This window comes from Heloderma suspectum, chromosome 4, assembly GCF_057233095.1.
Source record: "Heloderma suspectum isolate Gila_16-S chromosome 4, 16-S_ref, whole genome shotgun sequence".
Lineage (NCBI taxonomy): Eukaryota > Metazoa > Chordata > Lepidosauria > Squamata > Helodermatidae > Heloderma > Heloderma suspectum.
In genome coordinates, this window is record NC_139461.1 from 41,497,297 (window position 1) to 41,622,204 (window position 124,908).

Sequence of the window (124,908 nt, forward strand, 5' to 3'; positions counted from 1 at the left end):
TGGTGAGGAGCGGATCTCCTCCTCGCTCCCCCTTCCCTGATTTCACGTCTAGACAGCTGATTTCGGCTATCTAGCCGCAGGACCTCGGGGCACAGGAAGTGACAGCAGGACAACACATAGGATGTGTCGTACCGGCATTTCCGACCTTCCCGCCCTGGCCTGCCCCTAGGAACACCCCATTTTCGCCACTCCGTGCTACTCTTACGAGCGCGGAGCCAGTCCACGCTGCCTATGAGGTGGCGTGGGACGGGGTGGGGATTGGTTCTCTGGGAACCGACCTCAGAGCCCACATTCTGAGGTTGGTTCCCGGAAACTGACCTATCCTATGGCCATCCAGCCACTGATTAGCGGCCATAGGATTGCATCCTTAATGAATGTATTGATGTTTTACTTATTTGTTTTTATGTTTGATTATTTTGTATTTTACTGTTAGCTGCCTTGAGCTCCTTTGGTGGAGGGGCAGGATACAAATTTTACTTTTAGGTTACATCCAGACTTGCCCTGTCATGAACAGAAGGGCTCCTTCCATTTGTGGAAGAGACTCCAGTTCAGTGGAAGCTCCCTGCTTATGGAGGGGGTGGGGGAAGGAAGAGGAGAGAAGGTAAATGTGTTTTTCAGATTCTCCCTTTCCCCTGCAACACTCCACCATCATCTCTCACGCTGTGAGTTGCAGTGAGTCCAACTGTCCAGAGTAGCTTTTCAGGGGGAAGGAGGAAAGTTATTTATTTCTTACATTTCTATACCGCCCAATACCCAAAGCTCTCAAGCATTGTCTCCCATCTTTCCTCCAGTGGGAGCGTTGTGCAACCAGAGCCCTGCTCAGAGCAAATCTGGCTCAAATCCTTTAAATATGATGAATTATGACCACACGATCTAGAAAACTTTAAAAAAAATCACAGCAGGATTCCTCCAGGAGAGCCTGAACACAAGGCTTTGTAATGTACATATTGGATATTTAGAGGTACCAATTATAAGTCACTAATGAACAACTTCAGACTCATAAATTGAGTTGCGTGTGTTGCTTGAAAGCAATACAATTTTTTCTTCCAGGAGATATGGTAATACCCATCTAAGATACCCATTATCAACTAACAAGCTTTACCCACTTGCAGTTATTCTGTATTGCAGTATTTTCCAACCCCAGTAAATGAAATTATCTGGTTTATATCACAAAAGATGTGGAACACAAAGCAACAAACAAGCTTATAGGATGTTAAGGTTGAGAAATATCACTAAGGGTGCAATCCTGTGGCCTCTAGTCAGTGGCTAGATGGCCACAGGATAGGTCGGTTCCCAGAAACTGACCTCAGAGCCCGCACTCCAAGGTCAGTTCCCTGAGAACTGACCTTCATCCACTCCCCGTTGCCTTGTGCAGAATGGCCCCATGCTCTGTGCTCGGAAGAGGAGCATGGAGCAACAAAAATGGGGCATTCCTGGGGGCGTGTTGGGGCAGGGAAGTCGGAAATGGTGGTATGACACATCCTATGTGTCATCCGGATACTGCTTTCTGCGCTCCAAGGACCAACAGCTAGACAGCCGAAAACACCTGTCTAGCCATAAATGCAGGGTGGCTGAACTGCAGAGGGGACGATCTCCTCCGCGCTTCTTCTGTGGTCGATCTCTCCGAGTTCCGAGGCGGCCGCCTATCCCGATAGGATTGTGCCCTCCGGCGGCTATCCGATGGCCCCTGCAAGGGTGTCCCAGGGCTGTAGGACAAAGCAGATCTCCCTCTCTGCCTGTGGATAATAAGAGTTGCCCTTTAAGCCTCTCAGCTGCAAGATACAGAAACCAGCACCATCCCTTGCTGCTTGAGAGTGGTAATGGGGAAGAGAGCCAAAGCCCTCCTGTTTCCAGAATGGGAGAAAAAGTACGCCAGCCCTAAAGCTGGTGTTCTTATTTTCCCTCTAGCTGTCCACCACCACCTTCTGCCCTGATGGTGTAAGCATGGTAAGACTATGATATTTCCTCAACCTCAGCTTCTCCAGCCCTCATAGGATTGCCCTATTTTCAGTTTTATGCAACATCATACAGATGCTCCATAAGTATTTTCTTTATGTTGATGTTTTAAGACTACATTTTTGTGCGCTTTGTAAAGAGGCATAAGAGCCAACCATACCATGCATACATACCCTGGCATAGAATAACACTTCCCTGATTTAGACACAAGACCCGTGAAAATGACCTCTGCTCAAGTTTACTGGTTGCATAGTTTAAAGAGTACTGTAGAATCGCACACTGAACATTTGCCAGGCTCTTTTTAAAAATGTGATGTTCTGTACTGTTCAGCTATGAGATTTGCACTTCAATCAGTCTTGTTTTTCAAAGAGTCCTTGAAGGATTCACTTTTTCATATTTACTATTTAAAAATTAATAGGTTTATAAAAGTAAATATAATTCACATGCCTATGACGTGTCCTAGTAATGCATAATTATTGCAAGTTAGAGGCAGTAACTACATTTGGTTGTAATGTTTACTTACTTGGGTCCTTGTAGCATGTGTTGTCAGGAGTATTCTGACTTCATACAATTGGAATCTTAATTACAGATTATTTAATATTTTAAAAATTCCTTTTATAGAAGTGTTACCACCACATCCAAATGACAATCAAGTACATCTTGCTATGGTGCCAGCAAGTAATTATTAAAGTATACAGGATAATTGTTTTGTCAACAGGCATTATATCTTGTTTATATCAATATCTTGCAATTTCAGAGTGCCATCATTTCATGCTAGTTCCCACCCCACAAGTGTTTTTGAGGATTGCAATGACTATTTTCATTAGTTTCAGAAAAGGTGAATTGATACATCTCTTCCTAGATTGTGCTAAAGCAGAAATATTAAGCTCATATACTGTATTTACATATAAGAGACACTTCACACAGACATTGTACTGATACAGTTAAACTCATGACTGCAAGATTGCTACTAGAACTTAATGATACTTATCCCTCTTTAGACCATGTAGAATCTCCTGGTGCTCAGTGTTAGATCTAAACTTACATGTATTCACTTCTATAAATGATATTGTTTTATATAGTTTACCCTAGATTATCCTTTGTACTTATTAATTCTGTAACTGAAATAGGCAAAGTTATTTTGTTAATACATAATTCCATTTAAGTAGAAGTTCACAGAAGGCACTCTATGGCAGACGTGAAGGGTTATCATTGCAATTCCTCTGTGGTGTCTTGGCAACTTGACTTCCCAAAATAAAATCTTAAAATGTTTTCCCCTAATGCTCAGTAATTGTGGCAAGTCCATATAAGCTTTCATAAAAACCCAGATTTTCTCAAATCGGAGTATTAATGTTATTTGAGCAATCAAAGATGAAGTCCAGTCAGAAGCCCTGAGTCATTCTTCATTATTAGTAGGTTCTGCAATATAAAAAACATAATTTAAGAAGTGGTAAAGACCTTTTGACCAACACATACCAGGAACAGTTCTTCAAAATTAAATCATATTTACATAAAATCATATAACATAGTTTCTTTTTCTAGTAATACGTATCATGCCAGAACAATGCCACCAATGCAGAAGGCTTAAACGAAATGAAAGTATTATTTCGTAGAATGAGATGAGCTGAAAATGGTGATTCTTCCTTAACTGGAGAAAGATGTTTAATCTATAAATACATCATTACAACAGCAAAATAGAAGCCAGTTTAAATTGCTTAATAGCAAACACAACTGGATTCAATGGAGTTTGTATCTGAACAGAAAGGAGTCCAAAATGAAAAGCATTCTGGTTTGTAAAGTAAGACCAAAACCCCCAAACTTTCCTTTGTACCTATCCAATAAACTTTCAGTTGACCGCTACTAATGCTATCCTACACAGTCACCATAAGATAAAGCCTTTTAAGTCTACCCTCATTAAGAGCCAGCTTTTGTTTTAGCTGTATTTGAGAAAGCAGATTTCTGCTATCTTTCAGCAAAATTTTTTAAAAAGTATTTTGAAAGAAAAATGTTGTCTATAGAGGCTACAGAATGTGAACAAGCTAATTCTGATCCTTTTTGTGCTCCATAGGTTGCTATGGATGCAGCCATGGGGGGCAGGGGCAGTGCAACCGGGGGGGGGGGTGAAAATGCCCCCCAACCTCTTGCAGTTGCCCATCCCTGAGTGAGCAGGAGGGTTATAACTTTCTTAATTGTAATCCTGAAAGATGAAAGAACTAGGAAGAAGAGCCACACAGCTAACTTCACAGGTATATTTTTTATGCCTGTATGACCCTCTTGTCATTAGAAGACAGGAATTCCAAAGTAACGTATGAGGCGCTATAAGCCATTTTTTTTTTTCTAGATGACATAATGTATTGTGTACCATTTGGGTTTTAATCCTAGATACCCATATCCAACACAGTACGGAGCCTTCAGTTTCACAGAAAAGAAATCTCTACCGTGAGGTGCGATGGAGGGAAATTAAAGAGCTGTAATTTTAGATCTCTCTTGAATGACAAACCCTTTTGCCCTCCTTTTCATCTCTCCTTCTTTGTCTCTAGGCAGCCTGTACTTTGTTTTGTCCTCAGACAGCCATGTGTGTGAGCTGAACCTTACCCATCCCAGTCCTCACAACCAACAACAGGAACAGAGCGAGGATGGGAAATCCCGGAGTTAGGGCAGTAATCTGATCACTACTAAAACGTGTTTGGCAAATAGTAACTATGGAATTGAACGTGTTTAATTGACCGTTTCATTTGCCTAGTATACATAGCTTGAAACCCATCATTTTCAGCTAACTTATCCCCTTCAAAAGACTTGAGGCCAATTAGAGGCAATGGCACTTCCACATTGAAAGCAGGGGATCTGATTTTAAGAACAAGAGGGGTGCAGAGGTATGGAATACTCAACCCATCTTGCCTGCAGTTTGTCTTGTCCTCTGCACCAGTTACATCTCTGTGGATGTGCTCTGCTGCCAGAAGGGAAACTAGTGGAGAAAAATGCTTGGGAGAACGTTGTGGGGAGATAAGTGGGAGGGTTCTGGACTAGTCTACCCTTTGTCCCTGTTGCCATTTTAAAGAAAGTTGCATGTCCTTTATAAGACATTAGGGCAGACCCAGGTTTAAAAATATCTGTCATGTCTAGTTAGGTCCTTATACAAACAAAACCTAAGCACATGCACAGAAGAATAGGAAACTACCTGCAGAATGACCTTTAAACATCTTCTGTATTTAAATAAGGCAGGGGTTGCTAATGAAAGGTTGTGAATACCAATACAGCTTTCTGAGCTGCCAATATATTGGTCTTTTACTTCTCCATCAACATACCTATCTCTGTTGCTGCTGTAGCGTCTCCCATTTCTTCTTCTTTTGTTTCCGAGCCCTCATTTACTCTCTCATAGTGCATCTCAGTTTCCATCTTTTCTCCCATCTCACCTGGAACAGTAACCATAGTAATCAAGCCAGGGAACACTGAATGAGTACTGAGTGCCCCAGCACTTTATGAGTGTCATTGTGTCAATCTTATGTTTTCTTTTATAACATCATAAACAGATGAAGCACAGGAGGCACCCAGCACCTGATCACCTGATGTAGATGCATTTGTCATGTCTTAAGTCATCTCTTGCCAGCCTTGCACCCTCCAGATGTGTTGGCCTACAACTCCTATAATCCCCAGCATGCATGTGCCATGCTGACTGGGGATGATGGGAGGTGTAGGCCAACACATCTGGAGAGCCCCAAGTTGCCAAAAGCTGACAAGCGTACCTATCTCTGCTTATTTTTCAACCATCCTTGCCATTCAGGTTACTCTCTTAAGGAGCAAAGCTATGGCCCCTAGACAGCATCTGAGGGGCCATAGGATTGTTTGGAGTCCCCCCTCCAAGGTCGGAGACAGCACTCCAACCTCGGAATGGGGAGTCAGAGATCCACCCCCCACACATACCTTCGCAGCTGGTGTGGAAAGGACCATGCTGGCTGGCCTCTGAGGTGGGGAGCTCGACCTCGGAGAGGGGGGAAAGGGTTTTTTTGGTGGGTGGGGAGGAGACCAGAGAACCCAGGATATTATCTATCCTGCGCTTCTTCCAGCCTCCTTCTGCCTCTGAAGTGCCATCGCTATATGGGCAAAAAAGCCCACCTAGCGAAAAATGCAGGGTGGGAGGATGGGGAGGTGATAGCCTCTGCTGCTCCTCCTGCCCTTCACCGGATGATTGGAAGCCTCTGGGTTCTGGGGCAAGATTGCACCCTCAATTATGTGTCCATTTAGAAAAGTAACTTCCGAAAATAATGATCTCATTACTAAAGCCCATTGTATGGGTTTTCTGTCTGCATTCCATGGCTTTTTTCACATGGAGCTTTTATCCTGCGATTGGGATTGCTCCTTCACGGAAGTTTGCAGGCTCTTTACATGACACTGTGATCATCCAAGGCGCCTCCTGCACTACATGCCCTCTGTTCCGTTTTAAAATAGATCGCAGATAATGAGCTATCAAGTTACCCCGTTGTGTTCCGCTTCAGTTTCCTCCATGAAAAGAGTAAAAGCAGCAAGAAGAGGAGTGAGATCAATGAAAGGTAATGGAAGACTCAGATATGGGAAGAAGGAGAGGGAAAAGGAATCGGGTGAAAAAAGGAGTCATTGTGATCCTGCATTTAAAATGGAAGCAGAAAGCCCTGTTTTAAATGCAGGATTTTCGGCTGGTGTAGAGATGCCCCATGTCAGCAGAATTCCCATTCATCCAAGAATTAAACAGTTTGGATGATGTTCAAGTCATTCAGTAAGTGAATTCAGGCTTCTTTCCTACAGGATGTATTTGGCAGGTATCCTGTCTCCTGTATCATAAAACTGGTATGGAACTATATCCTCATGGGTAATAGCCATTGAGGCCTAAGGAAAACTTCCATGTTCAGCAGCAATATGCCACCAGTTACCAGGTCTTAAGGCCAAGCAGCATGGGGTTGCCATCACTCCTTTTTATTAGCTTCTCAAAGGGCATCCTTCTGGTAAATGCTGAAGATGAACACTGGACAAGATGGACCCCTGATCTAATGCAGCAAGGCAATTCTAAAGAAATATTATATGACACCAGCAGACTGAATTTGCTGTATTGTAGGCTATCATACTGTATTTTAGGCTAACATCCTGATATTTGGACTGAACCAATTTGGAACTTAAACATAAACAGGTTGCTATGAGGTCAGAATTAGTGATGGGCAGATCAGACTGGACAGGGCTTTATACTTTTCTGTAAATATGCCCCAAGGTAGATCTTTCCCCACACACAGGCCTGGTTCGCATGTAACGAGAAGCCACCATGGGTAAATTTCCCCATGGGGCTTCTTGTGGCAGCTGCCATTTTGAATATTTGGGGCATGGTGGGGGAGTGCTGTAGCTTGTTGTTACGTTTGAACCCGGTGAAGATGAGTTGTTGGGGTGGTTGACAAACCACCCAGAACCCATGAGCTGTTTTAGGGTTGTAGGTGGCTTGTCAACCACCCCAACAACCCACCCTAGCCAGGTTGACACATAATTAGAAGCTACGGCGCACCCCCACCACACCCCAACTACGCAAAATGGCAACCACCGCAATGAGAAACCCAGCAGGGACATTTGCCCATGGTGGCTTCTGATTACATGCAAACTGGGCCACAGTCTTGCCTGGTATAAATTAGTACCTGAAATGAGAGTGCAAGAAAACAAGGCAAGTAACAATTGGTAGCACTGAGCTCATTCATTCAGAAGAGCCCTTAACCACTTTTGACTTCTGGACAGAAGATACTTCGAGCTCCATTCTTTGCAAATGCTGTACTTAGATCAAACCCACTGGACAAGAGCTTCTGCCCTCATGCAAAAAATCCATTAAGCTCCATGGAATTTGTGTACAGGTCAGAACATGACCTTATGAATCTGCAAGAACATATTCATTACCCTCAGTAAGCTGTTCCTCTTCACCCACTTGCAGTTCCTTCACAATTTCTGTTACAAGATTAACATCTTCCTCCGCTACAGGCTCAGGTGTGACTCTCTCTGATGATTCAGCAGGTTCAGGCTGACTGTCCTGTACAGTTTCTAGCAGCAAAGTGCTGGCTGCTTCTGTGGTGGCAGCTTGAAGTTCACCAACCGCTCTTGATGGTTCCAAAGACTGAGGCTCACCGGCTTCTAGAAGGCCTGTAGATAAAGGCCCACTACTGATGAACTTCTCCTCTGGTGCCACTGGATGAGGTTCTGTGCCCTCAGGGTCTACTCTCTGACAGGTAGAAAGGGCACGTTTTGTCATCCCTGGAATCAAAACATCTCCCTCCTCTTTGGCAAGACCCTCACTTAATTTTGTTTCATGAGATCCAAGTTCCACTTCCTCCATTGCTGCAAGTTTGGTCTGGTCAGGTATGGTGTCATTTTCATCTGTGATGGGCAAGTTGTCATCTGATTTAGCAAGGTTGATCAAGTATGTGTTTTAGAGAGGGGAGAGAAAAAGAAAAACACAAATTATTTGAGGCCACAGGGAGCCGGTTCAGACATAATGACAGCCCATGGGCTAAACAACCTACAGGCTGTTGTGCATGAGCCAGCCACTTCTGCTTTTAGTCAACAACTTATGATCAGCCTGTTCATAGGTTGATCATAAGAACCCATAGGTTCTTCCCTAACCGCAGATCATTTATGAACAAAAGCACTGGTCCAATACAGTTCCTTGGAGGACCCCACCATTTACATCCCTCCACTGTGAGAACTGACTATTTATTCCTACTCTCGGCTTTCTTCTGTTACCAGATACCTATCCATAACAGGATCTCTCCTCTTACCCATGACTGCTAAGTTTGCTCAGGACTCTTTGGTAGGGATGTACAGACTGTGTAAAATCTGCTCTGTCTGTGTTTCGCGGATTGTCAGGCGCCTTTTGTTCTGTCGTCCGCTCACAGACGGATGCAAATATTTTTTTCATCATGCAGAAAAATACGCAGATAATCAAATAAGAGGTTGTGTAAGAATTTACATAATTTACCTTAGTATGTAACATTTAGCGTATTATCCCTCCATTCCATTCAACTTTTCCTCAGCAGAAACTTGCATATTTTCCTACGAATATATATGTGTACATTCTTGGAAAGTAAAAAAATCATCTGAAAGTCCACTGAGCCTATGTGTGTGTGTGTGTGGGGGAGGTCGCTCAGCAGCAGATTTCGCAGGTCGGATTCTTAGAAAACCAAGCTCATTTTAGTCTGTCTTGAATTTCTCCAGCATCCCTAGTCTTTGGCAAGGGACTTCATCTCTAAAGCCTTTTGGAAGTCCAAGTAAACAGTGTCTACCAGATCACCCCACCCACATTCTTAATGATACTCTCAAAGAACTCTTAAAAAGTTAGTGAGACAGGACATACCTTTGCAGAAGCCATGTTGATTCTTTTCAGCAGGACTTGAACTGCTTGATAGTTTTATCTTTAATCACACTTTCCACCAATTTACCCGGAACAGACATTAAGCTAACTAGCCTGTAATTTCCTGGATCCCCCCTGGATCACTTTTTAAGGATTGCATTACATTGACTACTCTCCAGTCTTCTGGTAGAAGAGACTGATCTTAGGGACATGATCAGAGGGACTGATCAGAGACTGATCTTAGGGACATGTTACATATTTAGAAGATCTGAGGTTTCACATTTGAGTTCTTTAAGAATTCTCAATTATGTAAACCCACAAAAAGATGTCTTCATTAAGGTTTTGACATACCTCCATCTGTTGAAAGCCCTTGTTTGTCCAAAAAGCCTAAAAAGAAGTTACTTGCCAGTTCCTTCACCTTTATCCATAAAGTTTAATTACTCTTTCCCAGCATTTTCTCTGTTGATCTTTTAAAGTGTTAATTAAATTTTTAATCTGATTTTACAGTTTTGCATTTGTGATCTTGTTGTTCCCTCAAACTAGCACCAATAATTTAGCCTAGAAACTAACTGGAGGCTAACAGACCTCTCACGGGGGGTTCCATCCAAACTCGTCGTGTCAGTGGAAGGCAGTTCATGGAAGTGGATTTTCCTGCCCATCCTTCCCCTGGCAGTCCACAGAGCCCCTCACCCCCCGACCATGCTACACAGAAGTCTGGGGACCTTCCTGAATGGGGTGAGCTGTGGCATGGGGAGATCAGGCTGAGGGGCCTTCTGTGAGGAGGTGATCCACCCGCTAGTGGAATGATACCATTAAATACAACCTCAGAGCAGCATAATTGTCCCTGGCTTGCAACCACAGACCACTACCAAGCCATCTCTTACTGGACCAGCTGAGAGACAGCCTTCCCTTGTAGAGCATATTACACTTGCCAAGTTGAGAAGTTACAAAAAACAGTTTTGTTTTATACACCCTTGTCTAGTCTATTACAGGCTCTAAACTGCTACAGCTAGATCTGAAGGAAGGATCAGCTGAGCCATTGCAATCATATGGACATCTCTCTCCAGATACTTAGACAAGCTTTCCCAGCAGTTCCAAACAGATGTTAAGTACAGGAGAATAGAATATAGAACCTTGTGGAGCCCCACAATATGCTACCAGGGAACTAAACATTATCTCCCAGCAAGGTCACCCACCAGGACAGCCAAAAAGCATGTAATAGTAGTAGAAGAAACCAACAAGTTCTATGAGTAGGTGCCTGGTAGAAAACAGTTCTGTAGAACACCAGCAGATAACAGAAACCAAAGAGATGCCATTTTGAGATCAATAAAGCTGCAGTGTTCAGGAAAGTTTGCTTCACATTTCAGTGTCCTGTGGCATCATTTATTTTATCGGGAGAGCCCAGAATATCTCGTTTAGAACCCAAGCAAACAGATACTTTAAGTTATGAACATGTATGCTACCCACAAAAGAACTAATATCTGATCAACAAAAATATAAAGAGCAGATTTTATTCTTAATTTTTTCCACAATGCTAAAGTTGTACAATGTGATTGGACCTAAAAGCAGGAGTTTCGACATAACTCTCCTCTTTCACATGGTGTACTGCCAAAGACTACCAGGTGAGTTAAAAGACAAATTGGAAATGTTGCTGTTTTTAATGTTTTTTTTAATGTAAAATGTAATGATGTTTTTAAAACTTCGTTGGGAATAATGGCCCATACAAGCAGTTACATGGTTATTAGAATAAAGAGGTAGAAAACTGAGTGCAAGACATAAACTGCAAAAAACAAAGAACTTGGATTTGTAAAGTGGAACCCTGACTATATTTACTCAGAAGTACGTTCTACAGTATCTATTGAGATTAACTCAGGAAAACATGCTTGAGATTGATACCTTCAACATTATTTTTGATCTAAGCATAATTAACATATATGCAGCATATGTGTAATTTATTTACAAGCTTTACAGCTTATTTGCAGTTTTAATACTGTTAAAGGTTTAAAATTCTTGCAGCCCAGTTCAACATATAGATTTGTTAATTTGGCTATTAGAATAGAAAATATTAATTAATGACAACCCTACAATGACAGGCATATGCAGTTATTGGTAGTTACAAAGTAAGGCTGCAGTTCTATACTGGCTCACTTAGAAATACCAGTGAACAAAGTGAGAACTTGTTCCTCAAGATGAGGCTGCACGATTCCGGAATGGCAGTTTTATCAGCAGGGCGAGCTATTACGGAAAGGAGAAAGGAAAGGAAAGGTTCCTCCCGTGCAAGCGCCGAGTCATTGCTGACTCCTAGAGGGGCGCCGCTTGCGCTGGCGTTTGCATGGCAGACTGTAGCGGGGTGGTTTGCCATCGCCTTCCCCAGTCTACCAACTACGGGGAGCGTGGCTTTCCTGTTTTGCTTTCCTCCACCAGCCACAGAGCGCTCAAATTGAGTCCGGAGACGGTGGGGAAAGAAAAGAGGGAACAAAGTTAAGCCTTTGCAGTTGTGGTCTAGAAAAAAAATAACCTGTCCACCTATCTGAGGATAACAAGGAGTGCTGGGGTGGGGGTAAATTAGGGCAGCGATAAACGAGGACGGGGCTCCTGGCTATTTAAGCAGCTGTGTAGAAGCAAAGGAATTTCAGCAACTGCAGCTTGTCACAAAGAAATGAGAAAAGCGGCACCTCTTGAAATTCCCACTCCTGTCAAAAAGGTACAGGAGGAGCCGCTCCCTTCGCAGCCTGGCTCCCTTATGCTGCTCTAGAAGAATCTGAACCCTCTTGCCACCCCCCCCCCCAGCTCTTTTAACTGGGCCCCGTCTTGCTACAGGCTGTGAGTGCGAATGAAAGTCCGCTGAGCCCGCCGCGTCCCGCTTTCCTCCTCCTCCTCTTTCAGTAGCGCGAAAAGCAAGGGGGAGACAACCGGGGCGCCGCTCACCGCATTTCTGCAGCCCATTGGCGTCCGGGGACTGGGGAGCCGGCCGGTTGCAGTCCTTGACTTGGGTCTGAGCGCTGCTCGAGCAGCCCATGGCGCGCCCGGGAGGAGCCGCGCCGCAGGTGCGGAGAAAGCCGGGCGCGCAGGGCGGGGGCTCGTCCTCTCCCCGGGGCCACGGCCAGGGCAAGAAGCGACGCGAGGGGCGCGCGCGCAGGTGTCTCGTCCACGGCGCAAAACCCGCCACGGAGCCGCGCGTGCCGAGGAACTCCGCTCTCATAGGCTCGCGCGGGCGAGTGTTTATCGCTCGAGCTCGGTTGCCATAAGAACGGCGCAGCCGGGGGCAGCGCCCCTCCCGCGCGCGCCTCCTTCGCTTCCAGCTTTGGGCACGCTCTGGCCCCCAGCGTCAGTGGCGGGACGAGAGCAGCACAGACCCCGGCGAGCCGCGGGGCAGAGGAGGCGGCGGCTGACCCAGGCTCGCCGGGCCTTGCGCGCTGCTGTAGCGCAGCAGGGCGGAGCAGCAGACGCCGCCCCCCCCCCCCCCCCGCGCCTCAGGCCGGGTGCGTAATACCCAAGGCCAGTCGAGTCACTTTGGCACCAGAGGCGGGAACTGCTACACGCACCTCCCCCCTCTCTCCCTGACAGAGAAGGTACAGCGGTGTGAATAAAATAACGAACGACTTGCCGCCCTTTTATAACACTCAGTATCAGCGGGGTGATGCAACCGCCTCGCTCTGCCTAATGGGTTAATGCAACAAGGACTAGCGAACCCTCTCCTCAGTTTACTTTGGGGCTGCCCGACTCTTCCCCGACCTTTCGATGTCCTAAACCTGTGCCTGGGCAGCCATAAGAAAGCTCCTTTCTGTGTTTAGGGGATTATTCTGCAGTGCCGGAATATAGTAGCAACTGCAAAGTATGTTTTGATTCTCCTGCCCTTTCTCCAAGGAGCTCAGGGTGGTGTACATGGTATCCTCTCCCTTTTTATCTTTGCAACCATCTGTGAGGAGTGTTAGGCTGAAGGACATTAGTGATAGACCCAAGGTTACCCAGTGAATTTCATGGCTGCCTGGGGATCAGTAGAAGACAATTCACTCTAACCAACAGAAGAGTGTCTGTGATCATGGATGTACAATATTGAGGTCCCACATTTTCCTTGTACTTTCTAAGCTGGCTAGCCTAACACAAGAATCGCAAAACCCAATAAAAGCCAACAAACCTCATCTCATCCATTACTTGAAGGAAATGAAATGAAGACATTTCATTGTCCTCATTTAATTTCAAAACTGAGTTGCACATTTTTCAGTTCTTTTTATGTTGCTTTAAACTTCTTCAATACATTCATGTGTCCTGATAATGTCTGCTTAAATAAGTTAACATGTTACGGCGGGTGCCGCGCAGAGACACTTTCAGGGCTTTTTCATATCTTACAACAAAACCCATTCAAGCTTTGTTGCCATCAGATTGCCAGCTCTTGCCGCACATTCCTCACAGCCTCTCTGGCACTGGTGTAGAATTTTTCCATGCAATAATGCCAGTCCACAAGGTCAGCCTGTCCTCAAAGGTCTTCTAGTTCACTCCCCTGCAAATGTAGGAGATCCACTTGCTACAGCATCCCTGCTGGATGGCTATCCATTCTCTGTTTGTAAAACTCTAAAAAAGGAGAGACCACTGCTTTCCAAAGCAGTCTGTTCTAATTGGTATTTTTTTCATTGTCAGAGACGTTTGTTTTGGTCCGTTTTTAATCCATTGTCCAATCAGTGTGGTTAGCTGCCTTTTCTAGAGATGACATTACTTTTCTTTGGATTAAATACTTTGAGCTGGAGTCCCAATCTGCCCACAATAACATCAGGAACCCATTTTTTAAACTGTTGTGATCATCTAGCATTTCATACAGACATCATCCAAATGCATGTCTGTAGAATTACAAGAGCAGTTGCCACTTAAAACAGGAGTGAGGCAAATCTGGCCCTCCCAGGCTCTCCAGGCTCTCCTGGAGTCCCAGTCCAGCTATCCCGGGGTTCCCAGATGGCCAGACCTTTTCCCCTGGACCTTCTGCCTTTCCATCAATGACCTCATCTAGTGGTTTTCCAGCTTTGTGCTGTTTTCCCCCCATTCTGCAAGGTTGATATGCCCCTCCTAAGGCTTAGGCTGCCTTCAAATTAAAGAAAAAAAAATCCATAGTCGTGCAGATGATACCACTTTGATGACTGAAAGCGAGGAGGAGCTGAGGAACCTCATGATGAAGGTGAAAGAAGAAAGTGCAAAAGCTGGGTTGCAGTTAAACCGCAAAAAAACCAAGATTATGGCAACCAGCTGGACTGATAACTGGCAAGTAGAGGGAGAAAATGTGGAGGCAGTGACAGACTTTGTCTTTCTAGGCGCAAAGGTTACTGCAGATGCTGACTGCAGCCAGGAAATCAGAAGATGTTTACTTCTTGGTTGGAGAGCAATGACAAATCTTGATAAAATAGTTAAAAGCAGGGACATCACACTGACAACAAAGGTCCGCATAGTGAAAGCAATGATATTCCCCGTAGTAACCTATGGCTGCGAGAGGTGGACCATAAGGAAGGCTGAGTGACGGAAGATAGATGCTTTTGAACGGTGGTGGTGGAGGAAAATTCTGAGAGTGCCTTGGACTGCAAGAAGATCGAACCAGTCCATACTGCAGGAAATAAAGCCAGACCGCTCACTTGAGGGAATGATATTAAAGGCAAAACTGAAGTACTTTGGCCACATAATGAGAAGACAGGATACCCTGGAGAAGATGCTGATGCTAGGGAACGTGGAAGGCAAAAGGAAGAGGGGCCGACCAAGGGCAAGATGGATGGATGATATTCTGGAGGTGACAGAGTCGACCTTGGGGGAGCTGGGGGTCGCGATAGCCGACAGGAAGCTCTGGTGTGGGCCGGACCATGAAGTCACGAAGAGTCGGAAGCGACTGAAAGAATAAACAACAAACCAGTAAATACCTCTGGATGTGCCCTGGAGGTTGAGGATGTCATGAAAAGGACCTGCAAGCTTCCATGAGTGAGCAATCTCAATAGCAGGCTAAAAGCTCAATGTGAAGAAGCCCTTAGTTACTAGCAGTGAGAGCTTTAAGCTAAAATATGTTTGCGGGGAGCCTCGTGTGGCGCAGAGTGGTAGGTGGCAGTATTGAGTTCGACCTGAGTTCGATCCCAGCAGAAGCTGGGTCTCGGGTAGCCGGCTCAGGTCGACTCAGCCCTCCATCCTTCCAAGGTCGGTAAAATGAGGACCCAGCTTGCTGGGGGAAAGGTAGTCACGACTGGGGAAGGCAATGGCAAACCACCCCACTATAGTCTGCCATGAAAATGCCAGCGCAAGCAGCGTCCCTCTAAGGGTCAGTAATGACCAGGTGCTTGCACAGGAGGAACCTGTATTCTGGTTCCACCCCTTTTGCATTTGTCCCCACTGACCACTGGAATGCAGCCCCTGAGAGCCCCTCTGAAATTGAATTTGGGCCCTTGGGCTGAAAGATGTTCAGTGCCAAAAGGGACCAGAAAAAACAGCTGTAAGGCTGGAAACCAAAGTAAAAAAGAAACAAAATCTCTGGATACCCTAAAATGACTAGTTAAAAACTGCAAAACGTGTGAACTATTGGAATACATGGAATTTCATCATCATTTTTAAGCCAGTTAACACGTTTTGCAATTTTGAACTAGTAATTTTAGGGCACAATCCTATCAGGATAGGCGGATGCCTCCGAACTGGGAAGCGACTGCCTATCCAATCCAGGGCAGGAGCAGCACGGAGGGGATCTTTTTCTCTGTGCTTCAGCCACCCCGCATTCACGGCTAGGCAGCCGATTTTGGCTGCCTAGCCACAAGAAGTCGGAGCGGGGTGTGGTGGGTGGTGGACAACACATAGGAAGCGTCAGAAAGGCATGTCCGCCCGTCCTGCCCCGCCCCCAGGAACACCCCGTTTTCATTGCTCCACGCTCCTCTTATGAGCGCAGAGCATGGGGCTGATTCGTGCTGCCTACAAAGCAGCGTGGGAGGGGGTGGAGGTCAGTTCTCAGGGAACCAACCTATCCTATGGCTGTCTAGCCACTGACTAGCCGTCATAGGATTGCGCCATTAGAGTATCTAGAGATTTTGTCAAAAACATGTAAATTTGTATTTTAAATGCCTGCTATATGTGTGTGTGTGATAGAGATATATACACACACACACACACACACACACACACATTTGTCAGATTATAAAGCGTATGTATTTATATTATTATTATTTAGTATTTATATATGGATAATTTTAACAGTATCTTTAGGGTAGTTTATCATGTTTTGAAAGTTTTAGTCAATACATAATATTCAAGAATTCTTTTGGAAACATGTAAAAATATAATTTAAGTGTTTTGATGTACATTACATATCACTTATGTATTTTATATTTTATGTTCCCTTGATAAAGACCAAGTGTTGAAATGTGTTGGGAATTCAGGTGGTGCAGCTGTTTCTTCTTTGGCTTTGCTGAAAGGTTCCCCACCTCTGACTTAAAACAGTTGGGGAAAGGATTGGCTATCAGTAAGAGAAACAAATATGATCTTAAAAATATAGGTTTTTTTGCTTTACTTAAATAAAAAACAAAATAAATATCTACTGTAGGTTTTCCTGTGACTATCTCAAAGAACTGTTCTATCAGGTAGTGAGAGCATGTGATGCTACTAGTAACTGTTTAACACAGTCTGAAGCAATAGTGGTGTCATTTGCAACATACCAGCAGATAGATATGAAGTATTGAGGATACTGGTTGAAGGAGACAAGTTTGTGCAAAGCTGTTAACACCAAGTAAACAGCCATTTGAGTTGCGACAGAAACCTTTTGTATGCAGTGAAAACGTAATTAAACACAAAGTGAGCGCAGGACAGGAAGGCCTGGCGTGCTATGGTCCATGGGGTCACGAAGAGTCGGACACGACTGAATGACTGAACAACAACACAAAACTTACACATACTAAACTTAAAACTGAATATATTAACAAAGTGTAATTCTCAAAAGTCTTAAATCCAACTGCGATTAAAGGTTATCAAAACAAATTGTCAGAGAAATCTTACTGAGCATACTTGTTAAAGGGATGAAAGCTACAATTGATCGAATAATCATCACATTACTGCTACCTAATGGGACTTAATGAAGCTGTGCTATTAGGCACAGAAGGGTTTCTACGAATGAGAATATGTGAATCAACTTGTCTAATTGATCTGAGCAGCTGTACTAGAATAAGGAAGGACACTTCTAGGTAAAGAGTTGAGTGTCAGCTGTGCTAACATAGCACAGCTGAAACTTACAAGCTACCGGGTTCAATGCCAATTCCTATACCGATAGGAGCAGCAGATGCCACTGCCTACTTGCTTACTTTCTCTCTGCCTGTGAGGCAAGCAAATGATGATAAAGAGGATGAGGAGCAATAGCAGCTGGTGACAATGGTGGTGAGAAGGCAGACTCACTGAGGGAGGGGGCCCATTGAGCATGCCTTGCCCAAGACCCCTCAAAAACCTGGAGCCGGCACTGAGGGCACATGTGTAGGAATGTAGAAATGCCTTTGTTAAGAATTGCCATGCTGGATGTCTGCATCAGACCAAGAGTTCATTTAATCCAATCACAGGGCATGGTCTGGAGGCACATGATACTGCAAACTTACTGCGGCTAAGAAGATCTGGGTCTGGTCAGTACCTGGATGGGGGACTGCTGGGAATCTCATAAAAGCTGCCTTAAGTTCCACGATGACAGAAAAGCGAAATCTCTCCCTCTCTCTATATTCAGGCATGACCTTTCCAACAGTGGCCTGCTGGGTGCTTCTGAGATGGTCACAAGTGGAGTATGAAGGGAACAGGCTTCCCCTGTTGTCTGTCTCCAACATCAGTTTTTCAGAGTAGACTGTCTCTGAAAATGGAGGTTCTATTCAGCCACGATGGAAGAAAGCAATCCATGGACCCATCCTCCTTAAAAGTATTCTAAGCTTTTACTTAGAAAAGTATTCTAAGGCCTTCACCACATCTCTGTGGTACTAAATCCCATAAGTTAATTGTGTGTTGTGGCAAGCACTTTGTCCCATTGCTCTTGAACCTACAAGTAATTGTATTGCATGACACTGAGTTCTAGTATTATAACAGAAGGAGAAATATCCACTCCAGTAATTACTTCATAAACCTTCTCTCTCATGTCCCTTCTTAGTTGTCTCTTTTGTAAACTAAGATCTCAGTCTCAATATATGTAAGCATAATAGCATGTAGCTACCTAACTAGAGATTAAAATCTACAAGTGAGACCTGCAACGAACCATGGCAGTGTATCCTCCTAAAAGGAGTGCTCCTGTTCAAAGTTCTAGACAGCCAAGAATGCCCTCTTCCTGCAGGGTACTCTTGTTATTCCATTCTCTTCCAGTCTCGTTCTGTGACCAGTGTAACCTGTGAACCACAGATTCCTAGGCCCCATGATCTGTGCGGGTACACAACTTTTTTCTGGTGCCCCTAGTGTAAAGGCCAATGACCTATGCTTAGGACATACTTATCAGGATGAAGGATGGATATTTACAAGGTGGGTTCAGGCACATCAGAGCATCTCAAAAATGTGGCTTGGTAAAATATTTCATCTTTTTTTGTAAGGTTGTATTACCCATGTATCAGCTGGACTTTGTATTTTTTGGGATATGCTCAAATAGGCATTGAGCTTCAGGATTTTCTCTGCATAACTGCAGACTTCATCCCCTTTTCCACTCCCCCATAACTATTATTTGATTGGGTGACTGAATGACAAGAAATGTCAGTGCTGATTCAGCGGATGCCAGCCTTATTAGTATCTCAAATTCCTCTTTGTGCTGGGTTTGGAACAATGAAGTATACTTGTTTTCCTGACAGTAAATGAATAGAAAAGTGCATGAACCAGGGAAAACTGAATGAACATGTTTACACTTGCTTTAAGTATGATCATTTCCATGAAGCTCAGTCTGCCACTTGTAATACCCATAGAAAGAAAACTAATTAGTGCAGGTGCCAGAATGGAATTCGAATAAAGCCCTCTGATTTGTCTGATGGGGGAAAATGTACAAACGTTTAATTCCTGCTTGTTTTTATGGCAGTTCTGGCAGATTTGAGAATATGACTTACAGATGAGGATGTCCACACTGATAAAACACAGGTGGTCTAAATGAGCCTGAAGACTCTATCCGCAGTATCACTGCGTATCTCCAGCCTGCCATACGTTGGACTTTTTTCCAAACTTGGGGAAAAAATCCCTCGTACTCCAGAATCTAGTGCAGATGTAACTCTCCCAATCTCTAACCCTAGTTAAAAGATTGGGAACAGCTCATGGAACTGGAAACAGTCTTTCCTACACATTTAAAATGAAACAATATTGTTCTTGACTTTTGTCCCGTTATCTGCTGCCCAACTATCCCTCCAGACTTCCCTGGTTCAGTTCTCTCTTGTGTAGAGATGCTTGTACTCCAGACTAAAATCAATATGTTGTGCCCAGGCTATTACAATTCTCCACCCAGAAAAGCTGAATTCTATGACCAATATAAATTTTGGATAGAAAACACTTTTATTTGGCATAATTTATTCTACAGTTTGGTGGGTGGTGGTTTTTTTTACTGTTAAAAAAATAAGTTTATGTGTAACCCAACTTTCCATTTCACAAGAAGGTTGCAAGGTAGCTTCCAAATTATTTGTTTATTTAAGTTGCAGTCTAAATAATGCACATAAGACACAATCCTATGCATGTTTAGACAGAAAAAAGTCCTACAACTCCCAGCATTCAGCATGGCTGGCTGGGGAAAGTAGGGAGTTGTAGGACTTTTTTCCTGTCTAAACATGCATGGGATTGCACCCTTACGCATTTACCTATCCCCCCTTCCTGGGAGTAAGCCCCATTAAACTTAATGGGCTTACTTCAAAGCAAACATGCATAGATTGCATTATTAAAGCATACCCCCCTTCAGCCAAAAAACCTCGTCAAGTGAGTCACAGTTCAATAACAATTTTTAAAAAAATATTAACAAATTAAACATTCAAGACCTTCCTGTCCTCAGGCTTACATTCAAAAAGATATGACACAAAAGGAAAAAGGGATGGTGAGAGAGATGGGAAAAAGGCATAGGATGTTACTGGGCATGTCAATTTCTTGAGAATCTCAGCTTTAATTTTTTAAAAACGTTTCTAACCCTCAGGATTGCAAAGATACAGTTGAATGTATGTGGCCAATGCCTACTGAAATCTGAGAAGCTGAAGTGGTGACTAAGTAAGACTTCCAGATAGTTTGGCTAGATCTGCAGTGTCTTTGCAGAACTTCTGGCCCTTTAGACATAATAGCACTGATAACAATGCTTTGTACATGGTCTGCCTTTAAAGATTTCTTAGAGTGCAATCTTATGAATATTTACTTAGGGGGGAATCCTATGGATTTCAGTGGGTAAAAGGTAAAGGTAAAGGTGTCCCCAACCAGTGGTGTCCGACTCTAGGATGCGGTGCTCATCCCCGTTTCTAAGCCGAAGAGCCAGCGCTGTCCGAAGACGTTTCCGTGGCCCGCCGGCATGACTGAAAACCGAGGTGCACGGAACGCTGTTACCTTTCCCGCCGAGACGGTACCTATTTATCTACTTGCAATTCCTTGCTTTCGAACTGCTAGGTTGGCAGAAGCTGGGACTGAAGACGGGAGCTCACTCTGTCACGCAGCACTCAGGTCTCGAACTGCTGACCTGCCGACCTTCCAGTTTGCAGTTCAGCATCTTAACCACTAAGCCACCGCGGCCCCTTGGATTTCAGTGGGGCTTACTCCCAATTAAGCATGCATAGGGCAACAGCTGTAGAAACGTCAATTGGTACCAAGTACCGTGGCTAGAGACTATTTACTGGAATTAACAACATGGCACATATCTTGCCAGTATTAAAAAGAAGCTTCATTAACTTTCCATGTGTTTCAAGATACAATTTAAAGTGCTGGTCTTGACCTTTAAAGCCTTATAGTTTTAAAAGCCTTCTAAGGCTTGGGACCTCCTCAGCATCTGATGGACTGACTGCAGATGTATTTTAATTGCAGTTAAGGAGCTGTGAGCAAGCCATGAGATCACATATTTCCTTCTGCCCACCTCCCATCTCAGGAATTAATATCTCCCCCCCACTTTAACTCTAGAAGAGTATTCTGCATACACCAACATTAAGACAATCAGGGTTCCCATTTAACCAGGATTTCAAACCATCTTTAAATCCTGGTTTCAAATCCTGGTTAAAGAGGAATCCTGATTAGCTTTACCTTGGTGCTGATATAACTTTTAACCACAACTAAGGTGAAAGAGAATTTACTCCAAAGAGGGCGGGGGGGGGGAAGAGAGGGAGTGTGCATTCCTACAGCCTGCTCATGAACCCTTGACTACAATTAAGGGTATTTGGGCATGTCCTGAGCTGCAAAAATGTTCACAGCAAGTAACAAAATGGGCACTCATGTAATTCCCACACAACAGCTCCATTTAAGTGATAGCTTAATCTGTAAAGTACTTGGTCTCATAATCTAGTCATTTGGTTTAAATTCCATCAATTTTCTAGGAAAGGGTTTCTAAGAAGATTCAATTCAAAAAAACTACTACTGCATCTACTTTAGCAGTTTGCCAATCTCCTTCCACTTACAGTAATGCTGCATTGCCCACTTTTTTTTCTAAGCTATTGCTACTGTCTGCTGACTCATTAGCTTTATTGGTCTGATTTTCACCCATAACTTTAAAACTTTCTTAAGTTCATGTAACATACTTTATATGTCAGTGTTTTTCAAATGGGGTTCTATACGATCCTTGTGTTCCCTGAGCACACCCGAGGGTTTCTGAGAATTTTTAAAATTGTTAAATAAATTGGTTATTACCAGTTTTTACCTTAAAAAAACCACACTTCTGTGGGAGTGGGGGTGGGATATCACAACTTTTTACAGGAGTTCCTCAAGGATTGAAAACTACTCTTATATACTGTTATATACACTTCTTCATATTTGGTATGGCAATGTTAGAGCAGTTAAATTAATTGTTAGAGCAGGCAAATTATTTTCCACTAGAGGGAACACTCTCAATTTCTAATATCATCCTTTCCCTCTCAACTGTTTTTATACCTCCAGTATTACGCCGATACACATTTTTATTTGCACAGCTATAAACTGTGGTGCTGGAGAAGACTCTTATAAGTCCCCTGGACTGCAAGGAGGTCAAATCAGTCCATCCTAAAGGAAATCAACCCTGAGTGCTCATTGGAAGGACAGATACTGAAGCTGAAGCTCAAATATTTTGGCCACCTAATGCGAAGAGAAAACTCTCTGGAAAAGACCCTGATGCTGGGGAAGACTGAGAGCAAAAGGAGAAGGGGACGGCAGAGGATGAGATGGCTAGATAGCATCACTGATGCAATGAATATGGACTTGAGCACGCTCCGGGACAGAGTGCAGGACACGAAGGCCTGGCGTGCTATTGTCCATGGGGTCACAAAGAGTCGGACACGACTGAACGACAACAACAAATCTATTCCTGATTTCTATACTGGAAAGCCAGGGCAGGAGTGCAATCACTGGAAGGTACCTCTACCTTGTAATCCCAGCTGTGTGAGGACAGGTTTTGACCTGCAACAGCAGAGGAACAGCACTCTGCACACACCTTTGTCTTAATCCTTACCTTACCTTACCTGTACGCTGACAGCAGGGTCTAGGACTAAGTGCTAGTGAGCCTGCCCTGGCTCAAGTTAAGTCCTAGCTGAATCAGAGACAATCACAGAAAATATATGATGCAGAAAGAAGCCTATGGCTCAGAAAGAGATAATTTGATTTGGCTGCAATTTAAGGAACCGTACCTTCACAAAGACACTCTGTACATGTTCAGGGGTACTTTAAACTTTAAATCATATATTATCTAATTATCCCCTCTGCTGCCAAACACCCCCCTCCCTGTTTCATATGCCTATTTATTTGTTATACAAAGGGAAATGAGAGGGGGAAGGGGCCATTTCACCAGGCCTGCTGAAAGACCTCCCCTCCCTGAACTGTCATCACAAGCAGCCATTCCAGCAGGCTCTACGGAGGACTGGGAAAATAGGGCCATTCCATCCGCCCATTTTTCCTCTTCCCTCACCATCCATTTTTCCTTGTGTGCCATGTCTTTTTACATTGTAAGCCTGTGGGCAGGGGCCGTCTTGTTTAACGTATTGTCTGTAAGCTGCTCCAAGATCCTTTCTGACTATGGAGTGGAATAAAAACACTATAAATCAATACATAGTTCAACCACAGGGGTTCTTCACAAAAGCCTTAAAACGCGATTTTGGGATGCTTCTTTCCCCATGGGCGAAGGAACTCTGCAGATGCAACGTCTCCTTTGCAAGATCACAGCCTACATCAGCTTTCCTCCACCGGGCGCCCTCCAGATGCGTTGGACTGCAAGTCCCAGCATCCCCAGCCAGCCGGGTGGAGGAAAGCTGGCCTGAATTAACACGCTATATAGCCGAAGATCCATCTTCCAAGCGCTGCTCGACTCGCTGCCTCCACAACGGAAGGGAGGCGGCGGCTGGTCAGGCTAAGAGCGGCGTAGATCTAAGAAAATGGAGATTTCACATGGCCGTTCACTTCCGACTTCGATTTGAGCGCCACCACATACGAGGCTGAGTACGAATGAGGAGCCCTTTTCCCCACACACGCCTCGCCCCGCCCTCTCTATGGTACCATGCTCTTTTTTTATTATTATTATTTGTCTTGGTTAGCTGCCCGCACATTCCGTTGAGAGCAGGAAACCTCACAGTTTCTCCGAGTCCGTTTTATCCATCGTCTTTTCCTATCTCTAGGGTGCCCCCCCGAGGCGGGCGTGTGCGCATGCGCAACGCAGGCCGACGGGGAAGCTAGCCGCGGAGGGGCGGGGGCGGGGGCGGGGGCGGGGGCGGGAGGGGAGAGTGGCTTCTTCTCTCGCGAGCGCCGCTGCTCGCGCCGGCTCAGCCGCGTGGGTAGGCGCGTGGCCTTGTGGGAGCTCCTTCCTTTCCTCGTTGCCCGGCCATCTTGGCGTCGCCTTGCTGGTGAGCGGCTCTCCGAGGGTCGGGTGAGGGGCGCGTGAGGGGCGCGTGAGGCGCGGCGCGACTAACTCTCCTTCCCTCCTTTGTGCAGGCAACGGCAGAGCCGACGTGAGCCGGCAGGATGGTGGCCGCCAAGAAGACGGTGAGCGGGGGAGCGGCGGCGGAGCGCGGCTGGGGGCTCGCTGGGGAGAGGCGGGAGCCTCCGTGCGAGGCGGCCGGCCTGTGCTCGGGGCTGCCCGAGGCGCCGGCGTGACGTCGGGCCAAAGTGGGCGGCGGGTGGCCAGGAGCGTCGAGGGATGGCTCCGCGGCGACTGCAGCGACGTGGGCTTGGGAGCTCCCTCGGCGCCGCGCAGGCCCTCGCTCCTTGGCAGGGCTTTCTTGCCGACCCGGCAGCTCGATCTCGTTCGCTAAAGCTTTGCTAGTAGATGTGTGCGAGGAGTATCTGCCTGATTATATCGGTTTCCGGGTCGGTAGCCGTGTTAGTCGCTTACAGCAAAAGGCCACGAAGAGTCCTTACATGGCACCTTAAAGACGAACAGATTTATTCTGGCACAAGCTTTCGTGGACTGTAGGCCACTGCATCATACTATAATTAGAGATTTCTGTTTATTCGTTCAGTCGCTTCGGACTCTTCGTGATATGTATGTAAATTATCAGACAACTATAGTAGAAGTTATTTACAGAAACACTTAGATGCCGCCATGTGGCCCCTATAGAACTGCCCGTGACCTTTCTGCATGGCAATGGCTTTATTTGAATATACCTTCCTCCCCACACACATGCACATGAGTTGAATAGTAGAAGTCCTACCGCAGCCATGAAGGTGTTGTTGGTGCCTTGTCTTACTGAGTTGTGACCTCAGTTTATCCAGTTGATAAAATGGCAGTGAAACAGAATTGATGATCTTGCTTAATAAGATTGCTGTGAGGATGACGGATGTTCTGTAGAAGTGTTGTCTTAGATTTATGGTGAGCCGTGCATCTCCGTTGGCATGAGGCTGCAGTGGTAAGCATGCTTAGTGAGAAGCTAGGTCACTTGAAATTAATAGGCTTTCTTAATATATATATCCAGGATTAAGGTATAAAGCAGTTAAATGCATTCTGTGTTTTTTTTTCATTTTAGAAAACAGACAAAATAGTGTGCAAGGAAGAATCATAAATATTTGGGAAATGGAAGTAACTTACAACTTAAGTGGCATATGCTATATAAACATGCCTGTAGAAGCTGTATGTTGCAAAAAATAGTTTGGAGGACTGAAAGCTGTGACAGTGCTAAACACCATTTTTCATTGAGGCATGATGCTATTTTCTCCCCTACAGCCTTGCTTTAGAGTTAGAAAATGTGACTTATGCTCAACTAACTCCTGTCTATTTTTTTGGAATTTATAAAACATCTAATTGTGCTGTAACTTTGGGTTTATAATTACAGTCACACATTTTGAATGTATTTTATAATGTGATACAAGCTTACAAAACAATGTTGAGTATAATACGATATACGTATTTAGATGGGGCTAGTGTAGAAAGGCTAGCCATTTATAATATAGGAAAGTTGAACTTCCTTGCTTCTCCCCTGCCGCCCCCCCTTTTGATTCATACATGCAGAGTTAAATGCTGAAACTTTGAAATCTCTATATTTTCTTACAGAAAAAGTCCTTAGAGTCTATAAACTCTAGGCTTCAGCTGGTTATGAAAAGTGGAAAATATGTACTGGGTTATAAGCAGACTCTGAAAATGATCCGGCAGGGCAAAGCCAAGTTGGTCATCCTTGCCAACAACTGTCCTGCTCTGAGGTAAGGGTGCATCTACTGAAAACTGACTTTTCTAAATAAATTGGACATATTAGATGATTGTGTAAAAAAAAAAAAATCAACTAAGTTTATAGTTGATGTGGGACTATTAGGCTGCAATCCTATGTGCAGAATAGCACATTCAACCTGGGAGGAAGCTGCACTGAACTGTTTGGGAGTCAGCATGGCATAGGGTTGTGCTTTTAATCTCTGAAATCTCTCACTAAAATAGAAATTAAAATGACTAGCTCCAAATAGTGAAGGCGTGGCAAGTTATATAGTCTTGGCCACGCTTCTGCTCTCCACCATCACCATGATGAGTGTTTCATCACCCTTGGCAAAGGTGTTAAGAGGATTCCCAGCCTTCCTCTCTGATTTGGGGCAGGAAACAGCACAGTTATCTGAGTTTTACAGGGCTTGATGCAATAATGAGGAATATCCCTCTCCCCCTCGCCTGCTCCAAGAAAGAAAGTTTGCGACTAGCCATTCTGCTTACGCACAGGCAAGTGGGAGATGGTGACACTTGACAATTTAATCCCAAGTCTGCTGGAAATATTGAAACCTCCTCCTAGTGTTTGTCTTAGCTTATATTCTAGTGTTTGTCTTAGCTTATATTCTGGGGAGCCATGTGCATCGGATATCCATAGGACACAGTGATGTGGTTCACATTCAAGGCTTCTCAGGGTTTAAAGAAACCCTGGGTGGCCATGAATGAGTGGGAGCAAGTAAGTGTGCTTCTTATTGGCTGGCTGCTCCCACTGAGCCAAACAGCCCAGGGATGTTTTGTCCCTGGGTTGTTGTCCATGATGTCCAAACACAGAATTGTGGGTTGTGGGAGGAACAACCCAGACTTGTAACCCAAGGTTTGTTCTTGTGAGTGGAGGAACAAACTAGACTTGTAACACAACAACCCACAATTTCATGTTTGGACATGGAACAGGTGGGAGCCAAAACACTTGTTTGCTGCTGGTTGTTCATGGCTAAAACCTGGGTAGGCTGTGACATGCAAACCAGGACACTTGGTTTTTTGCTCTCAAATCCTTTTTGATCAGTAATTTCCCAGGTGCGCAGGGAATGTTTCAGCCTGGCTGAGTTTGTAGAAACATTCTCCTTCTTTCCTGAGGATTCATGGGGCCCTAGTACACCAAGACACATGATATATTCTCATAATTTAATTGCTTAGAATCTGTTTCCTGGAGGGATTGAATTTACTAGCAAAGTCTCCCCCTAATGGTTTAGGGAGCAATAACTCCAAAAGCATCTGGGAACATACTATGTCACAAGATGCCTGTTCACTTTTGAGGTGAGGGAAGACTAAAAGGGCTTCCCCATCATCTGAGTGCTCAGAGGTGATTTTGGCCTCATCCTGCTGGGACAGTGTCTCATGTACTATTGGAAGCTGTATTTGGTACGTAGAACTTTTGGGCACAACTGCTCTTGCTAGCAACTTCAGAAAATTTGTAGATTGCTTGCTTCATAGTAAAATCTTGGAAGGCTAATACGTAAATGCTGTCGGGGGGTGTGTGAGGTAAAAATGGAAAGTTCTGAGCAAGAAGCAGAGCAGAAGAATGTGATGGGGTCTCATGATGGTGGTCAGTTCACTTAAAAAATATATTGGCATAGTACAATTGATCCAGAAAAAGCAAAGGTACCCCATAGCAGAGGTAATTATGCTGTGGCATAGTAAAGTAAAACTTCAAAGAGTTCTTGTTTTACATTATTGTTATACATACTTGTCCTCCTGTTCTTAGTGTTAAAGTTGAATTTGCAACATGTATTGCAGAATACAATTTATGGGTTGGATCCAGACTTAGTACAAAAGCAATAAATAAAATGGGAATTAAATTAGTCATGACTAAGCGTGCATCGTTACTTCAATGTGTGTTTAATTTGCAGGAAATCAGAAATTGAGTACTATGCTATGTTGGCCAAAACTGGTGTGCACCACTACAGCGGCAATAATATTGAATTGGGTACAGCTTGTGGAAAGTACTACAGAGTATGTACACTGGCCATCATTGACCCAGGTATGTATGTTTTATTTAGTATCACAACACCCTTGGATACACTTGAGATTCTTAAGTTGGTTTACTTCTATCCTGGCCCATTCACTGGGATTCTCTGGAAGTTGTACTGATTCCAGAACTCAGTCTTCACCATTTTAATAGAATGCAGTCTGTTTAAAGGAAAAATTATATGGTATACTTCCTGAATGTGACTTAGTATAGATTCAGCAGCATCACTTTAGAACTGTCTGGGTTCATGCAGCAACCTAGAATCCACGCTGTATCTTCTGGAAAGGTTCTGCACTTCGTCAGTATTATGTTTAAATATAACTAGCAAAGAACTTACTTGCTTAGTTATCACAAACTGACCAGATTTTGTTAAATGTGTAAGGGCGCAATCCAATGGGGATAGTCAGCTGTCTCCAAATTTGGAGGCAACCGATTATCTAGTGCAGGGTGGGCGGAGTGCAGAGGGGATCTTCTCTGCCCTCTGGCCACCCTTCAGTAGTGGCTAGACAGCTGATTTCGGCTGTCTAGTTGGAGTGGGGTGGGGTGGCGTGCTGGACAGCACCTAGGAAACGTTGTAACGGTGATCCCACCGTCCTCAGGAATGCCCCCTTTCCTCCTTCTCTGCACTGCTCTTACTAGTATGGAGCTGGGGATGAATGAAGGGGCAGAGAGGTGGTTTTCTGGGAACTAAATAATCCTATGGCTGTCTAGCTGCTGTCTAGTGGCCATAGGACTGCACCCTGAAAGTGGTAATTTGTTTTCTTCTAAAATTCTCAGGGAAACCCCCCCCCCCCCCGATACTTCATACTTGTAAAAAAACAACAACTAGGATTTAAAAAACCTAGGATAAAGACAAATCTGCCCAGAAAATCAGGGATATTCTGAAACTGATGCCTGGCCTATAGAATTCAGTGAAGTTGAATAGTTCTAGAAAGAGTCACCTTGCAACCGTAGTCCAGCAAATTTGCTCTCTTAGAACTTGCATTATTTCCTGTATTAAAATCTGGAGGGCAATCTACAGGGGTGCCTGAGGCTATAAACCTACACATCCCCTAACACTTTTGAAATGTGATGTGAATTTAAGACATACCTTCGTGTGGAAAAATTATACTCAAACTATACTTTTTGAGTTATTGCAACTTGAACTATAAAAACACCGCGAATATATTCTCGCTGTCCTGATATTTCAGTGATCAGGGCAGGCTAGACGTTCGCTATATTATCACTGTGCAGTGTGTCCCCAGGACAAGTTTGTCTCCCTAGTTCTGGTTTTTAACTGCAAGTAACATCTACAGATTGTAATTCTCAGAATGATCTAACATCTCGAATAATGTATGCAAATTCAAAATCTAGAAATGTTTTATAATATATGAAAGCATGTGTCTAAAAGGAAGAATGTTGTGTGGCTCATTCTTTAACAAAAGAATTTAGGCATCTTCATATGAAGAACTGTAGACTAATTCCTTAATCTGGTGCCCTCCAGATGTGCTGGGCTTCAGCTCCCACCATTCCCAGCCGTCATGGCCAGGTGTAGAGCTTTTTGGTTTAAAGGTTTTGATGTTAAAATATGGCTTTTTTTCTCCCATCAGGTGATTCCGACATCATTAGAAGCATGCCAGAGCAAACCAGTGAGAAGTAAACATGGCAGAACTTTAAATTTTGTGTAATAAAACTGGTTATAAATCTATTGTTGGCATTAGTTTTCATGAGTTAGATATATTAAATAGCGTGGAAAGTTTCATGGAGGAAAAAATAGTTACACTGAAAGCTGAAAGTTAAAAAGCAGGAGAATATAATCTAGTTAGAGTTAAGTGTGTCAAAGTCCCATTGAACCCAGAGAATATGGGTATGGGTTGTGTCCTGCTACAGCCAATGAGATCCATGCACTCTCAGCTCACACCTTTTGTACATTGGTGTTGTACATCCAAGATGAAAATTGGTTGTCGCTTATAGCATCTTTGTTTATATTGCTTGAAGTTCAGAAGTTATGCCTCCACCAATGCGTAACCTACTTACTAAAGGACAGGAGGACAGGTCCCTACCTAAAGGAGCTTATAATGTAAAATAAAACAGGGGAGACAGTAGGGTAAATGGAGCGAGATTGAGACATGGGTAAAATGCAAAGGAATATGCATTCATTTCAGTTACACATGCTTTGGTTTAGTTGCAGTGGAGTATGGGGCTATGGCAATCAAAACTAATAAAGAATATTATGTGCTCCACAGCAAAATAAATATCCTTGCTAAAGTTCCCTAATTCCCAGCTTCACTTTTGGCTATTGAAAACTGACCCAAATGCAGAGGTTTTGCAATGCTTCCTAAAGTCACTTTGGAAGTCTAAGGGCACAATCCTATGTATGTTTAGATTGGGGAATGCTGGAAGTTGTAGGGTTTTTTTCTGTCTAAACATGCATAGGATTGCTCCCTAAAGCTGTTTATGTTTTACAAGACCAATATCCTGTTTTATTTAATGAACAAGCCAGTGGCCATGTTTGATGAAAATGCACAACAGGCATTAAGAAATGGATAAAAATGCAGGTGTTCTGAGATTACAATGGGTGTGTATATACATTCAAGATTTTACAACATAATACCTTGAATTGTTCCTGGGTGTCTAGGGAAAGTCAGTACAAACCTTGAAGCACGGGAGCTGTGTTTTTGACAGTGTACCTTTAAAATATGTGCTGCTTTATTCTCTACCAGCTATAGCCTCCTTGAAATGTGGAGTGTCTTATTTCAAAGCTGTGAAAATGAATGTTGTCATGCCTGGCTCAAAAATAGTACAGGCAAAGGTCCAAAAAAGCATTATCCAGTCAGTGAGTTAACAAAAACGGGAATTAGTTGGCAACAGTATTGAAATGGATGGAGTTCTTTAGCTTGGTTGTCTGGCATTGCACCCTGCTCATCCATTTCAGCCCGTTAACAGTCTTGGCTTTGTCAAACAGACCTACGTTGATCAAGAATGAACTTACAGTTGATATAAGCACAAAGGTGACATCAACTGAAAATGATAAAATTAGACTATACCCTGAACTCAAATGGGTAAGTCATGCTATACACAGATTTAGAAGGAAACGAAGGGGTGATATGCTCAGCCAAGTTTGTCCACACTATTTGTCAGACTGCTGTTCCATAGTTCATAGATAATTGAGATAATTGATGGAGTAGCCACTGATTATCATAGTAGGTTACTGAAAATGAAATTATTTTCACAAATATTCAGAGCTGGTTTCTTAAGTGCTGTAAAACAAGCTTGGTTTCTTTTGTTAAAGCTCAACCAAAAATATTTGAGCCCTAAACTGACCTGGCCATTGGTTTCATTAGGCAGTTCAGTGTCTTGTCTCTAAATGGAAGACCTTGTGTTCAGTGTGCTCAAAATGGGATGAGAATCTCCAATATAAATTTAATTCCCCTCCACTATTTTGTTTGAGAAGTCTCAGTCTGCTATTGGGGTCCATTTGACTCCTTTAAAGTCCTAGTTGGAAATAAAGGTATTATTTGATTTCAAGATTATTCCATTTTAACAGGAAAAACAGATTTTATTGGTGTTGCATTTCAAAAACATAGTCTAACCAAACTGTTGTGGTACGTTGGTCTCCATAGTGTTAACAGAAGAGAAAGCAACATGCCTAGGGCTCATGGTAAATAATGGAAAGTTCTAATGCCCCTCAATAGCCTAATTTATTTTTCCTCCAAAAGCAAACTACAAATAAGAGATCAGTATTGCACATTTGCTTGATGAGAGTGTTAACCTGTACCAAGATAAATCCAACCTAGTGTAAAATTTGTTGTGGGGTCCAACAGACTCCCAAAGTGCTTGGTAAATGGTAATGTACAGAAAAAATACTCCGGTGCTGTTAAAGGTGGTATAACCATATAAAAATGGAATTTATTATAGAGGCAAAAGGTTAAGTTTCTTCCCTACCTTATTTTGAGAAGTTGCTGGGGATAGAACGGATTCCAGTTAGCCTACCCTGGTGACTTCCAAATGTTGTTGGACTACAACTCCCATCAGACCCCACCAGCATAGCCAGGGATGGAAGTCCCAAAACATCTGGAGGGCATCAGGTTGGGAAATGCTGGTTCACTTTCCCATTCATTTCAATATGGGTAACTTGGATGAAATTTAGCTGATTTATTTGTTACCTTTACCCATCTTTTCCTCCAAGGTTTCCAACACAGCGTACGTGATCCTCCTGTCCATTTTATTCTCACAACAACGTGAAGTAGGTTAGGCTGAGAGTCAGTGACTGGGCCAAAGTCACTGGGTGAGCTTTGTGGCCCACTGGGGACTTGAACTTGGGTCTCCCCAATCCTCCTATAATTAACCTCTACATGACACTGGCTCTTAGTAAGTTAAAAACATTTGGCAGCAGAAAGAAACCTAGGAGAGCATCTTGAGATAAAGAAGGCAGCTAAGAAACAGATACTTGGGGAGAAAATAAGATCATTGTGCTGTGAATTTGGCATAATTCAAAGTTGAATCAGCCTAGTTGTCAGCTTATTAATGTTGATTAACCCAAATGTACGTTCTGGCATAAAACCATTTTCCCATGTAATAACTGCCCATTACTCCCCCCACCCCATTGGAAAATAGTTTTAGAGAGCATGTCCAATGCAGCTGTTGTGATGTTCTTTAGAAAATAAATGCTGAGGCTCTCAGGATTTTGAAGGATGTAGTTCTAGTGGAACTACGTTATACCATTATGGCAGTATCCAACGGTGTCATTCTACAAACTCAAAATAGCGAAAGTGGAGCTCGGCTGAATCCTTCCATTGCAAGAGTGGTTGTGCATGCATAATTCATAACCGGTTGCGAAAACATAACTTTTGTTGGATTCTCATCTTGTGCATACTTCAGAACCTAGTTTATGCTGAACTGCAGACTGGAAGGTCAGCAGTTCGAGACCCGAGTGCCGCGTGACGGAGTGAGCTCCCGTCTTCAGTCCCAGCTTCTGCCATCCTAGCAGTTTGAAAGCAAGAAATTGCAAGTAGATAAATAGCTACCGCCTCGACCACGGAAGCGTCTTCGGACAGCGCTGGCTCTTCGGCTTAGAAACGGGGATGAGCACCGCACCCTAGAGTCGGACACGACTGGTTGGGGACACCTTTACCTTTAACACCATTTGTGCTAGCGGAATGACACAGATACTGCCTGTGTGTGTTTCCCAAGACAATTTTTCCCTCAGGGTTCATTCATAGGGGAGAACTGCTGGGTGCAGGAAGAGTTAAGCACCTTCGCCCCTCTGCAAATGGCCTTGCAGGTTTCTAACCCATTTTAAATGCTTTGTTGTAGCACCATTTTATTATATTACATAGCTTATCTCAATTGAAAAAGATAGTATAATTTTATAAAACATTTTGCACTTTTATCTGCAGTCAATGCAAAAATGCAGTATATTGTGGTACTTCGCTGAACTATGTGAGGCATAGTTTCTCCTTTCTCGTGGGTGGAAACTGGACCTTTGATACATTTTCATCTTATGTATAGGTACCCAACACAACACACACTTCTGTAGAGAACATTTCATCAGTATCTTAATCGATTTTCCAGGGCTTCCATTCTTCTTGACATTTCTTCTAGTAATCATAAATTAAGGAGAACTCTTCAGTCTGATTCAATATTTAATACTGCAAAGTGTTGTCTACGCAGTAGCATTATACAAATAGTTATAAAGTTGCAATGCAACTGCTTAACTATAATTAGGGGGTTTCACGTGGAATTTGCATCCTCATCTGCAACAGCAGTGGTGTCTTGTCTGAGGGCTTTCCAGAGGCATTGTGTGGGCCACGGAATGAAACAGGATAGTACTTTGGTCTTATCCAGTTGGGCTGCTCTTATATTCTTAACAAGTTCATTGGTAACTGTGACTATTACTATACTGCTGCAAATATTTATACAGCTGTGAGTGAGAGAGTGCGCTTGTACTTCCACACCTTATTTATTACATTTCAATACTGCCCAATAGCCATGTAAACCACCCAGAGAGCTTTGGCTATTGAGTTATATGTATATAATAATCCATTTTTCATACTTGTCAAAGAGTACCCAAGAACTATCCCCTCATGAAATGATTTTCACGTCAGCCTGTGCAATGCCCCAAATAAGTGATACATCTTCAGGTACCCATTTCTGTGATGCGTAGCAGCTTGGTGGGAAATTCCTATCCTACAGGTAGTGAAATTGTTCACACAGTGGAAAGCTAGGACAGCTGAAGTTGTACCAGGTCCTACATACTCACTTATCACTGAAGCAGATGATAGGGTCTGGCTGTGGAACTCATTGGACTGGATCCAGACTTCTCTATTCCATTAATGGAGAAAACTGGGATCCAGCAGAGGCTTCCTGCTGGAGGAAGGGGGTCGGTGGCAATTATTACCAATTCCTTCTTCTGTTCCCCTGTTACCCCCAGTGTCAGCTCCCATGCTCTCCACAACCCTCCAGAACAACTTTTCAAGAGGCTGCCAGGCAGGGGATTGGTGAAAATAGCTGCCCCACCCACTCCCTCCAGCATAAGCAGAACTCTGCTGGGTGTAAATCTGGATCCAACCCACTGTGTTCTTAAATTTCTCTGGACTGGTACCACATTATATATAGGCTGTTATTCTGAATTTTGAAATTGCAGCTAGGGGGAGCTTGTACTTCACATTTCTCACCACTAATATTCTTCATATAGCAACTATATCAATATGACTTTTAATGGCTGAATAATTTTAAGTGATGCATTTGCATTATTGTGCCAGTCTACAAAGCAGACCAAATACCCCTCTTCTGATGAAAAGCATGCCACTGGCATTCAAGCAAAATATAAGACACCAAGAGCCAAATATTGGGTTCTAGCATCACTCATCATTCTGTCTAATGGTGAATTCAGGTTGTTGAATGCCAACAGGATTGGAGGCAGAACAGGATGATTAAGAAATGAGGGGAGGTATTGGTATGTTCAGGGGAACTCTTGAGGTTTGCAGAAGTACAAAAACACTTTAAAAAGACAAAAGGTCTCCAAAGCAGCCCACTGAAGAGTTATAGCAAACTCAGGCAGTCATGTGCCTACCAATTTGGAAGCAAAATGCCACCTACAAGTAACATAGTGCTTTCCATGTACATGGGAGATAACCCTGGTTGCAGAAGTATATCAGTTTGTAAATGTAAAAGAAAATAACATTGGGAATAACCAATAGGATTAAGCCTGCTCAGTGGATTCCTTTCATTCCCACCATACCAGTGGATGTGAAGATACGTCCCACTGCGTTATGAGTGGAAAGGATTGCAACCAACTGAAACTGCTTTAGATCCTATTAAATGAGATTAAGGCTGTAGTCTTATACACAGCTACCCATTTGGAAGCCCTGAACTCAAAAGTATTGACTTCTGAGTAGGCATGCATAGGATTGCACTGTTAATGTGATTAGCTATAAATTCATATATTTGTTTAGGATTTACCGTATCTCAGAGCTTGAGAATTTATGAACTAGGAATTGGTATATAAAAAGGATATGTTGCTGTGTTAGTTTTCGAACTTCAGCATTTGCAAAATTCTGGAATGTCATAAGATTGTCACATTTGCATGGGTCTTTCTTGTCTTCTGAAGGATTTCCTGAAAATGAGGTAGGAGATACTTAGAAAAAACAATAATACCTAAACTAAGAAATACAGATTCATCCCAAGAACAACAGCACTATATCTATTCTGTTTTCAACGCAATGAGGTCCTCAACAAGGGGGCTGAGGGAAGAGTTTTGGAAAAGGGTTTTGCTTGTCAACTTTTTTGTGGGGGAGGACTATAAATATATTCAACTTTAGCCTATAACTGAAAGTCTAATACTATCGTACCAATAGAAAGATCAATTTCTTTCTATTGATCTATTGCAGATCAATCCTGGATATGACTTTGACTGCAAAGGGCTGCTGGAGTTGGGGGACACATCCACCTTCTGTAGGAGTGAGGATTTGAATACAGGCAACCCCTTCCCAAATCTTTTCCAAGAGGCTATTACGACTGTCAGAGACATAAGCACAAACTGTTTCTTCAGCAACGAAACATAGGGAAATCCCTCATACTAGGTTGGACTTCGTTCACCTATTTATAAAATAACATAGTTTTCAGCCTACGCCTTCAACAGCCTTTTTGTGTTACCAGGCAGCTAACAAATTCAGAAAAAAAACACCCCTCCACACTGACTAGCAGTAGCTTTCCAGGGTATCGGGGAGAGGTCTTTCATACCACCTAACAAGCCATTCTGGATCTGACCAAGGGTCATCTGGTCCAGCATTCTGTTCACACAGTGGCCAACCAGCTGCCAGTGGGAAGCCAAGAAGTAGGACACGAGTGTAATGGCACCTTCCTGCTTGCGTTCCCCAGCGACTGGTATACAGAGGCATACTGCCTCAGATACTGGGGGTAATATGTAACCATTATGATTAGTAGCCGTTGATCGCTTTATCCTCCATGAATCTAACTGATCCCCTTTTAAAGTCATCCAATGTGGTCACCATCATTACATCTTGTGAAAGTGAATTCTATAGTTTATGCATCTGCTAGCTGGTCCTTTTTTAAAAAGTGGAGATGCCAGGGATTGAAAGTAGGACATTCTCCATGCAAAGCTTGTGCTCTATTACAGAGCTATAATTGCTTCCATAAAAAGAGCACAACAAAGCATATAGCTTTACCAAAGCCCAAGGGTCCTTTATATTTTCAGTCTAACGCTCTCCCAGTTAAGCTACTTTGGCTGTGAACTTTTCTATGAGGGAAAGATCCTTGGGCAAGGAAGTGCTGCTCTACAAATCTCAGGATTTGGACTGCTGTGTATTTGAAGTTAACACTAATTTTACCCAACAGTAAATGTTTAACTAATACTTTTACCATTTATCACAAACCCAAGCTGATCTAGCACCGTTTTTCTTTCCCCTCTGCTCATACCTGGGTGTGACAAGCTGAAAGTGTGTGAGGGGTGACCCTGTCTGTTCTCCCAAATTCTTTTCACCTCACCCAAGCCCTGATACCGGAAGTGTGCTCAGCTGGGTGAAAAGGCTTATGGAATGAGGCTGTAGAGAGGTAAACTGTAGTCGGAGTTTTTAAGTCCTCACCATATACCCCGTTTGCTGTTAACAGCCCCCCCCCTGACTTTTTCTGTGCTTGAGGCACATCCATGTTTAAATCACACAGATCTGCCACCATCATGTGCAGTTTGGCCCTGAATTTCCACTGAGTTTGTACTTACTTAGAATCCTTTGGCAAAAACCTGGTCAAGAGATCACATAAATTAGTAAATCCCTAAATCTGGGGATTCAACTGCCACTACTGATCCCTTCCTTATTACTCAGGTAGTTCAGAAACCTAAGGTAAAAGCAAGTAATAGCAAAGCCCTGGGCTGGGGAACCTGTGGCCCTCCTGATGTTGTTGGAGTCCAGCCCCCATCAGTCCTAGCCAGCATGGACAGTAGATGATGGGAACTACAGTCCAACATCTGGAAGGCCACAAATTCTCTCCCCCCATCACTGGGCTAGGTGGTAAGGCAATGTGATTATTCCAAAATATTTATGTCCAGACTTTGTTTAAATAAGGTGCTTTAACTGCAAGGAGCAGAACAATACCAGGGTTCAGGCAAAATAAGGTTGCCCTTTACTGCTTGCCTTTATCTTATATAAGGTAGGCTATACTCACAGCTGACTAGTTATGTTACTAGATCAGCAGTCCATGTTTGCAGGATTTGGCACAGCTGCCAGTAGGCAAACTTTCCCTGAACTTACGGAGTGCTGGCTGCATCTACTCCAGCCAGCAGAGTATCATGACAAGAAAAGAGAGAGTTCAGATAAAGAGAGTGCTGGATCTATAGACAAATCTCAGCATACCACATTAGTGATAAAAAGATTTCAAAGTAGCAACCGTGGCTTTTCATCCACTAAGAGCAAAAGACTGACATCACTTAATCAACAACAGAGAATCAACAGAGATAGCTAGCACCACCACTTCATAACGGATAAATCACTATACTAAATAGTAAAAATGCAGAACGGAAACAGATTTACCTGAAGATACTGTTGATCGCAACTGTTTTTCTTCAAAAAGGTATTTATGGTGTACTGCAAAATTGGAACAGGCAAGAACATCTGTGATTGCTAGGGTAGCTGTTTCAGGTTCTGCAGAGGGACCAGAACTGAGGTTAAAATAGTCATCCCTGCTGTACTTTATATAGTTTGTTGTGCCTTCTTGCTGTCCACCTCTTACTTCACCAGTTGTGTGTGTTTACTTTAATGAAAGAAAACAGAGTATGATATGGTGTGACACAACATTAATAGAAAGAGAATCCCTCAGGATTTGCTTTTTATGCAAGGCTTTTAGATTAACCCAGAACTACTGAGATAGTATATAACATTTATAATAAGTGGTGATTTTCAGCACTGAAGAATGGGTTTAGTTGAAACATTCTAATGACAAACATTCCCATAAGATTATGGGAAGCGTAACAAGGGCTCCATATGTGTTGTGTGTGGTTTTGCACTTACATAGATATAAAAACAAACTTGCAAAGAGTGTGACAACGAATGTGGGCCAGTATCCCTGGGAAGGACAGAGACCTGGTTCGCATGATCACCGCAGCCCACCATGGCTTATTTAAGCTATGGTGGGTTGCGGTGTGTGCTGGGTGACTTTTGCATAGTCATGTGAACCTGATGAGGGTGAGCTGTTAGTGTGGTTAACAAACCACCCACAACCCTAAAACAGCCCATGGGCTGTGGGTGGTTTGTTAACTATGCCAGCAACCCACCGTTGCCAAGTTTGCATGACACAGCAAGTTGCTGTTGCTGCTTGAATACGCAAAATGGGTACTCACGTGCACTTCTAAGCCCCGGAAGTTAATTAACTCACCGTGGCTTAGCGTGACATGCAAACTGGCCCAGAGTGTAGAAAACACTTATTGAAGAGCCAGTTGAAGTGGAAACATAATATATACAGGGAATCTCAAACCTTCAGGATTCACTGAATGAAGCACACCTGCTGGTAAATACTGGTGGTCCTTCAGACCTGAAAGACATATTGTCAAAATGAAATAAGGCAGCATTTATTGCAGAAATCAGTAACATCATGATACCAAATTACAAACAAGTTTGATCTTGCAAATGACTTTGTAATTTAACATCTAGAATTATTTTCTGATGGGAGAATAAAATTAAACAGGGCCATTTCAGTTATTACTGTTTATGTTCAGCGAAGTGATTTCCAATCATCCTTTAGTTGTATACACATGTGAGCTGGAAGCTCATGAACCTTGGCTGTAGAAATGTCTATGAACTCAAATGCTGGGAAAATGTTTCCAGTATCACACAGGCTACCACAGAGAATATTTGTGAAATAGCACTTGTGGGTGGAAAAAAACCATAAGCATATACACATCTGAAGGATGGTTGAAGGTGGCATGATGTAAAGGGAGTTACTGGAACAGCTGTCAGTTATTTGGAGATGCATGGGTAAGCCTCTGAGAGGCCATTAAGACCACATCTCCAATATGTATTTATTATTGGGTAAGAAGAGTGGGGTAGGGTAACTGCCATTTTAAATTTTCACTAAATTGCTGAAGGCTGAATCTAAGGTTATGATTTTTTAAATTCTATTTTCTTGGGACATAAAGTGAGGGCAAGAGCATTGCATTAGACAAGCAGGAAGTTACAGAATGTATTCTGGGAGAGCTATATGCACAATTATAGAGGACATTTATGTTCATCCTCTGACCTTTTAGCCGGATACATATTGGATAGAGTAATGGATCATGTTAGGCTGTGTTTTAATTATATTTTCAACAGTGTGTCTTTTTTTTAATGTATTATTGAATGACTAGTGGTGGCCTTTGGCTAAATAAAGATTTGGTTTGATTTGAGCCTGTATCAGACACTGCCCACAAGATGTGCAGTGGGGATGGGGGAGAAGTTGCACAGGGAAACTATCAGTAGAAACACTTTAAGCTTACACAAATAGTGGTGGAAGACAACTAACTCATCCCACATGCTTCCCAAATTGCCCATGGCTAGTGCAAGTATACTAATCTCCCAGGACTGTCCTGGAAGCAAAGTAGCACATGCATGAGGAACCTGTGACCCCCTCAGGTGTTGTTTGACTCCAACTCGCATGCAAAAGCAGGAGAACATCTAAAATAGACCCATGAATAGAAAAAAGTCTCAGGATGGTGAATCAACGTATTTTTTAAAAAATCCCAGTGCATTTCAGCCTATTTGTATTTTAAGGCCTTTTTCAGGGGGTTATAAAAACATTTGCAGTGAAGTTTAATCTTTTATCTATTAAAAGCATTTCTGCAGATGTTTCTATAATCCCCTGAAGAAGGCTTTCAAATACCAACAGGCCGAAACACATTGGTCGTTTTTACAAATAAAATCTTTGCTTCAGCATTCTGAGACAGTTCTCTTCTATTCATGACTCCAACTAGCACCAGCCTCTACCAGCATAGTTAATGGTCAGGGATATTAGGGTTTTTAGTCCAACTTCTGAAGGGCTACAGGTTCCCCACCCTGCTAACATATATACTGTAAGAACAGTCAGGAGGGAAGGAAAAGGGGACCAATTATATTGGGCCAAGAAACTTTCTGCCTAAGAAGGTGCCTTTGGCTGCTGAATCTCTCTGTACAGCATCTCTATGTACCTGACAAAGGAAGCATCAGGAGAGAGAAAATTAGGGCAAAGCAGCTTTCCCCAACCTGGTACTGCCCAGCTATTGAGGTCTTCAATTCTTATCAACCCCAGCCAGCATTGCCAATGGTAAAAAAAGCTGGGTGTTGTAGTATAACACATTTGGAGGGCACCAGATTGGGGAAGGCTGGCCTAAAGAATAGAAGAAGATCCTCCTTTCCCCCTGCTTTCTTCATCCATATTTCCTAAGAGATGGCATAGAGAAAGGAAAATTTGCTTCCTTTCTTCAGTCAAAATGTTTCACAGCTCTCCATTAATAGTACTGAAGCAGAAAGCATAGTTTGTTTTAAGATAATGCATGTTCATAGCAAACAACATATTAGAAGAGGCATTCCTACTTTGTGAGAGAAAGGGGGGGGTGGCTGTTTTAAAGATGATGCTTACCACCTGCAATTTTAGCAAGTGTTTGTATTAAAAATATTTCTTTTAAAGATATGCTGCCCAGTTAATTAGGGACACCTTTAAATGTTTTTAAACTGATTAACCATTCAGTTGATTGCAGCCCTAGTAAAAAGTAAAATTATGTCTGCCAAGCACCAGATTTTGTACTGGCATGGCAAACCCTTGGACTTTCAAAATATACATAGCACTAGTTAGGTCTATAACTCTTATTCAAATTCCCTTTTACTAACACTTCAGGCATTTTTGTGTTGTGTATGAATGTGGGAGAGAATTTGGAGAGAAATTGAATGCATATCCTAGTCAATGCAGGATTTACATTTGTGTTAGAAGCTGACCTAAGAGAATAGTGGAGTAGTCTGGCTGTCAGGAGGAAATAAACAGAAAAAAAGAATTCGGAAGGCCAGATCGGTGGACCAAAGAATAGGAATGAAATAGTGTGAGTTCAGATCCATTCAATTTTTAAATATGTCTACTTATTTCTGTTCTTCTAAACGTAATTGGTAAGAACATGCCACTGTAGGGCCTCTGCTTGTTCCCACACATCTTTGCCAATGTACTTCAGCATTATTGCAACATACTCTCAAACGTGACTAATACTGACCATCAGGCCATCTTAATAGAAAACTATAAATTACTGAATTTCCACCCAATGTTCCTAAAGGAATGGCTCATGGTGTTTTTCAACAGTATTAATGATCTTACTGCAGTTTATAGGAAGGGGAAGGCGTTACCAGCTCTCCTGGGTTTTTGTGCTGTACATTTCATACATGACTTGTCAAACTGGCAGAAGTAGTACGAATGATTGTATATGTTCCTGGCCTTCAAATAAAGTTATATTTTCCCCAAGTGATAAATAGCTGAAGTATTACTCCTCCCAGTGGATTATTGCTCATCATGTTTTACACGTATCCCTGTGATTTTGCAGATGTTCAGGACAAATGGTCAGACTGCTCCTGTCAGATCCCAAAATTCTATTTTCATTAACTTCAATTCCGTTTTCTTGTATCTAGAATAACGTATGATGTTTAATACCATCACAGATTCTTTTTTGGAGTTTTTCAGTAATCTCTCCCATGGCACTGAAATCCTCAGCATAGAAGAGATGTTTGCCTGGAGGGTCAGAAGCAATTTCTCGCAATTCTTCCTCAATTGCTTTCCCTATTCCAATGGCATACATGGTGATTCCTAAAAAACAAATTGCTTATTTTCATTATAAACAATATAATATTAAGGCATAGCATGGTTATTAGAAAGGAAAATGCTTCAGTGTTACTACATGACTCCTTATAGTATAAGGCTTATTTCAGGGATGGGCAACTTATGTCCCTGCAAGATGTTTTGGCCTACAACACCCACCATCCCTCACCATTGGCTCTGCTGGCTAGGGCTGATGGGAGTTATAGGCCAGAATACCTGGAGAACTACAAGTTGCCTGGCCCTAGCTTTTACCAATGCAAGTTAACTCTGCAGGAGCAGGGAAGATCAATGTTGATATTCATTTAAGAGGACTGGGTGCCCATTTAATTTTAAATATGCCATGGTGACAGACCTTGTACTCAGAAACAGTTTTTAAAAAAAACACACTAAAATAATACACTCAAAGGCTCCAATCCAGAGAAAGTTAGTTGTACTTAAGTGCCACTAAAATTAATGGGACAAGTTAATCTTGATTAAGTCCATTCATTTCAAACATGATCATCTTTCTCTGGACAGAAGCCAACATGCAGTGCCCTTCATATTCCTTATTTCAGCTGCTGGTTCAGTTGATTATGTCTCATTGACCTTGTTTAAAATCTGTATTTGTTCATTACTCATTATCGTTTTCATTCAGATTCCAGAATCTCAACCAAAGTATTTCAAATTTTTAACAAAGGCATGTAGAGCGGTGTTCACACATATATGTTCATAACTTGATGACTTGTTTATCTGAATGAGCGGATCATGGATAATTTCAGATTACCAATTTCAAAACACTTCACATTATCTTTAACACAATGTTTTTCAGCTGACTCAGGATCTAACTATGTCTTACATACAAATGTGAGTAATGATACCCCAGTTAAGGTGTGTGGGCTTAACCTATCCCCTGCTCATTGCCTACCTGCTCCACTTGGCCACTCCAAGCTGCTTTTCCCTTTGTCAGATTCTAGACATGTTTAGCCTTACAAATGTGTCTGAAAACCTGCAGAATCCCAGGCTCCTCCCTCCTTGCAGTGAAAAAAGTGGCAGGTGGGATGAGGGTTGAGAAACCCACATGTGCTTCTCTGCTCAAATTGTCCCCTCCTGGTGCTGCTCTGCAACAAAGATGAAGATCATAAGAACATAAGGGGATCCATGTTGGATCAGAAGGAAGGCTTATCTGGTCTACTGTTCTATTCCAACAGTGGTCAACCAGAAGCCTACGGGAGGCCCACAAGCAGGACATGACTGCAGTAGCACCCTCCTGCTCATGTTCTCCAGGAATTGGTACTGAGAGGCACATTGCCTCTGATACTGTAGGGAATACATGGCTGTCATGACTAGTAGCCATTGTTAGCTTTATCTTCCCTGAATTTGTCTCATCCCCCCTTTGAAACCATTCAAGTTGGTAGTCATCACATCTTGTGGCAGCAAATTCCATAGTTTAACTATGCACTGTGTGAAAAAGTACTTGATGACTTGTATGATTTGAAAGTCGGGGTTTATTACATATGTATCTGTGTAAGATATAGTTAGACTCTCAGTTCATACATTCAGCTGAAAATCAAGTGCTGTGCTGAGTGACTGACTGATGAAAAATGAAGTCATGTACATTCATATCTCAACTGCTGTCTCTCTTGGCAAAGACCAAATATGAGAGTATTCTGGAGGCTAGGTAGGGCATCTTGATTTGCAAATTTTCATTTTCTTTGTTTTCTAATTTTAGTGTTATATGTTAACATTTATAAAATCTTATGAGATGAACTCAGGGTTACTATCAACCCAGAAACGTCAAGGATAACAAATGTTATAAATTCACTTAAATAAAAAAAATGAATAATTATTTTATATCCATTTTGTTTTGGTCCAGATTGCCCTGCCACTAGAAAATAATCTCAGGAATATTTGACCTATCAAATATGTTTTTAAAAGAAAAGATTAAATTGTTCCTTGTATGTATGTAATTAATATAGTTAAAGATCCCATAGTATATTCTTGAAAAAAGTGAATCCATAGTCATTCTTTAAAAGGATCATTTTTACTAAACAAGTCTTCAGATATCTAAGAAGACAGGTGCTGTTGTCAGTTCCTTTCAGTGAAAGCCTTGGGGAAGGGTGTGTGCATTAAGCAATAACATGAACGTCTAATACTACCTTCTGCCATATTGCTTCTGTTCCAGGAAAACATTAATAACATGCATCTTTTCCATGTTGATTATTGCATTAACATTCTTATATTTGCCAGGTAAAAACCTCAAGCCTCATTCCAAATATTTGCTTTATTTTCATGAATGAATTATCTATGCTGGGGTCTGTTTTTAAATGGTGAAATATCAATAATGAAATGTTCCAGACATTTCATCTGTCTGGATTCAGATGAATTCATCCTTAGCATAACTCTATTGGCTATTCTGGGATTGCACTGAGTCATAACATTCATTCTAGCAGAATCTCTGGCATATTTATCAATGGAGAAAGTAGTAGCATGTGCTATGTTTGATTAATATCTACACTGTATGCCCTTGGGATGTAAACTGAGGCCGGAATAATACACCTTCTCAATCCCAGAAAATAACTTGCCACAACCCAGTTCCTAACAATGTATAAAATGCAGGCAGTCCCAGGCTTCCCAGTTTGTTGTTGTTCAGTCATTAAGTCGTGTCCGACTCTTCATGACCCCATGGACCATAGCACGCCAGGCCTTCCTGTCCTCCACTCTCTCCCAGAGTTTGCTCAAGTTCATATTCATTGCATCAGTGATGCTATCTAGCCATCTCATCCTCTGCCATCCCCTTCTCCTTTTGCCTTCAGTCCTTCCCAGCATCAGGGTCTTTTCCAGTGACTTTTCTCTTCGCATTAGGTGGCCAAAATATTTGAGCTTCAGCTTCAGTATTTGTCCTTCCAATGAGCAGTCAGGGTTGATTTCCTTTAGGATTGACTGATTTGACCTCCTTGCAGTCCAGGGGACTTGTAAGAGTCTTCTCCAGCACCACAGTTCGAAAGCATCAATTCTTCGGCGCTCAGCCTTCCTTATAGTCCAGCTCTCACAGCCAGACGTTACTACTGGGAAAACCATAGCTTTGATTATGCGGACCTTTGTCGGCAAGGTGATGTCTCTGCTTCTTACTATGCTGTCTAGGTTTGCCATAGCTTTCCTCCCAAGGAGCAAGCGTCTTTTAATTTCATCTTTTAATTTCAGTCACCGTCTGTGGTGATCTCGGAGCCCAAGGAAATAAAATCTGTCACCATTTCCATTTCTTCCCCTTCTATATGCAGGAAGTGATGGGGCCAGATGCCATGATCTTCGTTTTTTTTAATGTTGAGTTTCAAACCAGCTTTTGCACTGTCCACTTTCACCCTCAACAAGAGGCTCTTTAGATCCTCTTTGCTTTCTGCCATTAGGGTGGTATCGTCTGTGTATCTGAGGTTGTTGATAATTCTCCTGGCAATCTTAATTCTGACCTGTGATTCTTCCAACCCAGCATTCCTCATGTATATAAGTTAAATAAGCAGGGTGACAATATGAACCCATCAGTTGTTCCATGTCTGGTTCTTACTTACAACCAAGACAATTTTGAACCAGTCGGTTGTTCCATGTCTGGTTCTTACTGTTGCTTCTTGACCCTCGTACAGGTTTCTCAGGAGACAGGTAAGGTGGTCTGGTATTCCCATCTCTTTAAGAATTTGCCACAGTTCGTGATCCACACAATCAAAGGCTTTAGCGTAGTCAATGAAGCAGAAATAGACGTTTTTCTGGAATTCTCTTGCTTTCTCCATGATCCAGCGAAATTACATTGGAATTGGAATGTAAACTGACCTTTTCCAGTCTTGTGGCCACTGTTGAGTGTTCCAAATGTGTTGGCATATTGAGTGCAGCACTTTAACAGCATCATCTTTTAGGATTTTAAATAGCTCAGCTGGAATACTGTCATCTCCGCTAGCTTTGTTGTTACTAATGCTTCCTAAGGCCCACTTGACTTCACTCTCGAGGATGTCCGGCTCAAGTTCAGTGACCGCACTATCGTGGCTATCAGGGACATTCAGATCTTTCTTATATAGTTCTTCTGTGTATTCTTTCCACCTCTTCTTAATCTCATCTGCTTCTGTTAGGTCCCTGCCTTCTTTGTCCTTTATCATGCCCGTCTTTGCACAAAATGTTCCCTTGAGATCTCCAATTTTCTTGAAGAGATCTCTAGTCTTTCCCATTCTGTTGTTTTCTTCCATTTCTTTGCATTGTTCATTTAAAAAGGCCTTCTTGTCTCTCCTTGCTATTCTCTGGAACTCTGCATTCAGTTGGATATATCTTCCCCTTTCTCCCTTGCTTTTCGCTTCCCTTCTTTCCTCAGCTACTTGTAAAGCCTCCTCAGACAGCCACTTTGCTTTCTTGCATTTCTTTTTCTTTGGGATGGATTTCGTTGCTGCCTCCTGAACAATGTTACGGACCTCCGTCCATAGTTCCTCAGGCACTCTGTCTATCAGGTCTAATCCCTGAAATCTATTCGTCACCTCCACTGTATATTCATCAGGGATATGATTTAGGTCATACCTGAATGGTTTAGTGGTTTTCCCTACGTTCTTGAATTTAAGCCGAAATTTTGCAAGAAGCAGCTCATGATCTGAGCCACAGCCAGCTCCAGGTCTTGTTTTTACTGCCTGTATGGAGCTTCTCCATCTTTGGCTGCAAAGTACTTAATCCAGACAGGCCGCTTAACAAGATCAGCCTCGGATGGCCTTCTCTCTGTCCCATCAGCCAGGACAGCTAGACTGGTGGGGACGAGGGAGAGGGCCTTTTCTGTGGTGGCCCCCACTCTGTGGAACTCCCTCCCTAGGGAACTCCGTCATGCCCCCTCTTTAATGAGCTTCCGTCGTGCATTAAAAACTTGGTTGTTCAGGCAGGCATTTGGGGTGAGTTAGGGTATTTTAAAAAAAAAATTATGGTAGAATTTTATTGTTTTAAATTGTTTTATGGTATGTTGTACATCGCCCAGAGTGGCTGGGTGACCTGCCAGATGGGCGATTAATAAATTTAATAATAAATAAATAAATAATCAATCTGATTTCGATACTGACCATCTGGTGATGTCCATGTGTAGAGTCGCCTCTTGTGCTGTTGGAAAAGAGTGTTTGCTATGATCAGCGTGTTCTCTTGGCAAAACTCTATTAGCCTTTGTCCTGCTTCATTTTGTACACCAAGGCCATGCTTGCCTGTTATCCCGGTGATTTCTTGACTTCCTGCTTTAGCATTCCAATCCTCTATGATGAGAAGGACATCTTTTTTTGGTGTTCTAGGTGTTGTAGGTCTTCATAGAACCAATCAACCTCAGCTTCTTCGGCCTCAGCGGTTGGGGCATAGACTTGAATTACTGTGATGTTGAATGGTTTGCCTTGGATTCGTACTGAGATCATTCTGTCGTTTTTGAGATTGTACCCCAGTACTGCTTTTCCCATCCTTTTATTGACTATGAGTGGTACTCCATTTCTTCTAAGGGATTCTTGCCCACAGTAGTAGATATAATGGTCACCTGAATTAAATTCGCCCATGCTTGTCCATTTTAGTTCGCTGATTCCCAAGATGTCGATGTTCAATCTTGCCATCTCATGTTTGACCACCTCCAGCTTACCTTGATTCATTGATCTTACATTCCAGGTTCCTAAACAATATTGTTCTTTACAGCATCGGACTTTCTTTTCACCACCAGACACATCCACGGCTGAGTGTCCTTTCGGCTTTGGCCAAGCCGCTTCACTTTTTCTGGCACTACTTGGAAATTCCCTCTGCTCTTCCCCGGTAGTATATTGGACACCTTCCGACCTGAGGGGCTCATCTTCCGGCGTCATTTCTTTTAGCCTTGTGCTACGTTCCATGGGGTTTTCTTGGCAAGAATACTGGAGTGGGTTGCCATTTCCTTCTCCAGTGGACCACATTTTGTCAGAACTCTCCACCATGACCTGTCCGTCTTGGGTGGCCCTGCACGGCATAGCTTATGGCTTCACTGAGTTACGCAAGCCCCTTCGCCACAACAAGGCAGTGATCCATGAAGGGGAGGCTTCCCAGTTACAGCCCCAGAATTGGTGCAGCTCATCAATCTCAGGTAGAGTTCCCAGGCTGAAAGCCAGAGAATATTCATATACCTTTAAATCTCCTCACGTAACAGAAGACAAGCCCAGCCATGGTTTTCCTGCTTGTTCCCTCCCCTGGCCTTGTCATCCTCCCAAACCTGCTGCAATTGAGCAGAACACCAAGTATACCAGGAACAGAGTGGATGGCAGGGCTAGGGAGGGAGTGGGTAGACAGTCTTAATTCCTGCCAAATCATAATACTAAACTTAGTGCTATAGGAATGAGCCTTGGCAAGCTTTGGGCTCACCACTCCCCTCTTTCTTCTTCACCTCTGGTACAGCCACAAGATCAGAAGCTTTCACTTCTGCTTCTAAATTAACTAGAGTTTCCTTTTACATCCAACATCTAGGAACTGTGGTTAGTTTAAACTATGAACAAACCAGGGCCAGCCTACCCATGAAGCAGGTTGAGATGCCCACATCAGGCTGCGGAGTGGGAGAAGTGTTGAATTGTGCTGCTCTGCTCCTCCACCAGGAAGGCCCGCTGCCACAGCCTCCAGTTGGTGCTCTGGAGAGTCCTACCAGGTGATCTCCTGCTGTGACATTTGTCACAGTGAGAGAGCAGGTGGCGGGGCTCTCTAGAGAACCTACCGACACTCTTCCTCCCTCATTGTGCTGAAGAAGCAGCTGGCAGAACTCTCACGAGCTCCCATGTGAACTCCCATGAGAGCCGCACAGCCGCTTTTTCCAGCCAGGTGACTCGCCATACTGCTGATGCCAGGGCAGCAAAAGTTAAGAAGTTGTGGGATGGGGGAAAGGGGTGGGGTTGCAGGGGCGATGTGGTGGTGCATCTTCTCTGTCACCTCAGGCAGTTGCCCATGTTTATGTGTAAGGGGAACTATGTTTCCAATATGTGGAAAGCAGGCCATTGGGCTATTTAAAGATGTATGCATATTTGCTGGGTTTCAACCTGTTAACTAGTCCAGGGGAGGGGAAACTTTTTTCCTGTCCTGGTATCAGCCAAAATCTTTTGGGGTCCACGTTCCAGTAGTAGGTAGGGTCAGAGCTCCAAATGGGCAGAGCTGGAGCCAAAGTGGGTGGTCTTTGAAAAGTGGGTGGAGTTCAAAGCTAGGCCAAGATCCACATGATACTAGGCTGAGGTCCTCATGTGGCCCTTAGTCTGCAGCACTCTGGTGTACAAAAAGGTCCATGTGTGCCTCCATATTTTCAGTGCTTAAGGAGATGTGAAGGCCTGCATCTGTATTACAAATGCACAGAATGCAGATAGCATTACACTACAACCTCAAATCTCATAGTGTTAAAGTATCAGTGTAAGCAGCCTGGGGGACAATTTTTCTCAGTACATAAATGATGCTTCTTTACTTGCCAGAAAGCTCCTTTAGGTATCTTCAGGGCTTATTCCAGAGGTATAACTGTGTTAGTCTGAAGCAATAAAAACAGTGCAGCTTGGATCCAGATTTCCTGAGGGCAAAGTTCTGCTCATGGGACACTCCTGGAGGAAGCGATTTTGCTGATTCCTCCTTACCCTTGCAGCTTCCTGAAAAAGCTGCTCCAGAGGGTGGGGGTGGGGCTTCAGAACATTGTGGTAGCTGGTGTGGGAGGTGGCAGGAAGAATCAGCAAAAATTCCCTTCCCCTTTCTTCCAGTGGGACCCTCCACTGGATCTCAGTCTCTTCTGTGAATGGAAGGAGCCTTTCCATTTGTGTTAAGGGACACTCTGGATCCAGCCCAAAGTCTGGTGGCATCTTATAGACTAACACATGTATTGTGGCATACAGTTTTGTGGGCTATGGACCAGTGACCACTGATGCATCTGATGAAAGAGACTCTGGCCTATGAAAACATATGGCACAATAAATTTGTTTGTCTTTAAGGTGCTAGCAAATTCTTTGTTGTATTCTTCCAAGACATTCCAACTACTTTGGATTGTAGTGATCAGAAAACAATTATTGGAATTGGAATTATTAACACTTCCTTGAAAAAAGTTTACTAAAGTTTGTTGCCACTTTTTAACATTGCACTTGATCATTCCTTTTTAAATGTAATCCAAACATTCATCATATTACATGCACACAGAAGATTCTTTTCCCATCTGAGCAGTGTCACCAACCATGGCGACCCACAGTTACTCTTACATTTTTAATATAATAGTACTTGGTATTTTATACAAGTTATAAAACTTTAATCTATTCCCCACATTTATGGAACTCCCTCTCAACTAATGTGCGCCACCAATACAGGCTTTTAAATGGGCTTTAAAAATCCATTGATTTAGTGTGGCTTTCTCTTTCAGTTTTTTACAGTTCTGCTGATTTGAAATTGTTTTGAAGTGCTTTAGGCTGATTTATATGATGTGCTGCTGGCCTGCTGTTGGTTTATACTGCTGTTTTAAACGTAATGTGATACTGTATTTTATTATTGTTTATGTTGTATTTTATATTTTATGTAAGCTGCCTTGTGAGGGTTCTGTCGTAAAAGGGAGCCTAGAAATAAATCTTGTTAATATATTGATTTATCCTGAATGGATTTTAAAATGTCTTATATTTACTTAGGCTAGGTTAATTCAGTTTTTGCTTCAACTAATGATATTTAAATCCTGTTTATGTTTCATATATTACCCTTCAATATTTTTAAAACTGACATTTTATCAAGAAGAGCACTGTGGGCTCAAAATGCATCAGGATATTTTTTTTCAAGGGTGCAATCCTATGCATGTTAGACAGAAAAATGTCCTACAACGCCCAGCATTCCACAACTGGCATAGCTGGCTTGGGGATGCTGCAAGTTATAGAACATTTTTCGGTCTAAACATACATAGGACTGCACCCCGAGTCATATTAAATTTTTGCACCTTAAAATTAAACTTGGGGGGGAGGTGTCACAGGTGCTAGCCAATCAGCACCATCCACAACTGATTTGTGCAGCAAATATGCAGAACCTTTACCTCCCAGAAGTTGACCCTGGAGAGGAATGGGTAAGTTTGTACTGAATGCAATGAGGACGTTTCCAAACTGGCCATACTGCTGAACTTAAGTTACTTTACCGAGAGACTTTGTAGAATCATTCCTCTAGTGCAAACAGACTTTCAATCAGGAATAATGTATAAACACACTAGTAATCAGCACTTTAGCAGGTCTCCTTAAAATGTATTGTTCTAAGGAAACTTCCATCATACCACTTTGCTTTGCTTTAGTCGCCCATTCAGAAACGTCATCTTGGGCCCGTCCATCTGTAAACACAACAGACACTCTGGGCACTTTGGCTGAGAAGCGTCTGCCCCCTTCTGCTTCAGTGAAGCTTCTCTCGGTCATTTGTTTCAGGGCAAGTCCAGTCATGGAGCCTTTCCCCATATATTTGATTTGGGACACTGCTTTCTTCATGTCTTTGGCTGTGCTGAATTGTTTCAGTGTAAATTCTGTGCGGACCTGAGTGGAATATTGCAGCAAACCAACTCGTGCAGCTTTGGGAGATATTGTAAGAGAGTCCAAGATTCCCAAGACAAATTCCTTTACAATTTCAAAGTTATTTTCTCCTAGACTTTTTGATCCATCTATCACAAACACCAGATCAACTGGGCCTTCAGTGCATCCTGTCAAAATAAAATGCAACAGGAAGATCCAATGAAAGAAAGAACATAAGAAGATCAGCAGAAGGATGAATTAACCTTCTCGTGTAATCTAAGTTTGAATAAAGACTTTTTATTCCCTTCTAAAATTCAATACTGACAGCAAGTTAATTAAAATAATACATATTTGAAATCAGTTAAGCTTTCATTCATAACTGAGAAAACAGAAAGAGTACAGAGTGGTACTAAGTGGTGGCAGTGGAGTTCTGTTATATGCATTTGCACATAATGTCCTGTTAGCCTGAGAGAAAAGCCCCTTCAGCCTCCCCCTGCCCCCGCACACACGCCTATTTGCAGATGCATGTGAACAACAGTACAATTGGAGAGAAATTATACTGTAAATTGAAGAACAGACTAATATTTTTCCCCCTGAGGTGCTAGTTTTTTATGTGTATGGAGACTTTTTGTTTGTTTGCGTTTGCATGGGAAAACATTCAAAAATGCAGTGCTCTCACCTGCAGCCTAAAGTGGTCCAATCTAGGAAGGTACCATATGTTTTTGCTGTGTTGCTTGGCTCTAAAACATTTCCTGGTATCAGCTCTGGTTGAATGTCAACTATATATTGACATTTCATGTGGAAGATTGATAGCACATACCACAAGCATAAGAACAGCCATGTTGGATCAGACCAAAGGTTATTTAGTCCAGCATTCTGTTTGCAGTGGCCAACCAGTTGTCCATAGGAAGCTCACAAGCAGGACATTAGTGTAACAGCAACCTCCAGCTCATGTTCCCAGCAACTGTCATACAGAACATACTGCCTCTGATATGGTAGGTCATATACAGCCATCATGATTGGTAGCCATTGATAGCCTTATCATCCATGAATTTATCCAATCCTCTTTTAAAGCTGTCCAGGTTGGTGACTGTCACTACATTGTGTAGCACTTTAACTATGCAAATGAAGAACCACTTCCTTTTATCTGTCCTGAATCTTGATGACATGGAGCTCTATCCTTAGATATTGTAAGGTCTAAATGAGATTTATTAGCAGTGGAAACCCTTCTTTCCATTTTTTAGGTAAATCAAGTGAGCTTGAGCACTGTGTCCTCTAGTTAGTTTCCTGAATATGGAAGGCACATTTGTGCAGCATTATGAGAATTGTTAATGTTTAATATGAAGAAAAGATATGTGACTTGAACGTAGAGCAAGGTTGGAGCATGCAGTGTTGAAACATTAGATACTAAGGAGATTCTTGAGTCCAGGAGTTGGAACTGCGCTATATCCAGTGCTAAGAAAGAATTACAGATTATTAGTTCACAAGGGCAACTATTCTTCCTTCTTGGTAGTGTTGGTTCCTAGAATACTCTGTATATTCTAAATACATTTTTCATCTTTCAAATATATTTTCATGACCTCTGATTCCTTTTAAGAATCAAAGGACATCTATGAAAGAAAGAAAGAAAGAAAGAAAGAAAGAAAGAAAGAAAGAAAGAAAGAAAGGCTTACTTCTGCATGTCTTCCTATTCTCTTCAAGTATAAATCCTTCATGGCATTTGCAGATGTATGAATTGTTACTATTCATGCAAATATGTTCACATCCATGATTGACAGACTTGCAAGGGTCTTTATCTAAAAACAGATTAAAAGTATTCAATCGAGTATATCAAAGTGTTTTTCCTAAGTACAAAGATTGCAACACAGTCAGGTCAGGTGTTTCACAGCATCTAATCTTAGCTGCCAGGGCCTACTGGCTGGGGGAAAGAAGGAGATCAGCCTGGCTACCTGCATGAGGCTTTGCTAATCTTCCTAACTCTACCCATCCAGCCAGCTAGTAGAACTCCCAACCAGTCAGTAGAACTCAGTCTCTGCCTCAGAGCAGGGGTGGGGAACCTTAGCTCCCTCTCCAAGCCACACCTCCTTTAGCTGTCCTGGCAGGGATGTGGAAGGGCAGATGGGACAGCAAGCAAGTAGCAAGTTTCCTGTTGTGTCTCCCAGTCAGGCCACGGCCTCTCTAGCTTTATCCTGGGACAGCAGCAAGGAGGAGAAATAACAGATGCAGCAGCAAGTATTTCTCAAAACTCTTGAAGTGATCTTGAAGTGTTCCTTTGCCTGGTAAGGGAGTTGGAGGATTGCCACACTCAAATGTGTGTGCCTATCTGACAAATCCCCATTGGGGAGAGGGGAGATTAGAAGTATTACTTGTGTTTTGCCTTTAAGGGGATGGAAGATTGCTGACAAATCCCTGATTTGGGGCCTGGGCAGGGGGTGGGATTAGATATGAAATCTTATTGATAATTTTTCCATATTTATGCATTTTTGAATAATACATAAATTTTTATGAATTTATTGAATAACATTAACAGAAAAAAATGAGATGAAATGGGAATTGATCATAGAAAGAATTCTGTTTGAAACTCAGAAGCGGATGTTTCAGTTCCAGGCAGTGTTTCTACGAGAACAGAAGGAGAAGCGAATGGAGGAGTACCGGATTTTTAAAAAGGAATCAGCTTTGCTGCACTTTGTTCCATGAAGCGCTCCACGAGCAGGTTCTCCACACCAGTAAAAATAACTTCACAGGGGGGCGGGGGGGGCGGGGAATGAATGTCATCTGACTGGCAAGGGCTGCTCAACCAATAAGAGAAGTACCCCCCTTTTTCCTGAAAGTTCAGATGCACCTGCATTTCAGGATCAAGCCTCACTGAGCACAATGGGAGTTACTTCTGAGTAGACACATATATGCTTGTGCTGGGAAAGAGTGTGTGTGTGTGGGGCAAAACACAAAGATGGAAACTAGCCCACATTTTAACCTGCAGGATCTCTATAACGAAGGGTCGAAGTAGTTACTTCCTAAGGCAATAAACCAAACAAAGGAGAAACGGAGCCTCACGATCACGCTTTACCTCACTTTGGGAATTTGGCTTTAAATTGTGCCATCTCAGTTGAGGGAGATCTCTATAGTTTCTGATGTGGGCATTCAGAGAGCAAGCCTCATTGAGCACAATGGGAGTTACTTCTGAGTAGACACTGATTGGTTTGTGCAGGGATGGGAAACACACATAAGCACCCCTTGACTGGGGTCACGGTGAAAGGCATACCCCTGAGCAGGACTAGCATACCGGAGGTAAATGTGGGGGTTGGGGCACACAGCAACTATACTGAGGAGAACCTGACTCAACTAAAAGAATCAGACTGTAAGCAGTGTCAGGAAATCCGTTTTTTTCCTGATAAGTTCAGGGGTGGCTGCTGGATGGCCATGACGTCATGTATCCCTAACGACCTCAACACACAGCACACAGCCAGCTCAGAGTAAACCGCTGGTGGAAACACCACCACCCCGCCCCAGGGTGTATGCTGGAGGAGTGGGGAGTGCTTGAGTTTGAGGCTCGGGTAGTCTCATCTAAAAGGTAAAGGTGTCCCCAACCAGTCGTGTCCGACTCTAGGGTGCGGTGCTCATCCCCGTTTCTAAGCCGAAGAGTCTGCGCTGTCCAAAGACACTTCCGTGGTCATGTGGCCAGCATGACTGAACACCGAGGTGCACGGAACGCTGTTACCTTTCCCGCCGAGGCGGTACCTATTTATCTACTTGCAATTTCTTGCTTTCGAACTGCTAGGTTGGCAGAAGCTGGGACTGAAGATGGGAGCTCACTCCGTCACGCAGCACTCGGGTCTCGAACTGCTGACCTGCTGACCTTCCAGTTTGCAGTTCAGCATCTTAACCACTAAGCCACCGCGGTCCCATCTACATACCTCTAAACTATGCCACTAAGCATTGCTTCTGAGCCAGCAATAGTAATGCTATAGTTTAGTGTTACTTCTGCATTTCTACAAGTAAAATAAATCTTCTAAATAAACAAATACAAAATGAAATCGATTTGGGTGGGTGGGGGATTCAAATTACTTACTTCTACATGTTTTCCCATCTTCCTTTAATAGAAATCCTTCATGGCATTTGCAGGTGTATGAATTATCACTGTTAACACAGACATGTTCACATCCATGGTCAATGGAATTGCAAACATCTTGATCTGAGAGTAATTAAGGGAGTTTTCTGGTTAAAACTTTTCTACAGATGCAACCGATTACAAGCATTATCTTCTGATAAAGATAAATCTGCTTACTTCTGCAGGTCTTCCCATCATCCCTTGTTTGTGCTTTTGCTGGCAATGGGGTTGGAGGATTGCTATACTCAAGTATGTATGTCTATATGACAACTCCCCGTTAGAGGGAGGGAAGTTTAAGAGGGATCTTGAAGTGAAGTTACTTGTGCTTTTGCTGGTAAGGGGGTTAGAGGATTGTTGGTAAGCCCCTGATTTGGGGGGAGGTTCAAGATCAAATATTATTGATCATTTTCTGTAGTTATGAATGATTCCTACCCCCCAAATCTATTGAATACATTAACAGAAAAATAGAGATGAAGGGGGATTTGATCATAGAAGGAAATCTGTTTGAAATTCAGAAGTGGATACTTTAGTTCCGATCTTCTCTTCTGGTGTATACTGGAGGAGAGGGAAGGGGGGAGTGCTTGAGCCTGAGGCTTCAGCGGGTTCATTTACATATCACTTAACTATCATTTAGCATTACTTCTGAGCCAGGTCTGCATTTCTACAAATAAATGGACAATTAAATCAATTGGGGGGCAATTCAAATTACTTACTTCTACATGTTTTCCCATCCTCCTTTAATATAAATCCTTCATGGCATTTGCAGGTGTATGAATCATCACTATTAACACAGACATGTTCACAGCCATGGTCAATGGAATTGCAGACATCTTGATCTGAGAACAGTTAAGGGAGTTTTCTGGTTAAAACTTTTCTACAGATGCAACCGATTACAAGCATTATCTTCTGTTAAAGATAAATCTGCTTACTTCTGCAGGTCTTCCCATCTTCCCTTAATACAAATCCCTCATGGCACTTGCAGATATAGGAGTAATCACTGTTGACACACAGGTGCTCACAGCCATGACCAACTGATTTGCAGAGGTCTTTACCTGAGGGTAATTTAGATAATTCATACAGTTTGCTATTTGAAACAAATGAAAATAAAGAAAGACTAATGTATCAAAGATTAGGTATGATTAAAATCACATCCTGCTTTCATGCAATTGTCAAAATGAAAGTACATGATAAATAGAGTACTCTTCACTGTAATTTCTGTAAGTTTTCACATCCTCACTTAGTATGAATACTTCCTAGCATTGCAGATGTAAGAACTATTGTATTTATTGACACAAACATGTTCACAGCCATAGCCAATTGACCTGTAGACATTTGTTAATGAAGACTTCAGATAAGGAATGGTCAACTGGTGGACCACCAGCTGGCAGAATACAGCCAACAAGCTAGTTCCATTGAGTTCCCCAGCACCTTCCCAGCCCTCTCGCTAACATCAGGAGGAATGGGAAGCTGCATTCCAAATTGCCTCATAAGCAGCATGCAACTAGTCAAAGGAGCATGCATGTCCTAATCCAGGGGTGGACAATCTGTTTGAAATTGAGGGCTGCAATCCCACATGGGAAAGTGTTTAGGGGCCACAGACTGCCAGCGATGGGCAGGTCCAAAGCCAGTAATGGATGGTGACACCCTTTTCTCTCTTTTCTCTCTTTCTTACTCATTCGCGCTCTCGCTCTCTCACACACACTCACACACAAACACTCTCTCTCTCTCTCTCTCTCTCTCACACACACACACACACACACACAGCCTCCCACCACCTCCAGCAAAAATAGCAATCTGGGATATATCAAGATCGGGGGGTGGGGTGGAGGAGATGAAAGCCTTCTCACCCATCAATCCCAGTGAAGACTCTGTTTCCGTATTGCTATTAGAAGCACAGAAACAGCCATATTGGCTGCACCGAGATTGCTGGGGCAGGGCAAAATTAAAGCCCAATGAAGATTGCTGAACTTTGGAACAGCAGTCTTTGCTGGCCAGCTGATGGGCAACAGAGAAAAGTGGGAGGGGCTCTCTAGGGCTATGCAGGCCATCAGGAGAGCAGCTGAGGACCACATTTGGCTTGTGGTCCATGGGTTGCTCACCTATGTGCTAGTTGTTTTGAAACACAGAGAATACAAAGATATTAGTTGAGGGGGAAAAGAATGCAGTATCTTTCTCCTTCCCTCATTTGCTGAGAACATAATTGCACATGACAAGAATCTACGAGGAAAAAAAGATGTGCAAGGACACTCACATTCCCAGCTTCTGCAGTTTCTTGTAACACAAAAAGGAAACATTTGCATTTTCCCAGTGGGAAAATACACAGGGTGTCACTACACGAGTGATTTATTGCATGCTTGTGATTGGTCACTCGTGGAATTTTGCGGGTCCAACATGACATCATCAACCTCCAAATATGCATTGTCTTGCACATATTTGCCCCGTTTTCAGGCTTTCAAAAAGATCAGAGATAAAAGCTAATGGCACCATATCAACAGTGTGTTTTGCCGGCTTAGCACCCTGAACTTGCTGAGGAAAGACTTTCCTCAGTTCAAACCACATGTCTCTTGATCGTTGATGGGAGGGAGAAGAGAGTAAAATGCCTCCCTGCAACAACAGATCTGATCCCCCACCCCACCAAGCTCAGAATCAAGTCCTCTGTTGATTCAGAGCACCCCATTAAGTTCATTGAGGCTTACAAGTAAGTGGGTTGCAGACTTACAGCATGATCTTATGTCTACTCAGAAGTAAGTAGCATTGACTTCAAGAAAGTACACCTAAGGCTGCGGCGAAACAGTACAGCCCAAATTAAGCCACAAAAGCAAGACTCCCCCCCCCCCGCTCCTTTGCAGACATGCCAGGGAGGGAGGGAGGTGTTTCCTCTATGCAAACCATGTGTCTGCTGTACAAAGAAGTCCATCGTAATCCCATAAAGAAAGCAAAAGCAGAAAGCCCCATAAGTTCCAGTTGCAAACAGCAAGAAGACATAAGCATGAGTTCACTCTTGCAACAGCTAAAGAAAAGAGGTTGAAAGATCAGGGTCATGCCTAGACCACCATTTCCTATGCTACAAGATGGGTGCTATAGTGTACAATTGGAAGTATGGGAAGTATCTATGCAGAAGGCAGGTACTATATCTCCCCATCCCTGGACACCCACATTTTCACCATAGGATCCAGATGAATAATCTGTACAGTCTTCACTGGTCCTCCACCTACCAACCACACCCCCTTAGCTGAGTAGACAAAGATGAACTAAAGTACATCACACACCTGAGCTGCAGGGAGGGAAGTGCTGAAACAGCACTCCCAGCCTCTAAAACCAGAGCCTTTAGAATGAACAGGCCATTTAAGGAATTCTTGCTTACTTCTGCAGGTTTTCCCATCTTCCCTTAGTATGAATCCCTGATGACACTTGCAGACATAGGAATGGCCATCACTGACACAAAGGTGCTCACATCCATGGTCCACCGATTTACAGACATCTCTACCTGAAAACAGTCAATGCATTTTGTTTTGTAACACGCATTTATAACACATGAACAACATTTTAAAAGATCAACGCGAAGACTGCAAAATCCGCTGCTCAGCTTCCCAACAGTTCTTCCCTCATAATTTTTTATGATTATAAACTGCCCAGAGGGCATCTGACAATTGGGCAGTATATAAATGTAATGAATAAATCCCAAGTTTGGTTCAGGATCCACATTCCCATTCATCACTTCACAAAAATGCTTAAGATGGGGAAAAAACTTACTAGTCAAGTTTGCAAGCATTATTCTCCCATTGGGAATTCTTTAACTGATGGGAGAGGTGGTTACCCACAGCAATAGCTGCAGTGATATCTACTGCTTATGTTGCTTATCTATATCATAAAGTGCAAATGTAAGGACTAAAATATACAGAAACAAATTAAGTAGGCTGGGAAAATCAAGCTTACGTTTACAGGTTTTCCCATCACTATGCAGCACGTATCCTTCAATGCATTGGCAAGTGTAAGATCTTTCACTATTCACACACAAATGTTCACAGCCATGGTCACTCAGCAAACAGTAGTCCACTCCTAAGGAAGTAAGGGTGTAAATATTATTCATTTATATAGCACCAGCTATGCATATGCCATTCAACAGAGAATGAGAGGACAGGTCCTATCCCAGAAGACTTACAATCTAAAAACAGACACACAGGAAGCAGCAGAGAAAGAAGAGGGAAATGAAGGCAGGGGTAAACAGGATAGGATAGAAAAAGTTTCTAAAGATTTGTCATGATTTAGCCTTTTCTGTACAGACTGTAACTGGAAAGAAGAAAAAAAGTTTCCTCCTGTGCCACATTTTATTTTATTTTGGGGAAAATGTCTGCACTTTCAGTTTAGTGCACACAGACAGAAGACAGTGGTCCCATAAAGATGGCTCTGAGCCAAAACTTTATGTGTGTTCCAACATCTTGAGTTCCTGTGCATTTAAAGTTGGGCTGGCTTGAAATGATTAATTCACACCGAAATGGATTGTTTCAATTCATCGATAGTTCAGCAAAATGGCAACTTAAATAAGAATGTATTACAAAAACTCAAAGATGCTTTTGAAACTTAATCCAAACAAAACGGAAGTGTTTTTGGTGGATGGGTTGTCTGACTCGGGTTTGTTGTACCACCAGTTCTGGATAGGGTTGTACTCTCCTTAAATGATCAAATCTGTATTTTAGGGGTGCTCTGTGACCCAGCACTCATGTTAAATGCACAGGTGGCATCAGTGTCAAGGGGAACCTTTTTCCAGCTTCAGTTGGTTTGCCAACCACAACCCTTCTTGTTGAAGTTAGATCTTGCCACAATCATTCATGGCTTCATTATCTCCAGGTTGGACTACTGTAACACATTTTACATGGGACTGCCCTTGAAAAGCGCTTGGAAGCCGCAAATGGTTGAAAATGCTGTGACCAGGATGCTGATTATAGCTAAGCATTTTGAACATATTATGCCCCTTATTTGTTTGTTTTAAATTTTCTATACTGGCTTTCATTCACAAAAACTGGGTTTCAGGGTGGTATATAAAGATAAAATAACATATAAACTATAAAGCACAGTAAGACATCAATCCATACAATTTAGGGAGCAATCCTATGGCGGCTAGTCAGCGGCTAGATGGCTATGGGATATGACGATTTCCAGGAACCGACCTCAGAGCCCATGCTCCAAGGTCGGTTCCCTGAGAACTGACCTTCCCCCGCTCCCGCGCTGCCTCGCAAACAGCTCGGAACGGTCCCGCACTCCGCACTCGGAAGAGGAGCGCAGAGCAGTGAAAACGGGGCGTTGCTGGGGGCATTCCAGGGCGGGGAAGGTGGAAATGTCGGTATGACACATCCAACATGTTGTCTGGCACTCGTTTTCCCCGCTCTGCCTTCCTGCAGCTAGACAACCGAAATTGGCTGTCTAGCTGCAAATGCAGGGTGGCTGAAGTGCAGAGGGGATGATCCCTCCGTGCTTCTCCTGCCCTGCACTGGATAGGTGGTAGCCCCAAGTTCGGAGGAGGCCGCCTATCCCGGTAGGATTGCTCCCTTAGAGGGATAACAACTTCTCAACCAGCTAAAACCCATATAAACAGATTAAAATGCCTGGACAAATAAAAACATTTTAGCCTGGCATTTAAAAGGGCTTTCTGATCTTAATGGTGTCGGAGCGAATATGAGTGACTTTACCCTCAAAGTGCCTCCAAGGGCTCCAACACATCCTATTTTGTTTGATTTGCTTTGGATGCCTGTTTGTTTCTGGGCTTAATTCAAGGTGCTGGTTTTAACAAGTGATGGGGAATGAAATTTGTTCAGTTGTATCCAAATGTACCAAATTTGCACTACCCAAACCTGTACATGAACTGGAACACAGTTAAACATCGATTACTGTACTTCCTGAAATTTGCAATCAAAGTTCTCACATCAAACAAATGTGTACAAAAATGTGTTTAGTATGGAAAACTGTGCATAAAAAGAGAACCAGCAGCCAGGGCACATATAACAGAGAAGTCTGCACAAAAATGCTTTATCTTAGAGAAAAATGTCTGTAAAACTATGTGTAATTTGAAAAAATACAAAGAAAATGTGTGCATTTTGAGAAAAGTTCATGGAAATACATATGAATTTTCATGTGGACTTTAAAAAAAATCACAAACTGCAGCAGGAGGAGAGAGGACAGGGAAACACTCAAGACTGAGGCTGTGCTTGGACTTGCCAAGGGTCATGCCCATAACACTAAGTCATGGTTTGGCATTACATGCAAAATGGCCTTTCATGACAATTAAATGATAATGCCCAGGAAATTTTTAGCAGCTCAACAGGAAAGCTGAGGTAGAATAGAGTCTGTTTCTAAATAATGAGTGAGGCAAATTGGCAAGTAAAAATAATATCCAGGAGGAATAATCATACAATCAGAGTTTAACACACAGAAGTCCAACAGTAAAAGTACAAATTTAGAGCTCTTGATGGAAATCCCAAGTGCTGCCTAGAGGAAAAGAAAACACCAGGATGAATAAACATTTTTCCTAATACTCAGGAAGGAGCTCTTTCCACTGGTAGATTGATAAAACTATTTCAACAAGCCAGTTGCTTTTTTGGTTAGCATGGATTGAAATAGACACATTGGGCTGGATTCGAATAGCTGATACTAAAATGCTGTACTTCCTAAGCTTATTTTTCCACTTTTCCTCTAAGCTACAGCCTCGAATTTTCTATTTTAGCTGCTCAACCACAGGATCTTGCCAGATGGTTAAAAACATACCAGGATTTTATCTTTAACAACATATTTTTGCTAGTTCTGATCCAAAACCAGTAGTAGCATAATGGTTCATACCCAAACAATGACTGGATAGCACTGTTGCATTGGCAATAATCATATTGCTTGATCCTGCTTTTGGGGAGGAAACAGGGCTGGTTGAGTACTCCAACAGGAGAGCCCATGTGGTATACTGGCTGGAGTATAGGGAGTTCTGGTGTTTAAAAGAGAACAGTTTTCCCTTCCATTCTGAGTATTTTCCAGCACCCTGACTCAAAAAGATTCCATTTCTCCTGAAAAGCAAAGCTGGTACAGGACTGATCATGAAGGGCTAAATAGGTTGCAGTGTATACCAGTTTTCCTCTATCGGAATGGGCAAAAGGAGCAGTTCCAACCTCTATTCAGCAGTCATGGGAACTCTGGAATGCGTACATGCCCAATTCCCATCCAGGTCCAATCTAATCAAAGTCTCATTGTACAACTATTGATTGGCTTCTTAGAGCCCTAAACAGGAATGGCCACTGTACAGGAAATACTATATCCACTGTAAAATCCAAGGAAAAAAACCCTCAATCACCCCTCCATTTTGTTCAACAAGCAGAGGACAAGTTTTCCTCTTACATACCTGGCAATAGCTCTCCCAGAACCATCCCATTTTTGGTAAGCTTTTTAATACCAGACCCTATAACTGCTTTGTTACACCAGAAATTTGGAGAGTTCCTCCTAGCCCTCCATAGGGTTCCTTCTTCCTCCAAGACCTATTTCTTCCCCTTTCCTCAAATGCCCTTCCAAGGTTCAATAGCTCCCAGTTGGTGTCCATCTGCAATGAATCATTGTCCTCTGCTTCCAGATAGAACATAAGAAAGAATAGTAACAATTCCTCCTTTTGTCTTCCAGGTACATTCTTCCTCTTGCTCATTCCATTTTCATTCTTTTCGTCATTGCATACACACACCCTGCCCCTCTTTCTATGAAACTGAAGTCTATTGCTATATTTCAAAAATCCCATTTTATATGAAAGCTTTGGAGCTTCACCGCAAGAGGCTAAAATCCTACGTCCTTACCAGGGCTTCTGCTTCTGGATTCTTTGTGGGATTAAGATCAGCTCCTTTACTCGAGCAGACACATGCTTTGAATTGGGGAATTCCTTTCTCAGCAAGTTCTATATGTTTCATTTTACAGTCACTAGATGGCACTATGGTTATAGCGGAACTGTGCAATTACACACAGCCGATATATTGGATTAATGTTCCTTATCAGATTATTTCTGATCTTTTAAAAAGTGGGATAATGGTCAGAAAGCATGGAAGAGACCCTGGAGGTTGACAACATCATGTAAAAGACCTGCAAACTTCTGTGAGTGACCAATCACGAGCGTGCAATAAAAGCCTCATGTAGAAATACTTTTGGTCTCTTACTGTATACTTCCCACTTCCTCTTTTCCCCTAGCTCGTCTGCCAAGGTACATGCTTCCTCTATGGGTTTAATCCAATCACTACTGGTTTAATCTCAATGATGCACATGTTTTTCCCTCACTTATTTTCATAATAAACCATCTTATTCAGTATCCTAAACTCTGGTTTGTTGTCTCTCTGTTTATTCTCCTTTCTGAGCGCCTTAATTCATCTACAGTGCACCGTGACTCAAGGTTAAATATCCCAATGCATGTTGTCCAGGTACATGTATTGGCATACACATATAGATGAGAACACGTAGTAACACTGGGTTCAAATTTCTGCTCATCTTTGAAGCTCATTGCTAGTCTTGAGCCAGTTATGCCTAGGGCATCTCTACACAAGGCTTTTATCGTGTGCTTGTGCTTGGTCACTCAAAGAAGGTTACGCATCCTTTACACAATGTCATCAACCTCCAGGGTCTCTCCTGTGCTTTATAAACTTTATCCAAGGTTTTTTTTTTTTAGATTAGGGAAAGTCCGGCATTTTTTCTAGAAGTGTGACAACAGCCGCGTGTAATTGCGCAATTCCGCTATACCACAGTGCCATCTAGTGGCTGTATAATGAAACATACAGAACTTGCATAGAAAGGAAATCCCCCCCCCAAAAAAAGCACATGTAAAGGAGCCAATCTTAATCCCACAAAGAATCTGGAAGCAGAAGCCCCAGTAAAGGTGCAGGATAAAACCCTGGTGTAGAGAAGCCCCCAGAGTCTAACCTATCTTGGAAGCTGTTGTGGGTACTGCCTAGAGGAAAGTATTGGTGTGAATGTATTGATGCAATGTGGCTTTGCATAGCTTCAGTTCAAACAACAACAAAATGGTGGAAAAGAGTGCAGCATGTGCATGAGAACCTTAAAATAAAGGTTAGTACTGCAATATCACACTGGTGAAGCGGTGACAGTCATGTGGACATTAAAATGTTTTTTAAGGAAGAAAGTATTTAAATCTACAAAAGGAAGGGGAGTGCAGCACTTTGCATGCTGTGCTAGTTCTCTATTTGAACAACATTTTTACACTGTGCATTTTTATGGGAGCAACATCCTTTAATTTATAGTCCGTTCCATTCTACCACATCATTATGCTGCGTGTGTAGACCAGGTTCCAGATATACTAGCTAGGGTAGAATTGCATTTGTCCAGCAGCCACACTATTCCTACTAGTCACTTTAAGTTGGGTTTAAGACCTATACTGATAATGCTAGAAGATGCCTTTCAGCTTCTGAAAGTCAGGAAAAAAACAGATGTCATTTTCAGTTTTAAAGGCTAGCCTAGCATTTGGGACTATGAAACTTGGTTTCTGTTTATTTGTCCAGTATTCCCAACTGTCTGCTTTAACTATGGATGCCACAAAGTAGAGTACATGTTATAATCTTGAGCTTTCCAAGAAAATATAAGCACCATTTTGTTTTTCTCTGGTTAATTCTACATAATACCTCAGTCAAGAGACTTACGTGAACATGTCTTCAGATCCACATTAATGATAAATCCTTCAGAACACTGACAAACATAGGACTCCCTGGTGTTCAGGCACAGTTGCTCACACCCATGGTTGGACTCAGCACAATGGTCTACTCCTGAACAGGTATGTATTAGCAATGAAAGAGAAAGCATTGGAATTTTCAAGCATTAAAACCCAGATGCTAAAAATCCAGTAAGAGCAATCACCAATTACTGCTGTTGTGAATGGTCACTTTATCTTAAGCTTTACATAGAATTGCCATAGACTGTACTTCGTGCATTGCTATTTGGCCCCATTTTTAAAAAAATCTGCCCCCTTTATACTCATCCCAATAGAAGAGCAAGACCACAAGATATGCATGCAACAAAGATTTGTTAAGGCTTGAAGTCTGGATTGTGTCTTACGAGAAGGAGCAACTAGGAGGTGCAGCTGATACGTGCTTTATGAATGTACATTTTTCTGTTTGCTGGCTCGGGTAGCACAGAGCAAATAACTTTTGTTTGGAAAAAAAACAACTAGATCAAGGGCGGGGGGCGGGGGAAGGAAACGGGGAAAAACCCTCTTTCAAACAAGCTGCTCTATTAACCTTTTGCTAGTTGACATCCTTTTCTGTTGTTATGCCCCACTCTTAGAGCCATTTCAAATCTGCAAACAGCCTCCAGGTGATTTCTCTAAACTATCCCTGCATACAGGAATGGAGCGGAGGGGTGCACTGTATGAGCTTGTGCTCCACAGATGCACTCCCTCTGTGATTTCCATGACTGTAGTAGAGGTTATTCACTTGTGTGAACTACTCTTGAGGCCAAACCAGATGGGACATTGAGAGATCAATGACTGGATCTCCTGCATATTTTTTAGTGGTGAATGCAACTGAGCAAAGGTGATTTTGGTTGGGGCTGCTAGGGGAGTTTTGTTTTAAACAAAGCCTTTCGTTGCACCATTTCCCCACATGAAATTGCCCTCCTGGAGTGGCTTTTTAGCAAATATGAGAAACCTAAAGGTACCATAGAGGATCTTATTAACTGCATCACTCCAGAGCAGTTACATTGTTTAGTTTACAGAGGGGCAATTCTTTAGAAATGCAAAAAATATGTGCCAGCTGAATTAAATGTAGCAGTTATGTTATAGGGTTCCTTGTCATCCAAGGCAGAACCAGGTAGCATAACAGTGCAGCACTACTTGCCAGATGCAACAATGGCCTGGTCTGCCCAATAGCCATGGTGGGTTGCAGTGTGTGCCAGTGCATGCCGGTCAATTTTTGAATATTCAAGCTGCGGCTGCAGCTTGTTGTGTTGTAAGAACCCAGCAACGGTGGGTTGTTGACATGGTTAACAAATCACCCACAACCCTAAAGCAGCCCATGGGTTGTAGGTGGTTGGTTAACTACACCAACAACCTACCCTTGCCAGGTTTGCCTGACACAAAAAGCCACGGTCGCAGCTAAAGCAGCCCATGGGTTGTGGGTAGTTTGTTAACCACACCAACAACCCACCCTTGTCAGATTCACATGACACAACAAGCCATGGTTGCAGCTTGAATATGCAAAATGGGTTCCCACACAAGCTGCTAAGCCCTGGGGGTTAATTAGTGTGGCTTAGTGTACAAACAGGCTGTAAGCTTTTCTGCACTAAACCCAGTCCATAGAAGTGGGCTGTCCATTAAGAAAACCCTATTTCCTAATAATTTAATAACAGAAGTAAATGAGTTTACACCTGAGAAACAGGGAAAGAAAGCAATAAATGGAAGAAGAGATAAAGAGAAATGAGAAATCTGATTGATTTATCTCTACTCCATGATGTATTACACATGCAACTAAAAAAACTCTACAAAATATGTGACTGCTTTCTGAGACAAACCCTTCTCCATAATAGTCTAATGTTGGTTCTTTCTTAATAATGCATAACAATTTTTTAGGAAACTTTCCAAAATTAACATCCTACATATACTGTTGGCTGAAGTTCTTGTTCATTGTAGTAGTAAGTTCCAGTTGGTTTATTCCCTCTTTTTCCATGAGTTCACTCATCATAAACAGAGGAGTTCTCAAAGACAGTTATACAAGGGAAAATGTGAAAAAAAACCATCCTAGAATAAACAAACAATTGCACATAGTGGTGATGAACATGCACAGATTAGTACTATACTTTAACAATAGAGGTGCCAGTGAAATGGTTGATACCAGGTCTAGTAACAACGGGCAGTATCCAATGGGGCCATTGAGCAAGTGGCCCTCCTGCCGATTCTGTTGCACAAGCAGGTCCCACTGCTTGTGTAACAGAGATTTAATGTTTCCGATAGAAAGCCCTGAAATTAGTAGAAACACTCGTTTTTGGATCAGGACAGGTCAGCAGGGCCACATGGCATCAATTTCATTGTTTGCTCGGTAGGAACTGTGCAGTATTAGCACTGCGAATTAACAACTGGGGCAGTAGATGGGAGGGTTAAAGCAGGAAGAGCAGAGGGCACACAGCTGGGGAGGAGGGTGTGTGACTGGCATGTAGGACTTGCTTGTGAGTAGACGTTCATAACAAACCCTGCATACACATTTCTGTGGCAGGCAGGCAAGCAGGCAGATTGAGCAGGCACTGAGAGCAGGAAGTGCTTCTCAGTACATGTTTATGAAATCATCTGCCCTGGCACCCACCCTTTCTCAACTTTGCAGCTTCGAATCAACAGGCATCCACCGTTTCTCAGCTGTGTTCCTTTGTAGCTGCATGTCTCCACCCTCAAGCTCGACTACGTAAAGTGAGGGCAGCAACGTGGAACTGAAGGCAATGAGTTACTTCCTGGTAGTCATGTTTGCCCCTCTGCTTTCCCCCCGCCCCCACCCCAGGCTATTTTCCCTTCCACCAATCAGCGCGGTTTCCACCAGCCCACTTCTTCATGCCTCTGTAACTGCGGAGTTGCGAGGGAGGAGGGGCATCACTAACTACGCTGCGATTTCAATCTGAGAAAGGGACAGACAGCTCAACCCCCCGCAATGAACTCGAAACTAGGGATGTCAGAGAATTCCGCGACGGATCTCGGTGAGGCTGAATGCCAGTGCATTCGGCCCCCTGAAATCCATCGCGGAATGGTCTGCCACCCCCCCGCGGATCCCCCCGGGACGAGACTTACCTGGGGCGGATGTTAGCGATGCCCACTACGCTATTTGTGTTCCCCTTTCTTTTCTTCGTCTTAGTCTACGTAAATATTGACGTAGACTAAGACAGCGAAAAATAAGGAATGCAAATGGCAGCGGCCGTAGCCGCCGCCATTTGCATACGCAGTTGTTGTTTTTTTACCCAGAGCCCTCCGCAGCCGAAAATCTGGCTGCGGATGGCCCTGGCCTGGGCCTGGCCGGCTGCTCCACGGAGCCACCGCAGAGCACAGCCAGCCGTCGAGGATTCCGGGGGGGAGGACTGGATCATCTCCCCCCCCCATCGAGGTTTCCGGGGAAAGGGATGGAATGCCTCCCCCCACACCATGAACAGAATCCGCAAAAAGGTAAGTCACTTTCGTACATCCCTACTTGAAACAAGTGAAAAATCTGCAGCAAGTGGACTCTGAGAAAATCCAAATTTCTCTGTGAAAACCATGATTGGGCTGCGAAGCAGGGACTGTGTCATCTGTCACAAATATCTTCCCTTTGAAGCGGCACTGGGGCAAATGGCTCATGTAGGTGGGGCCCAGATCTCCCTTATGTGAGCTCTACTGACCTATCCTGATCCAGAAACAAGCATTTCTGATTATTTCCAGAATTTCTTTTAGAACAGCTAGCTTTCTGACCCATTCTAGAAATGAGAAATCTTCCCTTGTTTTGACATCTTAATGTGGAAATTTTAAAAAAATTAATAGAAAAAAAGTTAAAGCCAGAGGGCAGTATCTAATACTGATGCTGTGCTCCTGCTTGATCTGTTGTGCAAGTCAAACCTATCGCTCATGCAACAGAAAGCTAGCTGTTCTAAAAGCAATTCTGGAAATAAGCAGAAATGCTTGTTTCTGGATCAGGATAGTTCAGCAGAGCTTCCTTCTGCAAGGAAAAAGGAAAGGTTCCTCCTGTGCAAGCACCGAGTCATTACTGACCCCTAGAAGGACGCCGCTTGCACTGGCGTTTTCATGGCAGACTGTAGCGGGGTGGTTTGCCATTGCCTTCCCCAGTCGTGACTATCTTTCCCCCAGCAAGCTGGGTCCTCATTTTACCGACCTCGGAAGGATGGAGGGCTGAGTCAACCTGAGCTGGCTACCCGAGACCCAGCTTCTGCTGGGATCGAACTCAGGTCGTGGGGAGAGTTTCGGTTGCAATACTGCCACCTACCACTCTGAGCCACATGAGGCTCTTCCTTCTGCAAACTCAGCTGATTTGCCCCATTTCAGAAATGAGTGTTTCCATTTATTTGCAGCTGCTCCTGGAACTGCTAGCTTAGGTGGATCCCACCTGTGTGCATGAAGGATTGGAGACATTTTTTTCCAAAAGTTATTTGTGGTGCCTAGATTCTTGAATGCCTACAACTATCTCAGCACAATCCTAAAGGAAGTTCAAAGGGAAAGTCAAGAGGGTAAAATCTCTCCAGAATGATTGGAGATTACTCAAAACCACAATAATAGATGCTGAGCTAGAATGTATACCACAAGTCAGGAAAGGTAGCATAAAGTCCAAGAGATCACCAGCATGGTTAATATTTAGTGTCAAGGAACTTAGAGAAAAAGTCTTGCCCAAATGAAGAGAACAAAAAGGAACACAAACTGGCACAAAGAAAATGCAAGCATAAAATAAAGGATGCAAAAAAAGAATTTTGAGGAGCATATTGCTAAAAACATTAAGACCAACATGAGCCCAAGAAAGGGAGTGTTTTGACTTGGCTCTCTGCCCATACTATCTCGCCAAAATCAAGCATAGCTGAGGCAGATAAGGGTGGGGCTGGGAAAGGAGAGAAGTCCAAAGAGTAGGAAAGAAAGTTGTAGCTATATAAACCCCAGGGAACTTGGAAGAAGGTGGAGAGAAAGAAGATGACTGATTAAATGAGAGAAGATAGCAAGGAAGCATCAAAGGAATGACTGGACTCCCAGTATTAATTAAATGTTTCCTCAGCTCTCTCCTATGGTGAGCTGGGACCCCTAGGTCTAAAACTGAGACCTGGAGCAGTTCCAATCCCTGTCCTCTGGTGTAAGAAGGGGCTTAGAACACTCTGAGGGGTTGAAATCTTGAGGGGGGATCCCCACAACCAACAATAAAAAAAATCTTTGAATATATCAGAAGCAGGTAACTGGCTGAGGAGGCAGTTAGACCATTGGATGACAATGGAGTTAAAGGCGTATTAATGGAAAATAAGGCAATCTTAGAAAAACTGAATGAATTATTTTCATCTGTTTTCACTGCGGAAGATGTAGGGCAGATATTCATGCCTGAACTGATATTTTCAAGAAGGGAGTCTGAGGGACTGAAACAAACAGTGGTGACAACAAATGAAGTTCTAGACCTTATTGACAAAGTGAAAACAAACAAATTACCAGGTCCAGGTGGTATTCATCCACCCTTAGAGAACTCAAACGTGAAATTGCTGATCTTCTAACAAAAATATGTAACATGACCCTAGGAGTGGCCTCTGCATGACAAGACTGGAGAATGCCCAGTTTAACACCAATTTTTAAAGGGAGCTTTCCCAGATTGTTTAATCCATGAACAATCTGCTTTTTATAATATGCTTTTTGCAAATTAATAAATATTTATGTGAATAACTGGGGAAAGAAAATACAGCAGAAAAGTACTCTCCATATATTGTAAAATATGCTTTTAAATGCACTACTATTAAGAGAAACACAATATAATATGTGGAGTTGCAAACATGAATCAAGAGCTGTTTTTGTATCAGAGATGTTTGAAGAAAGGAAATGGAGAGGGCCAGAAACAGCAAACAAAATGGAAAAGTGCGTTCTCATTGTTTTGGTTATTGGCTACACTTTCAGAAATAATGGCCTCAACTGTGCCCAGCAATAAGTTCTTCCTCTTTCTAGAACTTTGTAGCAAGTTTGTTAACTGTCAGGTAAAAAAAAAAACATATTTAAGTCACTTGCTAGCATTACCTCAGTTAACACTGACACTTGCTGCAGTTACACAAGCACACATTTATAAACATTCTAGGAGGAGTACATATTTATAAACTTCTTTGGAAGTTTGTTCATTTCAGAACTCAGTCCAATATGCCAGTTAATTCTCCAGAATGTCTGACATACTCACTTCTGCATGTTTTGTGGTCACGGTTCAGGGTGTATCCAGTTTGACATCTGCACACATATGAGTCTTCAGTAATAACACATTCATGTTCACAGCCATGTTTTCCCAAAGCACAGACATTTATTCCTGTGGAAAGAAAAGACTAATAAACACGTTAGGTAACAATGCTGGAAAGTAAAGGAACTTTTAAAATAATAATTAAAAATCTCACATTTCAATTTGTTCCCAGCCAAAAGTGAAATAGAGAGATAATTAAAGGCTTCTGAGGAAAACCATGCAAGGGGGAGTATCAGCAGGAGAGGGGCTTCCAAAACGTTCAGGCTGCTAGTGAGAAGGTCTGCATACTTCAAATCTTGGGCAAGTGTAGAGGTCCGCTGTTGATGGTGACACCTGCTGAGGCCCACCACTGATGGTGATGGCTATTGGGGGTCTCTGTCTCAGGCGCTTGGTGACCACAGTTGCCAATGCCATCTTAATTTTCCCAAAATGCAATGCCTGGAAAGTCCATTGTTCTGGTGCACTGTGGATAAAGAATGGCATATACCACAAAAACACAGTGGCTGCCGGTGAGAGCTTCCATGTTCTGTGGCAGGTGCCATTGTTTTTACTCACATTGCACTGGAACAGAATTTCTGAGACATTTGGGAAAATTAAGACTGGTGCTGCAATTTGGCAGTCAGGAGCCCACTGAACTGCACATTGCTGAGGGTCCATTCAACCCTGGAGCCAGCTTTGAATCTTAGGGTGGCTTCTGCCATGTTAGAGTCTTCAGTTTGTTTGTATACAAGTGTTGCTCTCCAAAGTGCATGGGCCCGATAATTTCTGGTCACATGACTTTGGACAAAAGCCTGTACCAGTTATTATCTGTTAAAATAAGATAAAATGTAACATGCTAGATCCTCCACTCCAACCAGTCAAGGCTTTGCCATCAAAAGCCAGTGCAATTTTTTAAAGTTACACATTGTTTTTGAAAGTTGTAGGCTTCAGTTTTGGTGGAACTCCAAGAGAACAGAGTTCCACAGATGTGGGGCAACTGCCTAGGATGCCTCTTTATGCCATGTGGTGCTATAACATGGCACAGAGATGGTACATCTGTGTGCATGGAGGTGGTTGGTTTAGGGATTATAATGAGGACACGGGGAGGGAGTGGGTTCTTAGGCATTTTCAAAAGTTATAAATGAAAAGGGAAGAGATCAGCATAACTGAAAAAAGGCTGTAACAGTGACGTTGAGAAGTAAAAGCAGGTGAACTTACTGTACACTTTAGGACAACATACTTTTGCAAGTTCTCTTATCTGGATTAAGAGTAAATCCTTGCTGGCATTTGCAGAAGTAGGATTCATCTGTATTGACACACTCCTGCTGACAGCCATGATTTTGAAAAGCACAGTAGTCTGGTCCTGAATATTGGGAAAACATTTTTTAAAGGACAGTAGTAGAAAGTACAAAAAGTTAGCAGACTGTAATCATAGAATCATAGAACAGTAGGGTTGGAAGGGGCCTACAAGGCCATCGAGTCCAACCCCCTGCTCAATACAGGAATCCACGTCAGAGCATCCCTGACAGATGACTGTCCAGCCTCGTCTTGAACGCCTCCAGTGTGGGAGAGCCCACTACCTCCCTACGTCATTGGTTCCATTGTCGTCTTGCTCTAACAGTCAGGACGTTTTTCCTGATGTTCAGCCGGAATCTGGCTTCCTGTAATTTGAGCCCATTATTCCATGTCCTGCACTCTGGGATGATCGAGAAGAGATCCTGGCTTTCCTCTTTGTGACAACCTTTCAAGTACTTGAAGAGCACTATCATATCTCCCCTCAGTCTTCTCTTCGCAAGGCTAAACATGCCCAGTTCTTTCAGTCTCTCCTCATAGGGCTTTGTTTCCAGTCCCCTGATAATCTTTGTTGCCCTCCTCTGAACCCTCTCCAGATTGTCTGCATCCTTCTTAAAGTGTGGTGCCCAGAACTGGACATAGTACTCCAGGTGAGGCCTAACCAGTGCTGAGTAGAGGGGAACTAGTACTTCCTAGGTTTTGGAAGCTATGCTTCTATTAATGCAGCCCAAATCTTTAATCAAAACAAGTGCCTAAGCTTTAGTTAGCATGTCCCACCCCCCTCTCCCCTGGAGATTTGTCTGAAAGTAGGGTATTCTCTTTTCATAAATATTACAATAATGCAGAATGCTTTTGGGATTCCCTATAAATATGGGAACATAATATACAAATATATATTGTTGTAAGATTGGTAGTTTGGACATGAAAGTATTAATGGTGATGACTGTCTTTATAGTCCTACTACAGTTGCCAAGTACTTTTCTTTTGGTAGGGAGACTGGATGATTGCTCTCAGTAGCTGGCCTTCTGAATGGCTAGGAAATTACTGTAAGCAAGATTTCTCTGTTGCCAACCCAGCTAAGGTTGATGTAATCTAGGTGCCTGTGTGTAACAGGCATTAAGCAGTTTGAGAGAGACAGAGAGAGAGAGCTGAGTCTGGGCTTTGTAAGCATTTTAGGGTGCTGACTGTCTCCCTGGAGAACTGAATGGGAGCTGTGGTCCTTGGCTGTTTGTTTGAGTGTTTAAACTATGACTCCATCTGTGTTCAACCTTTACATCGGTAAATAAACACAAATATTACAAAACACCAAGAAGTCTCTAGTGGCCTTCAAAAGGAAATGAAACCTGGGTAGGAACTGCACTCCTGGAAATTCTCACCACTGTATAAAATGTGTCCCATATGTGACCTATTGCCCACAAAACTCCTTCCTTTACTATCCTCACTGTGGGATCTTTCCTTTGCATGTTCTATTTCTCTGTCTCCTTTTTTATAGGGTGGCTAAATCTAGCACTTGGATCTCTTTTTCTTTCATTGAGAACAAGTGCTCACTGCAGCTATAGGTACTGATCCTTAAAGGGGTGAGGAAACAGCAGCTTCTTTTGCTAATGCATCACCTTCATTGTTCCAGGTAGCAGCATTGGTGTCTTTGCAGGAATGGCTTTTTGTGTATATTTCCAACATCAGACCATTACTCCTGGCTCCTCCCAGCCACTGTGGAGGTTTCTGCAGTGGCTTCCTCTATGAAGTCAGACATCCGACCATGTAGGCAGGGGGTGGGGGGGGAATGGGTGTTTTGGTGACGTGCTGGGTGGTGACCGAGATCCTAAACTCTCCCACATCCCAACCATGTCCTTGTCCCCAGGAAACACTTAGACGCACTCAACAGCGTGTATAAATGTTTCCCTGCCATTGCCAGCAACGGACAGAAGAACAATACTGCAAGTCCCGCTTCACACCAACTTCCACCCTGTTGCCAACAGGGCATATAAAGGAATAGAACGAGAGGAGGCTGGTGGCTCCTATGTCAGTGGGATGGCGGATCCACTCTGGATTTCAGTCAGAACTCTAAAGAAGCTATCCAAAGTGCTGAACCCTATCCCCAAAATGGGTTCAGAACCTTGGATAGCCCCATTAGAATTCTGACTGGTTCTGACTGAAACCCAGAGCAGATTCACTGCCTCACTGACATAGGAAATAGGAGCCACAAGCCTCTACTGAATGGAGCACTTCTGTATCACACCACTCCAGGGAAAGCATAGAATTGCTCTCTCAGAGATCTTTCCTGGCACCTTCTGCCTGAGATCCTTTTCATTGGAGATGTCAGGGTTTGAATCTGGGACCTTTGTATGCAAAGGAGAATGTGCTCTGCCATTGAGATATGGCCCCTTCTCTTAGATATGGTGGTAAACATGTATTTGCCACTCGTTACATATCTATTTTGAAAGAAGAAACAATACATGTGGATAACTTACGTCTGCAAGTTTTTTTATCTTTATTGAGAATGAACCCTTTGTGGCATTGACAGTAGTAGGAGTCTTCAGTATTAACACACTTGTGTTGACAGCCTTGGTTATTCAAAGCACAGTAGTCCACAACTGAAAAACAAACAAGAGCAAATTTTAAGACAAGCTTGCTCAGGTATTGAACTTTACAACTGAATGTATATAACACAGGCAGTACCTAAGGCTTCAGACAAGATGTGTATTTTTATTTAGCCATTACAACTGAATTCAATTTGGACTGCAGTGCCACACTCAAAAAGCATAGCGCCTCTTTAAAACTGACCTTCCCATCTATATTATTGCTATAATCCTGTTGGAGCAGCTGACATGGACTTCATTCTAGGGCATATTCAGGTAGTGGTTTCCCATACCTCAGGTTGGGAAGGCAGGAAGTGCCCTATGGAAAGGGAAGAACTTCCTTGAAGTACTCAGAAGCTAACTACATGACCTACACAATGCACACTTTCCTGTATAAGTCCCTATCAGGTGTGTTCTGGTAAGAGGAAAACTGAAGCACTCCACACATCTGGACTGCAGAGGTTGGGAAAATGGAAAAAATGTTCCCATCCCTTGGAATGAGTCCTGCATTCACGAACCCTTAGGTCAGATAGAACACATAGCTGTAGAAATGGTGCTATACTCCATCTCATATATAGCAAACCCCATGTCAGCCATTCTAACAGAGCTTTGAGCGCTAGTGCAGTCAATGAGTTGCTCCATTTCTTGAATACCACAGTACAGGCAAAATAAACTTGACCCTGATTGCTGTGATTAAGCATTAACGTTTCCTTTGTCACTGTACAATTTAGAGAACAATGTACAGTTTAGAAGAAATCTAGGATTTTAACTTCAAATATGGTAGATATTGAACAATATTCTGGAGCTGGCTCCTTTGGTAAGCAGCGATTCGGTTAGGATTAGTCTGCTAGCTCATCGTACAACACTGAAGGCAGAACTACCCATTATACCTGACATGGGTCCACCACCAAAAATGGCATTCTTGTATTGAGTTCTCCCTCTCTCCTATGCAATGTCATAGGATTACTTACCTGGTGTTGTTGCATTAATCCACTGTACATTTTTCGTTCTCTATCAGTGGCAGCCAAGGATGAGAAGTAACAAACATTGGGATGATGCCACAACACTTTTCAATGTTCTGAGAAAGGATGTAACCTCTACAGTTCACACCATGTTTCACCACTGATTATCCTTACCAGTTCTGCCTATCAGAACTTTAATTATGCACCCTAAGTGGGGGAAAGAGGGAGCAAGAGGACATTGACTGAATTGGTGGGGTTGGAACACACATCCTCTCTCAGTGTCTTATGAGCCTTTAAAGGAATGAGTAACTGTCTCCAGTTGGGATCTGGTTACTGTACAGTGAAGCCACTTGCTGTACTGGAAAAACTAGTGTTGTCCATCTATGCTGCCAAGCTTATGATGTAAATCCTGTAAATTATGGCTTAACAGTTCACACTAATTTGGTTACTTATTGTAGTCTTACACCACTTATCCTCCAAAGAGCAGAAAGGGGCATAGATGCTATTTCCCCCATATTTTATTCTTACAACAACCCTGTGAGGTAAGTTGACTGAGACAGAGTAACTAGCTCTAGAGTCACCCAGTGAGCTTAATAGCAGAACAGGGATTTGAACTTGGGTCTTTCCAGTCTAAGTCCAAACCTCTAGCCCAGGGGTCAAAAAGTACAGGCAGCCCCCTCCCCCCGCCCCGGTCTGGCAAGACCCCTCAGGAAAAAAATGGAAAAAAAGGCTCTATAGTTCGTGCCACAGAAACCTCATTCCTTGAACATCCCTGGAGCATCCTAGGCAGCTGTGTTTAAAGGCTCCTGCCTGCTTCCCAGAACACTCTAGGAACAGAGCTTCTATGGCAGGAACCATAAAACCTGTTCCTTTTTTCTGAAAAGCTTCCAGATAAGAACGTGGAACATCAGGCTCCTTCAGCAAGAGAGTGGATTAGAGGAGGCAGAAAGGTTAGCAGCCAAGATTCTTTGGAGGGGGTGGGGGAGGTTGTGAACTGAGGTTTCTGAGAGAAATGTTGGTTTTATCTTATCAAAGCAAGGCCAGGCCTCTGAAATGCTCTTGGGCAAGGACGGGATTTGAGTGAAAGAATTACTGGTATGTGTAAGAGTTGTATGTCTGTGTGTGTGCGTGCGTGCACACACACACACACTTGTACGGCCCTGCCAGACATCCAACACTGCCCTCAGGACTGAAAAGGTTGTGCACCTCTGCTCTAGCCACTACAACACACTGGCTCTTACTGCTCCTTTTCAGCAAGAAGGGAGTGTGGCTGTTATTCCAGTAATTTATATTCTCCAAAGATAAACATATAATAGAGATTTCTTTAAAGGGCACAATACCAAAACAAAACTAATTTGTATGTGAAAGGCATATGCCATTCGATACAAATATTAAATATGGTATATCTGCCCTTGTCCAAGCTCCATTTTCCAAAATTTCTACTGATCAAATGCCTTCTATGTGCCCTGTTGTAAATCTAAAGAAACCTTCTTCAGAACATTCTAAATTGTTTGGATTCCTCTACAGATTTTGGATAAAGCTAAGCTGTATTTATCTCTATAGAGCTTATGCCAGTTTTTACAGAATTATTTAAGCAAAGGCTGAAAACAAAATCACAAAGTAGTTTTTAGAAGATCATTTGGACTAGTCCAAAGACCAGAGTTTTCCTTTTCTTTTTGCCCATGAAAAAGGTGTGTCCTATTTCATATGAACCCTAGAGAATTAAGCCTTGCCATCATTGCCAATTAAGTCATTATGAATTAGTTCCTAGATCCTGGTATATTTCTTCTTACACTTCTAAATAATATTGCTTTTAACTTTTAGAAATGTCAGTTTGTTTTGATTAATGCATTCTCCCTTAATCCCATGATTATAACTCTGCCACAGTTTAGGCAGCCTTGGAAGAATTGACCAAAATATATTTTTTCAGGCAAGCAGATGATAATATTCTTTCACATTATGGGAGTTTCTGTTTACACTGACTTAAAGCAATTGGTTTGAATCTAGGCAATTTAGGCTTTCCATGATGTAGGATGCGTAAACTCTTTCCTGGCAAACGCCTTCCTGTTTCTTGGCGGAAGACTGTAATATGCAACATGATTGAAAAGTAAAGTAATAATCAGTGTTCCCTTAAAAAAACCTCAAGCACAAATTTTCAGTTGCCTCATGAGGCAAAATGATATTGACACCAATCTTCTCTATCCATACCACATTTTAGGAGATGATTTACTGATAGTAATACAGTCATCAAGGTATATTTGAAACAACAAAAGCAATTATTGACTTGCTCCTTTGTCTATAGATGGGGAATATTTTAAAAATCTTTTTGCTTTACATTGTAAAGTACAACATTATTCAACAGTAAGTTTGTCAGGGTCTCTATCTACCTGCTTGCCCTGCAAATGCCCACAAGCTTTAAGGTCCACTAACAACAGAAAAGTAGAGGCATCAATAGGGGGAAAAAAACCTACTTGTGGCTGCCAATGGTGGTTCAGTGATGATGCTGACAACATTTTACAATCAGGGCATGGTGCAGTTGCTGTGCAAAAGTTATTTCTTCTTACGTTCCTAAATTATATTATTTTAATTGGCTAGGTTTTATGTGGGAATTATAACCTATGGACTGGCCCTTAGAGGGTAAAGACTGCAAACCCAACACAGGCTTTGCCCCTTTCTGCAAAGTAATCCTACTGAAAATTAGACTTTTAAATGTCAGTGGTTTTATAACTTCATGGCCTTTATGTTAGGAATAAACTGCATTACAAAAATCAGAACTACCAAACGTTGAAATAATTGATCCTTATTTACAAGGGCAATCTGTACTCTCTCAAGCTACATAAATCTGTGCTCACTCATAAGTGATCTCTTAGTTGTCAACAGAAATATACAAGGGAAAATTGTGGAGTCTGTGTAGATAGCACCACATGATGCAAAGGTGAGCAAAGCCAAATATAGGACGTTATACATTTCTGGTATTCCCCCACATTCCTAGCTGATACTAAGACATCTAACCATGAGCATGAGAAATCCCCATGCACATATGCCCCAATTATCAAATAATGCCAAAAGTCAGAAATGTGGTACTGGAGGTCATACATAGCTTGGTAGTAAAGCACATGTTTTGCATGCATGGATCAACACCAAGCACTTCTAATTAAAAGATATAAAGTAGCAGGACTGGGAGACTTCTCCATCTGAGGGACAGATATTCTAGGGTGGCCATGTGTCCTCTTTTACAGAGGACACTCCAGTATTTGAAAGGTTGGACAAAGAATTGTTTGAAGGGCTGTCCCGTCCAATTCCAGCTTAAAAATAAAGAACCATAAGAGGCTGCCCATCAACAGTACCCGAACAGCAGACTGAAAGGCAGGCACACAGTCCACCTGATCACAGTCATCCACACTATGCTGAGTTTTACTATATTTCCACTTAACTTGTAATAATTATTTCTAAATTTTCATCTATACATATAAGCTAGCATATGCAATGTGTATGCAAATTACTGTCTTTTGTCACTTTTTTTGGTGATGAATTGTGCTTGTCATTTCCTACTCATTGTTGTTTATGGGTTCTTTAGATGACATCGTACCCCTCCAGTTGCACTTCTGTTTTTAAACAGAACTTTCAGCTAGTTTTTCTACAGCAGGCAAAATGCAGCGTTTAATTGTGAAAGTGAAAGAAACCACTTCTTTCACTTGTGTATTTGCTATAAGACTGCTATACCACCACCTAGAGGTTATGTAGTAGCAGGAAAGGAAATGCTCTTTGTGTAGTGCTCAGATATCAATTCTGTGATGAAACCGAAAGTAGATACAGCTGATTAACAGCCTTGTATAGAAAAGCTCAATGCAACATTTCTCACCGAGAGCAAGTATGGTGTAATGGTTAGCATATCAGACTAGAACTTTTGAGATCTGGCTTCAAATCTCCCCCACCCCCGTCCATGAAGCTCACTAGGTGACCTTGGTCAGGTCACTATTTCTCAGCCTAACTTACACCTCAAGGTTATTGTGAGAATAAATGGAGGGAACTCGATCATGTACACCATCCTGAGGTACTTGGAGGAAGGGTGGTATAAAAATATGATACAAATATTCAATGTATCTATATAAAAAGGGGGTGTGAAGACCTTTTTTAGTTTAAGTTCTGGAGGGTAAAACTTAACAACTACACTGGATCAGACCAAAGGCCTACCTAGTCCAGCATTCTGTTCCCACAGTGGCCAACCAGATGTTGGGAAGTACACAAGCAGGACATGAGTACAACAGCATCCCCTGCTACATAAACCACATTATTGCTAAGTAGACTGCAGTATACAAACAAAAACCCATGTGTGCAAGCTCTTTTGTGCTCTCTCTCATGCCTACGTATGTGTAACGTTGTAGTATTATTTCAGTTTGTCCACTTCAGTATCTTACAAACAGTATTAACTAACAAAAACATTGTTAGCTATATTTTGCTGCCCTATATAATTGATTATCAAGCAACTCAGAGACTGTTCAGCATTGCTGGACTTTGCTTTCACTGTAATTTATCTTTATTCTGGGAGTAAAATGGAGATCTTCAGAAACAGTGAATATTCTAAAGTTTGAAATTAGTAATATGTGGCATACACTATTTCATTTGGCACATATAATAAATGCTAGAAGAAAGGAAGCACTGTGCAAAAATGGAAGAGAATAATCTTTTCCCCTGAACTTGTCCAGCCTTTTTATTAGTCTGGTACAACGACCTGGGGCATACCATAAAAATGTAACAATTCAGTGCAGCCATCAGAATTCTAATTTGAGACAAAACTATGTTACATTAAGTGTGCAATCCTATGCATGTTTAGACAGAAAAAAGTCCTACAACTCCCATACTGACTGGGGAATGGTGGGAGTTGTGGGACTTTTTTCTGTCTAAACATGCATAGGATTTCACCCTTAAATAATATTTCTACACAATACTAATTGAATCCATACAACAAATGATCGTTTAGCAGAAATTAATGAAAATACAGGGGGATTCTGAATCAATATTGCAAGTATTCATATTTAAAAGTTTTCCACAAGGGATAGGCACATATCCCTGATGACATTTTCAGAACTAAGACATATTTGGTCGCTGCATGACAATTTAAAAGTTTTAGGTTACCCAATTCACAGAAGTCAGTTCCCACAGATCAGCTATTAATACGAACTGCAGGTGGACTGAGTCCTCCTGTGAGAAGTAGATGGTGAAATAATCACATAATACATCTTTTGAAAATTATATAGAAGAATGACGTTTATACAGACTAAACTCCACTGGCACCAATGGGTGCTTTTTTCTTTTCTTTTTTTTAGCTCCTGTGCCGGGGGGTGGGGAAATTTAGGAAAAAGAGTAGTGGGGTGGAAAGGTTTAAACCTCCCCTCTTCACAAGCAGGATCTGGCCTGGTCCAGATCAGGCCCCCACATGCTTACTTTGAGGTTAAAAAAGGGTGAGAATTAGTTGCAAACTACATATTAGTTCTTACTGTATCAACAGTATACTAAAGAAGATGAGCTTGGTTGACTTTAGGGATCTCAGCAGGACATAGAACATGTAGTATTTAAACAAATGAAAATATTTATATAAACAAACAAGAAATGCAAATGTTTGCAATTTTGTAAAAATAATTGTGCAATCAGCAATTGAAAAATGCATGTAAAGTATCAATTAGAATACAGAATTACCCATTTCTCATGCAAAATGATAACATAAAACAGCTGTCATTGTAACAGCAGTAAGTTTTTATGGGTTTCAGACTTTCACAGTGAAGACAGCTGGAGAGAATGTACAACTCTGGGAAGCTGTTTGCTTACAGCTGGAGAAGTCTTGGGGTGTGACCGTGTTTATGGGCCTAGAAAAACCCTTGAACACATGATGGAATTTTTAGCAAGCTTTTAAAAATGAAGCTTAAGAAAGACAAATATCTAGCATCAAGGAAAACTCCCAAAGAAACATGAAGGTGTTCTCCTGAAGCACTGAATAAGGGAAGCCCACAAGGTGGGAAACCACCCATTAACCATGACATTAGAAACAACCTATTACATAGACCCTATTGCTTATCATCCGAACCTCTCTCATTAATTGCAGAAACAGCCTGTATCATTAAAGAATATTAGTTTACTGGTGTGGCTGCGGGTTTTGTTGTCAACACCAGAGTTCTCTTGCTTATGGAAACTGCTACTGTGAGTGAATTCCTCCCTCCCATCCCCACATTAGCGGTCGGAGTGTTTACATTATGTTAGGGCTTCTTGTGGGTCACTTTTTTCATCCAGCTGAGTCTTCCATTTTCACAAGAAAAGTAATGTGTGTGCTGATAGCTTATGGATCTCAGCCACAGCAAATTTTGTCATTTCTGGTGCTCCAAACATTGGAAACTAGAGACGATGGTCTAGCTACAGTCCATATATTGCTAGCTGACTTATCTTCTTCATCGGAATGGAAGTGTCCGTTGAGTGATTAATGTGATGTGACCCTGTGGTAATATGAAAACCTACTCTAAGTAGGTTGTTGTTAACAATGGCTAGGATCTAAAGGACCACATAACTAATTTCATGTGTCTAAGGAAGCTTTGAATTTGTGTTTCTTGACTCCATGCCACATGGCAGGCTACTTTTGAAACTGAGGGGACTTTCAAAAGTAGTATCTGATATGACATGGGAAACCTGCTGTTTAAAGACAACAAAAAGTAAAAAATCTCACCAGGAATGTGGTGTACCCAAAATAACCCTTTGGATTCCAGGCATTATGATTTTACTGGTTAAGCATTATATGGAATTATAATATTTTCAGCTGGTAAGAGAAATCCTAAGACATTTATCACAATGAAAACAGCCTCTTTTTAATATAAGACCAGATAAAGTAAATACATACTAAAACATTTCTTCCCATCTTCCTCAAGTTCATAGCCATCATAACATTGGCAGACGTAGGATCCGGGTATATTCACACATATCTGTTCACAATCATGCTTTTCGACCTCACATAAATCCTGGGCTGAAAAAATTTTTAAAAATGGTAAACGGTCATTACAATCCTACAAAGAATTAACTGTGCTTTTTTGTTTTGTTTTTGCATTCTATTTTAGGCTTCAGAGTTGAAACACAGTCTAGGGAAGTAAAAGTGGATAATATGTATAAATAAAATCTATAATATGTATGTAAGTATATGTGTGTAATATATATAAGAATCCTACACAGATTCTGGAAAGATTATGATATTAGGTCTTCCATGGAATAGAGACATGAAAACTGTTTTTGCATGCACTGAAGTGGGATTTATATTACAATGTATACGAGGCAATTCAGGCAATTTGGTTTAGCCCGCAGCCTGGTTTATACCGGGAGAATCAGTTGCCTCCCACCCTTACATGTTCAAAGAAAGTGTGAAGGAATTGCAAGGCAAATATTGGCACGTAGAGCTCCCCTGTGCAAGGAGTGGGATTCTCCAAAATTAAATTCAGCCCTTGGGCTAAAAGAAGTTCCCCACCCCTCATTTACCTGAATAGTCTCAGACTGTAGTATTTGCATTCCACTGCCATATGACCTCACTACTTACAACATTTCCTTTCTTTTCCTCCACACCAATGTATATAGAACCCTGCCATCTAAGGATACCCCATCTTGCATCCAGTGAAGTGGATTCTAGTCCATGATACCTTATGCCATAATAAATTTGGTATTATAGGACTCTGCTGTTTTTGGTGCAACGGACAAACATAGCTACTTGTCTCATCAATTTACACAGGTTGACAATGAGGTCAATGACTCTGGCCTGTGCTCTGTGCAAATTGAAGGTGGGCTTTAGAATGTGTGCTACTGCCCTCTGCAATGCAGACATTGACCTGGTTCACACATAATGCTAACCCACGGTTTATTTAACCGATGGATTATTGAATTCTGGGTTGTTGTGATGTACAAACCTAGCTGGGCTAACAAACCATGGGTTGCTAATCACAAACAACCTAGAAACAGAACCCATGGTTTGTTGTTGGGCTGTGAACTCTGGGTTGTTTAAACCATGGGTTGTTATTACATGTGAACCCAGAACTGGGGGTTCATGGTTGTTTTGCCAGGCTACAGAAGTGGCAAGCAAAAGTGGTCCCCCACCCCCAGCTGCTTTACATGTCAGTACCACAGTGCCGCAAAGGCATTTCGGATACAGGGAGGGAATGGGTGAAGGAGGTGGGAAACAAACAACCTAGGGATTGAGAAAACAAACCACAGTTTGTTCGATCATCTGCCTGACATACCGTGGGTAGGGCAGCAAACCTTGGGTTCACCATGGCTTAAATAAACCATGGGTGTTATGTGTGAACCAGGTCATTATGTCTGCTATAACAGATATGATATGCAGAAGCTTCTCAACAGTTAAGTTTGTGTAGGGATACTGTAGTTCTCTGAATATTTGTTGTTTATTCGTTCAGTTGCTTCCGACTCTTCGTGACTTCATGGACCAGCCCACGCCAGAGCTTCCTGTTGGCTGTCGCCACTCCTAGGTCCCCCAAGGTTGAGTCCGTCATCTCCAGATTATAGAAGGTTTGAAACTATTGAATTATAAGACTGGCTGCATATTTTCCCAAAGCCAATACATAACCAACCTGCGGAGTGCTGGCAGCGTAAATAATCTCTTTTAAGCTAGAATATGAACTTTTGAGACATAACTTTAGGAAACAGGATTTAAGTCACTGAAAAATAAAATATTTTGCAGCACGGCTTTCTTTTTTAAATCCATAAGGAGACAACTGACCATTCTTTAAGTTTAGAAATTAAATATCAACAACAAGCTCTCCTTCAGTTATTTCATGTCATTCCTGCTTGTGCGGATTGTTTTTACAATCTGAAGAATTTATGACCAGGGAAATATAAAGATGAATATAAAAGAGACGTTAATATAAACAAGTCATTTTTAATCTAAGTCCAGTATATATACACAGCTTCATTTTAAAAACTTTTTTTCTAAAACAGTGTCTAAACTAGAAACTGATATGTAATACTTGTGTTTTAAAAGCCTAGATATAACGCTGAAAATATAAATTAAATATGTGGTGAAAGAAATAACTGCTTACTTATATAAACTGTGCTCCATATGGTAGCATGACAAATACGCACATGCTTTCCCAGAGCATGGTGTATATATTCTATTTCCATCAAGACTTACCATAGGTTTTTTTCTGCCTTGATAAACTAGATGAGCTATAAAATACATCTTCAAAATGTATTTTGCCCCTGAAATACACTTTTTTCTTTAGAAAAGGAAATCTTAGTGGCTCAAGGCACAGGTTTCAAACAGGTTTTATTTTTTTAAAAATGTGTATCCTGCCTTTCTGGTGCTTATGCATCGCTGAGGGCAGCTAACAACAATTAAAACCAATAATGAGAACATAAGAACAGACATTCTGGATCAGACCAAAGTCAACCAGATGCCTGTGGGAAGCCCACAAGCAGGACATGAGTGCAATAGCATCCTCCCACTTGTGTGCCCCAGCAACTGGCATACAGTGGCATAGTGCCCCCAATACTGGAGGTAGCCATCATGACCGGTAGCCATTGATAGATTATCTTCCATGAATTTGTCTAATCCCCTTCTCATGCTGTCCAAATTGGTAGCCATCACACCTCGTGGTAGCAAATTCCATACTTCAACTATGCATTGTGTGAAGAACGACATCATTTTATTTCTCCTGAATCTTTCATCGTTCAGCTTCATCGAATGACCTTGGGTTCTATAAGAGGGAGAAAAACGATCTACTTTCTCCACACTATGCCTAAATTATACAGATGTATTATGTCCCTCCTTAACTTTTTTTTTAAACTAAACAGCTCCACACGTTGTAACCTTTCCTCCTAAGGGAGGAAAGCCCCGTGATGATTTTGGTTGATCTTTCCACAAGCACACTACAGGTACTGATAATCCTGTGCATGTCTACTCAGAAGAAAGCTCTACTTAGCTCAATTTGACTTACTCATAGGAAAGTGTTTATCGTATTGCAGATTGGATCCTAAGAACTAAGAGTGGACAGAAAATAGCTGTAAGTGCTGCTTTGCAAATGCTTGTGGAACAGTTTGTGCAAGAGTTCAACCTGTGCTACAGCAGGTAGGTTCTGCAGCACTTCTCATTCTTCTGTGTATGCAAGAGGTTAGGCAGGTTCTTGTGCCTGAAGAAGAACATCTTTAGATTTATTTTCACTTTTCTTGCACATAGCTCTAGCTTGAGGTGTAAAATAGCTGTTCTATCACATGTTAATTATCTAATGGGGTTCCAAGCAATTAAGGGGCAGTGGGACTGGATTTGCTTCCCCACCCTTGCCCCCCATGTCCACATGTTGAGCATGGATGCCTGCAGCAAGGAAACCTATGTGCATAGATTTCTACGTGCATAGTCTTCCACAGGAACTAGGACCCCAATTGCACTGGGTTCCAGTTTCCATGAAAGCATAAGCACATAGAGGTCTGTGCATGTAGGCTTCCCCACTGAAGATGTCCATGCTGCACAGAGGCAGAGCCACACTTCCCCTTAAACACATGGACACGACTTCACATGATTAACACATTGCAGGTGCTTTTGTTTCTTTGACTCATCCTAGAAATTATACTTCTCTTATTGGCAAATCCTGTTACAGGTGCAAAAGTCCTCTTACAGCTGTGGAAATGGCTTCTATTTGGTTGTAATTGGGTGGCAGACTTTTCACTTTATGTTTCTGCCCCTGCAAGAAAGAAATGGCACAAAAGCCATTTCAGGATCCTTTGTAGAGCTAAACAGTTTCGAAATTCTAGCTTACCAACGAAAGTCATGACGTACTGAAGGTTACACCCTTCAAGCCATTTACAGTGCAATCCTATGCATGTTTAGACAAAAAAAGTCCTACAATTCCCAGCATCCCTCCAGCCAGTAGGATTTTCCTGTCACATTGCCTGCCCCTACCGCCAATGTCAATGAAGTTACGTTAATGCCAATGAAATTAATGGGGTTTATAATGTGTATAACTGGATGCAGGATTGAAACTATTGAGTGAAATCCATAATAATTACAATCAATGAGAACCTTGCCATTGACTTTAATGAGATGTGGACTGTGGCCAGTGGTTTTAAAAGGTTATTAAAGGGTAAGTGACTTGTGGACTGAAAGCTTAGAGTGGGAATTTATCAGAAAACCGCTGCTAGTGTTTAGTTAAATACATCTGGTTTATGTTGACAGTGCACTGTCTGTAAAGATAAACAGGAGTGATTTATTTCTGCAGAAATTTGAGGCTATATGAAGAACCATCATTGGCCTTATCTGCTTCTGAACATTCAAGAATAAAGGCAAATCCCAAAATATTTTTATCATGTATTTTATCCTCTTGTCTTTTATGTAAACTTCCTCGAAAGCATGTCTGAAGGGCAGTATATACATTTTTTAAATGAGTAATTTAAATAAATGACACAATAAATAAATAAAGCTAGAGCTGCATAAACTTGAACCTAACCCCACCTAAGGAAACTGTTTCACATCTAAGGGTACAATCCTATGTATATTTAGAAATAAAAAAGTCCTACAACTGCTAGCATTCTCCAGCCAGGTTGGCTGGTTGGAGAATGCTGGGAGTTGTAGGACTTAGTTTTTGTCATTCTTTGCTTTAACTAACTGGAACTAAATATTATATGAAGGACAGGATACCACTTGGAATACAAAAAGGCCATATGTTACCATATAATCAATGTAAGACTTTTATATTGTGTGCAAAACCTAGGACTCTAAATGCATCCATGTCAAATACTTCGTCACAGCTTCACATCATGATAACTTTCCAGTTGATCAATTCTACCTCAAAGAGTGTATTTATGAAGGGAGATAAGATAGAAAACTCACTATTGCAAGTCCTCTGGTCTGAGTTCAGAATATATCCCTGTTTACATTTACATACATAAGAGCCAGGCGTGTTGATGCAGAAATGGTCACAACCGTGTTCAGTTACACTGCACATGTGTTGGACTGAAAAAAGAACAGTAATATATTAGCAAGAAAAAATATGTGATCAGACAAAACTATCTCTCCTAAAGGCTAATATATGAAAAGGCTAGGATGTTCAAAATATTTTTCCCACAGACAAAATAAACATTAAATTTATGAAATCTGCACTAAAAATAGTTCCTACTAAAAACAGTTTTAGGCAGGCATTAAAGTACAAATGTTGGACAAAGAAAAAACATAGTTTTAAAATGACAAACATGAGCCGGGACAGGGGCTAAACAATGGATTTTTTTTTTAATAGCAGCTACTCACAAATAGTACCATCTGATCCATGTTGCCATCACCTGCTTATTATTTCACCCCCATTTTCTTTTTGCTCTTTTTTCCCATTTTTGCCAAGCAGCCTTGTCCTTTGCCGTTGCATTTGCTGCTGTAGTAGCAGCATAAACTGGAGCTTGTGCCATTGCAATTTCATCCTAACCTGTGGTAAGCAAGCAGGGCACAGCCTGCAGTGCCATGCAGCTCTGCCCCAAATGTCTTTACAAAGGCCCTCAATCCTGCTATGTTTTGCTGGCACAATCTGGTGAGGGGTGTGGGGAAGGCCTGCTGAGACAGCCCTTAGGATGCCAGGCCATGCGTAATGCAATGTTTTTTCAATGCTACCCTGGCAAGCAGAATCCATACATTCCAGCCAATGCCTTTGTTTGCTTGCACATGAAATCTTAAGATTCTTGCTCTTAAAAATGACTACAAACATTAAATTAGGCTCTTTTCTCTAGCAGTCACCACTACTCTAATCTGCTTTGTTTCTTCAGTTCAAGTTAATTTCTTTGCAAACTCAGTCATGGGTTCTGTGCTGCTTTCTTTTACATCCTGTTACTTGCAATTACAAGAACATTTTGCATCATGATTGAGCAGAGATTTGAAACCAGGTCTTCCACCATTCTATCCAATACAGCAGACTGCATCTTTGGGGCAGTAGCCAACACTGCCACTCTGCATATGCCATTGATGTAGCGTTAGCATAAGTGACTTTTAGTGCAATGCCAATAGTGTATGCTGGTGTAACAGGTTTCCCAGGAAAACCTGTTGTTCCAGCATTTACTGTTGGTGTTGTGCTAGAGGTCGCTTATGCTAGCGCTATGTCAATGGTGTAAGTGGAGTGGCAGCCTTGAATATTGCCCTTTGTTACCAAATTGATTACATTGGCTTGGTGTAGGAATTGGATGAATTGAGTGAACATATCTATTACCAGTCCCCATGAGTATTTAACACATCTGTATTACAGATGAGGATAAGAGGTAATTTAGGATGGACTGTGCTGTCCACACAATTTAAAGCATGATGCCAGCATAGTAGTTTCCTTGTGTCAGATTCCATTTTCACTTTCAGGAGACTTCTGGCAGTTTCACATGGAAGCACCAGGCTCTGGGCCAACCTTCCCTAGCTGGGTCCTCCAGCACTGGTCATGCTGGCTGAGGATGATGGAAGGTGTTGGCCAAAACATCTGGAGGGGCCTAGGTTGGGGAATGCTACTCTAGGCAAACGTATCCTAAGGGCCAATTCACACATGCATGTTCATAATTCAATCACTGTAAGCGGAGCTTTCAAAAAATGGTAAACTATGATAGAGAGAGATACACATGTATGTGTGAGTAACTTGTCACCAAATTGTTCTGGTATACAGCTGTTTATGTTTTAAAACCTTGCGCGCATGCGCACACACACCCACACACACATATTAGAGAGTGAATATTTTCAACAAAGCCCTTATACTTCAGTGACTTACCACAAAGTTTAGTCTGGAATACAGAAGTCAGCGTTTCAATTTGGCTGAAATTTGCAACCAAAAAGACATGGTCTTCATAAGGTTCACTCCCAATGGACTTGAGTGTATTCATATCTACTCTTCCCACACCAATAGCAAAAATTAGGATCCCTGAATTTCGAGCTTTTGCTGCAACATCTGCAACAGGATCCTGTGGTCTCCCATCTGTAACTATCATGATGACTCTGGGCACATTCTGAGTGAGTGGTCGAGCTCCTTCAGATTCTGAAAATGCAATGTTCATCGCATACTGAATAGCTAATCCCGTCATGGTGCCAGTAGCAAGGTACATCATTCTTTTCACTGCTCTCTCTACATCCTGTTTCCTCCTAAAGGTCTTCAGCGAAAATTCATTTTTCACAGTGCTGGCATATTGTATGAGCCCCACTCTAGTGACATCTGGGCTGATATCCAAAAACTGTAGGATATTTAAGATGAATTCTTTCACTTTCTCAAAGTCGTAAGGGCGAACACTACGAGAGCTGTCAATGACGAACACAAGATCCAGCCGTTTCTTATTGCAAAGTTTTTCTGGAGGGGCAAAAAAAGAAACAAAATCTGTATAATGAGCTGTATAAAAGAAACTATCCCACAAATTAAAAAGAATTGGACAAGTAGAGTGTTTTTATTTGGAATGATAACTAAGAAACACCAAAATATACTTTAACATCCACACAGGCTTCATCCATCAGTAATGTTAGTATACTTAACATAGTTGAAGATATATACTGTGAACCAGTATTAACAAATTATGCTACAACTAGTTGTAGTTAGAATCATAGAATAGTAGGGTTGGAAGGGGCCTATAAGACCATCAAGCCCAGCCCCCTGCTCAATGCAGGTATCCAAGTAAAAGCATCCCTGACAGGTGGCTGTCCAGCCTCATAGAATCATAGAATAGTAGGGTTGGAAGGGGCCTACAAGGCCATCGAGTCCAACCCCCTGCTCAATGCAGGAATCCACGTCAGAGCATCCCTGACAAATGGCTGTCCAGCCTCATCTTGAAGGCCTCCAGTGTGGGAGAGCCCACCACCTCCCCAGGTAATTGGTTCCATTGTCGTATTGCTCTTACAGTCAGGAAGTTCTTCCTGATGTTCAGCCAGAATCTGGCTTCCTGTAACTTGAGCCCATTATTCTGTGTCCTGCACTCTGGGATGATCAAGAAGAGATCCTGGCCTTCTTCTCTGTGACAACCTTTCAAGTACTTGAAGAGTGCTATCATATCTCCCCTCAGTCTTCTCTTCTCAAGGCTAAACATGCCCAGTTCTTTCAGTCTCTCTTCATAGGGCTTTGTTTCCAGTCCCCTGATCATCTTTGTTGCCCTCCTCTGAACCTGCTCCAGCTTGCCTGCATCCTTCTTAAAGTGTGGTGCCCAGAACTGGACACAGTACTCCAGATGAGGCCTAACCAATGCTGAGTAGAGGGGAACTAGTACTTCCTGGGATTTGGAAGCTATGCTTCTATGAATGCAGCCCAAAATAGCATTTGCCTTTTTTGCAGCCACATCACATTGTTGGCTCATATTCAGCTTGTGATCGACAACAATTCCAAGATCCTTCTCGCTTGTAGTGTGGTTGAGCCACGTATCCCCGATCTTGTAACTGTGCATTTGGTTTCTTTTTCCTAGGTGCAGAACTTGGCATTTGTCCCTATTAAATGTCATTCTGTTGTTTTCTGCCCAGCGCTCCAGTCTATCCAGATCACTTTGAATTTTGTTTCTGTCTTCCAAAGTATTAGCTATTCCCTCCCAATTTTGTGTCATCTGCAAATTTGATCAGCATTCCCTGTACCTCCTCCTCCAAGTCATTAATAAAAATGTTGAAGAGCACTGGGCCCAGGACTGAGCCCTGCGGTACCCCACTTGTTACCTCTCCCCAGAAGAAAGCCTTTTTGTTGTTTTTAACATCCCTTGCTAACCTCAGCTCATTCTCAGCTTTAGCCTTCCTGACGCCATCCCTGCAATTCTGTGCTATCTGCCTGTACTCTTCCTTTGTTACTTGGCCTTCTTTCCACTTCCTATATGTGTCCGTTTTTGTTTTCAGGTCATCCCTAAGCTTTTTGTGAAGCCACATTGGCTTCTTCTGTTGTCTTCCACCTTTTCTTCTTGTTGGAATTGCTTGTGATTGTGCCTTGAGAATTTCCTTTTTTAAAAGCTCCCACCCATCTTGGACTCCTTTTCTCACTAGCATCGCTTGCCATGGGACCTTACTGATCATTGTTCTGAGTTTATGAAAATCAGCTTTCCTAAAATCCAGGGTACGTGTTTGACTACACTCGGCTTTTGCTTCCCTTAGAACCAAAAACTCAAGTACAACATGGTTGCTTTCCCCCAGAGTTCCTGTAACTGCTACTTTATCCACTAAGTCATCTCTGTTGGTTAGGATCAAGTCAAGGATAGCCGATCCTCTAGTTCCTTCCTCTACTTTCTGTAGGAGGAAGTTATCCGCCACACAAGTCAGGAATTTCCTGGAGGGGCCATGTTTTGCAGAATTTGTCTCCCAACAAATATCGGGGAAATTGAAGTCCCCCATTACTACTACATCATGCTTCCTTAAAACACTGGCTATTTGCTTTTCAAAAGTTTCATCCTTGTCTTCTCCTTGATTGGGTGGCCGGTAGTAGACTCCGACCACCAGGTTCCTTTTATTCTTTGCTCCATTTATTTCAACCCAGATGCTCTCGATGGGGCTACCAAGCTCCTCCTCCTGTATTTCTGTGCAGAGATATGTATTTTTCACATACAGTGCAACCCCACCTCCCTTTCTGTTCCTCCTGTTCTTTCTTTGCCTCATCTTGAATGCCTCCAGTGTGGGAGAGCCCACCACCTCCCTAGGGAATTGGTTCCATTGTCGTATTGCTCTAACAGTCAGGAAGTTTTTCCTGATGTTCAGCTGGAATCTGGCTTCCTGTAACTTGAGCCCATTATTCTGTGTCCTGCACTCTGGGATGATCAAGAAGAGATCCTGGCCTTCCTCTCTGTGACAACCTTTCAAGTACTTGAAGAGTGCTATCATATCTCCTCTTCTCAAGGCTAAACATGCCCAGTTCTTTCAGTCTCTCTTCATAGGGCTTTGTTTCCATTCCCAGGATCATCTTTGTTGCCCTCCTCTGAACCTGGTCCAGCTTGCCTGCATCCTTCTTAAAGTGTGGTTCCCAGAACTGGATACAGTACTCCAGATGAGGCCTAACCAGTGCTGAGTAGAGGGCAACTAGTACTTCCTGGGATTTGGAAGCTATACTTCTATTAATGCAGCCCAAAATAGCATTTGCCTTTTTTGCAGCCACATCACATTGTTGGCTCATATTCAGCTTGTGATCGACAACAATTCCAAGATCCTTCTCGCTTGTAGTGTTGTTGAGCCAAGCATCCCCCATCTTGTAACTGTGAATTTGGTTTCTTTTTCCTAGGTGCAGAACTTGGCATTTATCCCTATTAAATGTCATTCTGTTGTTTTCTGATCAGCGCTCCAGTCTATCCAGATCACTTTGAATTTTGTTTCTGTCTTCCAGGGTATTAGCTATCCCGCCCAATTTTGTGTCATCTGCACATCTGATCAGCATTCCCTGCACCTCCTCCTAAGTCATTAATAAAAATGTTGAAGAGCACTGGGCCCAGGACTGAGCCCTGTGGTACCCCGCTTGTTACCTCTACCCAGTTTGAGAAGATCCCATTGATAAGCACTCTTTGAGTCCGATTCTGTAGCCAACTGTGGAGCCACCTGATCGTTGTTTCATCTAGCCCTCTTTGAGCTAGTTTGCTCATCAGGTTATCATGGGGCACTTTGTTGAAAGCTTTGCTGAAGTCGAGGTATATGATGTCCACAGCATCCCACAGTCCACAAGGAAGGTTACCTGATCAAAAAATGAGATCAGGTTTGTCTGGCAGGATTTGTCCTTGACAAATCCATGTTGGCTTTGAGTAATCACTGCGTTGTTTTCAAGGTGCTTACAGATTGATTGATTACAGATCTGCAATCCCCAGAGTTCCTGTAACTGCTACTTTATCCACTAAGTCATCTCTGTTGGTTAGGATCAAGTCAAGGATAGCCAATCCTCTAGTTCCTTCCTCTACTTTCTGTAAGAGGAAGTTATCCACAACACAAGTCAGGAATTTCTTGGAGGGGACATCTTTTGCAGAATTTGTCTCCCAACAAATAACAGGGGAAATTAATGTCCGCCATTACTACTACATGATGCTTCCTCGAAACATTGGCTATTTGCTTTTCAAAAGTTTCACCCTCGTCTTCTCCTTGATTGAGTGGCCGGTAGTAGACTCCCACCATTAGGTTCCTTTTATTCTTTGCTCCATTTATTTTAACCCCGATAATCTCAACGGGGCTACCAAGCTCATCCTCCTGTATTTCTGTGTAGAGATATGTATTTTTAAGCTATAGTGCAACCCCACCTCCCTTTCTGTTCCTCCTGTTCTTTTTGAACAAGTTATATCCTTCAGTTACTGTATTCCAGTCATGAAAGTCATCCCACCAAGTCTCAGTTACACCTATCAAGTCATAATTTCCCTACTGTATTAAGAGTTCAAGTTCGTTCTGTTTGTTTCCCATACTCTGGGCATTAGTATATAGACACTGAAGACCATGTGCTTCATAGTCTGGTTTTCTTCCTACATGTTTTTGAAGACTATTATTGGGCGCTATTAGAGCTGTTCTCTCTGTTGCGGTGCATGAGCCCTTGTCCATTATTACCCCCAACTTTACGTCTCCCTTCCCCGTGGGATTCAGCTTAAAGCCCTCCTGATAAAGTTCTTCATGCTATGGCCAAACACATTCTTCACAGCCTTTGTGAGGTGCAACCCATCCTTTGCCAACAGTGGTAGACTAATGCAGACCTCTTACGAATCCCCTGGACTGCAAGGAGGTCAAATCAGTCAATCCTAAAGGAAATCAACCCTGAGTGCTCATTGGAAGGACAGATACTGAAGCTGAAGCTTAAATATTTTGGCCACCTAATGCGAAGAGAAAACTCCCTGGAAAAGACCCTGATGCTGGGAAAGATTGAAGGCAAAAGGAGAAGGGGACGGCAGAGGATGAGATGGCTAGATAGCATCACCGATGCAATGGATATGAATTTGAGCACACTCTGGGAGAGAGCGGAGGACAGGAAGTCCTGGCGTGCTATGGTCCATGGGGTCACGAAGAGTCGGACACGACTTAACGACTGAACAACAACAAAAGTGGTAAGTACCTAATGCAGGGGTGGGCAACTTTTGTGGCTCTCCAGATGTTTTTGTCTACAACTCCCATCAGCCCTAACTGGCAGAGCCAACGGTGAGGGATCATGGGAGTTGAAGGCCAAAACGTCTGGAGGGCCACAAGTTTCCCATCCCTGACTAATGTTACAGGCTCCTACATGCAGCCTGCATATTCTGAAGTTATTGCTCTATCACTGAAGCAACATACTCCATCATATATGATTTGGGGAGATGCAAAGTGAAAAGAACTTTAATGACTTTGCCTGCCCTACTGTATTCTTAAGAAAACTGCTGAAGTATATTTATTAATATATGTTTCTGCAAGTTATTTTCAGTTGATTCATTACAGGCGTTTTCTCAGCAGCCAGAGACATTTGTGGCCATAGAATGATGATACTATTTGTGGTCTATGAAGTAATAGTATGGATTTATTCATTTGGAGGCTACACTCTTCGATTTTTCACAGATACAGGATCACAGAAAGGTTGCTAACTCTTTCAAAAACCAGTGATTGCTGAATATGCGCCAATATGAACAAAAATGGCATTCCATTCCTAATGTAATGCAGAAATAATAGCGTATTTATATGTATTCCATATTATTATCTTGCTGCTGTATCTAATTACTTCCTTTTTTCTAGAGTAGAATAAAACACTAATAATCATGGCATAATAATTGGACACAGATAACATGTGAAGGATATTTACAGGAATTAACTCAGAAAGAAAAGAAGCTAAATAGGGATGAAGGGCTAAACTTCATTTGGTCACCACTGGAGATATGCCTAAACTAGGAAGTCTGGCTCTGCATCTGAGGACTAGGATCCACTTCATTATTTTTTCTTCCAGCCATGCCTTAAGCTGGAATTCTCTATGTTGATTCAGATGTAGTAGAAACATTTCACAAGATAACAAAAAAATCAGCCTCATAAGATACCTATGATTTGAGGTTAAAAATGTCAGTGAACCATTTTTGGTCCATGTATACAGAAAATAGGAGCTATGAGGCCAACATACTCTCCATGGACACTGTTGGTTGCCACCTGAGTCTAACCAGGACCCCTGAGTGTCAGGTACTGGTTCCATATTAACTTCACTACTAGGACATCTGATTGGAAGAAAAAAATAGATACCTCAGTCCAACTAGCAGAGGCTTCTGAAGAACCCTCCCACCCAGTGAGTCATGTGACCATGGGGAACCAACCACCTTCTCAGAATTTATATCAATGGTAGGCATAATTGGCCCACACCCCCGCAGGGGCCCACTAATAAGAGCTCCCCAGAGTTGCTCCCCCTCTTCACCATTACAACCTCCTTGTTCACCTGCCCCTCACTCTGGTCCAGTCAATAGTAGTGGTGAAGAGGAGGAGCAGTAGGTGTTACTGCCTACTTGCTCACTGGCTCCCTACTTGTCAAGTAAGCAAATGGTAGCAATTATGAGAAACAGGATGAGGAACAATAACAGCTGGTGACAATGGTCATGAGAAGGTAGACACACCGGGCCAGTTTGCACGACCAAGGAGCCCACTGGAGTTTATTTAAGCCACAGTGGGCTGTGGTGCATGCGGGCAGCCATTTTGAATATTCAAGCCATGGCAACAGCTTGTTGTGACATCTGAACCTGGCGAGGGTGGGTTGCTGGCATGGTTAACAAATCATCCTCAACCCTAAAACAGCCCATGGGTTCTGGGTGGTTTGCTAACCATGCCAACAACCCACCCTCGCCGGATTTGGACAGTACAACAAGCTGTGGCCATGGCTTGAATGTTAAATATTTGCCTGGCATGCACCGGCATGCACTACAACTCACCGTGGCTTAAATAAGCCATGGTGGGCTCCAGTGATCATGCAAACCAGGTCACTGAGGGAGGGGGCCTATGGAGAGCATCTTACCCAAGGGCCCACAAAAACCTGGAGCCAGCACTGCACCTTCTGCTTCTTTCTATATAGCCTGCAGGACTTCAATTTTGAGCAATGCATTGTCAAGAGAAGCTAATTTTTGATTTTAATGCCTAGCTCAGTTAGACTTCCAGTTTTACTGTGGACTTTTATTTCAATTGTAATTGTTGTTTTAATTAATTTTGTACACCACCTTGGAATGTGTTAATGAAGGGCAGTACATCATCATCATCAACTACTACTACTACTACATTTCTTTAAAGGAAATAAACTCCTTAACTTGTGACTGGTCTGCTGTGGCTGCACACTTGGTTGCTCATAAGCTTGTCTTGCCCTGCCCCACCTTACCCCTTTACCCAAAGAACAACATTTTGGTTTTGATATTCATTTTTCATGGACTTTGCAACCATCCGTGTTTGCCACCTAAAGTTTCTACTGCTTATGAAGTCAGATTTTTACTAAGGCCTAGGGACAGACTACCTGATAAACATGTTCATTTCCTGATGAAACCACCTTGATGGTTTTGATCAAGTGATTTAGTCCCATTTCATACATTCAGCTGGATGAAGCGATGAAATACAGTTAAATCTAACATCATACTAGCAGACGTCTGCTAGCACAACGGGACTTTTCCCTGCTCTCCTCCCCCCGGGAGCCCTCTGTGCCACCTGAAAATCTGCTCCTGAAAATTTCCCAGCCCTCTGGAGCAGAATTTGAGGATGTGCAGAGGGTTGCAGAGGGAGATCGCCCCCCCTCCTGGTTTCACTGACAGAAGCAGTTCTGTCAGTGGAATGACAGTATTGGATCTAACCCTTAGTATGGAAGAAGAGCAGCTAAGCACACACCTCCTTGACACAATATGAAACAAGTCCACATAAGTGCCCAAATTTGCTGACTGCTTCCCATTTAAAAAAAAAATGGGGGAAAATAACATGAACTCTGCATGATTGGGTGCTTACATGGATGGCTTGGTTTCACATTTAAGGACATGCATCACATTTAAGTCCCTCTACTGCACTATGCACCATCTATGGCTGTACATACAAACCATGAGTTTATCCCTCCAAGAGCCATCCTCCTGGGATGTTGTTAACAGGCTCTGGCATCAGATTTTTTAAAGTATTGATACAGCTTTGCACACTAATAGTCACAGGGCAAGTGTTAGTAACAGTTACTTCCTCTAGGACTATAAGAATTTCAAAGCTGTGGATTATTTATTATATGTTCCATCATTAGCTAAATGAGTTCCTAGAAATAACATATTGGTCAAATGAAAAGTTGTAGCCAAAGCCAATTTAAAGTGTTTGCAAATGTCACATGGAAATGAAGAGTTCTGCTTCATTTTACAATGCCCACAAATCTAGCTCTGACTTACAATTAATTTATTCAAAAAGGAAAGAATGGGACAGAGTGTATTTCCCCCCACTAAGCTTTGTTCGTCAGTTCTGAAGAATCAAAATAACGACTGTGAACAAAGAATTTTAATTTCTGTAATTTAGAACCCTATCCTCTACTGGGAATCTAGTGTTTATTACACATTCATAAGCAATGGAGACAGAAAATATGCATTAGGTCATTTAGTTGAGCTTCTAGAACAGTAAATTTACTGTACTAGTTTATTCCAAGGTACTATTACACACTTCAAGCCATAATATAATTCAGATAATTAATCTCACTGACAGCTGCATTTCCCTGATAAGTATGTTTCACTCTAAGTGCAAAAGTAGACATTACACACAGATAAGTATAACATTACCCCAACATGCCTTTTTAAATGGCAAAAGCCTCTTCCAGAAGGGAAACTGGGGATGCAGAGGCAGCAGAGAGAAGAGAGTGCTTTTTCTGCCCACTGTTTCCCTGCTTCAAATAGCCCCAAATGGCTTTCGTACCTGCCCCGGCAGTATTTAAATGAGTGGAAAAGCTGTTTTGGAATCTGGAGAAGGGAAATAGCAGGCAGGGAAATGGTTAAGCACCCCTCTCCCTAGCCACATCCCCAGTCCCAATTGCCCCTTTGGAACTGGCTTCTGCTTAAAAAGGGCAGTTGCAATAATGCTAAAGGCATCTACATGAAATATCTAGTTTTGCCCTATCATATTTTCATATAAATTCTACCTATATTTCCTTTAAAAAATGTTTATTCTCCACTTTAAAATATCTGCTCCATGGGCAAATACTTTGGTTCCTTAGGGTTAAATGCAATGTTGCACGAGTGGACTTCTGCTTGTGTAATGGGACTTTCCCTTGCTCTCCTCGCCCTATAGCCCCGCATGTGCCCCCAGAATCTGCTCTGGAGGGTCCCCCAACCCTTTGGAGCAGATCTGGAGAACGTATTGTGGGGCTGGGGGGAAGGTGAAATCCATTCCACCTGGCGGATGGCCTGCACTGGATACAACACTCAGTTTTTGAGTGTCTGCCACTTTCCCTTTGAAATTGTAGCCCAATTTTGCTTTTTTAAATTTTAAAAGGGAAGTTTCAGTTAGGGAAATTTAAGGATATCTGTTTCATTAGCCTTTAAGTTTTACTGGGGGGGGTGTGTGTGTTAAAGTGTCCTTTCCAAAAATTGATCCACTTCTCCCCTTCCCTGTCCTGTTATCTTCCACAAACATCCACTCCAAAACAGTACAGTTCCCATACTTCTCATCTACAACTGCTTTGAGAACTCTGACAACCGCTTTGAGAACTTTTTGTTTAAAAGTGGTATATAGATATTCTAAACAAATTCATGCAAGCATTAGGAAGTGCTATGTCATATATATTTATTTTGTCTGAGAGAGACTCACAGCAACTCACCAAATAAACCAGCATCATTTTGTTGACTTAAAAGTGTCCCTGGAAGGTGTCTTTCTCTGGCTGTGGCAGGGAAAAGTTCAACCAGCAAAAGGAAGCATGCAATAATTTTCTTCATTTTTCAGGAAGATGAAAGAGTGAAGCAAGACAGACAACTGGGGCAGAACTCTGTAACAACAAGAAGAAATGAGATACATTTTCTCATCTGGCAACCACTGCCACAAATATGACATGTGCTTTTTTCTCATATTGTTTCTTTTTCAATATATGTACAGCATACATAAAAATAGGAAGAATATTTGTAAATTAGAAGATGTTGTAAAACCATTTCTGGTTTTGGTGATTTAGTTCATGTGTGTCGCACCCTTCTTTCAAGGATATTTATTGTGGGTGGCCCACTTGGGCCACCCGTCGTTATGGTTGGGAACACTATTTTGCACATTTTTCCATAGGGGCAAAAAGTCAGTTTTGGGGGCATAGCTAAGCTCCCCCTCATCCAATTGGCCCCAAATTTTGCACGTAGATAGCTATGTAATTTTCCAGTGGATTAGCTACATTTGATGCATAACAAAGCTTATTATGGGTTGTTATCGGGGAAAAAGGATTCACCGCTCATGTAGAGCCTCATGGATAGAAGTTAGCATTACCCTTTGAGATACAGGTCTGTGGGGAGTTCTTCTAGTGCATAAGCTATGGTAGAAATTTTTGTGTGTATGTGACAATTCAAGACAAGAGTGAAAAGGCATGACCAACCACCTGTCTCACAAAATATGGATGGAAAGCTGCCAAATTTGCCAGGCTGGGAGAGAATGGGTTAACTAGCAGTGAGGTAGAAATCCACCAAGATTGGTCAGGGACTGGGGGAGATATGAGCATCCCCCCCCCAAATCCAATTTGTTTGTATTGAAGGAAGTCGGTTGGAGCCTTTGGAATTTTCGGGCTGAGCTGTGGCATGTAGCAGGGGGGGGGGGGACTACTAACCCTGCCAGTTAGATTGGACAGGAGCCTCCACTGCAGAGACCTAGGTATGAACCCCCCCAACTGCTCCTCCAATTACCCACCCCCAGCCTGGAGCCCCCAACCAAGCTCCCAGACCCCACTACCCTGGCATGAGCCCTGACCCCAGAACAGACCCCTAGCACTAGCCCCCACCCAGCAGACCCTGGCATGAGCTCCTCCCCAAACCCAGCCTGGAGCCCCACCTTCAGGCTCCCACCCCCACCATGAACTATGCCTTGGAGGGGGACTCTTTGGAGGGGAAATCTATTGCGATTATGGTATTCTTCTGAGCAAACCCAGTGGGGGTGGGGGTGGGCTAGTGTATCTAAATATCCATAGTGTATCCATGCTCAAAATGCGGGGAAGTCATCTTCTACAACTCCAATGTTGATAAACACCAGAGTCTCCACACCTTTCCTTACAAAACCTGTGATATATGTGGCAAAACCTACAATGGTTTGTGAGTTATGGTTCATTTTTCCAACCATAACACCACCACCCTTTCAAACCACAATGTGCCTTGGGCAAAGGGACCAGCACATGTGTGGCAAGTGATGAAGGGCAGGAGCCCATTGGGATGCACACATGACTGTTCAACCACAGGGCTCTGGAACCTATCAGTCAACAGCCTGAGTGCTCGGACCTGGCTTACTTACCTGCTGTGATCTGAGATCACGTATTTTTATGTGTCTATTTTCAGTGATTATTGTCCTGTGAAATTAGCAGCCTTAGAGTCCCATACCAGTGGGACTCTGTTTTTAACCTCCAGTGAATAGAGGTGAATAGAGAAATAAAAAGGGAATAGAGACTACGGAAGGAAAAGACTCTCCAGTAGTGGTGACCTGCAAGGCCTGTGCAATGTTTGTTTTCTTGCCTGAGATCAACATGGCCTACATGTGCAACAAGTACAAGTTGATCGCTCTGTTGGAAGAAAAAGTAAAAGAACTGGAGTGGTGAGTGTCGACCCTCCAGGGAATAAGAGAACACGAAGAGTTCTTGGACAGAACGGTGGAACTACTGAAGGTCAGTCAAGCAGAGGCAATGAAACCAAGGCCTACAACTGCAAGGGAAGAGGAGTAGTAGTGGGAGATTTCTTGCTGCGTGGGATTGAAACCCAAGTATGTCACAAAGACCCATGGACTCGCCAGGTATGCTATCTCCCGGGAGGATGGATTAGAAACATGACTGAAGGGTTGCCTACACTCATAAAGCCCACTGACAGGTATCCCTTTCTTCTCATCCATGTAGGAACAAGTGATACTGCCAAGCAGAGCAATGAAGAAATCATATCAGACTTTGAAGCGTTGGGAAGGAAACCCAAGAACTTTGGGGCCCAGATAGTTTTCTCATCCATTTATTTTATTTATTGCATTTATATCCCGCCTTTTTTCCTCTTGCAAGGAACCCAAGGCGGCTTACATTATCCTCCTCCTCTCCATTTTATCCTTACAACAACCATCCTGTGAGGTAGGTTGGGCTGAGAGTCTGTGACTGGCCCAAAGTCACCCAGTGTGCTTCCATGGCTGAGTGGGGACTAGAACCCAGATCTCCCGGCTCCCAGTCCAACACTCTAGCCACTACACCACACTAGCTCTCTATCTATCCTTCCAGTAGTTAGAAGAGGGATAGAAAGGGAAAGAAAAATACTCCAGGTGAATGACTGGCTATGAAGGTGGTGCCGACACAAGAGATTTGGATTCTGGGACACGGGCTATACTTCCTGGAAGATGGACTGTTGGCAAGGGATGGGTTGCACCTCACAAGAATGTGTTTGGCCACAGCATGAAGAACTTTATCAGGAGGGCTTTAAACTGAATCCCACGGGGAAGGGAGATGTAAAGTTGGAGGTAACGATCGATGAAGGCTCATGCACCAGAACGGAGAGAACAGCTCTAATAGTGCCCAATAATAGTCTTCAGAAACATGTAGGAAGAAAGCCAGACTGTAAAGCACATCGTCTTCAATGTCTATATACTAATGCCCAGAGTATGGGAAACAAACAGAACAAACTTGAACTCTTAATACTGGAGGGAAATTATGACTTGATAGGTGTAACTGAGACTTGGTGGGATGACTCCCATGACTGGAATACAGCAACTGAAGGATATAACTTGTTCAAAAAGAACAGGAGGAACAGAAAGGGAGGTGGAGCTGCACTATAGGTTAAAAATACATATCTCTGAACAGAAATACAGGAGGATGCGCTTGGTAGCCCCATTGAGAGCATCGGGGTTAAAATAAATGGAGCAAAGAATAAAAGGAACGTGGTGGTCGGAGTCTACTACCGGCCACTCAATCAAGGAGAAGATGAGGATGAAACTTTTGAAAAGCAAATAGCCAATGTTTCGAGGAAGCATGATGTAGTAGTAACGGGGGACTTTAATTTCCCCTGTTATTTGTTGGGAGACAAATTCTGCAAAGCATGTCCCCTCCAAGAAATTCCTGACTTGTGTTGCGGATTACTTCCTCCTACAGAAAATAGAGGAAGGAATTAGAGGATCAGCTATCCTTGACTTGATCCTAACCAACAGAGATGGTGGATAAAGTAGCAGTTACAGAGGTTGTAAATTCCTCCTTGACAGAGGGAGTGATGCTGGCCTCTTTAAAAGAGGCGGTAATCAGACCACTCCTGAAAAAGCCTAACCTGGACCCGGAGGACGTTAACAATTATAGACCAGTGGGCAACATCCCCTTCCTGGGCAAGGTGCTTGAGCGGGTGGTTGCAGGACAGCTCCAGGCACTCTTGAAAGAAACAAATTATCTAGATCCATTTCAATCGGGCTTCAGGCCTGGTTTTGGAACGGAAACTGCCTTGGTCGCCCTGTGGGATGACCTCTGCCGAGACAGGGATAGGGGGAGTGTGACCCTGTTGATTCTCCTGGACCTCTCAGAGGCTTTCGATACCATTGACCATGGTATCCTTCTGGATAGGTTGTCTGGGTTGGGAGTTGGAGGCACTGCACTGCAGTGGTTCCGCTCCTACTTGGATGTCTGATTCCAGAAGGTCATGCTGGGGGATTATAGCTCTGTGCCATGGCAATTATGCCATGGGGTTCCATAGTGCTCTATTTTATCCCCCGTGCTGTTTAACATCTACATGAAACCGCTGGGGGAGGTTATCTGGAGGTTTGGGCTGAGGTGCCATCAATATGCGGATGACACCCAGCTCTACCTCTCTTTCTCATCAAACTCAGGTGAGGCTGTGGCTGTTCTGAATCAGTGCCTGGGCATGGTAATGGACTGGATGAGGGCCATTAAACTGAAGCTCAATCCAGACAAGATGGAGGGACTGTTAGTGGGTGATTTGTCTGCCCGGCTAGGTGATATTCAACCTGTTCTGGAAGGGGTTGCACTCCCCCTAAAAGATCATGTTCATAGTTTGGGGGTACTCTTGGATCCAGAACTGTCACTTGAGGCACAGATGAACTCAGTGGCATAGAGCACTTTTTAATACCAACTGTACCCTTATCTGGACATGGATAACCTAGCTACAGTTATCCATGCTCTGATAACTTCTCATCTGGATTATTGCAATGCTTTATACGTGGGGCTGCCTTTGAAAAGGGTCCGGAAACTTCAGCTGGTCCAAAATAGGGCAGCAAGTTTGTTAACAGGGACTGGCCAATGAGCTCATAGTATGCCAGTAATTTTCCAGCTGCACTGGCTGCCAGTCCATTTCCGGGCCTGATTCAAAGTGCTGGTATTAACATTCAAAGCCCTTAACGGCTTGGGGCCAGGTTATCTGAAGGATTGCCTCCTCCCATATGTGCCTGCCCGGACCTTAAGATCATCCTCAGCAGCCCTTCTCCATGAGCCCTTGCCAAAGGAAGTGAGGCGGGTGGCTACTAGGAGGGCTTTTTCTGCTGTGGCACCCGGGCTGTGGAATGAGCTCCCTAGTGAGGTTCGCCTGGCACCTACATTGTATTCCTTTTTATTTTCCCAAGCATTTTAGCATTTTAGCTTTCTAGTCTTTTAGCTTTGCTGTTTTAAATCTGTATTTTAAATCTCTGCATTGCCGTTAGGTTTTATTCTGGTCTTATTCTGGTTGTATTGTTATACTGTGGTTTTAATGTTTTATACATTTTATATTGTTTTATTGTGTGCTCTTTGGTTTTAATTTTTGTGAAATGCCCAGAGAGCTTCGGCTGTTGGGCGATACAGAAATGAAATGAAATGAAATGGAATGAAATGGAATGGAATGGAATGAATGAATGAATGAATGAATGAATAAATAAATAACATGAACTCTGGGGGAAAGTGACCATGTTATACTTGAGTTCTTGGCAAAAGCCTAGTGTAGCCAAACGCGTACCCTGGATTTTAGGAAAGCCAATTTTAATAAACTCAGAACAATGGTCAGTAAGGCCCCATGGTGAGCGACTCTAACGAGAAAAGGAGTCCAAGATGGGTGGGAGTTTTTAAAAACGGAAATTCTAAAGGCATAATTACAAACAATTCCAACAAGAAAAAAAGGTGGAAGACAACAGAAGAAGCCAATGTGGCTTCACAAAAAGCTTAGAGATGACCTGAGAACAAAAAAACACACATACAGGAAGTGGAAGGAAGGCCAAGCTACAAAGGAAGAGTACAGGCAGGTAGCACAGAATTGCAGGGATGGCGTCAGGTAGGCTAAAGCTGAGAACGAGCTGAGGTTAGTGAGAGATGCTAAAGCAACAAAAAGGCTTTCTTCAGATACATGCATAGTAAAAGACAGAGGAAAGAAATTGTGTTCAACTATTAAATAAGGATGGCAAAATGATAACATTTTGATAAAATGATAACAAAGAAAAGGCAGACGTGCTCAATTCCTACTTTGGCTCAATCTAGGGATGTACGAATCCCTTACCTGGCTCCGCGCAGGGGCATCCGCGGTGGGGGGGAGGCACTCCGTCCATCCCCCCAGAATCCTCCCTGGCCAGCTCTGCTCTGTGGCGGCTCTGCAGAGCTGCCGGCTGGGGCTGGCCGCAGCCAGAGTTCCGGCCACGGCCAGGCTGCTGCGGCCACAAATGGCAGCTGTCATAATGGCCGCCATTTGCGTCCTTGCTAGCAGCCGTGATAGGCTACGTAAGTATTTATTGGGTGGGGCAGGATTGCAGCTTGAGATTGATAGGTCAAGGAACAACTAATTACTTTGAACGAGTTCAAATCGTCAGGGCCAGATGAACTGCATCCTAGAGCAGTAAAGGAACGGGCAGAGGAACTCTCTTTGAGCGATCATGGAGGATGGCTGAAGTGCCAGATGACTGGAGGAGGGCTAGTGTTGTCCCTATCTTCAAAAAGGGCAAAAAGGAGGAACCTCGGAACTACAGACCAGTCAGTCTGACATCAATCCCTGGGAAAATTCTGGAGCAGATTATAAGGCAATCTGTCTATAAGCACCTTGAAAATAATGCAGTGATTACTCGAAGCCAACATGGATTTGTCAAGGACAAATCCTGCCAGATGAATCTGATCTCATTTTTGATCAGGTAACCTTCCTTGTGGACTGTGGGAATGCTGTGGACATCATATACCTCGACTTCAGCAAAGCTTTCAACAAAGTGCCCCATGATATCCTGATGAGCAAACTACCTCAAAGTGGGCTAGATGAAACAATGATCAGGTGGATTCACGGTTGGCTACAGAACTGGACTCAAAGACTGCTTATCAATGGGATCTTCTCAAACTGGGGAGAGGTAATGAGCGGGGTACCGCAGGGCTCAGTCCTGGGCCCAGTGCTCTTCAACATTTTTATTAATGACTTGGAGGAGGTGGTGCAGGGAATGCTGATCAAATTTGCAGATGACACCAAATTGGGCAGGATAGCTAATACCCTGGAAGACAGAAACAAAATTCAAAGTGATCTTGCTAGGCTGGAGCTCTGGGCAGAAAACAACAGAATGACATTTAATAGGGATAAATGCCAAGTTCTGCACCTAGAAAAAGAAACAAATTCACAGTTACAAGATGGGAGATACTTGGCTCAACAATACTACAAGTGAGAAGGATCTTGGAATTGTTGTAGATCATAAGCTGAATATGAGCCAACAATGTGATTTGTCTGCAAAAAAGGCAAATGCTATTTTGGGCTGCATTAATAGAAGTGTAGCTTCCAAATCACGTGAAGTACTAGTTCCCCTCTACTCAGTACTAGTTAGGCCTTATCTTGAGTACTGTGTCCAGTTCTGGGCACCACACTTTAAGAAGGATGCAGACAAACTGGAGAGGATTCAGAGGAAAGCAACGGAGATGATCAGGGGACTGGAAACAAAGGGCATTTCTACACCAGCCTAAAATCCTGCATTTTAAACAGGGCTTTCTGCTTCCGTTTTAAATGCAGGATCACAACAACTCCCTTTTTCACCCACTGCCTTTCCCCCCTCCCCTTTCCCCCTCCTTCTCCCTGTATCTGAGTCTTCCATTATCTTTCATTGATCTCACTCCTCTTCTTGCCACTTTAACTCTTTTCACGGAGGAAACTGAAGTGGAACACAAGTGGGGTAATTTGATAGTTCATTATCTGCGATCTACTTAAAAATGGAACAAAGGGCATTTCGTGCATGAGGGTCACGGCAGGGTGACAGCGCAAACTTCCGTGAAGGAGCAATCTCAATTACAGGATAAAAGCTCCGTGTGATGAAGCCCAAAGCCCTATGAGGAGAGACTGAAAGAACTGGGCATGTTTAGCCTTGAAAAGAGAAGACTGAGGGGAGATATGATAGCGATTTTCAAGTACTTGAAAGGTTGTCACAGAGAGGAAGGCCACGATCTCTTCTCGATCATCCCAGAATGCAGGACACGGAATAATGGGCTCAAGTGACAGGAAGCCAGGTTCTGGCTGAACATCAGGAAAAACTTCCTGACTGTTACAGCAATACGACAATGGAACCGATTACCTAGGGAGTTAGTGGGCTCTCCCACACTGGAGGCGTTCAAGATGAAGCTGGACAGCCACTTGTCAGGGATGCTTTGACTTGGATTCCTGCATTGAGCAGGGGGTTGGACTTGATGGTCTTATAGGCCTTTTCCAACCCTACTATTCTTTGATTCTAGTTCTAGTGGAGAGGCAAGTTTTTAAACAGGCAAGTACAGATATAAAACAAAGAAAATGTACACATAAAGCTTAGTAAGCAGCCTAATGGTTCATGGGCTGCAGTGCTTATTTATTTACTTATATCGACTTAGATCTTACTCTCTGTCTTTCCTCTGCTTCAAAGCACCGCTCCCTGTTGGTGCTTTTCAAAGAAGATGCCATTGGGGCTTTCTTAAACATGGATTCAGTTTAATGAGCTGTTTACCCCATAGTCTGTACTATCCTAATGGCTCAAGACAGGTAATATCGATTTAAAAATTACACATAAACCAGCCAAATTAAAATAAATGTTAAATGGCTTAAACTCAACAGTCCTTCAAAATCCTTGAGCACAATCGCTGGAAAAGTTCTTTATTTATTTATTTATTAAATTTATTAATCGCCCATCTGACTGGTCACCCAGCCACTCTGGGCGATGTACAACCCACCATAAAACAATTTAAAACAATAAAATTTTACCATAAAAAAATTTTTTTTAAATACCCTAACCCACCCCAAATGCCTGCCTGAACAACAACGTTTTTAATGCACGACGGAAGCTCATTAAAGAGGGGGCATGACGGAGTTCCCTAGGGAGGGAGTTCCACAGAGTGGGGGCCACCACAGAGAAGGCCCTCTCCCTCGTCCCCACCAGTCTAGCTGTCCTGGCTGATGGGACAGAGAGAAGGCCATCTGAGGCTGATCTTGTTAAGCGGCCTGTCTGGTGTTGCTGGAGGCGCTCCTTAAGATAGGCTGGGCCGGAACCATATAGGGTTTTAAAGGTCAAAACCAACACCTTGAATTTGGCCTGGAAAACAACTGGTAACCAGTGCAACTCCTTCAGCACTGGAGTGATGTGATCTCGCCGGTGGCTGCCTTTAATCAGGCGAGCCGCCGCGTTCTGTACCAGCTGCAGCTTCCGAACCGTCTTCAAGGGTAACCCCACGTAGAGCGCATTACAGTAGTCTAAACGAGAGGAGACCAGGGCATGTACTACCGATGGGAGCAGATGGTCGGGAAGGAAGGGGCGCAGCCGCCGTATCAGATGGAGTTGATACAGCGCTGTCCGGCTCACAGCTGACACCTGAGCCTCCATGGACAGCTGGGAGTCCAAAATGACCCCCAGGCTGCAGACCTGGTCTTTCAAGGGTAGCCGTACCCCATTCAACACCAGGTCAACATCCCCCAGCCTCCTCTTGTCTCCCACCAAAAGTACCTCAGTCTTGTCAGGGTTGAGCTTCAGCTTATTCCTCCCCATCCAGCCACTCACCGTCTCCAGACATTTGGACAGGGATTCTACGGCCAACCTTGGTGAAGATTTGAATGAGAGGTAGAGCTGCGTGTCATCCGCATATTGATGACACTGCACCCCAAACCTCCTGATGATAGCCCCCAGTGGCTTCACATAGATGTTAAATAGCATCGGGGAGAGGATGGAACCCTGTGGCACCCCACAAGTAAGTGGCCACGGGTCCGAAACCTCCTCTCCCAGTGCTACCCTCTGGTACCTGCCGGAGAGGAAGGACCGGAACCACCGCAATACAGTGTCTCCAATGCCAAGCCCCATTATTGTGCTCCTGTAGCTCCCATTAAAAGGTACAAGAGGGAGAACTTTTAAAGGTTTATTTATTTATTATATTTATACACCATCTTTTCCATTATGAACTCATGGTAGCATACATAGTGTTCCCAAGCAGTCTCCTGTCTATGCACTGACCCGACACAGACCTGCTTAGCTTCAAGGCATGCAATGGTATCAATGAATAAACATAAGAAAAAAGTTAAAAGTGAGAATGGTTGAGTTGCTGTCTACCTGTGATATCATGGACACTCTAAAAATTACTCCAAATAACAGAAGTACTAGCTAGTGGAAAATAACATTTGGAAAAATGAGAGTTTTCATTAACAGAAGCATAACAGTGAGGAAAGATATCTGCATCACCCACAACCAAATGATAAAAGTGTTTCCTTGAGAAAAGATGTTTGGTTCCCTACAACAATCAAGTGATGGGTGCACTTTTTTCTGCTAAAGTACAGTAGCCTGGAAAGAGTTTTTCTCATTTACCCCAAGCAAAAGCTGCAATGTTGTATGCCAATGGTCAATCCACACTGAGAACACTAGAAGTCATATTCCTCTTAAATTGCATCTGGAACCACTGGGATCTCTACAGATAATACTTGCCAGCATACTAAAGAGAACCATGAAAGGCATATAGTGATAATTGAAACAGTAATCCCATAGTTTGGTCAATTCTGCATAATTTCCACTGGATGTGGGGAAGCCGGATTTACCGTGGAAGAGTTTTGTAATGACAACATTAACTGCCTTGTTAGGAAGTTAGAGTCAACTGCTCCACAGACAAAAGATCTTTTCATAAAAGTTTCTTTGGGGACAGATTCATCTCATCTCTTTGAGTTGAATCTGTGATGGACATCAGAGTTTCCATAAAATATGTAAGATTAATAGTACCATGGGATTGGCAGAGTCAGGTTATTGTTTGATGTGGTACAATAAATTTCATTTCTGAAAATTTGGCACTCATGGGATTGGGACTGCTGTGTTGCATTAACCACCAAACGTCAGCATTGAAGCTCAAAGACAAACTTTTTAAAGCACATCCATGTGGAAACATTACATGTGGAATGTAATCTCCCATTTCCTACATGTATCTGTGATCAGAATCATAGATTCCTGTAGTGTAGTATTCAGTGCTAAAACTGTATGGATTATTAATCTCCAGTGCAACATTTCCACATGCATGTGCCCACATGATCCCATTAAGAGATCCAGCCATGAGCTTTGAGTATTACTTTGGAAATGGCACCTCATGAACACACAAGCTTTGTCTCCTCAGGGGCACTTTCATCTGTTATTTTATGTGTTCCAAAACGAATTGCTGGCATTAAAAAGAGGTGTCAACTGAGCCCTGGTACTAATTAACCCTTTTTACTAGACAACGCAGCAAAAATTGATGCCCCCGTCTGCACTCCCTGTAGTTGACAAAATGGGACATGATGTATATTATTGGTGAATAAACTATTTAAAGGGGTGGCAAAGACTCCTTTAAACAGGGGTTATTAGGCTTTAACCCCTGCTATAAGGAATCTTAATTTAGTTGACTGAAAGCTGCAGGAGTGAATGGGGTAGTGGGAAATATCTGAGGGAACGGCTACCCCTCACTACCCTGTGAGGTCAGCCCTGCAAGAATTATCTTTGGGGAGAAGGTGACAAGGTAATTCATACAAGGGGTAGCAAGGGGTAGTGGGCGCTTCCCCCCCCCCACACACACACACAATATTTCCCACTACCCCATTAACTCCCTCAGCATTCAGTCACCTATATTAATATTCCATATAGCAGGAGTTAAAGCTTTGCTTTCCTATGTTGCGCCCCCAAACTTGTTTTTCTTCCTCCTTACATCACCTCATGCCTCCCGAGAAGGCCCGTACAAAACCACTTTTACGGGAGGGCGCGCTCGCTCCTCGGCCCCATAAAACGTTTTCCCCTTCAACTTGGGATTCGTTTTAGAGCCTGGGCTTTGAAGGACCAGCGTTACCCTCTTGTGTGCGTGTGAGGCAGCCTTGGACGGCTCCGTCACGGGCAGAGCGCCGCTTCTAGCAGGGAGAGAGGGAGGTCTGAGGGAAGACAGGCAGAAATTTTGACAGGCGGTAAGCCTTCTCCGAGCGTCTCCTCCTGCCCAAAACGCACAAAGCCCCGAGGCGAGGAGCCACCTCAGGTCCCGGACAGGGCTCGTTGGCGCCAAAAAATAAACGCGCCCCTTACCTGCCGCGCACGCGTTTCTTCTCCCCTCCGAGATGCAGCGGCGGCCTGAACGCCCTGCGAGGCGAAGAGCAAAAGGCGGCGCTGCGCGGCACGAAGAGCGGCGCCCTCCTGGCAGGGCTGCGCGGCCGCGAGGGGGGGGGGGGCAGCGGCGCGCAAGTCGCCTCCCAGTCCCGTCCCTGAGAGGGCGCTGAGCGCTGGGAGGCCGGGAAGGGGAGGAGACGGCTGAAGAGCCCGGCCCTGCCGCCGCCTGCGCCGAGGCTGTGGGGAAGGGCAGCCTGTCAGGACAGATAAAAGGAAGGACTTCTTCACACAGCGCATAGTTAAACTATGGAATTGGCTACCACAGGAGGTAGTGATGGCCACCAACTTGGTTGGCTTTTAAAGGGGGTTAGACACATTCCTGGAAGAGAAGGCTATCAATGGCTAGTAGTCCTGATGGCCAGGTGCTGCCTCCAGTACCAGAGGCAACGTGCCTGGGTACATCAGATACTGGGGAACGTGGGTGGGAGGGTGCTCTTGCACTCGTGTCCTGCTTGCGATTTCCTGGTTGACAGCTGGTTGGCCGCTGTGTGAACAGAATGCTGGATTAGATGGACCCTTGGTCTGTTCCAGCATAGCTCTTCTTATGCTCTTATGTTTGTGGCGGGGTGCCCTGGAAACCAGTTCTTGAGAGGGAGACGGATTAGGGGAGACGGCTTCAAAGTTTACTCTGCTTTGTAGACTAGTATTGCAGAGAAGGGAGAATCCACCTCCCCTCTATTAGCACTTTGAAAAATCCTCCCCAGGGAATCACAATTCTGATTTCCAATTCTTGTAGACTCTAAAAAAGAAGCCGCACTCAAGACCAGCGCATTTGAAATGTATCTTTATTTTGTATGCCATTTTAGTTAGTCTTATAGTAAGCATGTTAGTTGGCATCTGATTGAGTCTGGGGTGGTGAGGTGGGGGAGACAGTTCCCCGCATATAACTGTGTTGCAAGGGTCAGTATTCTTTTACTTATGTATTTTATTTAAAACTATGTCCTCCTTCTTTCCAAAAAAGAACCCAAGGCAGCTTACAGCAATAACATATCAAATATAAAAAGAAAACCACAACATTAATTAAACCTCCATCATAAACAGCTAGAAATTTAAGCAAGCAGTAAAGGCAATGTATAAGACCCCAAAACAAGATGAAAATAAACAAAAACAGCATTGACATACAGACAGACATAACCCTTTCTGAACAAAAGACCTTCTTAAATAACCAGATTTTATACTGGCACCTTAATGTATACAGTGTCTGTTCTCATTGGATCTCAACTGGAAGAGCATTCCACAAAAGGGGGGCGGTTACCACCCAAAAAGCCCTGCTCCTCATTGCTGCCCACCACACCTCAGCTAGCCAAGGTATCTGGAGTAAGGCCTCAGATGTTGAGCAAGGCATGTGGAAAGGAACATATGTAAGCAGGTGGTCTTTAGGGTACCCAGGTCACAAGATGTTAACAGGGTTAAATAAAAGGGATTGTATTGCTTCTGATTCTGTCACCTATAACATCTGTTTGTGGATTCTCTGATTGTCTTGAAGTTGTAATGAAAACAGAATATAACATTACCTTATTGATTTGTTTCAAAAGATATAAAATACTGAAAAATACATAAAAAAACTTTTTTTAAAAAACTTTTTTAAAAAAACTTCAAACACTCATGGGGTGAGGAATCCAATCTTAGCCTTGCATGGTTCTAGAGCAGCACCATAAGTCATTTCACTTCTGGAAAATTGTTGAAAACACAGTTTCCCTTTCTTACCACAAACAATAGCGAGCCTAGGCATAAGTGGTGTCCCCTCACACTTACTCTGAGGTGTAAATGGCTGCATGATTATCCCCTTCTCTTTTCCTTTCCCCCACCCCATCTGCTCTCTTGCCAAACAAACTCTTCAGCTTTTCCTTTCCACTTCTATAAAGGCATTGCCAGAGGAGGGAAGTAGCTCACAATCTGTGTAGACTTGAATGGTTAAATTCTTTAGCCTAGGGTAGGGCTACATTTTTCCTAGTTAAGCTGCTGGGAGTGCTCCTGGCAATGATGTTCAGCAATTAGTTCTACTCCTTCCTCAGCTAGTGGGTTCCCATCCCATCAGGTAATGGGTCCATACAATGACATAGAGGCTGCTGAGCCCCCCACTCCCCAATCTTCAGGAAAAGTAGTTGCACACAATTCTCTTGCACCCTTTTTGGCCTGGCCAGTACTAATTTCTGAGCAAATTGCTCAGGGAACAGCGCTGACCAAGCCAGAAACAGTACAAAGAGGCACTGCTTCTTACTTGGCAAACGTTCCCAGCTTTGAGTGAGCAATGAAAGGTCACTACTCTCATTTCTGCTTGGAGGAGCACTTGCCAATTGAGAAGTGGTATCCAGACCAACATGGTATGAGAAGAGCGATGGAGAAATCTGCAAATTTTCCCATTCTGCCTTTGCCTTGCTTCCTCAATCCTCAACTTTTCTGCGGCCGTGTTTGCATACTGGGCCCAGAGGGTGGAGGAGAGAAGTTGTCTTTGCTACTGTTTTTCTGGGCAGGAGGGCTGCCTCATCAAGGAAAACAGCTCCTGTCTGTGGAAACTGATCTTGTGCAACATCCAGACTACAAGAAACTAATCAGCAAGTATGAGCATCATTCCACCTTTTCCTCCTCATAGTTTCTGAGCCTGATACAGTTTTAGAATGCCTAGGGCCAGCTCTAATGTCTTTCCAAAAGCAAAGATAGCCATGCTGGGCATAAGCAAAATTCCAAATTTCATATTAGCAAAATATCTTTATTAGGCCAACCAAAAGATCACAAAAATGTGCAGGCTTTCAAGATCTCCAGATCTCTTCATTAGGCAAGATGTTACAAAAAGCAGGTCAGGGAGAAGAGAGCCGCTAGGGCTGCTGAAGAAAGGCAGATACATTTTTGAAAATGGGTGCAGCTCCAGGTGAAACCTGAAACTATCACATCACCTGCTAGAGCCTTAATTGAATGTCTGCAGACCCTACCGCATTCCATCTCAAGATTGTGATCATGCAGATACCACAAGTTCTACATCAAGTCAGGATTTATATATTTTTTGCTCTCCCCGTCATTCTGCTTTTTGTAACATCTTGCTTGCTGAAGAGATCTTGAAAGCTTGCACGTTTTTGTGATCTTTCAATTGGTCTAATAAAAAGTATTACACTAACATGGATCTTGGAATTTCCCTTTTAAGCAAATCCACCACATGCAGTTTTGTAAACTGGAAATACCATTCATCCCCATATGAAAATACCTCCAAAGCAGGTTAAAGCAAATAGTTCTTACTGAATTAATGGGATATTTCCAAATGCCAGACATGGTGAAGTGCATCTGCAGATCCTTGGGGGACTAGAGTAAAACAGCACTGCAGGAAATATCTTGTTCTTTTCAAAAGTAGAGCAGATGGAGCTAACAATCATGTTTTTTATAACCAGATGATATTCAGCCATAATTCTTTGGCCATTTTTCCAAGAGAAATTTAGATTGTTTCCACAAATTAGACTTAAATCAGTTTTTTACTTTTCTTGCGTCTGTAATTCAGATGAAAAACCTACAGTGTTTATAATATATATTCAATTGTTTAAAAGCTCAGTTAGGGTCCCTATAATACAGGGGTGGGGAACCTCAGGCCCAGAGGCCAAATCCAGCCCTCTGGGGTTCCCCAAATAGTCTTGTCCCCTTCCCCTGGCCCCACCTTCCCCCAACCACAGATAATTTGGTGGTTCCCTGGCTTATGTGGAGATTTTTCCCCCACTCCAAAAGGTTGAAATACCTCCTAAGGCTTACTTACTGGCAGTAAGAGCTTTAAGCTACAATGTAGTGTTATTTTTAGTACTTTGGGCCACACACCTTTGCCCCTCCCCTTTTCTTTTGGCCCCACCCACCACTGGAATGTGGCCCTCAAGAACTTCTACGAAATTGAATTCGGCCCCCAGGCTGACAGAGGTTCCCCACCCCTGCTATAATGCATTAGCAGTATTCATACATTGGAGGTGCACATAGGTTAAGAGAATAATTTCTGGATCTCATGGGACAACCAGGTTGTGCGGATAGATTGTAGTACCAACTGTGTCAATGCTGTGCAAAACACACATAGATACCAATGTACCTTTCTTAAACTGGAAGACAGAGAGACAAAAGCTGTCCCTACTAGAAAGAGGCCAGACCTGTAATTTTGTATTACAAATATCTGCCTCAACTCCTGAGCATGGATCAAATGGACCTGTGCTTTCCCCATGCATGCACTCCGATGATCTCTGACTAGAATTTCTAATCAGAAGTACTGTTTATAATTTTGTATCTGATACATATGTTTTTTGGAAAAGAAGGAAAGTACCCATTTGGGGTATATATAATGAACTGTATGCCTGGCACTATCAGGATGCAGGACCATAATAATCATAAATGGGCAATGCAGCCTCATTACAGTAAGTTTATACCTATTGCATTTGATGAGATGGAGCATCTTTGATTTATTTGCTACAGTGCTTTCAAAAGACATTGTGTACCTTAAGATCTCATTAATGTTTCTTAGAACTGCAGAAGTTTCATATTTGTTTAAAAATATATATACCTGCACCCTTATTTTCTAAGTATCTTCTTCTCCTGGAAGGTAATACATTTAAGAACTTCAGGCTGCAGTCATATTCAAGGTATACACATTTACCTGGGAGTAAGTCCCATTGATTATGCTGTTAAAAGATGTGCCTGGGAAATGTTGGTTTCCAGAAATAATGGACTGGAGTTCTTGGGACAATTTACAAATGTGTGAAGGATCCCTCACTAAAAGATTCCCACCACTGCCTATCATTGTTTGATATGCTAGTTTAAATAATTTTTATCTTAAGTGAAAAAAGAAGCAAACTTGGTTTGTGGGTAAGGTCATGATCTACTTTTGATCCTGCATCTTCTTATTTTGTTTCTCATTTTATCTGAAGAAGACTTCTGCCAAAACCTGACATTTTTCATCCAATAAAGGCTGATAAAATAAATGGCATCATCTTTCCTATTACTTTTTCTCTCATATTGTGTGCTCAGCTGTGATTGTAATCAGAAAAGCTTTTTGCAATGAATGGAGGTATGTGGAAAACTCATTCTGAGCAAGGTGGACTTGCTCAGAGCAATGACTTTATCCTACAATCACAACAAGTGCAAGCTATAAATAAGAACATATAAAAAAAACATGATTGCAGGATCTGGTAGTAAGTGAATTCTGTAGAATAAAACGTATTAAAAATGATGATACCAATTGTCAGTAGATTTTACGGCCAAGAAGAAAATATTTTCTAGTCCTACCAATATAACTGATAAAATAATGAATCCGATTTAAAAACACACACAAAGTAAGTGTATTCTGTTTTATTATTACTACTATCATTGTTGAATTATCACTTAGAAGAGCTACCAAGGTGCTGTGTAAAATAAATACAAAGGGTATTTTCATGTTTTGTGCATATGCTTTGTTGTTGGTCACCATCATGTAATAAATATGATGGACACAAGCCCGGAGAAACTTTTCCTGCACATTCACTGACTTAAAATGAAGTTTTACACAAGAACACAGAATAGCAAGAAGAACTTGTCTTGTAGGCCCCTTCCAACCCTGCTATGCTATGATTCTATGACTATTGTATGAACTGTGCTTTTGTACAGCTCCAGACAGCTTCAGCAGGATTCATCCCAGATGCACTGGGTATCTTTGTAATATTATTACTTGTTATATAGGTGGAGGGAATGACTGCAAGGCTCAGCAGGCCTCAAACACTACTGTCCTTTATCATACACACTACTGGAGAACTTAGCATAAGCTCCACCCATGGTTGCTACTCCCAATTCTACAGCACCTGCCAAGGTTCAAAGCAATACCTAAGCCACAGTACACCCCTAGGATACATAACATTACTAAAAAGTGTTCAGTCTTGGAAATTACTGCTGTCCTTTACCATGTTTATTCCTGCCTGTTTAGCAGAAAATACTAAAAACGTCAGAACATCTTTGGAAGTCTGATGTATTCACCTGTACTGGTCCTAAGAACAAAGCCATCATTTGCCTCAATATCTTTGTTCTCACTTGACTTTATTAATGATTACAGACAGACCCATGCATGGTTTCTGACTGTATCCATATGGATTTGCTGAGGTTTAATCTTAAACCATGAATGTAAGTAATGCATGTTTACTTGGAAGTAAACGCCACAAAGTTCAGTAGGGTTTACTCCCAAATAAGTAAGCATAGGATTATATCCCGAGTAATCCTGCTGAAACACTGTCAGAAAAAGATCACATCATTGCATTTGAAGTTCAGAGTTCTGTCACTCTGCCTGGCCCACGCATTAAAACACAGCAATCCTAAATTAAGCAGAAGAACAATCAAGAGCTCATCCAAACATTGCTCAGAAGTGTAAGCAATCTGAATTTAATACAGCTATATTTCACCAAATGAATGCGACTCTACAAAGAAAAACACAATCAATTTACAGTTGTCAGGATTCTACACATTCATGGTATTGAAATAATTTCCTTGAAATCCTGCCCCAATGCAAATAATCTGTTCAACTTGTTCTGCCAGAAAATATCATTAAAATGTCACCACCTTACCAATTGGGATGGTGCTCATAAAATGCTTTTTGGATACCTTAGGTTAGGGGCATCTCTACACCTGCCTAAAATTCTGCATTTTAAACAGGGCTTTCTGCTTCTATTTTAAATGCAGGATCATGACTCCCTTTTTCACCCACTGCCTTTCCTCCCTTCCCTTTCCCCCTCCTTCTCCCTGTATCTGAGTCTTCCATTATCTTTCATTGATCTTGCTCCTCCTCTTGCCACTTTTCTTTTCAGGAAGAGAACTCAAGCAGAACACAACGAGAGTAATTTGATAGCTCATTATCTGCCATCTATTTAAAAACATAACAAAGGGCATTTAGTGCAGGAGATGCCTTGGAGGTTAACGGCGTCATGTAAAGAGCCCACAAACTTCCGTGAAGGAGCAATCTCAATCGCAGGATAGAAGCTCCGTGTGAAGAAAGATGGAAAGAGTGGGGAAAAACCTTATTTATACCAAATGGTTTTTCCACCTGAGCATCAGCTAGAAAAGCTCTCACTTAGGACACAATCCTATGCATGTTTAGACAGAAAGAAGTCCTACAACAACATGCTGGCTGGGGCATGCGTGCACTGTAGGGCTTTTTCTGTCTAAACCTGCATAGAATTGCACCCCTAATGTTGATTTTAAAAAAAACAACCAAAAAAACAAAGAATATCAGTCGCACTTACACGGGAGAAAACATATTTGCAAGTCCTTATTACTTGAAAACTCTGGCTCTCTGTAAAGGCACATTTTTTTTCTTTATCTAAACAGCAAGAGGATGGGAACACTGGGAAAGTAAAATAGACACATATAATATTTTTGCTGCAGCTGTACATAATAGGAACATTCTCTGGCCAGCAACATTTGTGCTCGTCCCCTTGCTGCTCAGGAACAGTAAAAAGAAGGGGGGGTGGAAGAAAGAAGGATGAGTAGGAAGTTCAAGAAGGATCAGGAAATACACAGCACTGTCCAAGTTAGTGGAAGGCAACAGGCAAGGGTTGCTTGAGACCCAGGTGTAAGGTAAGTTGAAAAGTCCCAGCAACAATCAAGGTGGAAAGCCAAGGATTCCATCTTTCCCTATTGGTGGCAGGTAAAGGAAGCCCTTCATGTTTTGGGGGGTGGATGGGCCCTCAGGCATGGCACCCTCCATGACAATGAGCCCCCCTAATGTGGAAGAGGTGGGTCATGCAAAATGAGAATTCTATTATGCTTCATCTGATCTTTTTGGATACTCTGTGTGAAGTTAAAATGGTAACACTGTTAATTAAGGCAGTGGGCCTTCCGCTGATCTTGGGGCCGTGGCGAATGCTCAGTCTTGCCACCCTTTGGAACTGTCCCTGTTGGTTTCCACATGCATTGAGAAGGAGGTTATGATCGAAGAGCAGATGCCATGCCAGCGAGCTCCAGATTATAGTATGAAGTGGGGAGAGTGTTTTAATATTTTCCCTGGGATTGTACAATACATTAGGCCAAAACTGGTCCAAGACATTAAAAAAAAAAAAAATCAAGTTCCTTGTATTATTTGTGTATAAATCCCAATAATCTGGTTTCTTTCAGACGGATGCTATCATCTGTTGTACTGATGTTTTCCATTAAGTTTCTGAATGTTTTATTAGGGACAGGGGACATGGATTTTAAAATATGTTCATTTAATCCACTTCCTTGCTGCAACTCATTCAGTACAAATGATAGCATAGGAAATTATCTAGGGCCAGACTGGTAAATAACTCTTGCCCATCCCTTGGAAGGGAGAGAGTGCACACCTGCCATTCCTGTCCACCCCTTGCAGCTCTTTGTCCAGGATGGGACCATGCTTTCTAGGCAATGGTAGCACTGCAGATGTTTCCTTCAGGGATTCAACTGTGCTCCAGGAAATTCCAGTGTCTCCTTTCCTCAGGATGATGTTCGGAAAGGGCAGAAGAAGGGAAGATTAGCCCTGTATAAGCCTCTCATACCAAGGGGCGTAGAGTAGTGGATGCATCCAGTAGCTTTATTTTTCAAGGCATCCTTCAACCCTCTCATGCAGCACACAAGAGTGTGGTCTCAGCCCACATGTTGGGAATCAACTATTTTAATGTAACTGTAAAGAAAGCACAGTACTTCAAAACGGGATGAGAGGCGAGCCACGTGGGAGGTGGCAAGTCAGAGTTGGGATAATCTTCAATGATTAAATGTTGGTGTAACTGTGAGTCTAGCTAAAACAACAAAGACTATTGTGGCACCTTAAGAACTAACACATTTATTATAGCACGAGTTCTTGTGTCTTCAGATAAAGCACACTCTAGTCCACAAAGCTGATGCCATTATAAATTTGTTAGTCTTTAACATGCCGCAAGAAGACTCCTTGTTGCTTTAGCTACTACAGATGAACACCCTTCCAGGAATTGTGAATCTAGTTGTTGGTCTCCATGGGTCACATACTGGGTCTCACAAAAGTTCCCCCTCCCTATTAGCGTAGTAGTCAATGCAAAACCAGGCAACCCATCAGTCTTAAAATAGTGTTTTCAGGGGCAATTATTTTAAGATAATAACATCAGTTAATGAAATATGGTTCAGGCCTCAGTGGAACTTAGAACCATTCCCAGAAACTACATCGACTTTCAGTAATGATGTGTCAAGGCCACCACAGCCTAAACACCACTCTTAAATGACCACATTTAATGATGTGACATTAATTAGGTCCATATGAAAGTGCAGGTCTTGATAGTTTCTTTTTTAATTGGGTACTCCAGAATACATCTATTTGCTCCCACACATACACATCCTGCTGCATTCAATTGCACATTAATAGCTCGTACATAACAAGCAGCTGTTTCAGGTAATTGTCAAGACAAATTGTCCATGTTTAGAATGTTTGTTTGGACTTCCAAGTAATTTTATATTTATTGGCTGAGTGACAATGATGTCCTTAGTACTTGGGGATCCAGAATCCTATTCATACTGCAGTAGATAGATATGAAGGCAAAAGGTCACCAATCTGGCTTCCCTACATTCAGGTGAATTAAGAAAATAAAAAGCTGGGCAGTTTTTGCAAGAGCATTTTGGCTGAAAGCTAGGGGTGCCCAGACAGAGCCAAAATGTCCTTTGTCAGATACTATTTTAGGGTTTTCAAAATTATGAACTAGATACTGGTATGGCCTCTGTTCTCATTGTTCCTGATTGGGAAGCCCACATTAAATATGAACAGTGAGACAGGCAATTACATTTTCTAGAACTGCAAATAAGCAGATAAGTGCAGCAAAGCATCCCTTAGTCACTGAACATCTCTTACAGTCTGATGCAGTCTTACATATATTCTCCAACTCCCCCCTGACACTGGATGGCTAAACTGAGTATCTAGCTAGAACAAACTACATGGCACCAGTCCAGATGTCTCTCCTGCCTGGTCTTGGTAACACATTGCAAGTGAACAGCCTCATTAAGAATTAAATAATGAGTGACTTGAAGTTGTGTTAGGATCAAACCTTTCCTTGTATTTCCAGTCATCACTGTTACAACAATTATTCCATTACTTTCTCTAGATACCTTCCTTTCTGCTCCAAATTACATTGATGGAAGATTAGATTGTTGTGAAATTGCATACTGGGACCAGCAGGGCATTCTTAAAACAACACTAAGTTTCTCCATAAAATCTGTATGGCTTGGATTCAGAGACGCATGATAACTCCTCCGGTACAATTAGGGATGTTGAAGAAATCCATAATGGGTTCAAATGAGTTCGGATTTCTATGGATCCAACCTGTGGATTCCTCAGTGGACTGGCTTTTCCCAAGTCACGCGGACTTGTGGACCATTTTTTCATGGGAGGGGGGGAATTTGCAATAATGTGCACTTGCACATTAGTTAATGCACATAATTAGAGGAATTAAGGCAAGTAGACTAAATTCTGGTTTAAACAATCCAATTCTGTCAATGAGCAGATGACAGAACAAAAGAGACTTGACAATCTACAAAACATAGATGGAATGGATTTAACAAAATCCATACATCCGTAAGTATAATGGAGCTGTCCTGCTACTCCTTCTCTCTGTAGTCCCTGTACTCCTGAAAAACCACTCCCAAGGGTTGGGAACCCTCCGGAACAACATGGGATGTAGCATAGGGTAATGGATGGGGATAGGCAATAATGGGGGGCACCTAATGTGAGTGGAAGTGCCTTTCCACTTTACAAGGCACCTTTGAGCCCAAGCCTATAGCTCCTAAGGAGACCTGTCCATTTCCTGTCATCCTAATAATGGATCTATTCATCCTAATAATTAGGGTGAGCACAAACCACAAGATTTGGTTTGGATCCTAATTTAGTGCTTCAGAAAATAGTCTGATTTGGCTCAGACTAATTAAGAGCCTGTCCACTTTGGCTGGATCTACACTTACCGCCTTTTCCGCTTCCAATGAGGTTTAACCACCTGCCTTTCACACTACGCAGTAGTCGCCTTTAATTGGAACCAGAATTTCCCACTTCCGTGCTCTTGCTTTCAATACCCTGATATCCTGGTATTTCCCCTTAATGTGCTCTGATTTTCCACCTTTGCTACCATGTCTGGTCGTAGTCCCCTCCCCCACCTGTCCATATATGGCAGTGTTTGTATTTCCCTCCTGTCCACTCACAGCTCTTGATGGCCCCATGTCCTCTTCCAGCTACCCATGGCATAGCTTCCTCAGCAGCCCCCATTTCTTTAGCAACATCCAAAGGGCTCGATGTGCGTGCGCTTGTCTGATCTTGGAAGCTAAGCAGGGTCAGCCCTGCTCAGTAGTTGGATGGGTGACCACCTGGGAATCAGGCTTCCTGCACTGACCAGAGGGTTGTTTTATCCCTTCAAATGAGATTAAGTTTTACCCCCTCCTATCCCCTGCTCCTGATGTTTTTGTTTTTTTTTAAATTAAGGCGTTATCCTCGCAGAATCAGGAATTAAAAAAATTAAGGCCTTATCCTCGCTTCTCCACAATTTTTTTTTCTAATTCAGGCATGATCTTTGAAGATCCGAAGCCCCGATTCTGCGGGGATAATGCCTTAATTTAAAAAAAAACTTCCAGGGGGATAGGAGGGGGTGAAACTTAGTCTCATTTGAAGGGATAGAACAACCCCCTGCTCAGTGCAGGAAGCCTGATTCCCAGGTGGTCGCCCAGCCAACTACTGACCGGGGCCGACCCTGCTTAGCATCCGAGATCAGACAAGCACATGCAGGAAAACAGCAAAGCGCTCGAGTGTGAACCAAGCTCGCGCATTCAATGAAGCACTGAAACGGGGAAAATGGGTGAGTGTGAATAATCACGTTTTAATGCAAGAGCGTTTAACCCGATGGGACACCGAATTCATTGCGATGGCGGGCGCAATGTAGATCGGCCCTTAGACTCAGGTACCTGAGTTGAGATTCAGAAATCCAAAGCTTTGTGCTTCCCATTGACTTTCACAGGAAATGCAAACAATGTCTATAACCCTTTTTCTGATTATCAGAAGTGGAAGAAATTTGCAGATATAGGAGGAAGAGATTATGCCTGCCAAATTTCAGAGAAATAGGTCCAGGGTTTGTGTGTGTGTGTGTGTGTTACATGCCTTATATTTTGATTTTTAAACTGCTAATAATTTTATTTCCTAAAAGAACTGAATGACATTTTCAGGGATAGTTGTACCTTCTGAGTGGCTCAGGCCTGCCGAGTTTCAAATGAATAAGTGCAGGGATTTTTGTCTCACAGTTAAGTTCACAGGGTGTGACTGCAATTGTATGCATTAACAGAGCAAATTCCATGGAACTCAGTGCTGATTACTTCTGACTGCATAACTTCAGCTAGTAAAACACATTAAGCTTTAACAGAAGATCTTCAGCCAGCTGAAATGCAAGTTTTAGCTCTTAATTAAAAATGCAAACAATCTTGCAAAGAAGTGCTGCTATTTAAACTGCTGGCACAAAGGAGGAACCTCACCCCCCCCCCACCACCAAAGGCATTTCCCTCATTCTCTAAATTCCCCTATGCCAGGGGTAGGGAACCCTTTTCAGCCTGAGGGTGAAACTGCAAAATGGCAAAGGGGGGGGGACGGACTACAACATTCCATCTATCAGTGGGGCCAAAGGCAAAGAGGACAGGTTCAAATG

The 124,908-nt window shown here is 42.7% G+C and overlaps 3 protein-coding genes and 1 non-coding gene across 4 annotated transcripts; 2 read left to right on the top strand and 2 right to left on the bottom strand.

Annotated features, from left to right (window-relative positions):
• Positions 1-2,178: 2,178 nt before the first annotated feature.
• ERICH5 (glutamate rich 5) lies at positions 2,179-12,730 on the bottom strand. The gene is made up of 4 exons (XM_084849059.1): positions 12,233-12,730; positions 7,858-8,352; positions 5,262-5,369; positions 2,179-3,375 (listed from the first exon to the last, which is right to left on the bottom strand). The coding sequence occupies exons 1-4, from the start codon at positions 12,504-12,506 to the stop codon at positions 3,353-3,355; spliced, it is 900 nt and encodes a 299-aa protein (XP_084705185.1). The 5' UTR covers positions 12,507-12,730; the 3' UTR covers positions 2,179-3,352.
• An 11,500-nt stretch (positions 12,731-24,230) lies between these two features.
• On the top strand, positions 24,231-29,758 carry RPL30 (ribosomal protein L30). Its single transcript, XM_084849062.1, has 5 exons — positions 24,231-24,270; positions 24,359-24,409; positions 25,914-26,059; positions 27,953-28,083; positions 29,661-29,758. The coding sequence occupies exons 2-5, from the start codon at positions 24,389-24,391 to the stop codon at positions 29,708-29,710; spliced, it is 348 nt and encodes a 115-aa protein (XP_084705188.1). The 5' UTR covers positions 24,231-24,270; positions 24,359-24,388; the 3' UTR covers positions 29,711-29,758.
• LOC146346748 (small nucleolar RNA SNORA72) lies at positions 29,228-29,362 on the top strand. Its single transcript, XR_014791544.1, has one exon. It is a non-coding gene; the product is annotated as a small nucleolar RNA SNORA72 (small nucleolar RNA).
• Positions 29,759-34,008: 4,250 nt separating the features above from the next.
• Positions 34,009-112,382, bottom strand: MATN2 (matrilin 2). The gene is made up of 20 exons (XM_084849061.1): positions 112,205-112,382; positions 100,374-100,538; positions 90,438-91,007; positions 88,547-88,669; positions 83,570-83,692; positions 75,617-75,739; positions 73,093-73,215; positions 71,820-71,942; positions 65,598-65,720; positions 59,875-59,997; positions 59,303-59,425; positions 56,868-56,990; positions 56,652-56,774; positions 55,900-56,022; positions 53,504-53,626; positions 51,605-52,018; positions 42,205-42,357; positions 39,067-39,096; positions 38,100-38,210; positions 34,009-35,668 (listed from the first exon to the last, which is right to left on the bottom strand). The coding sequence occupies exons 2-20, from the start codon at positions 100,486-100,488 to the stop codon at positions 35,511-35,513; spliced, it is 3,027 nt and encodes a 1,008-aa protein (XP_084705187.1). The 5' UTR covers positions 100,489-100,538; positions 112,205-112,382; the 3' UTR covers positions 34,009-35,510.
• Positions 112,383-124,908: the final 12,526 nt, after the last annotated feature.

Bases quoted from the DNA above. Each gene is read 5' to 3' on its own strand.
- MATN2 (XM_084849061.1), bottom strand. From the start codon at position 100,488: ATGAAGAAAATTATTGCATGCTTCCTTTTGCTGGTTGAACTTTTCCCT. The intron at 65,721-71,819 runs GTGAGTATGTCA...ATACCTGTTCAG, and splicing joins TGACCACAAAACATGCAGAA to GAGTAGACCATTGTGCTGAG. The intron at 56,991-59,302 runs GTAAGCAAGAAT...AATTACCCTCAG, and splicing joins AGATGGGAAAACCTGCAGAA to GTAAAGACCTCTGCAAATCA.
- RPL30 (XM_084849062.1), top strand. From the start codon at position 24,389: ATGGTGGCCGCCAAGAAGACG. The intron at 26,060-27,952 runs GTAAGGGTGCAT...TTTAATTTGCAG, and splicing joins AACAACTGTCCTGCTCTGAG to GAAATCAGAAATTGAGTACT. The intron at 28,084-29,660 runs GTATGTATGTTT...TTCTCCCATCAG, and splicing joins ACTGGCCATCATTGACCCAG to GTGATTCCGACATCATTAGA.
- ERICH5 (XM_084849059.1), bottom strand. From the start codon at position 12,506: ATGAGAGCGGAGTTCCTCGGCACGCGCGGCTCCGTGGCGGGTTTTGCG. The intron at 8,353-12,232 runs GTGAGCGGCGCC...TTGCTAAATCAG, and splicing joins CAATGGGCTGCAGAAATGCG to ATGACAACTTGCCCATCACA. The intron at 3,376-5,261 runs GTATGTTGATGG...TTTATATTGCAG, and splicing joins TACAGCAGCAACAGAGATAG to AACCTACTAATAATGAAGAA.